Source organism: Anomaloglossus baeobatrachus, chromosome 6, assembly GCF_048569485.1.
Source record: "Anomaloglossus baeobatrachus isolate aAnoBae1 chromosome 6, aAnoBae1.hap1, whole genome shotgun sequence".
In the NCBI taxonomy this organism is placed as follows: domain Eukaryota; kingdom Metazoa; phylum Chordata; class Amphibia; order Anura; family Aromobatidae; genus Anomaloglossus; species Anomaloglossus baeobatrachus.
Genome location: NC_134358.1, coordinates 96471097 through 96615275, shown reverse-complemented (window position 1 = coordinate 96615275; position 144179 = coordinate 96471097). Strand labels below are relative to the sequence as shown.

The following is a 144179-nucleotide window of genomic DNA, read 5'->3' as shown; positions in this document are numbered from 1 at the left end:
TGATGTATGTAAAGCGCTGCGGAATATGTTAGCGCTATATAAAAAAAAAAAAAATAAAGAAAGAAAGATTTAGTGCCCAGTGTCAGAAAGCTGGGTTTCCTTCCTAGGTCATGGGTCTTCCAGCAGGAAAATGAGCCCAAACATACTTCAAGAAGCCACCAGAAATGGATAGAAACAGAACACTGGAGAGTTCTGGAGTGGCAGCAAGGAGTCCGGATCTAAATCCCATTGAACCCCTGTGGAGATATCTTAAAATTGCTGTTGGGAGAAGGCGTCTTCAAATATGAGAAACCCGGGAGCAGTTTATAACGAAGTCTAAAATTCCAGGTGACAGGAGTAAGAAGCTTGGTGATAGTTATAGGAAGCAATTGATTGCAGTTATTAATTTCAAAGTAATCCATGTCCTTTGCTTATCTTCAGAATACTTTAGAAGAGGCTTCCTTATGGGTCAGACACCCATGCAGACCATTTTGATGCACTAAAAAAAAAACCAAAGCCAGCTAAACTCAAAATGGCATGTATTATAACATGTGCACTGCAGAAAAAAAATCCAAACTGTACTATTATAAATTTGAGATTTTTGGCAAAAAATTGCAATTTCTTGAGCTTACCCTGCCACGTCATGGCAAATCTCTGTGCGGCATTTGGTCTGAGCCCTGACAGGCTGACCCCTACCCCTTTAACTTATGCAGCAATGCTGGCAGCCCTCATACATCTGTTTTGAAAAAACAACCTCTGGATATAACTCTGAGCATGTGCACTTAACTTCTTTGGTCGACCATGGTGAGGCCTGTTCTGAGTGGAATCTGTCTTGTTAAACCGCTTTCTGGTCTTGGCCACCGTGCTGCAGCTCAGTTTCAGGGTGTTGACATCTTCTATAGCCAAGGCCATTATTATGTACAGCAAAAATTATTATTTTCAGTTCCTCAAAGAATTATTTCCCATGAGGTGTCATGTAGACTTCCAGTGACCAGTATGAGATCGTGTGTGATGGATAACACCAAATGTAACATAACTGCTCCCCATTATCACCTTGTAACACTAATGAGTCATATGACACAGGGGGAGGGAAAATGGCTAAGCGGGGGCATTATTTGGTCATTTTTGCTTAGGAGTTTACTATCTTTTTGTGCCAGCAGTTTAGACATGAATGGGTCTGTGTTGAGTTAGAGGGCACTCCTCTAACTCAAACTCTAGGATTGGGTCAAGGAGTTGACAAGAATGGCCAGAGTAGAGCCTTTTGCTCTCGGACACTTTGGGAGACTCCACCCAGGAAAGTCAACTAAGTTCACACACTAGCCTATCTTGACGCATTACCTGTCAGCCGTAACCTACTTGGGGCCTTGCTGCAAGAGTTCCGGCCTGTGGACCCTTTTGTCTGGGGTCCAGTCTGTTGGACGGTCGGTATCTAGACTTGACCAAGACTGAGCGCAGGGCTATGTTAACACTTCAGGATCATGCTATTTTGTTCCCGGACTTCTTTCTCCTTCTCTTGCCACAGATCACCTACTGCATGCAGCCTTGATGATCTTCAGACTATTCGTCCATTCTTATCAGACACTTGGTCTCGACACATTCTAAAGGGAAAAGCTCTTTCTCTATAAGGTAACTCCTCTGATTGTGGGCTATTCCTAACACTGTTTCTTAGGCTACTTTCACACATCCGGTTTGAGCCGTGCGGCTCAATGCGGCTGTGAAACCTATGCAACGAATGCGGCGAAAACACCGCATCCTTTGCATAAGTTTTTACATGCGGCCGGTCCGTTTTTTTCTGGTTGCGGCACGCTACTGAGCATGCGCAGTGGAAGAAACTGCATGCGGCGGCCGGATGCGTTTTTTTTCCGCATCGCACCGCATCCGGCGTCCATAGGCATGCATTGAAAAATGCGCCGCAGCAGCCGGATGCGGCGTGATGCGTTTTTTTTTGCCGGAGCAAAAAACGTTGCAGGCAACGTTCCATCCGGCCGCGGCATCGGCTAAATCTGCCGCATGTGGCAAAACCGGACCGAACGTAAGCCCATGCGGCACAATACGGCACTAATGTAAGTCTATGCAAAAAAACTTGCAACCGGCGGCAAAAAAAACGTTTGCGGTTTTTCTGCAGAGCGCCGTATTGTGCCGCAGAGCAAAAACCGGATGTGTGAAAGTAGCCTTACCCACCAGTCTAGTAAAAACTTAAAATCTTGCTGTAAATTGCATCACAATTCACATCATATTATTTACAAAGATGCAGGACAATTCACATGACCTGAGTAACTGGATTGGTGTCTTCAGGGACAGGAACAAAACAGAAACAAGTCCACCTCCTTACATTAAAAGTGAACAAATTGGGGCTAAACATTTTAAAGGAAACTTTACAATTGTATACCCATGAAGGGTTAAAAAAATTCCTGACAGCAGTTTTGAAGTTTTTGAGGGGTGCAGTTTTTTAAAAAAAAAAGAATCACTTTTGTGGAGTTTCCAATATATAGTCCATTTAAATCTGATTAAGTCTCTAAAGAAACGAGTTTTGTAAATTTCTTGAAGGAATGATAAATTGCTGTTTAACTTTTAACCCTTCTAACATCCTAACAAAATAAAATGACATTTGAAAAAGGATGCAGATATATATATATATTTGACATATGGGAAATAATATTTATTAACTATTTTGTGTGGTATAACTACCTATTTAAAGACATAAAAATTAAAAGTTTCAATACTGCAAACTTTTAAAACACTAAAATGTTCAATATTTTCATAAATAAACATCATATTGACCTAAATATGCAACTAACAAAGTACAATGTGTCATGAAGAAAAACTCATAATCTTTGGGATTTGTTGAAGCGTTCCACACTAATTGCCACATAAAGTCACACTAGTCAGATGTGGAAAATGAGGTTCGGTCATTAACATACACAGGCCTGTATTTGCCACAAGTCACTGGAGGTTTGGTGCCTAGGGAGGCAGACTGCAGGGGCAGCACCAAAAGAGGGAGAAAAAAAAGTTAATAAATCCGCTGTGTTGTCAGAGGAAGGGGGAGCACACACCTCCATTCATTTTGTATTTGAGTCTTTAAGACGCAAATATAAATTTCCCATGGATACCGGGAGCTGATTGACTCTGGATGTACCAGCGCCTACACTTCCGGGATGAGAGGAGCGCCAATCAGCTCCCTGCAACCTTCTGTGGCGTCCAACTCTGCTGACATGCCTCCAGCGCGATTAGCTAATCTCACCATAGACCAGACCTCACAGCAGCACGCCATGGAAGAGGACAGACACCTGATCCAGAATGCGGACAGACATCAGAGCCAGAAGGAGGACAGACACCACAGCAGGTAAGCACTCATAGATCTAAAGATTCAGAGGTGAGGAGGAGGCTAATGCTATAGACTGGGGATTTGGGAGAGAGGGGAAGGTAAATGGGATAAGGGGGTGGCTAATGATATAGTGTATATGTAGGATTAGGGGTGGAGGAGGAGGATCATGCAATAGACTAGTGATTGGGAGGGAGAGGCTAATTCTAGAGACTGGCAATTGGAAGGGAGGGGGGCTAATGCTATAGACTGGGGATTAGGGGGGAGGGGAAGGCTAATGCTATAGAATGGGGGTTGGGGTAGGTGGAGGCTAATGCTAGAGACAGGATTGGGGGGGAGGGAGGCTAATGCTATAGACTGTGGATTAGGGGGAAGGTGGAGGCTAATGTTATAGACTGGAGATTGAGGAGGAGGGAGAGGCTAATGCTTTAGACTGGGGATTATGGTGGGAGGCTAATGCTATAGACTGGGGTTTGGGCGGGGCTAATTCTATAGACTGGGGAATAGAGGGCCTATATTGTAGTCTGTGGGTTAAGTGGCCTATTACTGTAGACAGTGGTTGGGCAGCTATTACTATAATTTTATAGAATGGGTTTTAGAAGGGCTATTACAATAGGCTGGGGTTTATTGGGGGATTATTATAAGACTGAAGTTTTGGGGACTCTTAAGGCTGCTTTACACCAGACAATCTATCGTGCGATAGATCGTCGGGGTCACGGTTTTTGTGACGCACATCCGGCATCGCTGGCGATGCTGGCCTGTGTGACACCTCCTAGCGACGCAGTATCACTCACAAATCGTGAGTCGTGAACTGCTCGCTAGGTTCCATAATATCGTTTAATTTAGTTGTTCATCGTTTCCGGGGTAGCACACGCCGCTCCGTGTGACACCCCGGGAACGATGAACAGCAGCTCACCTTCGTCACGCGGCCGCCGCCGGCTATGTGAAGAAAGGAGGTGGGCGGGATGTTTACGTCCCGCTCATCTCCGCCCCTCCGCTTCCATTGGCCGGCGGCCGTGTGACGTCGCTGTGACGCTGAACGTCCCTCCCACTCCAGGAAGTGGACGTTCGCCGCCCACAGCGAGGTCGCACAAGAGGTAAGTACATGTGACGGGGGTTACCGACTTTGTGCGCCACGGGCAGCGATTTTGCCCGTGACGCAAAAAGGACGGGGGCGGGTACGATCGATCGTGAAATTACACAATCGGTCGTACCATGTAAAGCCCCCTTTACTGTAGTCTTGGGGTTAGGGGAGCTTTTTCAATAGACTGGGATTTTGGGGGAGCTATTACTGTAGACTGAGGTATAGGGTGGCTTACAGTGTAAGGTATAGTGCAAGAGACAAAATTGATGGGGGACAGTGTAAAGACTAAGTATGGAGAGGGGCAGCATTGGTGGGCTCAGTATGGAGTGGAACAATATTGGGGACTAAATATGAAGAGTGGAGCAGTGTGGGGGGGTTTCAGCATTAGGCATGTGGTAGCGTGGGGATCTCAGAATGATAAGTGGGGAAGCATGTAGGCCTCAGTATGGAGGGGAGGCAGCTTAAGGGGTCTCATTATAGTAAAGGGGGAGTATTGGGAACTCATTATGGAGAAGGGGCAGCATGGGGGGGTTTAGTATAGAAATGAACAGTGTGAAGGCACAGAATGGACAGGAGCAGTGTGTGGGCACAGTATGGAAAGGGAGAGTAACTGCAGACTTGTCATTCTAGACCAGACAACCCCTTTAAGCTAAACTGTTATGATTTTTGTAGGGGCTACGTCCCTTATATAACTGTTTATGCAATTTATTTGCCAAATGGGAGAAAGTCTACCTTTTTATACAAGCTGAAAAATCATCCCCCCCGACAAACAATTTTGCTTGTGCATCAGGTGATTTGACAGTCTTTTTAGTTAGACCAAGAATTGGTTTCCGATTATTGGCAGCATTGTAAATATCTCAAAGAGTAACTACACTTTTGCGAGATTATCTGTGTTTTATACCCAATAATTCTGAGCAGATTGGCAGGGAGTCTGGTCCTGAGATCCCCAAGAACAGTTAAAAAGCCCTTTTAGAAAAGCGTACACAGCACAGAGTGAATAGAAAATAGCAATAGAAAGTTATACTCCTGTCTTCTAAGCTGTGCACTTCTAAGAGGTCTTTTGTGCAATCTATGGGGGTCTCAGGACCCAGACCCACACAAAGTAGCTCAGAATTAATGGACCTAAAACAAATAAGATATCTCACAAAAATTAAGGGTTTTTTTTGTTTGTTTTTTTTTAAATGTTTAATAGTGCTACTGGCTGTACCTCATAATTCCTGTGGTTCCTGTATGGTCTGCAGTCCGATGATGGATTTTAACAACAACAACAACTCCTAATATCTTCTTACAATTGTTAAAGACATACCAGGAGCTGCAGTTTTATGAGATACAATTGTATGGTTGTGCTAGCGGTGGTTCTGGTGATGCAGTCATGTACTGACGATGGTTCTGGTGATGCAGTCGTGAATTGCGGTTGATTCTAATGATGTAGTCATGTATTAAGGTTGGTTATAGTGATGTAGTTGTGTTCCAATAACGGTTCTGGTGATGTAGTTGTGTACTGATAGTGGTTCTGGTGATATAGTCATGTACTGATGGTGGTTCTGGTGACGTACTTATGTACCGACAGTGGTTCTGTGGATGTAGTTATGTAAATGTAGCAATATTTAATTTATTAGACTTGAGGCCATATGTCAGCCGGACAAGCAGTTGACTAAAGACCCCATACACTATAGACAGCTTTCCGAAAATTCAGCTGGCAGCTATCTCACCTGACTCTCCCGTGCAGAAGAGCACTCTCTTTGTTGAGTTCTCATGGGTTCTCTATGAGAGAGATGATGCCAGACATCTCTGGCTGTGTGCTCATCTCTTATAGAATAAAAGGATCTTCTGTCCAAAATCAGACATGGTAAGTTCATCCTCATCTCCCTGACAACATTAGACTGTCTGTTAGTGATGAGTGAACCCAAACTTTAAAGTTCGGTGTTCATACCAAACATGGACTTTACAAAGAAATCTGTGTTCGAGTTTGGGTGCTTTATGTATGCAAACCACTGAAATGAGTATTGTTTGGACCAGTACAAGCTGCTTGCAGTGTTTGAATGGTTTGAAATTTGGGCACAATCAGTGTTATCAGATGTAGTGTGTGCAGAAAAAGAAAAAAATACCACCCTCCGCCAGAAGTGTTCTTTTTATGGCTGGCTGTATGTGGGTGGTGAGCAAAACTGCCCAATCAGTGACTTCCAATGAGGTTCATGTCAAGTTCGGGTTCAGAGTACAACTTAATCTAAAGTCTGAATGAATCGGCAGGACCTGAACTTACACAGGTTTACTCCTCTCTATTGTCTATCTCTGGGTTTGGCCATCTTCAGTTTGTGTAGCAGTGCCTTAATTGCTACTGAGCTGTTGGGGTATGTGCACACCATGTCTTTCAGACATCCTTTGAGTTATTCAGACAGAAGACAGTTTAGGGACCACTGGCATCTTTTTTTTGTTTTGCTCTTTTTTGAACATCTTGTGGTTGCTGTTTTTTTTATAATCAAAATTGTATTATGCACTAGTCAGCTGTTGCCTCACCACCGCCGGAGCTGCTGCCTCACCACCGTGCGGAGCTGCCTCCCAACCTACACCCCACCTACTGTATCCTCCAAAAAATCTGAATGTAAGCCCGCAAGGGCAGGGTCCTCTGCCCTCTGTACCAGTCTGTCTATTGTAACTTGGATATGTATTCTTTATGTAATCCCTTCTCATGTACAACACCATGGAATCAATGGTGCTATATAAATCTAATATATAAACTGAATGTGTGTATGTATGTCCAGGATTGACATCTGCACCGTTACAGCTACAGCCACAAAATTTTTATATTAAACGAAAAACACAAAAGGAGCATTAAGGGACCATACATCATACTAAAAATAAATATGGAGACTCCTTGTGATAAGAGTAATAATAAATTTATTTCAAAATTGTAACAACAAGGAGACAACATTATAATTTAATGAAAAAAGTGCATAAGTGCAGGAAAGATGATTCCAGAAGGTGTTCCCAAACTATGGGCCCCTGCCATAGTAAATACAAATCACTGGGAGGGCAGTTAGAAATTCAATTCATTGTAAATGCATAAGTATATTGCCACTTACCCATCAGAAAAAAGTGCAACAATGCTGGCCAAATGCCCAGGCAGGGGTCCAGTGCAGGAGAAGGAAGCTCCAACGCGTTTTGCTGCGTTAGCTTCTTCGGGGGGCAGTGTGTGGCCAGGATACCGCTACATGGGTCTATAAATACCCCTACGATAAATAGCAGGGAATGTCGCCACCTGCGCCGCGCGCGTCCCGGCTCGTATCATCCATCCGCCCACAACTTCCGGGTCTCACCAGCGGAATTGACTCTAGCGTGACGTCACCCCTCACCGCTGGAGAGATCTTCAGTGCGGGCGGAATGGAGAGAGACGGGAGGCGCGCGCCGCGGACCTCCCAGGTATGGGCAAGGAAGTGGGCGTCCCCAACTTCACAGGACCATATTAAACATGGCGTGAACAGCGTCACTATTGGGCCGCACCAAGGCATCAGTATGAGATAACGGGGCGAACCTAAACACGCTGGTCAGAACATAGTGAGTGGTCCAAGTTAAACCCCCCAATAAACATTTAGGACTATACATTAGGGCGGGCCACAGTGACGCAACACACCAAAGGGGCATAGAGGTACATCATGGAGATAGTAAAGGGAGTATACAGTTCCACAAGAGTAGTGTATGGACATGAATGAAATCACACATATGGGCGAGAGAAGCACATAGATACAGGAAAGTAAATTGAACATTATTTCCACATATTTCTTCCTTCTCTTATTGTTTCCTCTTTTCTCTTTCCACTTTCACTCCCATTTTGGGTGATATACCGATCAATCCATCATGTATGTTCGTTCAGGTCCTAGTGAACAGTAAGCATCCCAGAAGGGGACAGCTGAATACTCCACAAACGGAATTCAAGAGTATTCCCTGGTGCAGAAGGTGTGCAAAAAGGGACACCATAAGAGGCACCCCTACCAAAAAGGCCACAAACACAAAACAAAAGAGAAGAAAAAGAAGGGAACAAAAAGAAAAATATTAAAATCAATTAAAAACAACACATGTATGTCATATACACACATTAGTTGCCCCCAGAGAGACAGAAGAAATTTTAAATTAGAACCAATAATTCAATCGTATTCCATCCATTCACAAAAATGGTGAGAAGCTCAATTTCTCATTGAGACCATTCGGCGTCATGGTCCCCAAACGGACTATCCACCCACATTCCCTTTGAGCAAGGGTCTTACTATAGTCACCACCCCTCATCCCAAGGTGCACCACGTCAATGCCCCTCACCCATAATTGGGCAGGGTCACAGCCATGTTTCACCTTGTGATGACGGGGTAGTGTGGTCAAACGCAGATCATCCAGATCCAAATCAGGTGCCGCTAGGATGTTCCTTACGTGTTCACGTGTACGCACCCTTAACTCTCGCATTGTGAGTCCCACATATATAAGGTTACACCCACATGTGGCATAGTAAACCACATTACTTGTACGACAAGTAATGTGGTGACGGATCTGAAATTCTCGACCACCATCGGCAGAGGAGAATGAGGTTGCCCTTACCATGTTGCGACAGGCAATACACGTGCCGCAAGGGTAGAAGCCCCAATGTGGTTCTCCACTCCCAAATAAACGTGGCACCCTGGCCACGTAATGACTACGGACCAGGGTGTCACGCAAATTAAAGGCCCTTCTCGCTGTCATTGGTGGACAGTCTGGTAGATTAGGTCCAATGGATGGCTCAGTTTTGAGTACCCTCCAGTTGCGTTTAAGGATGGCTCTCATCTCCCGCCACTTGTCATTATAAGTGGAGATAAAACGGGTGACTGGAGCAGATATGTATTCTTTATGTAATCCCTTCTCATGTACAACACCATGGAATCAATGGTGCTATATATATCTAATATATAAAGCTGAATGTATGTATTATGTATGTGTGTATGTCCAGGATTGGCATCTGCACCGTTACAGCTACAGCCACAAACTTTTGCACACTCACACGTCTGGACTCCGAAAGCGTCATAGGCTATGTTGTGAGGTGAAATTTTAACCCCGCGCGTTCCAATTTACCAATCAATTTTGCCCCTATCTACATAATGGGGAAAAAGTGAAACGAAAAGTGTATCCGCACCGTCGCATTTACAATCACGAAATTTTGCACAGACACCTCATGTGACCCACGGAATGTCGTAGACTATGTTTTGACAGGAAAATTTAACCCCACGCTTTGCAGTTACTCTCCAGAAAACATGGCTCCATTAAAGTAAATGGAGCCTGGAACTACAGGTTATTAGTAGGAGCTGTGATTGGTTGCTATAGGAACAAAAGACATTCATAGTATAAGAAGCTTATATGTGAGGTAATAAGATGTCGGTGGGGAGACGGATAGAGAGAGACAGACAGAGAGACAGACAGAGACAGACAGATACAAACAGTGAAAGAGACAGACAGGGACAGACCTGGAAAGAGACAGACCTGGAAAGAGACAGATGGGGAAAGAGACAGACAGACATGCAGACAGAGACAGGCAGACAGGGAAGGAGGAGACAACCAGAGAGACAAAGATAGATGGGGAAAGACATAGACCTTGATAGAGACAGACGGGGAAAGAGAGATAGAGACAGACAGGGAAAGAGACAGACAGACAAACTGTGAAAAAGACAGAGAGACAGACGGTGAAAGAGACAGACAAAGACAGACCTGGAAAGAGACAGACCTGGAAAAAGACAAACCTGGAAAGAGTAGAAAAATATTATATAGGAAAAACGGGTTTAATGCCGCGCTAAAGGATCACTGATATCAGTAAGATGAAAATCTCTTTTTTATTTTAGTCAATCCAACGCGTTTCAGAGACAAGGACCGTCTCCTTCAAGGCCTCAGACTGACAGGGGAAGATAGAGGAGCCATGTGTGACTGGGAAGAGGCAGATCTGGAAAGAGACAGATGGGGAAAGAGACACATGGGGGAAGAGACAGACAGACCTGCAGACAGGGACAGAGACAGGGAAGGAGGAGACAGCCAGAGAGACAGACGAAGATAGATAGGGAAAAACACAGACCTTGCTAGAGACAGACAAGGAAAGAGACAGACAGGGAAGGAGACAGGAAAAGACACAGACAAAGAGACGGGGAGACAGACTGGGAAAGAGACAGACCTAGAAATAGACAGATGGGGAAAGAAACAGAGATAGAGACAGACAAAAAAAGAGACAGGCAGATGAGGAAAGAGACAGATGGGGAAAGAGACAGACCTGGAAAGAGACAGATGGAGCACATTACTTGGCCAATTTATTTAAATCTGTGTGGAATATCTGTGGTGTTGAAATATATGTTGTGAAATGCTTCTATTAGCTTAGTTTTTGCCTTTTAATAATTACATTTCTATCTATTTGTTTTGTGGTTTTTGTGTGCACATTACATTTTTGTTAATACATTCTATTTTGCTAACAACAGTTATTAACCCGGGCGAAGCCGGGTAGTACAGCTAGTAAATAGTAATAATAACTTCCTAGCAGTAGCAGCCTGAAAGATGGTTAGATTACCTATTTTAACCACTTAGTGTCTTGTAAAGTGGATAAAAGAAGCTCAAAAGACTGAAGATATGCATAGCAAGTGCAGATGTTCATTCGTTTAGTATTTCATTAGCAGTTTTTCAAGCATGTTACAGAGCCTCAAATAGATGTTGCTTGCACATACACATGGTTTGACTTGTCAGTAAGGCTACTTTCACACATCATTTTTTTGGCATCAGGCACGTGTGCCTGATGCAACAGAGTATGCGCAGAGTATGCAAAAACGGATGCACCGGATCCTTTTTTTTTGACGGATCCGGTATACCGGATCCGTCAAAAAACAGATCCGGCGCATCTGCTTTTGCATCCGTTTCGTCCGTTTTTTGCTGGATCCGTTTTCATACAATAAGTTAAAGCATGCTCAGTTTAAAAAAACAGATCCGGCAGCTGCATTCCCTTTTTTGCCGCATTACGCCGGATCCGGTGTCCATAAGCTTCCACTCTAAATCACGCCGTATCGCGCCGGATGCGGCGCGATGCGTTTTTTTGTCAGAGACAAAAAACGTTACAAGAGACGTTCCATCCGGCCTCCCCATTAGTCAATTACGACGGATCCGGCAAAAGCCGGATGCAACGCAAGGCCATCCGGCACAATCCGGCACTAATACAAATCAATGGGGATTGTCTGATTTTTTCCGGATTGTGCCTGATGGAAAAAAACTGATGTGTGAAAGTAGCCTAAAGGGCATGACCACCTAAAGTACCTAGGGCAGCATGAAAGCCAAATACAGCCCTGAACGTACATGGTGGCTCAGTCTTCAAGGAGTTAAGGAGCTCATTTTCCCTAAAAAGAATGTCTCTTGTTTTGTTTTTCTCTAACTACATTGTTTTCTTCAAAGCTGTTCCATGCGCCTAGGCTTTGTCTTCATTAAAATAGCTGTGCTTATCTAGAAATGTCACTCATTTGTAAAGATGGATTATACAATTAATCATCTGGAACAAAGTGCAGTAAGCGTCAGTTTGTCATTGAGTGAGGATAGTCCTGTAATTGACAATAATAACAGCAGGAGAGGATTGTATTCAGAAGAGCGGCACAGGGACTTGTCTGTCCTTTCTAGAGGCCATTCAATCAAACACTGTATTGATGCAAACAGATTAGCATCCTTTTTCCGTTGACAGAACTTTTGGAACAAAATTTGTTTACATCAATACTCCCAAATAGGGACATGTCATGCTTATCTGACCTTCTTCTTAAAGTCAGTCTCCTTATTTTAAAGGGTTTTTCTCATCTTAATAAATAAGAAATGAACCCTAGACAATGAGGAATTAGGCAAATTTTCAATATACTTAATCCAGTTGCAATCAAAAGTTCTGCTCTAAACCAATCAACCAAGAAAAATGTTAAAGGGAACCTGTCACCAGATTTGGCAACTACAACTACTTATAAGCTGTGGCCACCACCAGTGGGCGTCTGTATACAGGTTTCCAGAATACTGTATATAAGGGCCCAGGCCGCTGTGTAGAATGTAAAAATCACTTTATAATTCTCACCTAACAGGCGGTGCGGTGCAGACTAGTCCGATGGGTGTCTCCGTTCTCTGGCTCCGGCGCCTCCTCTTTCGGCCATCTTTGTCCTCCTTCTTCTGAAGCCTGGGTGAATGACACATCATATGTCATGCACACTAGTCGGCATTTAGGTCCTGAGCAGGCGAACTTTGATCTGCACTGAGCAGGGCAGATCAAAGTATTGTAGTGCGCGTGCGCGGGACCTCAAGGCCGGTTCCCTTTATACCTTAACACAAGTAATATAACAAGTGCACATTCAAATTTAACACAAAATTGTTTCTCCAAATTCACACACTTTTATTGGGGCTGGGGTCACACGAGCGAAGAGCATCGGATGCAATATGTTAAGGATACTCTGCTCAATCTTTGCTGCCAGCGTGAGCCAGGTGTCATTCACTGAGCTCCGATTTTCTCACATGTGAGAAATGGGATCACGGGTGAAGAGAAGATGGAGAGATTACTCTCCATTTTCTCCATTGCCTGTCTCTGCCTATATAAAACTGCACTGTGATGTCATCCGAGTGCAGCCCAATTTACTTTTCACTTGCAGGACCTGTGTGAGGTCATACCCATGTGACCAGAAGGGGCGGGGCCTCAACCAACAAATATACTGCAGCAAAAAGTGAACAAGTCCTGCACCGCCTGCCCTCAGATTACCTCCAGGTCCAGTGGCTCACGTGCTGATGATTGCCATATAGCGCTGGTTGCAGGCGCAGCGTGCTGGTCGGTAGTGAGCAGCTAGGAGATCCAACAACAGGGAGATGAATAATCGACCGCAAACAGCTGCTATGCCAAACAAATTCTTTTTTTTTTTTTTTCTCCTTTTTTTCCCTGTTTTCATGTTTGTTTTTGAAATGTATGTCACATTGGTTGTATGACCATGTTTTAAATGGGATGTTTTGTCTGCACTTATGTTAATCACTGTCATGTGTGCATTCCTCTGTTTTTAACGTGCGGTGATGTGGCCTGGATGCACTCCCCTTTATAAGGTGTGTGCGGCCATTCCCCGACGTGGACCCGTAGAAGTCTGACTCACAGACGAAACGGCCGTCGTCCTTTGGAGGGACTCGCATCCAAGCCACCTCCCGCAATTTTAACTGCACCGATGAAAAGAACGTTTGAATAAAAAAGAATTTGTTTGGCATAGCAGCTGTTTGCGGTCGATTATTAATCTCCCTGTTGTTGCCTCAACCAACAAAGTTGATACCACAAAGCAACATTTTTCTGTTGGCTGAGGCCCCGCCCCTTCTAGTCACATGGGTATGACCTCACACAGGTCCTGCAAGTGAAAAGTGAATCATTAGGCTACATGCGCACGCTGCATCCTTTTTTCACAAACTGCAGCCAAAATGCAGCCAAAACTGCACCTTGTCAGAGAGCCTGGAAATGTAAAAAAAAAACGCTCGTAATTGTAGGTGCTTTTTTGCTGCGTTTTCGGTGCGATTTTGCTGCATTTTTGGTGCGTTTTTCACAACATGCGTTTTTGCTGCGTTTTTGTGACAATGTTGACAAAAACGCAGGAAGAATGAACATGCTGCATTTTTTTTGTCACAAACCTTTGACAAATAAAACGCTGACAAATAAACTGCAATGTGCGCACAGCAAATCTGACTTCTCATAGACTTTGCTGGGAAGTGAAATGTCAGAAAGTTCTGACAAAACTGCAGCCAAAAACGCAGCAAAAAAGCAGCAAAAAACGCAGCGTGTGCATGTAGCCTTATGCTAATTCTAACAGGGGGAGGGGATAAATATGAATATCCCCCAGATATTATCTGATCCTCAGCTGCTAAATAAAGGTAGATCATTTTCGGCACACCATGGGTGAAATAATAGGAGTCCAAAGAATGATATTTGCAATATAAGTGCACTTTTTATTTTTCAAGCAGAAAAAAATGTAAAAAAGAATCATACAGATGTCCAGTTTTGGCCTTTTTGGGCCTTTATTAAGGGGCTGATCTGGAGAGTCTGTGTGCATAGTGTCTTATAAAATCAGAGAAATGGCACTCAGGTGGATTCCATAGTTAGAAGCTTGTGGAAGATGTAGAGGGCTCTGAATAGAGGAATATGATGCAAAGGTATGGACAGGACACATGTAATATTTACGGTCTCCTGCGTTCACAGGAACTGACAAGTGTTTCCTGCATAACACCGTTATATACAAGGACATGTATTGGTCACCAGTCCTATATCTGGACCTGTTTCTTATACTTCAGTGAAATATAGGAAAATCCCCCCATGAGGTATTGTGTGCACAGATGTCCTATTTGTTTCCAATATCTGTGTGAGTATGCATATCATGAGATCCACATTGCTTAGGAAGAGGGAAGAGACATCAAAAGGGGCTGTATTCATACATGTAAAGTACTGTAGTCCTCAGTGTTCTGAGCTGGTATCATCAGTGTTACCAAAACGCAAATCAGCCCTCAAAGGGTTATAGGGAACCTGTGTCCTGGACAAGAGTGCAGCCGCGTGGTGAGGTTTTTTTTTCAAGCATCCAATTTTTCGAGTGAGCAGACATTACTCTCTAATTTGATCCCCAGCTGCTGTCACTCAAGAAGCTGGTGATTATAGAAACTTTACTGTCTCGGGTATCAAAACCTAAATATCCAAGCTGACCACTACAGGTATGTAGAGTATAGCACTGGCTTTAGGTTATATATGAAAATTCTGGTGATTGGTGCGCTTGAATGCTGAAGTAGCAGAGTTGCGTACCTAATCCCGTCATGTGTAATACAGCCTGCAGAGCTGCGTATCAAATCCCATCACACGCAATACAGCTCCTATATCTAATCCCATCACATGATACACTCCGCATACCTAATCCTAAAGCCTCATACACTCGGCGTATGTAACCCCAACACACGATACACTCCGAGTATCTAACCTGCATGATACATATTACATAGCTAACTCTAAAGCATAATACTGCAAACAGCACCAACAGAATCTGCACAGTCAGGTGTCCTCAGTGATGCTGCCGCATCGCAATATCACTTTGCAGTCTCCAACTAAATATATCTGCCTCCACTGTGATCCAAAGCTTCATCTTCCCTTATCCTTTTGCAAATGTAAGGGAGTCGGTTAACCAGAAGACATTCAGCTAAGCAGAGAATACATACAGCTAACCTCTCATAGTGTCTGCAAGGAAACATTGCCATCTGCTGGCCGAAGATAATTAGAGCAGACAGGAACTAAGAGAGTTGAGTGTGCTTCCTGGAGGGGAGAATTTATGACGCCAGGTCACGTAACAGTTGTGTTGTAGTTGCAAAATTATAAAAGTTTGGCCGGGCCAAGAGGAGAGGAGTTGGCACCAGAATCCTGTTCCAGGAAGGTCATGTGGCAGTGAAGTGGACTTACAGCCCCTAAGCCACTAAAGGGTCCTTGAGTGGTCAGATCCCAGAGAAGGCCTAACTTGGATAAAGATCCATGACCCAAGCTGAGAGGAAAATCTGTGACCTAAGCTGAGAAAATCCATAACCTGAGCAGAGTGTTAGATCAGTGGCCTGAGCTGAGAGATCTGAGACCTGAGCTGAGCGTTATATTGGTGACCTGAGCTGAGAGGAAGATAGGTTACCTGAGATGAGAGGAAGATGGGTGACCAAAGATGAGAGGAAGATGGGTGACCCAAGATGAGAGGAAGATGAGTAACCCGAGATGAGAGGAAAATGGGTGACCCGAGATGAGAGGAAAATGGGTGACCCGAGATGAGAGGAAGATGGGTGACCCGAGATGAGAGGAAGATGGGTGACCCGAGATGAGAGGAAGATGGGTGACCTGAGAGGAAGATCTGTGACCTGCGCTGAGAGTTAGATGCGTGACCTGAGAGTTAGATCCGTGACCTGAGAGTTAGATCGATGACCTGACCTGAGAGTTACATCCGTGACCCCTGACCTGAGAGGAAGATTGGTGACCTGAGCTGAGAGGAAGATCGGTGACCTAAGCTAAGTAGAAGACCCTGACCAGTACCAATAGGAGCCCGTGATCAGCGCCAATAGAAAACTGTGACCTGAGTTGGGTAAATGAGCAATTATCAAAGCAAGTAAAAGCCTGTGCCACAAAACGTACCTGAGGAATACCAGACTACATAGGTCAAGGTCCAGAGCCCCGACTTCGTGGTCAAGCCACAGACTACGTTGGTCAAGATCCAGAGCCGGGCCATTACTTCTTGCGCAGAGATATGGTATTGAGTGGGTACTGAGGCTGTGCTTCTGAGAACGATGTTGGACAGCCGGTAAAGTGTGTGCAGTTATCCCCCATCTTGGACTTGTGGTCCAGCAAGTAGCGTCTCTGACATAACTAGGGTCAGTGCATTGTTTAGTGTCGTTTAGATAAGGAGGCAACAGTAAGGCGGGCTTTGCACGTTGAGACATCGCAAGCAGATGCTGTTATGTCGCACGCGATAGTCCCCGCCCCCGTCGCAGCAGCGATATCTTGTGATAGCTGGCGTAGCGAAAATTATCGCTACACCAGCTTCACATGCACTCACCTGCCCTGCGACCGTCGCTCTGGCCGGCGACCCGCCTCCTTCCAAAGGGGGCGGGTCGTGCGGCGTCATAGCGACGTCACACGGCAGGCGGCCAATAGCAGTGGAGGGGTGGAGATGAGCAGGATGTAAACATCCCGCCCACCTCCTTCCTTCCATAGAGCCGCCGGCGGCAGGTAAGGAGAAGTTCCTCGCTCCTGCGGCGTAACACACACAGCGATGTGTGCTGCCGCAGGAACGAGGAACAGCATCGTACCTGTCGCGGCAGCATAATTATGGAAAAGTCGGAGCCTGCAACGATGATACGATAAAGACGCTTTTGCGCTCGTTAATCGTATCATCTAGAATTTACACACAACGATGTAGAAAGTGACGCCGGATGTGCGTCACTTTCGATTTGACCCCACCGACATCGCACGTGCGATGTTGCAACGTGCAAAGCCGCCCTAAGGCTATGTGCGCACTTTGTGCTGAGGTAGTTGCAGTTCTAAACGCATCCTCTGGCAGAAATTGTCTTTGTCAAATTTGGTTTTGACTACAAAAACGTTAAAAATACACTTGCGTTTTTACCACGTTTTGGCCTTGTTTTTACCGCGATTTACATGCTTTTTCATTGCTTAAAGTCAGATGCGTTTTGAATACAAATACACTACTAAATAAAGTTTAAACATTCAAACACTATAAAAAAAAACAGGAAAAAATTATAACAAATATGATTAAAATCATGCACGAAATAGCTAATTTTATTAAAATTAAAACTGTTTTATAATATTTATGCATAAAATAATGTTAAATTATGGTTTTTCAATAATTTAATTGTCGGACTATGTGTGTGTGTAAAGGGACATATCATGCCCAGCCCTTATTATAAAGTCAAAAAGGCATGCATTTATTTTGTCAAAAAAGGATGTTTTCTGCATCAAAAAAGCATGTAAAACGCTAGGATTTTGATTAAGGTTGCGTTTTGAAAGTTCACATTGACTCTAATGTTAGCAAAACGCTGCCAAAATGGCAAAAACAATTGACATGTTGCTTCTTTAAATGCAGAGAATTTGACAAAATTTCTGCATCAAAAACGCAGGGTTTTTAACAGCATTTTGCGCTCAAGAAATCTCAAATTCCCATAGACTTTGCTTGAAAATCAAAACGCATGCATTTTGGCATTAAAACGCTGCAGCTCAAAACGCTGCGGAAAAGCATGAAAAAACGCAAAGTGCGCACACAGCCTTACGAATAGCGTGAGACTTACGTCTCCTTCCTAGAGGGACTAGAGTTCGATATACTGTGTAAATAATACTGTGATTGTATTCTGGATATCAGTGTTTTAGATTAATCATATGTGAGTGCTCTGATTTACCACTGTTACTTGTGTGATATCATTATCTTTTGTAACCCTTAAATTGTATAAAGTTAATAAAACTATGGTTGGTTCAGTTACCACTGAGTCCTCATTGTCTGCGCTGTTGCATCGATCACCTGCTTTACACAAACGCCGAGAGGTGAAGAAGAGGAGACGTCACACACAAGAGTCATCCCCCCCACATTTTTATCACACTACGTTTTTTTAACATGCGTCATGAACGTTTTTTTGCTGCAAAAGCGGATCCTGTTTTTGAAAAGAAGAACGCATGCAAACGCAAGTGTTATTTTACAGGATCCTGACACTTGAAGTTTATGGGCGGCCATTGGAGTCATGTGATCGGGAATGAGGGGAACGGAATGTGGCAGACTGGAAATTCAGATGCATCTGGGGGCAAGAGAGAGAGGAGAAGAGAGAGAGAAGAGGAGGAGAGAGCAGAGGAGAAGAAAGGAGAGGAGAGAGAAGAGAGCGGAGATGAGAGAGAAGAGAGGAGAGAGGAAAAGAGGAGAGAGAGAGAGAAGAGAGGCAATGAGAGGAGAGAGAGAGGAAAAGAGGAGGAGATAGAAGAGAGAAGAGAGGAGAGAGAAGGGAGGAGAAGAGAGGAGAGAGAAGAGAGGAGAGAGCAGAGAGGAAAAAAGGAAAAGAGGGGTGAGAGAGGAAAAGAGGGGAGAGAGGAGAGAGAGGAAAAGAGGGGAGAGAAGAGGGAGAGGAAAAGAGGAGAGAGAGGAAAACATGGGAGAGAGGAGAGAGAGGAAAAGAGGGGAGAGAGGAGAGAGAGGAAAAGAGGGGAGAGAAGAGAGAGAGGAAAAGAGGGGAGAGAGGAAAAGAGGAGAGAGAGGAAAAGAGGGGAGAGAGGAGAGAGAGGAAAAGAGGAGATAGAGCCCTCAGTCCAGTAGACCACTGTGCAACCAGCTCTGTCCTCACCTATTGTACCATCACCCATTTCCTGTAGACTGTGAGCCCTCGCGGGCAGGGTCCTCTCTCCTCCTATACCAGTCTGTCTTGTACTGTTAATGATTGTTGTACATATACCCTCTCTAACTTGTAAAGCGCCATGGAATAAATGGCGCTATAATAATAAATAATAATAATAATAGAGGAAAAGAGGGGAGATAGGAGAGAGAGGAAAAGAGGAGAGAGAGGAAAAGAGGGGAGAGAGGAAAAGGGAGAGAGTAGAGAGAGGAAAAGAGTGGAGAGAGAGGAAAAGGGGAGAGAGAGGAAAAGAGGGGAGAGAGGAGAGAGAGGAAAAGAGGAGAGCGAGGAAAATAGGGGAGAGAGGAGAGAGGAAAAGAGGAGAGAGAGAGGAAAAGAGGAGAGAGGAAAAGAGGAAAGAGAGGAAAATAGGGGAGAGAGGAGGGAGGAAAATAGGGGAGAGAGGAGAAGAGGAGAGAGCGGAGAGAGAGAGAAGAGAGGCGTGAGGGGAGGAGACGAGAGGAGAGGGCAGAGAGGAGGAGAAGAGAGCAGAGAGGAAGAGAGGAGAGCAGAGAGGAGGAGAGGAGAGAGGGAGAGGAGAGGAGAGCAGAGAGGAGGAGAGCAGAGAGAAGGAAAGAGAAGAGAGGAGGAGAGCAGTAGAGAGGAGGAGAGCAGAAGAGAGGAGGAGAGCAGGAGAGAGAGAGGAGAGAAGAGAGAGGAGAGTGAGAAAAGAGGAGAGAGTCAAAGAGAGGAGAGAGGGGAGGGAGAAAAGAGGAGAGATGGGAGAGAGAGACTGTGATCACGCCAGGCTGGTTTCTGGACAAACAGAATCCTGTTTATCAGCATACCACCGTTCACATGCGTTTGCATGCAGTATAGTCAGGATCCAGCAATTTGCAGTATTTGGATGCAGCTCAAAAACGCGTTTTTGAAAAATGTAAAAAAACTGCAAGTCGCTGGATCCTGACTAAACCGCACGCAAACACATGTTGACGCGAATCCATTGCAAATGCATTGAAATTAAAACGCATTTGCACTGGATCCATTTTTGCATTAAAAAAACATTCAGAACGCATGTTAAAAAAACGTAGTGTGAAAGCAGCCTTAGGCTGCTTTCACACATCCGGTTTTTGCTGAGTGGCACAATACGGCGCTTTGCAGAAGAAACTCAACCCTTTTTTTTTTTTTTTTTTTGCCGCCGGTTGCGTTTTTTCTGCATAGACTTGCATTAGCGCCGTATTGTGCCGCATGGCCTTGCGTTGCATCCGGTTTTTGCCGGATGCGGCATATTTAGCCCATGCAGTGGCCGGATGGAACGTTGCCTGGCACGTTTTTTTGTGCGACAAAAAAAAACCGCATCGCGCCGGTGCGATTTACATTACAAGCCTATGGACGCCGGATGCGGTGTCCTGCAGCAAAAAACGCATCCGGCCACCGGATGCGGTTTTTTGCACTGCGCATGCTCAGTATCAAGCCGCATCCGTCAAAAAACGGACGGGCCGCATGGAAAAGCGTATGCAACGGATCCGGTTTTTCCGCCGCATCCGTTGCTTAGGTTTTTGAGCCGGATTGAGCCACACTGCAAAAACCGGTTGTGTCAAAGCAGCCTTAGGGTATGTTCACACATCAGGTTTTTGCTGTGCGGCACAATCCGGCGCTTTGCGGGAAAAACGCATCCGTTCTTTTTGCCGCCGGGTGCGTTTTTTCCTCATACACTTTTATTAGCGCTGGTTTGTGCCGCATGTACTTGCGTTTGATCCTTTTTTTGCCAGATGCGGCAAAAATCGTCACTCCGGCGGCTGCACAGAGGAACGTTTTTTGCCAGCGGCAAAAAACTGCATAGCGCCGGGTGCGGCGCTGTGCGGCATGGTGCATAATGAAAGTCTATGCGCGCCGGATACGGTGGCATGCCTCAAACGCTGGAAGCATGTACCGGATCCGGTTTTTACTTCTGAGAATGCCCAGAAGTGATATAAATTTATTGCTTGTCAGAAAATCAATCACTCTCTCTCAAACTCTCTCACTCACTCAATCACTGACTCTCACCCAGTCACCGATCACCGGCGTGGCACTGCACGGCTGTCACACTGCTCTGGTGGCTTCTCCTGATTTGAAAATGCCGGTCGCCCATTCTTCAATCTCGTATTCACTGCTTCCCCCGCCCACCGGCGCCTATGATTGGTTGCAGTCAGACACGCCCCCACACTGAGTGACAGCTATCTCACTGCAACCAATCACAGCCACTGGTGGGCGGGTCTATATCTTGCAGTAAAATAAATAATTAAAAAAAAAACCCACATGCAGTTCCCCACCAATTATACCAGCCAAGATAAAGCTACACGGCTGAAGGCTGGTATTCTCAGGATAGGGAGCTCCACGTTATGGGGAGCCCCCCAGCCTAAAAATATCAGCCAGCAGCCGCCCAGAATTGCCGCATCCATTAGATGCGACAGTCCCGGGACTCTACCCGGCTCATCCCGAATTGCCCTGGTGCGGTGGCAATCGGGGTAATAAGGGGTTAATCATGGCAGGCGTCTATGAGACACCCCCAATGATTAACCTGTAAGTGAAAGTAAATAAACACAGACACACACAAAAAAATACTTTATTTGGAATAAAAGACAAAAAAACACCCTCTTTCACCATTTTATTAAAATCCCCAAATACCCCTCCAGGTCCGACGTAATCCACAGAGGTCCCACAACGCTTTCAGCTCTGCTACATGAAGCTGACAGGAGCGGCAGTAGAACACCGCCGCTCTCTATCAGCTCCACGCAGCAACTGAAGTGAATTGCGCTGTTAGGGGTGATGTCACTGAGGTAGTTCCGGGGTGTGTGCGGTGATGATGCGTGCGGTAGTGCCGGGGTGTGTGCGGTGATGATGTGTGCGGTAGTGCCAGGGCGTGTGTGGTGATGATGCGTGCGGTAGTGGCAGGGCGTGTGCGGTGATGATGCATGTGATAGTGCCGGGGTGTGTGCGGTGATGATGCGTGCGGTAGTGCCTGCGTGTGCGGTGATGATGCGTGCGGTAGTGCCTGCGTGTGCGGTAATGATGCGTGTGGTAGAGCCGGGGTGTGTGCGGTTATGATGCGTGCGGTAGTGCCTGTGTGTGCGGTGATGATGCATGCGGTAGTGCCAGGGTGTGTGCGGTGATGATGCGTGCGGTAGTGCCTGCGTGTACGGTGAGGATGCGTGCAGTAGTGCCAGAGTTTGTGCGGTGATGATGCGTGCGGTAGTGCCTGCATGTGCGGTGATGATGCGTGCGGTAGTGCCAGAGTTTGTGCAGTGATGATGCGTGCGGTAGTGCCTGCGTGTGCGGTGATGATGCGTGCGGTAGTGCCGGAGTTTGTGCGGTGATGATGCGTGCGGTAGTGCCTGCGTGTGCGGTGATGATGCGTGCGGTAGTGTCTGCGTGTGCGGTGATGATGCGTGTGGTAGTGCCGGAGTTTGTGCGGTGATGATGCGTGCGGTAGTGCCAGAGTTTGTGCGGTGATGATGCGTGCGGTAGTGCCGGAGTTTGTGCGATGATGCGCGCGGTAGTGCCTGCGTGTGCAGTGATGATGCGTGCGGTAGTGCCAGGGTGTGTGCGGTGATGATGCGTGCGGTAGTGACTGCGTGTGCGGTGATGATGCTTGCAGTAGTGCCAGAGTTTGTGCGGTGATGATGTGTGCGGTAGTGCCTGCGTGTGCGGTGATGATGCGTGCGGTAGTGCCAGAGTTTGTGCGGTGATGATGCGTGCGGTAGTGCCGGAGTTTGTGCGATGATGCGCGCGGTAGTGCCTGCGTGTGCAGTGATGATGCGTGCGGTAGTGCCAGGGTGTGTGCAGTGATGATGCGTGCGGTAGTGACTGCGTGTGCGGTGATGATGCTTGCAGTAGTGCCAGAGTTTGTGCGGTGATGATGCGCGCGGTAGTGCCGGAGTTTGTGCGGTGACGATGCATGCGGTAGTGCCTGCGTGTACGGTGAAGATGCGCGCGGTAGTGCCGGAGTTTGTGCAGTGATTATGCGCGCGGTAGTGCCTGCGTGTGCGGTGATGATGCGCGCGGTAGTGACGGAGTTTATGCGGTGATGATGGGGTCTCTCTCTCAGCATAAAAAAAAAAACTGATCCGTTTTCTTACTGGATCCGTCGCCTCAGTTTTTACACAATCTGAGATGGATCCGTTGCATCAGGCACAAACCGGATTGTGCCTGATTGGAAAAAACTGATGTGTGAAATTAGCCTTACTGCAGTCGTAATGCGGCACACTAGGCTTTCATGGCAAATTTCAGCAGCTGCTCCCCCTAGTGTTTAAAAGTGGTAAATGACAAAACTTTTTCAATTATCTTTTGGATTTTTTACAATAAAAAAAGTTCATATTTAAAAAAATAAAAACAGGAATACTTTATTAATTCAACAACTGAGTAAATTAATAATGTATTTGATGGCACATTCCCTTACGGGGATGTATGTGTCCCCGCCCTCCATCCTTAACGATCTTGGGACAATTACAAAAATATTAAAATGCCCAAATTGTCATTTCGGTTGCCGCACCTCCCCTAAAGTAATAAATAAAATAATGGGATTGCAGGTTTTTCACAATTTTGCCTCTTTAGGAATTTTTCACATTTTTTTTTTGCACATTATATGGTAAAATGAATGGTGTCATGCAGGACCATGAGTGGTCCTGCATTAGCCCTCATAGGACCGTGCTGACGGGAAATATCCCGGTCACCTTCCCTCTGCACCGCCCGCTCTGTATATTTCCCGGTGACCTCCTCGTGCTGCACCGCACGTGCTTCTTTGTTGTTTTCCCCTCCAGCCAATAGCTGACCGCTTCCTCACTGGCCGCCTGGCTCTGATTGGTGGAGCCTGCCTGACGTCATCACCATAAAGCACAAGTTGCTGAGTACAGCGGACTCCATATTGGAATTGGGAAACTATACAGTTACTAAAAAGAATCATTAAGGGCTTTTCTGCTTTTAATACATTAATTCTCCAGTTTCCGAGAGACAATACGGCTTGGACAATAAGGCGGGTGCAATTATCCCTTCAGTAGTGAATTTCGCCATGTTCCAGGGCGCCTGCCCTCATCCAATATGGCCGCATGTGAGCCTCCGAAATATGTCACTGTGCAGGTTTCTGTCTCCAGGGTAACGCTGCGCTCAGACGTCACTTCCCGTGTAATCGCGTCTCTCGTGGTGCTCCGCGTGTCGCGTGTAGAGTCCCCGGTGTTGCCCGGTAGAAGGGGGGCGGGCGGGCTGCACAGGCCTGCCCCCAGCATCACGGCCACCGGAGTCACGGCCGCAGACATGGCGGAGCCGGCCGGGGTGTCCAGCAGACACGAGAAGAGTCTGGGGCTCCTCACCAGCAAGTTCGTGTCACTCCTGCAGGAAGCGAAGGACGGAGTGCTGGACCTGAAGGTGGTGAGTGAGCGGCACCGGGACAGAGGCCCCCCGCGGAGAGCGCCGCACTATCTGCACCGGAAGCGCCCGCGCACACAGGGCTCGTTCACACCGTGCGTCTCTGCAGCGGCTTCTTATACCGGAAGCTGTTATTGTATGAGTGCAGGGCACATGGCTCACACGTGATGGGATTTTTTTTTTATGCATAAGCTGAATGGATAAGAAAAACAGTAAAAACGCTGAGAACGGCACTCCGGTTTTAAAACCACAATGTAGCAGGAAGAAAAAGGGGGAAAACTGCCGTGTGAACGAGGTTGTAAAATTCAGCTTTTTTTTTTTTTCCTTGTTCCACATGAAAAACATGAACAAGCCGTAGGCCGAGGATCTGTGGCATCTCCCGATCCTAGCGTGCTGTGTGTGCATGGTTTCCCCTCCAGGCTGTGTTTGGCGCTGGCTGACCCTCTCCAGCAAACTGCGTGGGTGTGTGTGGCATCAACCGACCCTCTCCGGCGGGCTATGTGGCTGGGTGTGTGTGGCATCAACCGACCCTCTCCGGCGGGCTATGTGGCTGGGTGTGTGTGGCATCAACCGACCCTCTCCGGTGGGCTGTATGGCTGGGTGTGTGTGGCGCTGGCCAACCCTCTCCGGCGGGCTGTGTGGCTGGGTGTGTGTGGCGCTGGCCGGCCCTCTCCGGCGGGCTGTGTGGCTGGGTGTGTGTGGCGCTGGCCGGCCCTCTCCGGCGGGCTGTGTGGCTGGGTGTGTGTGGCGCTGGCCGGCCCTCTCCGGCGGGCTGTGTGGCTGGGTGTGTGTGGTGCTGGCCGGCCCTCTCCGGCGGGCTGTGTGGCTGGGTGTGTGTGGCGCTGGCCGGCCCTCTCCGGTGGGCTGTGTGGCTGGGTGTGTGTGGCGGTGGCCGGCCCTCTCCGGCGGGCTGTGTGGCTGGGTGTGTGTGGTGCTGGCCGGCCCTCTCCGGCGGGCTGTGTGGCTGGGTGTGTGTGGCGCTGGCCGGCCCTCTCCGGCGGGCTGTGTGGCTGGGTGTGTGTGGCGCTGGCCGGCCCTCTCCGGCGGGCTGTGTGGCTGGGTGTGTGTGGCGCTGGCCGGCTCCCTCCGGTGAGCTGTGTGGCTGGGTGTGTGTGGCGCTGACAGACCCTGTATCCCCCGCAGTAGCATTGGTGAATCCAGTGGTGTCTGCTATGGGTCTGATGGGCGCCAGTGTTGTATCAGTTATGTACTCCTTTAGATGCTATGGTCAGAGATTGACAGCAGCCTCTAAACGGTTAGCAGCGATCAGAGCACAGCTGTTATATGCAGACGCCAGCTATGCAATATTAATGGCATCTACCAGGAGTGGAGAGAGCGCAGCTCCTGAGCCACTGCTGCACACACCACCGCAGCATTTACACTCATGAAGGAAAAAAAGATACGCAAAAATAATCCTATACTTGCTGGTTTTGTGCCTCATTGCTCTGTGGCCCCAGTGATTTCTGCCAGGACTATACGTGCTGCCCCCCGATCTTCTTCTCTCACCAGGGTGGTCTTTGCTGGAAGCCTAATGGATGTTTGATTTCAGGTCAATGGGACAGTGGCTAATATTCAACAAAAAAAACATCTGTGTCCGTCCTTGAGCTTCTGTAATGCATTATTGAATTTAGACGTTGCTTTTACGCGTTTAATTCTTTTACAGAAAATGTAAAGGGGAAATGCATCCAACCCCCGCACCTAGAGCGTGAAGAGAGCCCCGCGCGGTTCCATCAGTCACATGAGGAGTGATAGCTGCGCTCGCTGACTGTCGCTCCATTTACACAGTGACCTGTTTGGCCGCGCTCGCACTTCCCTGATTAGCCTAGACTTATGTGGACATTTCACCAGTAAATTGCCTGTGATTCGCCACTGGGCACCAATCAGATTTGACAAATAGTTTAATCAAAGCCGCGATCGATCGCCATTATTGGTCAGTCTGGTGCGATGGGATCAGTCTGAGGTCATACTTTTGGTGCTTCCATCATAGTGAAACCACATAGTAGATATGACTAGCACCGGACTGACTTTTTTTTTTTTTCTTACGTTCCGTAGCAATACTTTAGTAATTAGTGTAACTGAGTGTGCAAATTGCCTCCTCGGAGAGGAAGAGGGCTTGATCTCTGGAGACACACATTGGAAGTAGCAATCTTTAAAGTCAATATTGACCCTTTAACAAGCTGTGCCAAAGGGTCGATGTTGACTTTTAGGATTGGTACTTCGAATAGGCGTCACTATAGTTCAAGTTTTCTTCTTCTCTCAAGAGTCAATTTACATATTTGATTTCCCAGAGGAGCATTGCATGTCTTAGGCTATGTGCGCACAGTGCGTTTTTCGCGGCGTTTTTGCACGTTTTTCGGGTGCATTTTTGGCCTCAAAACTGCATGACTTTGCTTCCCCAGCAAAGTCTGAGTTTTCATTTTTGCTGTCCGCACACAACTTTTTTTTTAAGCTGCGTTTTTGAGCTTAAAGGGAACCCGTCATCAGAAATTTAGCTACAGTTAGGTCCAGAAATATTTGGACAGTGACACAATTTTCGCGAGTTGGGCTCTGCATGCCACCACATTGGATTTGAAATGAAACCTCTACAACAGAATTCAAGTGCAGATTGTAACGTTTAATTTGAAGGTTTGAACAAAAATATCTGATAGAAATTGTAGGAATTGTGCACATTTCTTTACAAACACTCCACATTTTAGGAGGTCAAAAGTAATTGGACAAATAAACCAAACCCAAACAAAATATTTTTATTTTCAATATTTTGTTGCGAATCCTTTGGAGGCAATCACTGCCTTAAGTCTGGAACCCATGGACATCACCAAACGCTGGGTTTCCTCCTTCTTAATGCTTTGCCAGGCCTTTACAGCCGCAGCCTTCAGGTCTTGCTTGTTTGTGGGTCTTTCCGTCTTAAGTCTGGATTTGAGCAAGTGAAATGCATGCTCAATTGGGTTAAGATCTGGTGATTGACTTGGCCATTGCAGAATGTTCCACTTTTTTGCACTCATGAACTCCTGGGTAGCTTTGGCTGTATGCTTGGGGTCATTGTCCATCTGTACTATGAAGCGCCGTCCGATCAACTTTGCGGCATTTGGCTGAATCTGGGCTGAAAGTATATCCCGGTACACTTCAGAATTCATCCGGCTACTCTTGTCTGCTGTTATGTCATCAATAAACACAAGTGACCCAGTGCCATTGAAAGCCATGCATGCCCATGCCATCACGTCGCCTCCACCATGTTTTACAGAGGATGTGGTGTGCCTTGGATCATGTGCCGTTCCCTTTCTTCTCCAAACTTTTTTCTTCCCATCATTCTGGTACAGGTTGATCTTTGTCTCATCTGTCCATAGAATACTTTTCCAGAACTGAGCTGGCTTCATGAGGTGTTTTTCAGCAAATTTAACTCTGGCCTGTCTATTTTTGGAATTGATGAATGGTTTGCACCTAGATGTGAACCCTGTGTATTTACTTTCATGGAGTCTTCTCTTTACTGTTGACTTAGAGACAGATACACCTACTTCACTGAGAGTGTTCTGGACTTCAGTTGATGTTGTGAATGGGTTCTTCTTCACCAAAGAAAGTATGCGGCGATCATCCCCCACTGTTGTCATCCGTGGACGCCCAGGTCTTTTTGAGTTCCCAAGCTCACCAGTCAATTCCTTTTTTCTCAGAATGTACCCGACTGTTGATTTTGCTACTCCAAGCATGTCTGCTATCTCTCTGATGGATTTTTTCTTTTTTTTTCAGCCTCAGGATGTTCTGCTTCACCTCAATTGAGTTCCTTAGACAGCATGTTGTCTGGTCACAGCAACAGCTTCCAAATGCAAAACCACACACCTGTAATCAACCCCAGACCTTTTAACTACTTCATTGATTACAGGTTAACGAGGGAGACGCCTTCAGAGTTAATTGCAACCCTTAGAGTCCCTTGTCCAATTACTTTTGGTCCCTTGAAAAAGAGGAGGCTATGCATTACAGAGCTATGATTCCTAAACCCTTTCTCCGATTTGGATGTGAAAACTCTCATATTGCAGCTGGGAGTGTGCACTTTCAGCCCATATTATATATATAATTGTATTTCTGAACATGTTTTTGTAAACAGCTAAAATAACAAAACTTGTGTCACTGTCCAAATATTTCTGGACCTAACTGTATAAACCTAAAAGTTTCCCCCTCTGCAGCTCCTGGGCTGCATTCTAGCAAGGTTCCTCTAGTTTTTCTGGCCCCTTTTATACCAAAATAAACACTTTATAAAGTTGTACCTTTTTATATGTAAATTTCGTCAATCATCCATGGGGGCGGGCTGCCTGGTGTCCGTTACTGTCCTCCTGCCGATTTACGCCGCCCCCGAATGCTGAATTTCAAACCTCAGGACGCCGCCTCTGGGCGCCCGGGGTCTCGCGCATGCGCTGTGCGACTGTAGCGGGACTGCACTGCGTGCACATGTGACCGCTGGTGACGTTTTGCGCAGGCACGAGGTTATGGGAGGTGCTGTGAGTGTCATCAGCAAGAGCCGCCCATAACCTCATGACCGCACTTTCTCCTCTTCCTCTCAGATGCTCGCCGCGTCTCCCCGTTAGCTATGGTGTCCTGCTCCGTCCGCTCCTCCCATCTATTTCCTGCTGCAGGGCAAGATGGGAAGGAGGTGACGTCCGATCATCTGGCCAGCGAGCGCTTGCGCAGAACGCTGGAGGAAGAGGGGAAAGTGCGGTCACGAGGTTATGGGCGGCTCTTGCTGATGACACACACAGCACCGCCCATAACTTCGTGCCTGCGCAAAACGTCACCAGCGGTCACATGTGCACACAGTGCACAGTACCGCTACAGTTGCACAGCGCATGCGCGTGAAATTCAGCGTTCGGGGGCGGCGTAAATCGGCAGGACGACAGTAACGGACACCAGGCAGCCCGCCCCCATGGATGATTTACGAAATTTACATACGAAAAGGTACAACTTTATAAAGTGTTTATTTTGGTATAAAAGGGGCCAGAAAAACTAGAGGAACCTTGCTAGAATGCAGCCCAGGAGCTGCAGAGGGGGAAACTTTTAGATTTATAGCTAAATTTCTGATGACAGGTTCCCTTTAAAAAAAAAAAAAAAAATGGACATGTCAATTCTTTCCTGCGTTTTTCTGCGTTTTCCCCCCATGCAATGCATTGGAAAAACGCAGAGATCAAAAATGCACCAAATCGCGGTAAAAACGCATGCTTTTTTGCCGCCTTTTTTTTTTTTTGCTGCGGGTGCGTTTTTAGCGGCCAAAAACGCAGCATCAAAAAAACGCAGCGTGTGCACATAGCCCTATAAGTCTTCTCCCACTGGCATGTCAGCCATGTGACCCTCCACAAGGAGAAATGTTACCTCTTGGATGAAAATGACTGGAACGTTTTGGTAAATGAGAGAAAGATACATATCTTTTGTTAGTGGTGTGAGGCTGTCTTATCAGTCCTCATGCCTTTTAGCTAAGAACAAGTGTAATATATTTAAAAAAAAAAAACAACAAAAAAAAAGGTCTGTTTTGGACTGGGCCACTAATAGATTGCTACATTATGCACGTGGGCACAGTGCGCTGGGTAGTACTCCAGGTGGCTCCTATTAGAGATTAGTAGTTCAGCTCTTTTTGGTAATCTTAGCTTTACTCACCAAAAAGAGCCGAATGTTTTGGATCCTCATTAAATATTCACACATTTAAGAAAACGTTAACGAGGCCAAAACCCGCCCACTTTACAGCCAGCCAATTACATTATGGGATTTTATGCCCAGTGAGAGCTATTAAGAGAACTTAGTATCTCACTGAAGTGCCAGCGCCCGTCACCCACAGCGCGGAGCCGGCTCTTTTGTCTTGGATCGAGTGATATATCACTAGCTCATAATGTAATCGGGTAAACCCTTGACCCTCCAGGACCAATACCATTATACTGGGTATGCTTTACAGCCCGAGGTGCACAGGACCCTGGGGTGCCCTCATTCACTGGGCCTGTGACATCCATATAGCATTTCATTATTTCATTCTTTTTACACGCTTAGTCTGGGCCTTATGGCAATGATGGGGGAATTTTTAAATTCCCAGTGAATGCCAGTAATATACGAGGGGCTGCTGATAACTCTTTGGCTTTACCCAAAAAGAAACAAGATAGGATGATGAAACTTTGCATTTATTCCACGTACTCTCCACTGATGTCAACACACTTCTTACAGATATCAGTTGTGCCTCAAACATGGCATCCATAGCAGCCGTGGCATCAGAAGTGGTGTGAAATTTGGTAGCTTTGAGGTGTTTCTTCACATTTGGAAACAGATGATAGTCGGAGGGAGCTAGAGCTGGTGAATAAGGTGGGTGGTCAACTAGCTGGAAGTCCAGCTCTGCCAGTTTTGCTGCGGTCGCTTGTGCAGTGTGAGCGGAGGTGTTGTCTTGCAAGAACAATATTTCCTTGGATAGCTTGCTGCACCTTTTGGCCTTTAGAGTTGCCTTCAATTGGTCTAAAATTCAATGTAATACCTTGCATTGATTGTGGAACCCTTTTGAAGGTAGTCCACTAGCAGCAGGCCCTCCTTATCCTAGAACACAGAGGCCATCACCTTAGTGGCTGAGTTTTGCAGCCTGAACTCCTTTGGACGAGGAGAACCACTTTGCCTCGACTCTTTTGACTGCTCCTTGTTTTCAGGGTCATACAAATAAATCCAGGTCTCATCCATAGTGACCAGTCGATCCAGGAAGTTTTGTATCAGTCTGGAAACGCTGACAAATGGACTGGGAAGTTTTCAGTCGCATACTTCTCTGATCTGTGGTCAAACATTTGGGGACCCACTTTGCAGAAGCTTCCTCATTCCCAAATGTTCATGGATAATGACACAGACATGTTCATGTGAAATCCCCATGATGTCTGCTATTCCTTTAGCTGAAATTCGTGGATTCTCCAGTATGAGGCTGTGCACAGCATTGACGATCTCCAGAACAACAACCACTCTCAGTTGTGCAGGACGTTCCTCATCATTGGTGCTACAGTGGCCCGTTTTAAATTTGGCAACCCAGTTCTTAACTGTGGAATATGAAGGGCATTGATCCTCCAATGTCTGCGACATATCACCATGAATATCCTTCATGGACTTTCCTTGCAGAAACAAGAATTTTATCACTCCTCTGCTCTCAGTTGCTGTGAATATCTCATTAGACTCCGCCATTTTGTTTTCCCGCGTGCGTATAACACTGTTGCCATAAGCAACAAACACAATTTTGAAAACAAATATTAGACACATAAGGCTTCATGTGATGTAAAGTTTGTTACCATAGAAACAAAAAAAAATCACAAAGCCAAAGACTTATCAGCAGCTCCTCATATACTGTGGAAGTCTTCACTTTAATTCTTTTTCACTGTGACCTATCACTTTTTGCACCTCTGCCCTTGCACTTGTCGGATGTGGTTAACTTACGGGTTCCTCCCTTAACAAGTCTGGGGGAAGAATATGTGGCCATCAGGTTTCCCTCCCTCTTGACTCCTTAGGCTATGTGCCCACAAGGAAAATATCCTGCAGATATATCCGCAGGAGCTCCCAGAAAACCGCAGCACAACTTTGTCTGTTTTGACGCTGCGGATGTATTGCGGAATGTCCTGCGGATATATGCTGCGGTCATTCTGCATTGAGGATACAGTACCATGGCTTCGGCACTGCATCCTCAATGCAGAACAAGTGCTGGAGTGATTGGGAGTTCATACTTTCCTCCATCACACAGCACTTCACTTTTCGTCCGTGTCTGTCTGCACTCTGCAGGAGAAGGTGGGTGGGCCTGCTCTGGCTGTCACATGACCGGAGCTCGTGCAGGCCCGCCCACCTCTTGCTGCCCGCTCCTGGCTCCACTGCTCCAGAATAAGTGACTCCGGTGTCTTCTATCAATTGACATGCTGCAGATTTTTCCGCAGGGAAATCTGCATAATTTCTGCTGCGGAAAAAAACGCAGCATGGGCACAGCACTTCCAAAATGCCATAGAAATGGCTGGGGACTCGCTGTACTGCGGATTTTTGAGAAATCCGCTGAATTTCCCCCAAAAAATCGCGGCAAATTCCGTAAATTGTCCGCAGCGTGGGCACATAGCCTTACACTCCTCTCTCACGAGGCAAGTCAATGGCTTCTAGTTCTTGCTAGGATGGAAGCTCAGGCAGATGCTGGGAGCGAGATTGGGTTTTCCTTGGCTCCAGCTTGGGCAGGCTACTTGTCCTTGACTCTCTCTCTGGCCTTCGGGAACGGGTTTGGGGGGGGGGGGGGCTTCTTCTGTTGGAGAGGGTATTGAGAGACCAGCATCCTAGTACACTTTTTTTGTGGCTGTTGGTCACTTATTTTTTTAGCACACTCAAGTTCAGAGCACGATCTTGGGGTTCAAAAGAAAGAAAAGAAAAGAAAACCCCACAGCCCTCATCTGGCTACACAAACAGAATAGTATAGTTATGGATTACGGGATGTTACAATGGCAAAAATTATGTACCCTTTAGAGGTGTATTCAGACAGTGCAGTGACAATGGTTCTGCAGTGATATTCATGTAGGATGTAACTCTAGGACACCACGCTGCGGCTCAGTGTAATGATGGGGATGCAGCTTCTACATGGCATTCAGAGGTGCCTTAAATCCGTACAAACCACCCGGATGCGCGTCTGGTTCTTCTTCGCCGCGCGTCCGGTTCTTCCCTAGATTTTATTTGCTGACGTTATCCAGTCTGTGCTATCCGTGGTGCTCACATTTTTGTCTGGGGATCGGTAACTCCGGGGTGCAGCGGGATTATAGGCTCAGTTACAAGTAAGGCTACTTTCACACTTGCGTTGTGCGGCATCCGTTGCATTGCATTGTGTGACGGATGTAACGGATGTGTTGCATATAGTGGCACAACTGATGCGACGGATCCTGCAAAACAACGGAATCTGTTGTAGCTTTTTTTTCAGCGATTTACACAACTTATGTAAAGATGGATCTGTCACAGGAATCCGTTAAATGACGGATTTCGACGGATTCCACCACCATAGGCTTCCATTCTAAAAACGACGGATGCCGACGGAATCCAGCACATTGCGTTTTTGACGCTCTGGGAAGCGCAGAAAAACGCTACATGCTGCGTTCTTTCCGCCCGGCAGATGCAACGCAGCGTCAGCTGGCGGATACAACGCAAGGCCATCCGTCGCAATGCATCGTCAATACAAGTCTATGGGAAATAGCGCACATCCGTTAACGGATTGCGCTGTTTCCCAAAGCGGCGGATTGCAACGGCTGCCAAACAGTGTGAAAGTACCCAAACGATGCTCCAGCATTATCAGCTTTCAGAGGATATGAAAGTTTACTAAAACACGTCAGGAGCGCTGACAGCTCCTCTTAAAGGGGTTGTCTTCTCTGGACATTCGCTGTTTTTATTGACACTCGGTGACTTCTCTCTTTCAGGCGGCTGACACTCTGGCTGTGAGGCAAAAGCGCAGAATATACGATATCACAAATGTCTTAGAAGGAATTGGTTTGATAGAGAAGAAATCAAAGAACAGCATCCAGTGGAAGTAAGTAACCTCTGATCTGGAAATGCAGAGATGGACAAAAAGGCGGGGTCACAGGTGATAAGAACAAAACAGTCTGATTAACCCTTTAACGACCACTGATACGCATTTTAACAGCTGTCATTCAGGTGCTTTATTCTTCCTCACTGCTTTTTAACAGCACTGAGAAATAAGTGAAAAGTGCCCCCCTCAGTGAAATTCCCACAGGTGACAACTGTATATTACAGGTGACAACTGCGGGCATGGGCCCCAACCGGTTTTGGAATCAATCGGGGTCCATTACCGTTTTAAATATCGCTGCCAATTACAACAGCAGTATGTAAGAGGTAAAAAGTGGGTTAAAATATGCCCTTTGGCTGGATCGGTCCCCCGCTATCATAATCGTGGGTACCAATCTTTGCCATAGTACCCGAAGGTTGTCTGGTGACACCAGGGCAAGGTGTCCTATTAGATCTGGCTACGATCAGGGTCTATCAGGCACGGTCAGTGAGACACAGACAGGTTTTCGTGCTGCTGTACAATAGTACTGCAATTAATGAGACTAGCGATCATAGAGAAAACTATTCATGTCCCACAGTACAACTAAGCGAAAAAGTAAAAAAAAAAAAAAGACACTGCACATACACTACGAAAAGCTGTTTCGCCACTGAAAACACCACTTTTGTGTTAAAACAAAAATAAAGAAACATACACTTAATTGGTATCACCACATCCTGAGCGACCTAATCTATAAATATATTGTGTTATTTATTCAGGACGATGAACACGTTTTTTTTAAAAAAAAATACATTTTCTAAAAAAAATTTTTTTTTTTTTTTTTTTCACTATATTGACACAAAGTGAATAGAAAAAAAATAAAAACATTACAGCTCTCAGGATATGGCAATGAAAAAACAAATTTTTGTAAAATATAGGTTTTAGTGTGTAAAAGTAGCAAAGCATAAAAAATATACTGCAAATAAACGGCAATTCAGGCAAAACCCTGTTGGAACCGCTCATTATAATGAGGCAGATGGAGACACGTTGGACTCCGCCTGTTCCGTTCCGGTGTTGTCCCATCGTTTTAGGTCTTTTGTTAGCGCACAAGTATGGACGACCACAGCTCTGTGCACACAAAAAAAGATGGATACCAGTGAAACAGATGCCAAACGGATTCCAAAGTGTCTTCATCTGCCTAATGGTTTCGTCTGAATCATATTTTGGAGGGATTTACTCTGAAACCCTGACATAAGTGCTCAGCGGAGAACACAAGAATTAATCCCAGCCTTATACTGAACGCAATCAAAAAATGTTCTGTATCCCAAAAAATTACCAATGAAATCCTTTTCTTATCCCGCACAAGCCAAGCCCCCCGCTCAGGTTCGTCTTTTGTCACTGAAAATATCAGAGGGGCCCACGTTACTGGTAGCACAAAGGCTCTGGAAAAGCGATATGGCTTACACCCCCCCAAATAAAATTTCAGTGATGCCTGTGCATCCAAATGCCCAATCCTTCTGAGACCCCCTGTGCCTAAACCGCAGTAAGCGGCCACGTGTGTGGCATCATTTGTAATGGGGAGAACACACTTAATCTACTGGGTGCATGTCTCCTGAAGCTGGGCATAATGTATGAAGGTGCTACAATGTATGGGGGCACAATGTATGTGCACTAAACTGGCATATTGCAATGCTCCACATAAAAAGGTATTGCATGTATGTTACTAAATACTCACTGCAGCCATAGATTGAGAAGTGAAATTTCTACAATTGGGTCACTTTTGGCGGTTTTTCCTCTGTTCTGGCACCTTAGTGCCCCTGCAAACGTCATCCACAAACTATTTTGGGAAAATCTGTGCTCTAACAGACGAATAGCGCTCGTTCCTGCGCAGCCCTACCGTGTAGCAACATAGTAGTTACCAACGACATACCTCGTTTGGGAGAGTTACGCAGTAATTTGTGGAGTCCAGTTTCACATTTTATCCCATGTGACAAATTTTCTGCTAAACAAAAATTGCAATTTTACCACTAAAATGTTATATTTCCACGTCTGAATGTTATAAAATTCTGTGAGCACATGTGGGTTCAAAATACTCACTACACCCCTAGATAAATTCCTTATGTAGTGACGTTTCCAATATGGGGTTACTTGTGGGGTTTCTGCTGATCTGGCTTCTCAGGGGCTCGGCTAATGGAGGTCACAATCTCTTCAAACGGAATCTACATTCTAAATACCAAGTCGCCTCCTTCTCATCTGATCCCCACCATGTCCCCAGACAGTAGTGTACAGCCACATATTTGGGTACTGCCACGTTCGGTAAAAAGTGCATAACAAATTGCCCTGTCAATTTTCTCCTGTTACCATTTAAGTGAATTAAATTTTGAGGCCAAAGTAAAATTTTAGCAGGAAAAACTATCTTTTTTTTTTTTTTTTTTTCACGACCCAATCTAATAAAATGTTGTGTAGTTTGTGGGTTAATGCTCACCACACCAACAGATTCATTCATTATAGGGTTTAGTTTTCTAAACGGGGTCACGTGTGGGTGATTCTACATTTTTGGCATATCAGGGGCTTCTCAAATGGATCATGGTTTCCAAATTTGCGTTCCAAAAATCAAATAGCGCTGTTTGCTTTCCAAGCCCTGCCGTGGCCCACATGTTTTAGTTTTTGACCTTATATATGGTGTCATTGTGTTCTGGAGAAAATGTGTAGCAAATTATGGGGTCTGTTTTCTCCTATCCATTGTCAAAAGTACAAATGTAAGTCTTAAATTCTTAGAGGGGAAAAAGCATAACTATCGTTGACACGTCCAAATTTTAAAAAGTTCTGTGAATCACGTACGGGTTCAATTTGCTCAATACACCCCTACGTAAAATCCTTTATGGGTTACGTTTACAAAATGCGGTCACTTGTGGGGGTTTCTGGTGTTTTGGTACCTTAGGGGCCCTACAAATGCAGCATGGTGCCCGCAATCTATTTCAGACAAATTTAGCCTTCTATAATTATATTTATTCATTTATATAGTGCTGTTAATTCCAATATTGCTCCTTCCGTTCTGAACCCTCCCGTTTTGTCCAAACAGAACTTTTTGACTATGTGTGGGGTAGCACCGCGCTCATAAAAAAGTGGTCAATAAACTGTGGGGTCCACTTTTTCATCTTTCATCTTGTAAAAGTAATACATTTGGGGTTAACGCAATATTTTTCTGACACTAGTGAACATTTTCAATATGATCTGATGTTAATAAATTGTGACATACCTGTGGGTCCCAAATGCTCACTATAAAATCCTTGAGGGGTTCCAGTTTCCAAATTGGGGTCACTTGTGGAGGGTTTCTATTTTTTAGGCACCTTAGGGGGTCTGCAAATGTAACATGGTGACCGCAACCTATTTCAGCCAAATTTGCTTTCCAAAATTAAAATATTTTTACTTCCCTTCCCACTGTGTCCTCTTTTAGGGCCGTTTCACACATCTGGCTTTTCGCCGGATTGGCGGATCCGACGCACTCCAGTACAGTGTGATACAGTACAATGGTAGCGCGGCAACTTCCGGGTCACATGCTCCGATCACATGACAGCATGTGACAGGATCTTGTCGCGCTGCCATTGTACTGTATACACTGTACTGGAGTGCCCAAGAATCGCCAATCTGGCGAGAAGCCGGATGTGTGAAACTGTCCTTACCTGCTTTACGCAGACCGCAGGCACATAGACCCCTCAGTGATTGTGGCCGGTACACGGGGCCACTGCTAACGTCAGCAATTTACTGTTGTTGAATACTTTGCGGCGCCGCAAATCATTCAAGTGAAGTGCGGTAACAGCCGCAACCACGTGTACCAGCCGCTATCACCGAGGGGGTCTATGTGCCTGCGGTCTGCGTAAAGCAGGTAAGAGGACACCGTGGGAACGGAGGACAGGTGAAAATAATTTTTTGTGGGATGGTCACTCGAGTATAAGCTGAGGAAGGGAGCGTTTTCAGGATAAAAAAAATGGACTGAAAAACTCGGCTTATACTTGATTATGGTATTTTGTACAGCATGACTGGTTTCCAGATATAAGAGTTTAAGGTTTGAAAATTCTGAAATTGTACAAAAATGTTGCCCAAATTCCGATAATTATTTTAAAAAAAAATTGCGAAAAATTTCAACCTAATTTACAACTATCGTGAAGTATAAAGTGTCACAAAGCAACCAGAGTTCTTACTACGTAAAGTGACACTGGTCAGATTTCCAAAAGGCGTGGAGCTTCGTAAATGACACGAGCGCAAAGAGTAACAGACGCGACACTTTGATCTTTATCAGCATTCCTATGTTAAATCTATAAGACTTACAAAGTTTGCTTTCTGCATATTATGACCATTTCCTAAGTTCCCAACTATTGTTATCCTTTGTCGTTTCCTTCTCTTTTAGGGGGGTCGGGGCCGGGTGCAACACAAAAGAAATCCTGGATCGACTGAAGAATCTGAAAGCAGAAATCGGAGATCTGGACCTGAAGGAGAAGGAGCTGGACCAGCAGAAAGTGTGGCTGCAGCAGAGCATCAATAACGTGATAGACGACTCTGGGAACCAGAGATATCCTTTATTACTGCAACAGTCAGAAACTAAAAGTGCCGGTGACCACCAGTGTCCACCATCGATTGTCCCCCACAATGTATAGGGCTGATCTATTAGAGCAATTTCTATTACGGAGAAAACTCCGTGGTAACTTTACATTGTAATATTACGTGCTCCGGATTAAAAAAAACGTTAGATATGTATCTAAAGCGAAAACGCACGTGTGATATTTACCTGCGGATTTTAGATCTCATGCAAGTGTACTGGAAAATCCACCCATAAAGCTTAGGCTGCTTTCACACATCCGGTTTTTGCTGAGCGGCACAATACGGCGCTTTGCAGAAAAAATGCAACCGTTTTTTTTTTTTGTTTTTTTTTTTACCGCCGGTTGCGTTTTTTTCCCGCATAGACTTGCATTAGCGCCGTATTGTGCTGCATGGCCTTGCGTTGCGTCCAGTTTTTGCTGGATGCGGCATATTTAGCCCATGCGGCAGCCGAATGAAACGTTGCCTGGCACGTTTTTTTGTGCAGCGAAAAAAACGCATCGCGCCGGATCCTAGTGGAAGCACTAGGAGGTGCAAAATGGCTGTCGTCCCCTGAGGACCTGCACCTGGCTCCCTCCCCGCTTTTTAATGCACTTCTTGGATTAAATAAAAAAACGTTTTGGATATCGAATGGATTATGCTGTTGTCTTCTGATCTCCTGGGACTCATTTTGGAATTCTTTTCCCTCTTACACGTCCACCCATGACCAGTGTGCTATTGGATAAAGACCCAATCATTACCTACTACTTCCCTACACCATTTCAAGGTATTATTATTATTATTTATTATTATAGCGCCATTTATTCCATGGCGCTTTACAAGTGAAAGAGGGTATACGTACAACAATCATTAACAGTACATAACAGACTGGTATAGGAGGAGAGAGGACCCTGCCCGCGAGGGCTCACAGTCTACAGGGAATGGGTGATGGTACAATAGGTGAGGACAGAGCTGGTTGTGCAGTGGTTTACTGGACTGAGGGCTATTGTAGGTTGTAGGCTTGTTGGAAGAGGTGGGTCTTGAGGTTCCTCTTGAAGCTTTCCACGGTAGTGGAGAGTCTGATGTGCTGAGGTAGAGCGTTCCAGAGTCTGGGGGATGCATGGGAGAAATCTTGTACACGATTGTGGGAAGAGGAGATAAGAGAGGAGCGGAGAAGGAGATATTGTGAGGATCTAAGGTTGCGTGCAGGTAGGTACCAGGAGACTAGGTCACAGATGTAGGGAGGAGACAGGTTGTGCATGGCTTTGTATGTCATGGTTAATGTTTTGAACTGGAGTCGTTGGGCGATGGGAAGCCAGTGAAGGGATTGGCAGAGTGGCAAGGCTGGGGAGTAGCGAGGGGAGAGGTGGCTTAAGTGGGCTGCAGAGTTTAGGATAGATTGGAGGGGTGCAAGAGTGTTGGAAGGGAGGCCAGAGAGCAGGAGGTTCCAGTAGTCGAGGCGGGAGATGATGAGGGCATGCACTAATGTTTTTGCAGATTCTTGGTTAAGGAAAGCACGGATCCGGGAGATATTTTTGAGTTTTAATCGGCATGAGTTGAAGAGGGCCTGGATGTGTGGCTATAATGGTATATAATATATAATAAGGTATAATGCGGTGGTGCAGAACCGCATCTGTTTTTGTATACTATTTGGGGTTAGACAGATTAGCCTGACTGGTGTGCACCTCATCATCTAGTGACAATTTCCTGCTGATAAAACACTGATTTCTTTGTTGCTCCATTGGGAGACCCAGACAATTGGGTGTATAGCTTCTGCCTCTGGAGGCCACACAAAGTATTACACTTTAAAAAGTGTAACCCCTCCCCTCTGCCTATACACCCTCCCGTGGACCACGGGCTCCTCAGTTTTATGCTTTGTGTGGAAGGAGGCACACATCCACTCATAGAAAAAAAAAAAAAGATTTCTCATACATAGTATGACGGATGGAAGAAAAGAGGTCCCCTATGGGGTCCCCGGCATGCTCCCTTCTCACCCCACTATGTCGGCGGTGTTGTTAAGGTTGAGGTACCCATTGCGGGTACAAAGGCTGGAGCCACATGCCGTCTCCTTCGCCATCCCTTATGCGGCTCTGGGAGAAGTGGGAGCCTCACCGGTCATTCACCTGCTGAGACCGTGCTCCATCCGCAGCCCCTGGTGGAACCTGCTGGACCGGAGCGTTTTCATCCCCAGGGACCGGGCCCTGCACCTTGAAGGTACTCTGTGTCCCCATGTGGGGACGGTACGGGGAGAGAGGTCGCCTTTCTCCCCAGTAGCGCCGTCCGTTGTTTTTTCATCGGACTTCCGCGCCGACCGTGCCTGCTTGTCGGGCACGGCCTTAAATTTAGTCCCCGGCTTCATCGCGGCCTAGTCGCGAAAAATCCCGCCCCCAGGCCTGCCTGTCAGGTGTAAGGGCGGGATTACCGACAGAAGGCTGGAGCATCTTTGCATGTCTCCCCTCCCCTCTAATGGACCGCTATGGGGCCTCCAGATTCCTGCCTTTGGCCGGCGCCGCCCATGGCTCCACTCCCCCCTTGATAGCTCCGGCGGCCATGTTTGGCTTTCTGCCGGTGTATGCTGCAGCTGCACAGCTCTACAGCTCCGGGGGACCCACGACATCGAATTTGGAGGACACCAGCGGTTGGTAAGCCGCACCGGTCACCCGGTGCTGGTTCCCCTAGGGTGCCGTGATTATATATATATATATATATTATATATATATATATATATATCCCTTTCCCATATACCCTCAGTGGTCGCTCTCCTAAGGGACACTTATTGCTTACAGCATGTCGTCCACAAGGAGCAAAGGCACAGGTTTTTTTCGCAGCCTGTACCTCTTGTGGGGCTATGTTACCTGCGGGATCCACCTACCCTCACTGTGATCAATGCTCGACCCCTGCCACGCTTGCTCAGCCGGAGCCTCGGGCACTTGTGGGCCCCTGCTCCTCCTGAGCAGGCTGCAGGGACAGAGTCACCGTCATTGGCCTCTTTCGCTGAGAAACTGTCACTTTCTCAATCCATTGCACAGTCTATGGACAAATGGTCATCTAAGCTCCTTGAGGCATTGCAGTCCAGACCGGGCTCTTCACAGGCACCGGCCCCTGTTAGTTTGTCTCCTCCAGGGCCTTCTCGGTCCGCGCCGCAGCGCGCTCCCAGGATAGCCCCTAGGTCCCAGGCGGAGGACTCCTGCCCGGATCGCAGTCCCAGACCGGCTAAGCGGCCTCGCTGGGACTCTTCCCCGGCCTCCTCACGCTGCTCTGGATCTCAGCTTGAGGACTCTCAGGATGACGAGGCGGACGTGGGAGCTCAGGGCTCTGACCCTGACTTCGCCCTCAACCTTGATACCCTTGAGGGGGGACACCTTAGTAAATGATCTTATTTCGTCCATCAACCAGGTGTTGGATCTCTCTCCCCCGCCTCCACCTGTAGAGGAGTCGGCTTCTCAGCAGGAGAAACACCAATTTCGATTCCCCAAACGTACGCGCAATACGTTTTTTGATCACTCTAACTTCAGGGACGCTGTCCAGAAGCCCAGAGCGGTCCCGGACAAGCGTTTTGCTAAGAGGCACTCTGACACGCGTTATCCCTTTCCACCTGAAGTCGTTAAGGGCTGGGCACACTCTCCCAAGGTGGATCCTCCAGTCTCTAGATTAGCTGCTAGGTCCGTTGTGTCTGTTGCCGATGGCTCATCCCTGAAGGATGCCACTGACAGAGCATTCGTGAAGTCTATTTATGAGGCCACGGGCGCGTCTTTCGCCCCGGCCTTTGCGGCTGTGTGGGCTCTCCAAGCAATCTCGGCTTGTCTGACTGAGATTAATGCTGTCACACGGAATTCTGCTCCGCATGTTTCTTCCTTGACCTCTCGGGCATCAGCTTTTTCGTCCTACGCCATGAACGCCGTCCTGGAATCCACTAGCCGTACGACTGTAGCATCTGGTATCTCCGTGGCAGTCCGCAGGGCCATGTGGCTGCGCGAATGGAAAGCAGACTCTGCTTCCAAAAGGTTCTTAACTGGTTTGCCTTTTTCTGGCGAACGTTTATTTGGCGAACGATTGGATCAGATTATTAAGGAATCCTCGGGAAAGGACTCCTCCTTACCCCAGTCCAAACCTAAGAGACCTCAGCAGAGAAAAATCCAATCGAGGTTTCGGTCCTTTCGTCCCTCCGCCAAGCCCCAATCCTCTTCGTCCAACCGGCCGGAGAAAGGCCAGAGGAACTCCTATGCGTGGCGGTCCAAGTCACGCCCCCAAAAGGCCGCAGGAGGCACTGCCTCAAAGACGGCCTCCTCATGACTCTCGGCCTCACCTAGCCACATCCTCGGTCGGTGGCAGGCTCTCCCGCTTTGGCGACGCCTGGTGGCCACATGTTCAAGACCGGTGGGTGAGAGACATTCTGTCTCATGGTTACAGGATAGAGTTCAGCTCCCGACCTACGGCTCGTTTCTTCAGAACCTCTCCACCCCCCGCACAGGCCGAAGCACTTTTTCAGGCAGTGGACGCTCTAAAGATCGAAGGAGTTGTGATTCCCGTTCCCCTTCAGGAACGTGGTCGCGGATTTTACTCCAACTTGTTCATGGTGCCAAAAAAGGACGGGTCATTCCGTCCCGTTCTGGACCTCAAGCTACTCAACAGACATGTGAGAACCAGACGGTTTCGGATGGAATCTCTCCGCTCGGTCATCGCCTTGATGTCACAAGTCGACTTCCTAGCATCGATCGACATCAAGGATGCTTATCTCCATGTGCCGATCGCACCCGAACATCAACGTTTCTTGCGTTTCGCCATCGGGGACGAACACCTCCAGTTCGTGGCATTGCCTTTCGGCCTGGCGACAGCCCCACGGGTTTTCACCAAAGTCATGGCATCCGGCGTGGCGGTCCTGCACTCTCAGGGCCACTCGGTGATCCCTTACTTGGACGATCTCCTAGTCAGGGCCCCTTCTCTGGTGGCGTGTCAACAAAGCCTTACCGTCCCTCTGGCGACTCTCCAGCAGTTCGGGTGGATCATCAATTTCCCGAAATCCAAGTTGACACCGACCCAATCACTGACTTACCTCGGGATGGAGTTTCATACCCAGCCAGCGTTAGTCAAGCTACCGCGGGACAAACAGCTTTCTCTGCAGGCGGGGGTGCAGTCACTTCTTCGGAGTCAGTCACACCCCTTAAGGCGCCTCATGCACTTCCTGGGGAAGATGGTTGCAGCTATGGAGGCAGTGCCGTTCGCGCAATTCCATCTACGGCCACTCCAATGGGACATTCTTCGCAAATGGGACAAGAGTTCGGCTTCCCTCGACAAGAACATCTCTCTTTCACTTGCAACCAAAACATCACTTCAGTGGTGGCTCCTACCCACATCTCTGTCTCGGGGAAAATCCTTCCTACCCCCAACCTGGGCCGTGGTCACCACGGACGCGAGCCTGTCAGGTTGGGGAGCGTATTTTCTCCACCACAGGGTTCAAGGAACCTGGACTCCGATAGAATCGTCCCTTCAGATCAATATCCTGGAGATAAGGGCAGTATATCTAGCCCTATTGCCTTTCCATCGGTGGCTGGAGGGCAGACAGATCCGAATCCAGTCGGACAACGCCACTGCCGTCGCCTACATCAACCAAGGCGGCACTCGCAGTCGTCAAGCCTTCCAGGAAGTCCGGCGGATTCTGCAGTGGGTGGAAGCCACAGGCTCCACCATCTCCGCAGTTCACATCCCGGGCGTAGAAAACTGGGAAGCAGATTTTCTCAGTCGTCAGGGCATGGACGCGGGGGAATGGTCTCTGCATCCAGACGTGTTTCGAGAGATCTGTCGCCGCTGGGGAACGCCGGACGTCGATCTCATGGCGTCACGACACAACAACAAGGTCCCGGCCTTCATGGCACGGTCTCAGGATCACAGAGCTCTGGCAGCAGACGCTTTAGTCCAGGATTGGTCGCAGTTTCGACTGCCTTATGTGTTTCCCCCTCTGGCGATGCTGCCCAGGGTACTACGCAAGATCAGGTCCGACTGCCGTCGCGCCATTCTCGTCGCTCCAGACTGGCCGAGGCGGTCGTGGTATCCGGATCTGTGGCATCTCACGGTGGGTCAACCGTGGGCACTTCCAGACCACCCAGACTTGCTGTCACAAGGCCCGTTTTTCCATCTGAATTCTGTGGCCCTCAACCTGACTGTGTGGCCATTGAGTCCTGGCTCCTAGCGTCTTCAGGGTTATCTCAGGATGTCATTGCCACCATGAGACAAGCCAGGAAGCCAACGTCCGCCAAGATCTATTACAGGTCTTGGCAAATCTTCCTATCCTGGTGCGCTGATAACGGCTTTCCGCCATGGCCGTTTGCCTTACCCAAATTCCTTTCATTCCTACAATCTGGAATGGACAAGGGTTTGTCCCTCGGCTCTCTCAAGGGCCAAGTATCGGCGCTATCCGTGTTTTTTCAAAAGCGTCTAGCCAGGCTTCCGCAGGTCCGCACGTTCCTGCAGGGGGTCTGCCACATGGTCCCACCTTACAAACGTCCGTTGGAACCTTGGGATCTTAACAGGGTCCTGACGGCTCTTCAAAAGCCGCCTTTTGAGCAGCTGCGGGATGTCTCTCTCTCTCCCGTCTTTCGCAGAAGGTGGCCTTCCCGGTGGCAGTCACATCACTTCGGAGAGTGTCTGAGCTTGCAGCGCTGTCATGCAAAGCCCCCTTCCTGGTTTTTCACCAGGATAAGGTGGTTCTGCGTCCTGTCCCGGAATTTCTCCCTAAGGTGGTATCCCCTTTTCATCTAAATCAGGATATCTCCTTGCCTTCCTTTTGCCCTAATCCAATTCACCAGTGTGAAAAGGATTTGCACTCTTTGGATCTAGTGAGAGCACTCCGGGTCTACGTGTCTCGCACGGCGCCCCTGCGCCGTTCAGATGCGCTCTTTGTCCTTGTCGCTGGCCAGCGTAAGGGCTCTCAGGCCTCCTAGTCAACCTTGGCTCGGTGGATCAAGGAACCGATTCTCGAGGCCTACCGTTCTTCTGGGCTTCCGCTCCCTTCAGGGCTGAAAGCCCATTCTACCAGAGCCGTAGGTGCGTCCTGGGCATTGCGGCACCGGGCGACGGCTCAGCAGGTGTGTCAGGCAGCTACGTGGTCTAGTCTGCACACTTTCACGAAGCACTATCAAGTGCATACCTATGCTTCGGCAGACGCCAGTCTAGGTAGGCGAGTCCTTCAGGCGGCGGTTGCCCACCTGTAAGAGGGGGCCGTTTTCGGCTCTTTTGATTGAGGTATTCTTTTACCCACCCAGGGACTGCTCTTGGACGTTCCAATTGTCTGGGTCTCCCAATGGAGCGACAAAGAAAAAGGGAATTTTGTTTACTTACCGTAAATTCCTTTTCTTCTAGCTCCTATTGGGAGACCCAGCACCCACCCCTGTGCCCTTTGGGCTGGTTGTTCTTTTGTGTACACATGTTGTTGATGTTGAATTGTTCTTTTGGTTCATGGTCTTCAGTTCTCCGAACATCCTTCGGATTGAATTTACCCTAGACCAATTTATAAGTTTTCTCCTTCCTGCTTTTGCACCAAAACTGAGGAGCCCGTGGTCCACGGGAGGGTGTATAGGCAGAGGGGAGGGGTTACACTTTTTAAAGTGTAATACTTTGTGTGGCCTCCAGAGGCAGAAGCTATACACCCAATTGTCTGGGTCTCCCAATAGGAGCTAGAAGAAAAGGAATTTACGGTAAGTAAACAAAATTCCCTTTTTTATTGAAGCTACAGCGCACAGCCTGACAAGTAGCACATCCCTGAAATCGTGGTCTCTGCCCTTACACCATGCTGATCTCATATTAAATAGCAAATAACTTGCTGATAGGTTCTCTTTAAAGGGAATCTGTCAGCATGATTTTGTAATGTAAAGTGAAGGCTGTAATGAGGCTGTAATACTGATTACATTCATACCTTTGGTGGAGAAATATGCTTTGTTGATCTTCTGTAATCAGCTTTTTCATGTTTTTTACTAATTAGGTCTTTTCCCTGTCGGTGATTCCCAGATCCCGTGACTACCTCCAGCCTGTGAATAACAGGTCACTGCTGAGATTTTAAACAGAGGAGGCAGCTCAGTCACAGACCGCAGGCAGCACATTCACAGACCGCAGGCAGGCGGAAGGGATGGGGAATCACAGACGGGGAGTAGAAATCCTGTGCACTGAAAGCTAAGCAGAAAACACAAAACATGATTAAAGAAGAACCAGAAAGCAGATTTCTGCTCCAGAGGTATAAATGTAATCAGTATTATAGAAACATTACAGCCGTGTGTTTACTCTACATTACAAAATTGTGCTGACCGGTCTGACGATATAGAGGAGGTCTGATGATGGGTAGAGGGCTAGATGTCATTAAAAAAAAATCCTATGCATATATCTGTAGTCCTTAATAAAAGCATACATTTTCTTTTGTGACCCACGATGACCTCTGTAATAGCTTTAATGGTAAGTTTTCAGCTTTTATTTACAGCAAGTAATGCTTCTTCGGCCTGTTTAGTATATAATGGGGATAAGCCCTGCAATTTAGGTAGGTGCTTTTGGGGTAAAATAGTAAACTGTCTAATGAACCACAGCACTAAAATAATAGACAAGTGAAGTAAATTTAGAGATGTTTATTTGTTTTGATATTCTGTAGAAAGTGCACCGAAATGGAAAGCAAAAACCTACCTTAAGTTTGGGCTACTGGAGCCTTTTATAAGGTTTTGCTTAAAAAGGTGAAGAAACAGTGTCAGTATATTGTAAAATACAAGCAATATGTACAAATATACAAACATAGTAAATTAGAGCAAGCACGTTCGTGGAAAATGATATATTTGACACTTTCTTCACGGTATACTTGTCTATTATTTGACTGCTGGGGTTCACTATACTGTTTAGTATGTAAGACACAACATGTATCAGCTGAGTATTATGTAATAGGTCTGCTATATGTAGTGTGTGTGTGTGTGTGTGTGTCTATATGTATATACGTGTCTCTCGCTCTCTGTCTCTCGCTCTCTGTCTCTCGCTCTCTGTCTCTCGCTCTCTGTCTCTCGCTCTCTGTCTCTCGCTCTCTGTCTCTCGCTCTCTGTCTCTCGCTCTCTGTCTCTCGCTCTCTGTCTCTCGCTCTCTGTCTCTCGCTCTCTGTCTCTCGCTCTCTGTCTCTCGCTCTCTGTCTCTCGCTCTCTGTCTCTCGCTCTCTGTCTCTCGCTCTCTGTCTCTCGCTCTCTGTCTCTCGCTCTCTGTCTCTCGCTCTCTGTCTCTCGCTCTCTGTCTCTCGCTCTCTGTCTCTCGCTCTCTGTCTCTCGCTCTCTGTCTCTCGCTCTCTGTCTCTCGCTCTCTGTCTCTCGCTCTCTGTCTCTCGCTCTCTGTCTCTCGCTCTCTGTCTCTCGCTCTCTGTCTCTCGCTCTCTGTCTCTCGCTCTCTGTCTCTCGCTCTCTGTCTCTCGCTCTCTGTCTCTCGCTCTCTGTCTCTCGCTCTCTGTCTCTCGCTCTCTGTCTCTCGCTCTCTGTCTCTCGCTCTCTGTCTCTCGCTCTCTGTCTCTCGCTCTCTGTCTCTCGCTCTCTGTCTCTCGCTCTCTGTCTCTCGCTCTCTGTCTCTCGCTCTCTGTCTCTCGCTCTCTGTCTCTCGCTCTCTGTCTCTCGCTCTCTGTCTCTCGCTCTCTGTCTCTCGCTCTCTGTCTCTCGCTCTCTGTCTCTCGCTCTCTGTCTCTCGCTCTCTGTCTCTCGCTCTCTGTCTCTCGCTCTCTGTCTCTCGCTCTCTGTCTCTCGCTCTCTGTCTCTCGCTCTCTGTCTCTCGCTCTCTGTCTCTCGCTCTCTGTCTCTCGCTCTCTGTCTCTCGCTCTCTGTCTCTCGCTCTCTGTCTCTCGCTCTCTGTCTCTCGCTCTCTGTCTCTCGCTCTCTGTCTCTCGCTCTCTGTCTCTCGCTCTCTGTCTCTCGCTCTCTGTCTCTCGCTCTCTGTCTCTCGCTCTCTGTCTCTCGCTCTCTGTCTCTCGCTCTCTGTCTCTCGCTCTCTGTCTCTCGCTCTCTGTCTCTCGCTCTCTGTCTCTCGCTCTCTGTCTCTCGCTCTCTGTCTCTCGCTCTCTGTCTCTCGCTCTCTGTCTCTCGCTCTCTGTCTCTCGCTCTCTGTCTCTCGCTCTCTGTCTCTCGCTCTCTGTCTCTCGCTCTCTGTCTCTCGCTCTCTGTCTCTCGCTCTCTGTCTCTCGCTCTCTGTCTCTCGCTCTCTGTCTCTCGCTCTCTGTCTCTCGCTCTCTGTCTCTCGCTCTCTGTCTCTCGCTCTCTGTCTCTCGCTCTCTGTCTCTCGCTCTCTGTCTCTCGCTCTGTCTCTCGCTCTCTGTCTCTCGCTCTCTGTCTCTCGCTCTCTGTCTCTCGCTCTCTGTCTCTCGCTCTCTGTCTCTCGCTCTCTGTCTCTCGCTCTCTGTCTCTCGCTCTCTGTCTCTCGCTCTCTGTCTCTCGCTCTCTGTCTCTCGCTCTCTGTCTCTCGCTCTCTGTCTCTCGCTCTCTGTCTCTCGCTCTCTGTCTCTCGCTCTCTGTCTCTCGCTCTCTGTCTCTCGCTCTCTGTCTCTCGCTCTCTGTCTCTCGCTCTCTGTCTCTCGCTCTCTGTCTCTCGCTCTCTGTCTCTCGCTCTCTGTCTCTCGCTCTCTGTCTCTCGCTCTCCGTCTCTCGCTCTCCGTCTCTCGCTCTTCTTTTTTTTTTTTTTCTTCTTCTTTTATGTGATACTTCAGGAAATAGGTTTGGTTTCAGAAAAACCCCACAGCATTTCTTTTTAAGTTGTTGAACAACTAATGTTTATGTAACCTCGGCTAATAAGAAACCTGATCTGTCGGTATGTTGTGCTGCCCAGGTACACACGCCAGTGTTGGATGAAGGACAGCAATCGTTGTCATCATCATCTTTATTTTTATACAGTGCTAACATATTCTGCAACGCTTTATATACATCATTAACACTGTCCCCATTGGGGCTCTATAAATTCCCTGTCAGTATGTGTATGCAGTGTAGGAGGAATCCCACGCAAACACGGGGAGAACATACAGCCTCGTTCAGCCGCCCCCGGTCACAGCCCGGACTCCTCTGCGGGCGGCTCACACACTTCTGTATTTAGTCATAATTACAATTTTATTTGCAATGACTTTGTAAATAATATTTAAAACCTGTCGGCAGGAGAGATAATAAATGTACAATGCTTAGGGCCAGACCTGTGCGATTACAGGTATCTTAAACTTGTCACCCCTCTTGGGGATAGATGTCATTTTGGTAGAAGCCCTGTAAGAAGGGAATTTTGTTTACTTACCGTAAATTCCTTTTCTTCTAGCTCCAATTGGGAGACCCAGACAGTGGGTGTATAGCTACTGCCCTCTGGAGGCCGCACAAAGAACTACACTTAAAAGTGTAAGGCCCCTCCCCTTCTGGCTATACACCCTCCCGTAGGAGTACAGATTCCTCAGTTTTAGTACCAAAGCAAGAAGGAGGAAAGCCAATAACAGTTTCAAAAACAAATTCAATCCGATAACACGATCGGAGAACTTAAGAAACAACATGAACAACATGTGCACCCGAAAAACGAAACCCTAAGAACAAATAGGGCGGGTGCTGGGTCTCCCAATTGGAGCTAGAAGAAAAGGAATTTACGGTAAGTAAACAAAATTCCCTTCTTCTTTTTCGCTCCTAATTGGGAGACCCAGACAGTGGGACGTCCAAAAGCAGTCCCTGGGTGGGTAAAAAGATACCACATGAACGGGCTGTCAGACAGCCTCTTCCTACAGGTGGGCCACCGCCGCCTGAAGGACCTGTCTACCTAGGCTGGCATCTGCCGAAGCGTAGGTATGCACTTGATAGTGTTTGGTAAACGTGTGCAGACTCGACCAGGTAGCCGCTTGGCACACTTGCTGAGCCGTAGCCTGATGCCGCAATGCCCAGGACGCACCCACGGCTCTGGTAGAATGGGCCTTCAGTCCAGATGGAATCGGAAGCCCAGCAGAACGGTATGTGTGAAGAATTGGTTCCTTGATCCACCGCGCCAGGGTGGATTTGGAAGCTTGCGATCCCTTATGCTGACCAGCGACTAGGACAAAGAGCGCATCAGAACGGCGTAGAGCCGCCGTGCGAGAAATGTAAATCCTGAGTGCTCTCACCAGGTCCAACAGATGTAAACCCTTTTCAAATTGGTGAACTGGATGCGGACACAAAGATGGTAAAGTGATATCCTGATTGAGATGAAAGGAAGAAACCACCTTGGGAGAAAACTCTGGAATTGGACGCAGTACTACCTTGTCTTGGTGAAACACCAGGAAGGGAGATTTGCAAGATAACGCCGCTAGCTCGGACACTCTTCGAAGAGACGTGACCGCCACAAGAAAAACTACCTTTTGTGAAAGCCGAGAAAGGGGAACCTCTTTCAAAGGCTCGAAAGGCGGCTTCTGGAGAGCAATGAGAACCTTGTTCAGATCCCAGGGTTCCAATGGCCGTCTGTAAGGAGGAACGATATGACAAACTCCTTGGAGAAACGTGCGTACTTTAGAAAGCTGTGCCAAGCGCTTCTGAAAGAATACGGATAGCGCGGAGACTTGACCCTTAAGAGAGCTAAGCGACAAACCTTTTTCCAACCCAGACTGCAGGAAGGAAAGAAAAATTGGCAATGCAAATGGCCAGGGAGAAAACCCTTGAGCCAAGCACCACGCTAAGAATATCTTCCACGTTCTGTGATGGATCTTAGCTGAGGATGGTTTTCTAGCCTGTCTCATTGTGGCAACAACTTCATGAGATAAACCTGAGGCCGCTAGGATCCAGGACTCAATGGCCACACAGTCAGGTTCAGGGCCGCAGAATTCAGATGGAAAAACGGCCCTTGAGACAGCAAATCTGGACGGTCTGGTAGTGTCCACGGTTGGCCTACCGTGAGATGCCACAGATCCGGGTACCACGACCTTCTTGGCCAATCTGGAGCGACGAGTATGGCTCGATGGCAGTCGGACCTGATTTTCCGGAGAACTCTGGGTAACAATGCTAGAGGTGGGAACACATAGGGGAGTCGGAATTGCGACCAATCCTGAACCAAGGCGTCTGCCGCCAGTGCTCGGTGATCGTGAGACCGTGCCATGAAAACTGGGACCTTGTTGTTGTGCCGTGACGCCATCAGATCGACGTCCGGCGTCCCTCAGCGGCAACAGATCTGCTGAAACACGTCCGGGTGAAGGGACCATTCTCCTGCGTCCATGCCCTGGCGACTGAGAAAGTCTGCTTCCCAGTTTTCCACGCCTGGGATGTGAACTGCGGATATGGTGGACGCTCTGCTTTCCACCCACGTCAAAATCCGTTGGACTTCTTGAAAAGCTTGGCGACTGCGTGTTCCCCCTTGGTGGTTGATGTACGCCACCGCCGTGGAATTGTCCGACTGAATCCGAATCTGCTTGCCTTCCAGCCATTGTTGGAAGGCTCGCAGGGCAAGATAGATTGCTCTGATTTCCAGAACATTGATCTGCAGGGTGGACTCTTCCAGAGTCCACATCCCCTGAGCCCTGTGGTGGAGATACACCGCTCCCCACCCTGATAGGCTCGCATCCGTCGTGACCACTGCCCAGGACGGGGGAAGGAACGACTTTCCCTGTGACAATGAGGTGGGGAGAAGCCACCAACGCAGAGAGTCCTTGGCAGTCTGAGAGAGGGAGACAGTCCTGTCGAGGGACGTCGATTTCCCGTCCCATTGGCGTAGAATGTCCCATTGTAGAGGGCGCAGATGAAACTGCGCGAACGGGACTGCCTCCATTGCTGCTACCATCTTTCCTAGGAAATGCATGAGGCGCCTCAGTGAGTGCGACTGGCTCTGAAGGAGAGATTGCACTCCAGTCCGTAGCGAGCACTGCTTGTCCAGTGGAAGCTTCACTATCGCTGAGAGAGTATGAAACTCCATGCCAAGATAAGTCAGAGATTGGGTCGGGGTTAGATGAGACTTTGGAAAGTTGATAATCCACCCGAAACTCTGGAGAGTGTCTAGTGCCACCTTCAGACTGTGTTGGCATGCCTCTTGAGAGGGTGCCTTTATAAGCAGGTCGTCTAGATACGGGATGACCGAGTGACCCTGCGAGTGCAGAACAGCTACTACTGCTGCCATGACCTTGGTGAAGACCCGGGGGGCTGTTGCCAGACCGAAAGGTAACGCTACGAACTGCAGGTGTTCGTCGTGTATGACGAAGCGTAGGAAACACTGATGCTCTGGTGCGATCGGCACGTGGAGATACGCATCTTTGATATCTATTGATGCTAGAAAATCTCCTTGAGACATTGAGGCTATGACGGAGCGTAGGGATTCCATCCGGAACCTCCTGACTTTTACGTGTCTGTTGAGCAACTTTAGATCCAGGACGGGCCGATACGATCCGTCCTTTTTTGGGACCACAAACAGATTGGAGTAAAAACCGTGACCTTGTTCCTGAAGAGGGACGGAGGTCACCACTCCTTCCGCCTTTAGAGCGGCCACCGCCTGCAACAGAGCATCGGCTCGGTCTGGTGGTGGAGAAGTTCTGAAGAAACGAGTTGGCGGACGAGAACTGAACTCTATCCTGTACCCGTGAGACAGAATATCCCTCACCCAACGGTCTTTGACGTGTGACAGCCAGATGTCGCCAAAGTGGGAAAGCCTCCCACCGACCGCGGGTGTGGGAATCGGAGACCGCAAGTCAGGAGGACGCCGTCTTGGCAACGGTTCCTCCGGCTGTCCTTTTTGGGTGTGACTGAGACCTCCAAGAATCTGAGCGTCTCTGGTCTTTTTGAGTCTTTTTTGACGAGGCGAATTGGGACCTGCCCGGTCCTCGAAAGGACCGATAACCAGACTGACCCTTCCTCTGTTGGGGTCTGTTTTGTCTGTGTTGCGGTAAGGATGAGTCCTTACCCTTGGAGTGTTTGATGATTTCATCCAAACGCTCTCCAAACAATCGGTCACGAGAAAAAGGCAAATTGGTTAAGCACTTCTTGGAATGAGAATCTGCTTTCCAATGTCTCAACCACAGGGCCCTACGCAAAACATCGGAGTTGGCTGACGCCACTGCCGTGCGGCTTGTAGCGTCAAGAACAGCATTAATCGCGTACGACGCGAATGCCGCCATTTGCGAGGTCAATGGTGCTACCTGCGGGGCAAATGCACGTGTGACGGAGTCAACTCGCGCAAGCCCGGCTGAGATAGCTTGGAGTGCCCATACGGCTGCAAAAGAAGGCGCTAATGACGCTCCAATCGCTTCATAGATGGATTTCAGCCAGAGCTCCATCTGCCTGTCAGTGGCATCTTTAAGTGCCGCTCCATCTTCAACTGCAACCAAGGATCTAGCTGCAAGCCTGGAAATTGGAGGATCCACTTTTGGACACTGGGTCCAACCCTTGACCACCTCAGGGGGAAAAGGATAGCGTGTATCTTTAAGCCGTTTAGGAAAACGCCTTTCAGGATAAGCGTGGGGTTTCTGGATTGCGTCTCTAAAGTCAGCGTGGTCCAGAAAAGTGCTTAAAGTACGCTTAGGGTATCTGAAAGGGATTCTCTCGTGCTGCGAAGCTGACTCCTCCACAAGAGGAGCTGGTGGGGAAATATTTAACATCTTATTGATGTTAAATATAAGATCATTAACTATGGCGTCACCATCTGGTGTATCTAGATTGAGAGCGGTCCCAGGATCAGAATCCTGATCAGTTACGTCCGCCTCATCACCCATAGATTCATCTCGCTGGGATCCTGACCATTGAGATGAATGTGAAGGCCCGTCATAGCGAGCCCGCTTAGGCTGCCCGGGGCCATCGTCCGAGTCAGAGTCTTCACCCTGAGGTGTATATGCCCGTCCCGGAGCTTGGAGCTGAGGGGGACCAGGGGGCAATGATTGCACAGTGTCCGTGGCCTGAAGTACAGGCCTAGCTCGCAATGTGTCAAGAATTTGTGACATAGTGAGAGACATTCTGTCAGCAAAAGCTGCAAACTCAGTTCCTGTCACCTGGACAGCATTCACAGGTGGTACACCCTGGGTCACGTCCAGCAGAGGTCCCGACTGTGCAAGCGCCGCAGGGGCCGAGCACTGCACACAATGGGGGTCCGTGGAGCCTGCCGGTAGAAAAGTCCCACATGCGGTGCAGGAAGCATATAATGTCTGTGCCTTGGCACCCTTGCGTTTTACGGACGACATGCTGCTGGCTCTCTGCAATGTGAGAGAGTCTATAGCCAAAGGGCGACCAGCGCTATGCAATACAAAGTATTTGTAGAAACAAAATACTAAGAATACTACTGGCACAAGAGGGGGTGAGCCCTGAGGGCTGCTTACCGCCCGCTGAATAGCGGGTAAGAGGCTGCAGAATTCCTTGTCTGGGTCTCCCCGGCTCCCCTCTGCAGCTCAGCGTGTCAGCAGGAATGGCTGCCGGCGTCTGTGGAGAGGGGCGGTCCGTGGGAGTTCCCAAACAAAAGTGCGGGAAACAGTGTCCCCTCTGTGCCGATTGTGAGGGCTGGAGTATGTAAAAACGACTCCAGCCCTCAGCGCTGATGCACTGGCCAGCGTCCCGCCCCTCTCCTGACTGGCAGGTCTGGGGGCGGGAACGAACGGAAGCAGGCCGCAAAAGCCGGGGACTCGAGTTATCAGCGCGGCCGCCGTAAAAGCGCGGGCCGCGCTGAAGTCCCCGGCGCACCACAAGTGCCAGCCGCGCCGCAGTCCCAGCGGCCGGCATGACCGATTCCTAGACGTGGCCAGCGTCCCGCCCCTCTCCTGACTGGCAGGTCCGGGGGCGGGAACGAACGGAAGCAGGCCGCAAAAGCCGGGGACTCGAGTTATCAGCGCGGCCGCCGTAAAAGCGCGGGCCGCGCTGAAGTCCCCGGCGCACCACAAGTGCCAGCCGCGCCGCAGTCCCAGCGGCCGGCGCGACCGATTCCTAGAAGTGTGCCTGCTTCAGCGAAGCTGAATGAGGCCATGGCACAAGCGCCGTAGCGCTGATGTCCCCCGGCGCACTACAACACCCAGCATGCTGCGGTGTGAGCGCCAAATGCACGGGGACACAGAGTACCTTGAGGAAGCAGGGCCATGTCCCTGATGTACTCCGCTCCATCCAGCATCTTCTCCAGGGGCTGTAGATGGAGCACGGTCTCAGTGCCTGGAGACCAGTAAATCCCACTTCACCCAGAGCCCTGTAAAAAGGGATGGGGAAGGAATCAGCATGTGGGCTCCTGCCGCCGTACCCGCAATGGGTACCTCAACCTTACAAACACCTCCGACATACAGTGGGGTGAGAAGGGAGCATGCTGGGAGCCCTGTATGGGCCCTCTTTTCTTCCATCCGACATAGTCAGCAGCTGCTGCTGACTAAAAACAATGGAGCTATGCGTGCGTGTCTGACCTCCTTGCGCACAAAGCTAAAACTGAGGAATCTGTACTCCTACGGGAGGGTGTATAGCCAGAAGGGGAGGGGCCTTACACTTTTAAGTGTAGTTCTTTGTGCGGCCTCCAGAGGGCAGTAGCTATACACCCACTGTCTGGGTCTCCCAATTAGGAGCGAAAAAGAAAGAGTGATTATATAGAAAGAAGGGCTGCACACCAGTGACTATGCAAGGGGAATAAATGTAAAGCAGAAACTGCTGTGTGAATAAAATACAATAGCTATATGCAAGAATGAAAATATGACAATGGAATCTGCATTACTGACATGAACATATGAATAAAGAGAAATTTAGCTATTGAATTGATCAATGCAACAGAGCCCCAATACCTCGTCACGGTATTCTCTTACATTGGTGTCCCTAGCTAGTGTGTGTCCTCTCATGCAGTTAAAAAACTTACCGTGTATGGGAAGCTGAGACCCAGGCTATATATGCGTATAATGTGGACTGGCAATAGGTGTGGGTGGGGCCGGGTTTACAAACGAAAAACTACAAATCAATCAAGAAATAACATTTGTAACACCATTCAGAGTCTGAACTGGGTGCAAAAACCCTAAAAAAAACCTTCACTATATAGAGAAGGGCTGCACACCAGCGACAATGCATGTCAGTAATGCAGATTCCATTGTCATATATTAATTCTCACATATAGCTATTGGATTTTTCATGTCAGTATTCACACAGCAGTTTCTGCTTTTCATATATTCCCCTTACATAGTCACTGGTGCGCATACCTTGTCTCCATATAGTGTAGATTTTTTAGGGTTTTGCACCCAGTTCAGACTTAGACTGGTGTTCCAGATGATATTTCTTAACTGTAAAGGATGATGGTCATACATTTGGTGTGCTTTGCAGGTGACACACTTTTGGCCATTCAGGCGCCCGCGGGCACACAGTTGGAAGTTCCAATTCCAGAAACGGTGAGTGTGAACTGCTTTTACAATGCTTCTATAATGTGGCTGGTTTATAGATGTGTACCTTGTGGAGGATCAACTTATGGGAGACACAGGGACTTAAAAAAACAAAAAACAAAACAAAAAACACGTATTCAGCTTTTTCTGAAAGTTAGGGCTCATATTATATAGACTTGTGCGGTCACATGCACACATTAAAGCAAATATGCCAGTGCACATGGCCCTTTTTATTTTTTCTTAAATACAAACCAACAGTCTGCATTGAAAAAAATCGCAGTATGCACTACTTTGGTCCAGTGCATATTAGTGGAGGTAGCTCCTGCACTTGTGGGATGTGTGGCCCATCACACACAGCAAATCATAATCACAATTTACAGATTTGATCAGCTCAGGTTTATGTGACTCCCTCTGAGCCCGGCTTTACAAGGATAGTTAGTATCCCCCTATCTCCAGACCATCCCATAGAGGATTGACAGAGCTGTGCACAGACAGGAGATGCCTTTTAGACATTGGTGGTGTTGACATGCCGAAGCTGGGAATAAGCCATTAATCCCTAACCATGTAATTTACTGTTATCTATCAGGTGTCCTGTGAGAAAGATGGAGAATTGTGTTTATCTGCTCTTGTTTTAAGGCTGCATTACTTTATTAGGGGGTTAAAGGGAACCTGTAACCAGATTTGGCCCCTATAAGCTGCAGCCAGCACCACTGAGCTCTTATATTCATTATTCCACAATACTGTATATAAGACGCCAGGCTGCTCTGTATACCATAAAAATCACTTTATAATACTCACCTGGGGGCGATCCGGTCCGATGGATGTCGCTGCTCTCTGGTCCGGCGCCTCCTCTCTACTGCGATCACGGTCCTCCTACCCAGCCCAGTGTCAGTAACGCGTCCAAGTCATTTATACAGCTGGCATTGCAGTCCTGCACAGGCACACTCTGATCTTTCTGCTGAGAGCAGATCAAAGCATTGTAGTGCACATGCATGGCCAATCTTTCACCTTTCCTCACCCCTGTGCATTACAGTACTTTGAGCTGCCCTCAGCAGGACAGATCAAAGTGCTCCTGAGCAGGAGTGTGATGTAGGACGTGTCATCCACATTGGGCTGGGTAGAAGGTGGATGGAGATCCCTGCAGAGAGGAGGCGTCGGACCGTAGAGCAGAGACACCCATCCGACCCTTAGGGGAGTATAATAAAACGTTTTTTACATTATATAGAGCGGCCTGTGCTCTTATATACAGTATTCTAGAATGCTGTATATAAGAGCCCATTGGTGGTGGCCGCAGCTTATAGGGGCCAATTCTGGTGACAGGTTCCCTTTTAATGCTCACTTGTAGCGGCGCAGTGTAATATAAAATCAATCTTCTGCCCATTCTATAGTTAGTGTGACCCACAAAGCTCATTCTGCCTCTTCTCACACAATGGATAAATGTGGACAATTTGCTGCGCACCTTTGCATTGACTGAAAACCATGGAACTGGTATCCCGCCGGACTGATAACTAGGCGGCGATACACAATAATTGTAAAAATGCAGATTATTCCTGGTGTCTCATTACCAGAGGTCTGCAGTGTTCTAGTTGTCTTTAGTGCATTTATTTAATTGCCTTTTATTTTTCTCTTTTAGGGTCAAAATGGACAGAAAAAATACCAGATCAGTTTAAAGAGCAATTCTGGGCCCATCAATGTGCTTCTGATCAATAAGGAATCCAGTGCCTCAAAGCCAGTCGCTTTCCCCGTCCCTCCCCCTGACGACATTACACAGCCTCAAATTCAGGCCGAATTGTCCAATACGCTGAAACCGTCCGCACAGAACAAACCTCAACAGACGGAGGAGGATCCAAATAAGGACTCTCCGGAATCTCGGACAAGTGAGTGATGTGATGTGAAGTCATTGTGAATGGTTACACTGGAAATACACTGTTCCCAATGTGCCTATATAGCAGACGTATCAGCATGTATGGCCGCAGTGACTGTGTAGTGTTCCCTCCGGTTAGATTAAAAGCACCACACCAGCTCTGAAAAACGCTGGACCAATGTTTTAAAAAAGACCTATAGCCAAAAATTACCCCTGCCTTTTTTTTTTCTTTCTTTCTTTCTTTCTTTCTTTCTTTCTTTCTTTCTTTCTTTCTTTCTTTCTTTCTATGTATTACTAGAAAGAAAAGAAAAATCCGTGCACAAAAGACTTTAATTAATGTGGGAAAATATGCAAATGATATGCTAATCTGACCATCATTAAAAAGGTGGTCACCATTTCCCAATATACCTAGCGGCGATACCTCATTCCACGGCGCAGAGATGACTTATCTGTCCTGAGACGCGTGGGCTCCCTGCTCACAGATGCCATCTTCATTGCTGTGAGGGAGCGCACGCTGCTCCAGGGGACATACTACTGTGGAGGTGGCCTGAGCTGTAGCTTGTTTGTTCAAACGTAATAAGAATATCTGTATATGTAAATAATCAAAATATAGATGTAGTAGCATAATTATCTGTGTCTATGTAGCAATTACGCAGACCTATAATATAATTCAAAGCTGTATAGTCATGAAGGGGTTAACAAGAATAAGTGAACAGATGTACAAACGATGGAAGTCTTTTAATGATGAGTAAAAGTCTTATCAGTAGTGTTCACACAGAATGTTTTAACGAACAAAGATGTGTTTCATAACATGCTGAGAGAAATTAAGGAGTGAAATACTCCTTACTCCCTGTTTAGCTTCAAGGCCGAAGTGGCATTTTTGTATAATTAAGTTTCTTTCAAAATACACGAGTCGGTTGATGACGCTGGCTGAAGGAGAGAACATGTCTGTGTGTTCATTGTCTGATACATTGATATATCGGCACTGATATACAGCTAATACGGCACCGTCTCTGGTTCCCTGTATGAAGATACCATTAGCAGTCTTCACCCAAAATTCCTCCCTTGACACTACTGCTTTATTAGAAGACTTTCCCTGCCTGTGTGCAGCTTCACCATCTGCCATTGTCACACTGGTCTGTGCTCTGATCGGAGTGAAAACGCTCTGAGATCCCCGCTGGTCAGGGAGGAGAGTCTAGGACGTGTTCCCATAGGTGCGGCTCCCGGGGCCACCGCTGCTCCAGCAGTGATAATTAATTTCAGTTGTCCCTGCCTAGCAGCAACGTCTCTGTCCATCACTATCACTCTGATCTTCCCCCTGATCTAATCGTTTTCACTCCGATCGGAGTACAGACCAGTGTGACAATGGCAGATGGTGAAGCTGCAGACAGGCAGGAGAAAGTGTCATCAGAAAATGTACTATTTATTGGTCATGTTAAAGTGTATTTAACCCCTTAAGGACGAAGCCAGATTTGTACTTAATGCCCAGGCCATTTTTTGCAATTTTGACCAGTGTCACTTTATAAGGTTATAACTCTGGAACGCTTCAATGGATCCCGGTGATTCTGAGATTGTTTTTTCGTGACATATTGGGCTTCATGTTAGAGGTAAATTTAGGATGATATTTTTTTATTTTATTTGTGAAAAAATCTGAAATTTGACAAAAAAATTAAAAATTTTGCAAGTTTCAAACTTTTAATTTCTTTGTCGCTCCATTGGGAGACCCAGACAATTGGGTGTATAGCTTCTGCCTCCGGAGTCCACACAAAGTATTACACTTTAAAAAGTGTAACCCCTCCCCTCTGCCTATACACCCTCCCGTGCATCACGGGCCCATCAGTTTTTTGCTTTGTGTTGAAGGAGGCACACATTCACGCAAGCTCCACATTTTAGTCAGCAGCAGCTGCTGACTTTATTGGATGGAAGAAAAGAGGGCCCCTAACAGGGCTCCCGGCATGCTCCCTTCTCACCCCACTATTGTCGGCGGTGCTGTTAAGGTTGAGATACCCATTGTGGGTACAAAGGCTGGAGCCACATGCCGTTTTCCTTCCCCATCCCTTAGAGGCTCTGGGAGAAGTGGGATCCTAACCGGTCACCATGCACTGGGACCGGGCTCCCTCCGCAGCCCCTGGGGGAATCTGACGGACAGGAGACCGGGTATCATCAGGGACAGGCCCTGCTTCTCAGAGGTACTCTGTGTCCCCTTGGGGACGGCGCATAGAGCGCCTGTGTAACAGACGCTGCAGCGGCTGCTGTGTTTTTTGTATCGCCGGGACTACCGCACCGACCGCGCCTGTTTGCCGGCCGCGTTACTAAATTTAGTCCCCGGCTTCTGTGGCCTAGTACCATATACTCCCGCCCCCGGGCCTGCCAGTCAGGGGTAAGGGCGGGACGCTAGACTGGACGTCAGCGGTGAGGGCTGGAGCATACTTAGGTATCCTCCTCCCCCCTCACTGAGCACTGTGGGGCACCAGATTCCCGCACTTTGAGTCACGCCCACGGCTCCCTCCTCCTCTGAGAACGCTGGCAGCCATTGTTATAATCACTTCTGCCGGTGGAGAACTTCAGACCGAGCTCCACAGCTCTGGGAGGCCCAGGCAGGGAATCTGGTGGACACACAACCGCTTTGGGCGGTCGGTAAGCCGCACCGGTTACTAGGTGCTGGCCCCCCTGGGTGCCGAAGTGTATATATATATATCTATAGATTGTATACATTTGCTCTGTTCGGCCGCATTATTTGCTTTTGGCTATATACCCTCACTGATTGCTCTAAGAGGAGACAACAGCATGTCGTCCGCAAAAAGCAAGGGTGCCAAGGCACAGGCTTATTTTGCAACCTGTACCTCTTGTGCGGCTATGTTACCTGCAGGTTCCACCTACCCTCATTGTGTGCAATGCTCGGCCCCTGTGGCACTCACTCAGCCAGAGCCTCAGGCACTGGTGGGACCCTCGGCCCAGGTAGAACCACCGGCTTCCACTGTCCAGGTGGCAGGGACAGAGTTTGCAGTGTTGGCTGAGAAACTTTCTGAGTCACTTTCACAATCCATGGCTCAGTCTATGGACAGATGGTCTGCTAAGATACTAGAAGCTTTGCAGTCCAGACCGGTAACACAGGCCCCGGGCACTGTTGAATCATTGCCCCCAGGCCCCCCTCAGTCGGCGCAGCAAAGTGCTCCTGGGGTGACTCCTAGGTCCCACGGTGAGGACTCCGACACGGACCGCAGTCCCAGACCGGCTAAGCGGGCTCGCTGGGAACTTCCCTCGACTTCATCACACTGCTCAGGGTCTGAGCATGAGGACTCTCTGGAGGATGAAGCGGAGGTCGCAGATCAGGGCTCTGATCCTGACGTTGCTCTCAATCTTGAGACACCTGAAGGAGACGCAATAGTAAATGACCTTATAGCGTCCATCAACCAGGTGCTAGAACTTTCTCCTCCAACTCCACCGATAGAGGAGTCGGCTTCACAGCAGGAGAAACACCAGTTTAGGTTTCCCAAACGTACACGGAGTGCGTTTTTCGATCACTCTAACTTCAGAGATGCTGTCCAGAAGCACAGAGCATTTCCGGACAAGCGTTTTACTAAGCGCCTTAATGACACACGTTACCCCTTCCCCCCTGACGTAGTTAAGGGTTGGGCTCAGTGTCCCAAGGTGGATCCTCCAGTCTCTAGACTGGCGGCTAGATCCATAGTAGCAGTGGCAGATGGTTCATCGCTCAAGGATGCCACTGACAGGCAAATAGAGCTCCTGATGAAATCCATCTATGAAGCCATAGGCGCGTCTTTTGCTCCGGCATTCGCAGCCGTATAGGCACTCCAAGCTATCTCAGCTTGTCTGTCTGAGATTAATGCAGTCACACGTGCCTCTACTCCGCAGGTTGTGTCTTTGACTTCTCAGGCGTCGGCTTTTTCGTCCTACGCCATGAACGCCGTCCTGGACTCTGCGAGCCGTACAGCGGTAGCATCCGCCAATTCGGTGGCAGTCCGCAGGGCCATGTGGCTACGCGAATGGAAGGCAGATTCTGCTTCCAAGAAGTTCTTAACCGGTTTGCCATTTTCTGGCGACCGTTTGTTTGGCGAGCAATTGGATGAAATTATTAAACAATCCAAGGGAAAGGACTCGTCCTTACCCCAGTCCAAACCAAACAGACCTCAGCAACGAAAGATACAACCGAGGTTTCGGTCCTTTCGGCCCTCAGCCAGGTCCCATTTCTCCACGTCCGACAGGCCACAGAAGGGCCAGAGGAACTCTGATTCATGGTGGTCTAAGTCACGTCCTAAAAAGACCGCCGGAGGAACCGCCCCCAAGGCGGCCTCCTCATGACTTTCGGCCTCCCCAAACCGCATCCTCGGTCGGTGGCAGGCTCTCCCGCTTTTGCGACGCCTGGTGGCCACATGTCCAAGACCGATGGGTGAGAGACATTCTGTCTCACGGTTACAGGATAGAGCTCAGCTCTCGTCCTCCGACTCGTTTCTTCAGAACATCTCCGCCCCCCGAGCGAGCCGATGCACTTTTTCAGGTGGTGGACACTCTGAAGGCAGAAGGAGTGGTGATCCCCGTTCCCCTTCAAGAATGTGGTCGCGGTTTTTACTCCAACTTGTTCGTGGTGCCAAAAAAGGACGGATCATTCCGTCCCGTTCTGGACCTCAAACTGCTCAACAGACACGTGAAAACCAGACTGTTCCGGATGGAATCTCTCCGCTCCGTCATCGCCTCGATGTCCCAAGGAGACTTCCTAGCATCAATCGACATCAGGGATGCTTATCTCCACGTGCCGATTGCACCAGAGCATCAACGCTTCCTGCGTTTCGCCATCGGAGACGAACACCTTCAGTTCGTGGCACTGCCTTTCGGCCTGGCGACAGCCCCACGGGTCTTCACCAAGGTCATGGCAACAGTGGTGGCGGTCCTACACTCTCAGGGACACTCGGTGATCCCGTACCTAGACGATCTTCTAGTCAAGGCACCCTCCCGGGTGGCATGCCAACACAGCCTGAACACTGCTCTGGAGACTCTCCAGAGGTTCGGGTGGATCATCAATTTCCCAAAGTCAAAATTGACACCGACCCAATCGCTAACTTACCTCGGGATGGAGTTTCATACTCTCTCAGCGATAGTGAAGCTACCGCTGGACAAACAGCGTTCGCTACAGACAGGGGTGCAATCTCTCCTTCGAGCCCAGTCACACCCCTTGAGGCGCCTCATGCACTTCCTAGGGAAGATGGTGGCAGCAATGGAGGCAGTTCCCTTTGCGCAGTTTCATCTGCGTCCACTTCAATGGGACATTCTCCGCAAATGGGACAGGAGGTCGACGTCCCTCGACAGGAACGTCTCCCTTTCTCGGGCAGCCAAAACCTCTCTTCAGTGGTGGCTTCTTCCCACTTCTTTGTCGAAGGGAAAATCCTTCCTGCCCCCATCCTGGGCTGTGGTCACGACGGACGCGAGTCTGTCAGGGTGGGGAGCGGTCTTCCTCCACCACAGGGCTCAGGGAACCTGGACTCCGACAGAGTCCTCCCTTCAGATCAATGTTCTGGAGATAAGGGCAGTGTATCTAGCCCTAAAGGCGTTCCAGCTGTGGCTGGAGGGCAGGCAGATCCGAATTCAGTCGGACAACGCCACGGCGGTTGCGTACATCAACCACCAAGGCGGCACACGCAGTCGTCAAGCCTTCCAAGAAGTTCGGCGGATTCTGCTGTGGGCGGAAGCCACAGCCTCCACCATTTCCGCAGTTCACATCCCGGGCGTAGAAAACTGGGAAGCAGACTTTCTCAGTCGCCAGGGCATGGACGCAGGGGAATGGTCTCTTCACCCGGACGTGTTTCAAGAGATCTGTTGCCGCTGGGGAACGCCGGACGTCGACCTAATGGCGTCTCGGCACAACAACAAAGTCCCGGCATTCATGGCACGGTCTCAAGATCACAGAGCTCTGGCGGCAGACGCGTTAGTTCAGGATTGGTCGCAGTTTCGACTGCCTTATGTATTTCTTTGTCGCTCCATTGGGAGACCCAGACAATTGGGTGTATAGCTACTGCCTCCGGAGGCCACACAAAGTATTACACTTTAAAAAGTGTAACCCCTCCCCTCTGCCTATACACCCCCCCGTGCATCACGGGCTCCTCAGTTTTTATGCTTTGTGTTGAAGGAGGCTGACACTCACACAATGCTCCACATTTTAGTCAGCAGCAGCTGCTGATTATATCGGATGGAAGAAAAGAGGGCCCCTAACAGGGCCCCCGGCATGCTCCCTTCTCACCCCACTGAGTCGGCGGTGCTGTTAAGGTTGAGGTACCCATTGCGGGTACACAGGCTGGAGCCACATGCCGTTTTCCTTCCCCATCCCTTAGGGGCTCTGGGTGAAGTGGGATCCTAACCGGTCATCCAGGCACTGGGACCGGGCTCCCTCCGCAGCCCCTGGTGGTATCTGCCGGACAGGAGATGGAGTATCGTCAGGGACATGGCCCTGCATCTACAGGTACTCTGTGTCCCCTTTGGGACGGTGCATGAAGCACCTTGGCTTCAGACGCTGCAGCGACTGCGGTGTGATTTTTTTTTTTACCGGGACTACCGCGCCGACCGTGCCTGTTTGCCGGCCGCGGTTTTTACTTTAGTCCCCGGCTTTTGCGGCCTAGTGTATTGAACTCCCGCCCCTGGGCCTGCCAGTCAGGGGGAAGGGCGGGACGGTCGGTATGACGCCGACGGTGAGGGCTGGAGCACACTTCGCTGTCCTCCTCCCCCCTCACTGTTCACTATGGGGCGCAGATTCCCGCACTTTTGTGGTTCCTCCCTCGGCTCCCTCCTCCCCTCGGAACGCCGGCAGCCATTGTTATATGGCATGATTCTGCCGGTGGAGATCTCAGAATGTGCTCACTGTTCGGCACCACTGCAGCTCTAGGAGAGGGGGTTCATAACCGGTCGCCATGCGGGGACCGGGCTCCATCCGCAGCCCCTGGGGGATTCTGACGGACAGGAGACAGGACATCATCAGGGACAGAGCCCTGCATCCATAAGGTACTCTGTGTCCCCTTTGGGGGACGCTGCATACAGCACCTGGGTTACAAACGCAGCGGTTGCGGTGTGGTTTGTGAGTCCGGGACTACCGCGCCGACCGCGCCTGTTTGCCGGCCGCGTCTTTAACTTTAGTCCCTGGCTCTTGCGGCCTAGTACCATATACTCCCGTTCCCGGGCCTGACAGTCAGGGGTAACGACGGGACGGCCGACGGGACGTCGGCAGTGAGGACTGGAGCATACTTGGTATCCTCCTCCCCCCTCACTGTGCACTGTGGGGCACCAGTTTCCCAATCGGGTGCTGGCCCCCCTTAGGTGCCGAAGTGTTATATATATATATATATATATATATACAGTATATGATTTCACTGTTCGGCAGCACTATTTGCTTTGGCTATGTACCCTCGCTGATTACTAAGAGGTGACATCAGCAGGTCGTCCGCAAACAGTAAGGGTGCCAAGGCACAGGCTTTCTTTGCAACCTGTACCTCTTGTGCGGCTATATTGCCGGCAGGTTCCACCTATCATTGCAAATGCTTGGCCCCTGGGGCACTCACTCAGCCGGAGCCTCTGGCACGGGTGGGACCCTCGGCTCAGGTGGTACCACCGGTTTCCACTGCACAGATGGCAGGGACAGAGTTTGCACGTTTGACTGAGCAACTCTCTGAGTCATTCCATGGCCCAGTCTATGAACAGAGGGACGGCTAAGCTGGAAGCTTTGCAGTCCAGAACGGTAACACAGGGCCAGGGAGCTGTGAGTTCATCGCCCCCAGGCCCCTCTAGGTCGGTATAACAAGGGGCTCCTGGGGTAACACCCAGATCCCAAGGTGAGAACTCCGACACGGACCGCGGCCTCACACAGGCTAACCGGGCTCGCTGGGAACCTTCCACGACTTCACTGTCGTAGTTAAGGATGAAGCGGAGGTCGCAGCTCAGGGCTCTGAACCTAATGTTGCGCTCAATCTGGATACACCTGAAGGGGACGCCATAGTAAACGACCTTATAGCGTCCGTCAACCAGGTGCTAGACCTCTCTTCCCCATCTTCTCCTATGGAGGAGTCGGCTGCACAGCGGGAGAAACACCAGTTTAGGTTTCCCAAATGTACACTGAGTGCGTTTTTTTTTTTTTCGATCACTCTAACTTCAGAGAGGCTGTCCAGAAGCACAGAACTTCCGGACAAGCGCTTTACTAAGCGCCTTAATGAACCCTTTTCCCCCCTGACGTAGTTAAGGGTTGGGCTCAGTGTCACAGGGTGGATCCTCCAGTCTCCAGACTGGCGGCTAGATTCGTAGTATTTGTGGCAGATGGTTCATCTCTCATGGATGCCGCTGACAGGCAAATAAAGCTTATGATGAAATCCATCTTTGAAGCCATAGGCGCATCTTTTGCTCCGGCCTTCGCAGCCGTGAGGGCTCTCCAAGCTATCTCAGCTTTTCTGACTGAGATTAATGCGGTCGCACGTATCTCTGCTCCGCAGGTTGTGTCCTTGGCTTCTCAACCGAGGGGTGAGAGACATCTGTCTCACGGTTTCAGGATAAGGGTTCAGCTCTCGTCCTCCGACTCGTTTTTTTCAGAACATCTCCGCCCCCCGAACGGACCGTTGCGCTTTTCAGGCGGTGGACACTCTGACAACAGAAGGAGTGGTGATCCCCGTTCCCCTCAGGAACGCGGTTGCGGTTTTTACTCCAATCTGTTCGTGGTGCCAAAAAAGGACGGCTCATTTCGTTCCGTTTTGGACCTCAAATTGCTCAACAAACATGTGACAACCAGGCGGTTTCGCATGGAATCCCTCCGATCTGTCATCGCTTCGATGTCCCAAGGAGACTTCCTAGCATCAATCGACATCACAGATGCCTATCTCCATGGCAGATCGCTCAAGGGCATCAACGCTTCCTGCGTTTCGCCATCGGGGACGAACACCTTCAGTTTGTGGCACTGTCTTTCGGCCTGGCGACAGACCCACGGATCTTCACCAAGGTCATGGCTCCGTCGTAGCGATCCTACACTCTCAGGGCCACTCGGTGATCCCTTACCCAGACGTTCTCCTAGTCAAAGCACCCTCTTGGGTGGCTTGTTAACACAGTCCGACCGTTGCTCTGGAGACTCTCCAGAGGTTTCGGGTGGATCATCAATTTTCCAAAGTCAAAATTGTCTCCGACCCAGTCACTGACGTACCTCAGGATGGAGTTTCATACTCTCTCAGCGATGGCCAAGCTGCCGCTGGACAAACAGCGGTCGCTGCAGACAGGGGTGCAATCCCTTCTTCGGGCCCAGTCGCACCCCTTGAGGCGCCTCATGCACTTCCTGGGGAAGATGGTGGCAGCAATGGAGGCAGTTCCATTTGCGCAATTTCATCTGCGTCCTCTCCAATAGGACATTCTCAGCAAATGGGACAAGAGGCCGACGTCCTTAGACAGGAACGTCTCTCTGTCTCTGGAAGCCAAGACCTCACTTCAGTGGTGGCTTCTCCCCACTTCTCTGTCGAAAGGAAATCCTTTCTGCCCCCATCCTAGGCGGTGGTCACGACGGACGCGAGCCTGTCAGGATGGGGAACGTTTTTTTCTCCACCACAAGGCTCGCAGTCGTCCAACCTTCCAAGAAGTCCGGCGGATTCTGCTGTGGGCGCCATAGCCTCCACCATCTCCGCGGTTCACATTCCGGGCGTAGAAAACTGGGAAGCAGACTTCCTCAGTCGCCAGGGCATGGACGCGGGGGAATGGTCTCTCCACCCGGACGTGTTTCAAGAGATCGGTTGCCGCTGGGGAACGCCGGACGTCGATCTCATGGCGTCTCTGCACAACAACAAGGTCCCGGCATTCATGGCACGGTCTCAGGACCACAGAGCTCTGGTGGCGGACGCCTTAGCTCAGGATGGTCGCAGTTTCAACTGCCCTATGTATTCCCTCCTCGGGCAATGCTGCCCAGAGTGTTGCGCAAGATCAGGTCCGACTGCCGCCGCGCCATTCTTGTCGCTCCAGATTGGCCGAGGCGGTCGTGGTACCCCGATCTGTGGCATCTCACGGTGGGGCAACCGTGGGCGCTCCCAGACCAACCAGACTTGCTATCTCAAGGGCCATTTTTCCACCTGAATTCTGCGGCCCTCAACCTGACTGTGTGGCCACTATGAGACAGGCCAGGAAACCAACGTCAGCCAAGATCTGTCACAGAACTTGGAGGATCTTCTTAGCCTGGTGCTCTGAGAGGGGGTTTTCCCCCTGGCCGTTTGCCTTACCCAGTTTTCTTTCCTTCCTTCAATCGGGATTGGACAAGGGTTGTCTCTCGGCTCTCTCTAAGGTCAAGTCTCGGCGCTTTCCGTGTTTTTTCAAAAGCGTCTAGCCAGGCTTCCGCAGGTCCGCACGTTCCTGCAGGGAGTTTGCCACATAGTCCCACCTTACAAGCGTCCGCTGGAACGCTGGGATCTCAACATGGTTCTACAGGCTCTTCAAAAACCACCTTTTGAGCCGCTGTGGGATGTCTCTCTATCACGTCTTTCGCAGAAGGTGGCATTTCTAGTGGCGGTTACTTCACTCCGTAGAGTGTCAGAGCTTGCAGCGCTGTCATGTAAAGGCCTTTTTCTGGTATTTCCACCAGGATAAGGTGGTTCTGCGTCCGGTCCCGGACTTGCTCCCTAAGGTGGTGTCCACTTTCATCTCAATCAGGATATCTCCTTATCCTTCATTTTGCTCTCATCCAATTCACCAATATGAAAAGGATTTGCATTTGTTAGATCTAGTGAGAGAACTCCGGATCTACGTGTCTCGCACGGCGCCGTTGCGCCGCTCTGATGCGCTCTTTGTCCTTGTCGCTGGCCAGCGTAAGGGGTCGTAGGCTTCCAAGTCAACCTTGACTCGGTGGAGCAAGGAACCGATTTTTGAAGCCTGCCGTTCTTCTGGGCTTCCGATTCCTTCAGGGCTAAAAGCCCATTCTACCGGAGCCGTGGGTGCGTCCTGGGAATTGCGGCACCAGGCTACGGCTCAGCAGGTGTGTCAGGCGGCTACCTGGTCGAGTCTGCACACTTTCACGAAACACTATCAGGTGCATGCCTATGCTTCGGCAGATGCTAGCCTAGGTAGGCGAGTCCTTCAGGCGGCTGTTGCCCACCTGTAAGAGGGGGCCGTTGTTTCGGCTCTTTTTATCGAGGTATTCTTTTACCCACCCAGGGACTGCTTTTGGACGTCCCAATTGTCTGGGTCTCCCAATGGAGCGACAAAGAAGAAGGGAATTTTGTTTACTTACCGTAAATTCCTTTTCTTCTAGCTCCAATTGGGAGACCCAGCACCCGCCCCTGTTCCCTTCGGGCTGTTGTTCTTTTGTGTACACATGTTGTTCATGTTGAATTGTTCTTGGTTCATGGTTTTCAGTTCTCCGAACATCCTTCGGATTGAATTTACCTTAGACCAATTTATAAGTTTCCTCCTTCCTGCTTTTGCACCAAAACTGAGGAGCCCGTGATGCACGGGGGGGTGTATAGGCAGAGGGGAGGGGTTACACTTTTTAAAGTGTAATACTTTGTGTGGCCTCCGGAGGCAGTAGCTATACACCCAATTGTCTGGGTCTCCCAATTGGAGCTAGAAGAAAAGGAATTTACGGTAAGTAAACAAAATTCCCTTCTTTCTCCTCTGGCACTGCTGCCCAGAGTGTTACGCAAGATCAGGTCCGATTGCCGCCGCGCCATCCTCATCGCCCCAGACTGGCCGAGGAGGTCGTGGTACCCGGATCTGTGGCATCTCACGGTGGGTCAACCGTGGGCACTACCAGACCGACCAGACTTGCTGTCTCAAGGGCCATTTTTCCATCTGAATTCTGCGGCCCTCAACCTGACTGTGTGGCCATTGAGTCCTGGCTCCTAGCGTCCTCAGGGTTATCTCAAGAGGTCATTGCCACTATGAGACAGGCCAGGAAACCAACGTCCGCCAAGATCTACCACAGGACGTGGAGGATCTTCTTATCCTGGTGCTCTGATCAGGGTTTTACTCCCTGGCCGTTTGCCTTGCCCATTTTTCTGTCTTTCCTTCAATCCGGAATGGACAAGGGTTTGTCTCTCGGCTCTCTCAAGGGACAAGTATCAGCGCTTTCCGTGTTTTTTCAAAAGCGTCTAGCCAGGCTTCCGCAGGTCCGCACGTTCCTGCAGGGGGTTTGCCACATAGTCCCACCTTACAAGCGTCCGCTAGAACCCGGGGATCTTAACAGGGTGCTAACGGCTCTTCAGAAACCACCTTTCGAGCCGATGCGGGATGTCTCTCTATCACGCCTTTCGCAGAAGGTGGTCTTCCTAGTGGCAGTCACATCACTTCGGAGAGTGTCTGAGCTAGCAGCGCTGTCATGCAAAGCCCCCTTCCTGGTGTTTCACCAGGATAAGGTGGTTCTGCGTCCGGTCCCGGAATTTCTCCCTAAGGTGGTATCCCCTTTTCATCTCAATCAGGATATCTCCTTACCTTCTTTTTGCCCTCATCCAGTTCACCAATGTGAAAATGATTTGCACTTGTTAGATCTCGTGAGAGCACTCAGGCTCTACATTTCTCGCACGGCGCCCCTGCGCCGTTCTGATGCGCTCTTTGTCCTTGTCGCTGGCCAGCGTAAGGGGTCGCAGGCTTCCAGGTCAACCTTGGCTCGGTGGATCAAGGAACCGATTCTTGAAGCCTACCGTTCGTCTGGGCTTCCGATTCCTTCAGGGCTGAAAGCCCATTCTACCAGAGCCGTAGGTGCGTCCTGGGCATTGCGGCACCAGGCTACGGCTCAGCAGGTGTGTCAGGCGGCTACCTGGTCGAGTCTGCACACTTTCACGAAACACTATCAGGTGCATGCCTATGCTTCGGCAGATACCAGCCTAGGTAGGCGAGTCCTTCAGGCGGCGGTTGCCCATCTGTAAGAGGGGGCCGTTTTACGGCTCTTTTTATCGAGGTATTCTTTTACCCACCCAGGGACTGCTTTTGGACGTCCCAATTGTCTGGGTCTCCCAATGGAGCGACAAAGAAGGGAATTTTGTTTACTTACCGTAAATTCCTTTTCTTCTAGCTCCTATTGGGAGACCCAGCACCCGCCCCTGTTCCCTTCGGGCTGTTGTTCTTTTGTGTACACATGTTGTTCATGCTGAATTGTTCTTTGGTTCATGGTTTCAGTTCTCCGAACATCCTTCGGATTGAGTTTACCTTAGACCAATTTATAAGTTTCCTCCTTCCTGCTTTGGCACCAAAACTGATGGGCCCGTGATGCACGGGAGGGTGTATAGGCAGAGGGGAGGGGTTACACTTTTTAAAGTGTAATACTTTGTGTGGCCTCCGGAGGCAGAAGCTATACACCCAATTGGCTGGGTCTCCCAATAGGAGCTAGGAATTTACGGTAAGTAAACAAAATTCCCTTCTTTTATGCCCATAAACCGGAGAGTTATGTCACACAAAATAGTTAATAAATAACATTTCCCACTTGTCTACTTTAGATCAGCGCAATTTTTGAAACAAAATTTTTTGGGGTTAGGAAGTTAGAAGGGTTCAAAGTTCATCAGCAATTTCCCATTTTTTTCAACAAAATTTACAAAACCATTTTTTTAGGGACCACATCCCATTTGATGTGACTTTGAGAGGCCTAAGTGACAGAAAATACCCAAAAGTGACACCATTCTAAAACCTGCACCCCTCAAGGTACTCAAAACCACATTCAAGAAGTTTATTAACCCTTCAAGTGCTTCACAGGAACTAAAGTAATATGGAATGAAAAAAAATAAAAATTAACATTTTACCTAAAAATGTTACTTTAGCACTAATTTTCTTACTTTTTCAAGAGGTAACACCAAAAATTGGACCTCACACTTTGTTACCCACTTTCTTATGAGTGCGCCGATACCGCACATGTGGTCAGAAACCTTTGTTTGGGTAAATGGGAGGGCTTGGAATGAAAGGAGCAATATTTGAATTTTGGAAAGCAAAGTTGGCTGAAACAGATTGCGGGCACCATGTTGGTTTTACAGATCCCCTAAGGTACCTAAACAGCAGGAACCCCCCTCAAGTGACCCCATTTTGGAAACTAGACCCCTTAAGGCTTCTATCGAGGGGTATACTGAGCATTTTGGACCCACAGGTACTTCACAGATTTTGATAACGTTACTTTGTCATATTGAAAATTGTAATTTTTTTCTCAAAAATGTTGCTTTAGCATCAATTCTCTCACTTTTTCAAGAGGTAATTCCAAAAATTTGACCCAAATGTTTGTTACCCACTTTTTTATGAGCGCGGTGATACCTCACATATGGTCTGAAACCTTTGTTTGGACAAATGGGAGGGCTTGGAACGAAAGGAGCAATATTTGAATTTTGGAAAGGAAATTTGGCTGAAAAAGATTGCGGGCACCATGTTGCATTTGGAGGACCCCTAAGGTACGTAAACAGCAAAAAAACACCACAAGTGACCCCATATTGGAAACTAGGCCTCTCAAGGAATTTATCTAGATGTTTGGTGAGTACCCTGAACCCCCAGGTGCTTCACAGAAGTTTATAACGTTGAGCCATGAAAATAAAAAAATAAAATTTTACCACAAAATTGTTACTTCAACCAGGTAGCTTTTTTTTTTCACAAGGGTAACAGGAAAAAAATCACCATGAAATGTATTCTGCAATTTCTCCTGAGTTTGGTGATATCTTATATGTGGTGGAAATCAACTGTTTGGGCGCATGACAGGGCTCGGAAGGGAAGGAGTGCAATTTGACTGAACATTTGGCTGGAATAATTAGTGGACGCTATGTCGCATTTGGAAAGCCCCTAAAGTGCCTAAACAGTGGAGGCCCCCCCCAAGTGACCCCATTCTGGAATCAAGAAACCTCAAGGCTTTTATCTAGGTGTATATTGAGCATTTTGAATCCACGAATACTTCACAGAATTTGATAAGCTTAGGTTGCCATATTGAAAATTTTCATTTTTTCACAAAAATGTTTCTTTAGCATCACATTTCTCACTTTTTCAAGAGGCAACAACAAAACGTGGACACCACAGGTTGTTATCCAATTTCTTGTGAGCGCAGGGATACCCCATATGTGACCAAAAACCTCTGTTTGGATATATGGGAGGGCTTGGAATGGAAGGAGCACCATTTGAATTTTGGAAAAGTTGAAATAAATTGCGCGCACCATGTCACATTAGCAGGGCCTCTTGGGTACCTATACATTAGAAACCCCCCACAAGTGACCCCATTTTGGAAACTGGACCCCTCAAGGATTTTATTCAGAAGTATAGTAAGCATTTTGAATCCACAGGTACTTCACAAAAATGTTGCTGTAGCAACAAATTTCTCTCTTTTAGGCTATGTGGCCATGATCCAGCGACACGGCGTCCAGTACACAGTGTCAGCCTCCTGCAGAGATGCGAGTGTTGTCCACGGGAGAACGCAGCTGCCCATGCCCACGATTTGGGTTCAGGCTGCTGTGGAGCTCTATGCTACCTGCAGAGCACACTCCACAGGTCGGTTTATGCTGCGGAGAAAAGAAGCACAGTGGGCACGGGATTTCTAAAAATCCTTCCACTGTGCTTCTACTGCACAACGCAGCGTTATGGACGCAGGGAAAACACTCTGCGCCCAAAACGCTGCAAACCCCGATTGTGGGCACATAGCCTAAAATGCTACAATGGATGAATGGATAGATGTCAAACATATATAACGTCCCACCCTCCTGCATATTCTAAGCTGGCGCTCTTTAGTGCCTTTCATGTGGCACTAAAGGGTGCCTAGCCTTGTATTTAGCCCAAAAAGAAAAAAAAAAAATTAAAATAAATGACGTGGGGTCCCCCCTATTTTTGATAGCCAGCTAGGGTAAAGCAGACAGCTGTAGCCTGCAAACCACAGCTGACAGCTTCACCTTGGCTGGTGATCAATTTGGAGGGCTCCCCAAGCTGTTTTTTTTTTTTTTTAATTATTTATAAATAAATAATTAAAAAAAACAAAACAAACGTGGGGTCCCCCCAAATTAGATCACCAGCCAAGGTGAAGCTGACAGCTGGGGTCTGGTATTCTCAGGATGGGAAGAGCCATGGTTATTGGACTCTTCCCAGCCTAAAAATAGCAGGCCGCATTAGATGCGCCAATTCTGGCGCTTCGCCCCAGCTCATCCCGCGCCCTGGTGCGTTGGCAAACGGGGTAATAAATGGGGTTGATACCAGGTGTGTAATGTCACCTGGCATCAAGCCCAGCAATTAGTTATGTCACGGCGTCTATCAGATACCCGACATAACTAATTGACAGTAATAAAAAAAAAAATTGACAACAAAAAAAAATTTATTTGAAAAAACACTCCCCAAAACATTCCCTGATTAGCCAATTTATTGAAAAGAAAAAAAAATCCGCTGTAATCCATTTGGACGTCCCACGTCGATTCTGGACCTTCTAGAATATGGGGGACACGTTCAGGGAACGTATCCCCCATTTTCTAGGTGTGAGGACCCTCCATTTGAGGAGAGTGGGTGCAATGAATCTGCACCCACTCTCCCCGGGTCACAACTGCAGACTCTGTGCAAGCAGCAGCCAGCGTCCTGAACACAGGAAGCTGACAGCTGCTCTGCACATGTGACCGGCGTCTGCTGTGAAGGAGCCGGAGGAGGGGGCCGCGGGGGATCAGCGCTCCGACAGGTATGTATGACACCGGGGAACACCGGGGGGGATAGGGGGGGACCCGGCAGGGCCTGGGGAGCAGGTTTCTGTCGCATGTGTTATGGCACATGCGACAGAAACCATAGGAAAGGGGGAAATGCGGCCGGCGCGCTGCTGTGCTCGCCGGTGCGCGCGGCCATCTTGGATTTTCGGGAGGGGGGTTGGGGGTCGGGAGGGGGAACTTTGGGGATACCGAGGGGACCGGAGGGAACCGGAAAAAAGATTTATCTCCCATCTGGCATGTTTGATCATGCCAGATGGGAGATAAATGATTTTTTACCGGCGCGGTCATTTACTGTAACCTGATCATCGGTATACGGTGTATACCGGTCATCAGGTGAGCGGGGACCGGAAAAACCGGCCAGAATCATGATCTCCAGGGTCTCAGCTACCCCTGGCAGCTGAGACCCCGGAAATTTTCTGACTCTGGGGGGCGCTAGACCCTTTTTTCCGACCGCCGTTAAAAGTTAAAAAGCGGCGGATCGGAAGAAGTACCCTAATTTGTCGCCGTTAAAAGGCGTATCGGCGGTCGTTAAGGGGTTAAAGAAAAAACAACTTTGGCTACTGAGGCTGTTCTAGACTCATACTTCCTTTTGGCTTTACTGAAACGTCCAATAGCTGCAAAAGAATGACTTAGACCCTATCTTTTGTATTACAGCATCTAATAAGCGAGTGCAACGGTCATTGTGAAGACCGAAACTTGTGACATCATCTCTCATTGTAATCCTGCCTCTGATGAGAATGAGGCGTCTGAAAACTCAGTGAAAGGACATTAAGGGAAGAGTCACATGGTCGTCGAGCTCATAACACAATGCCCAGACTGGTCGACTGCTCACCTGACCAGAGCGTGACAGCTGTGTAGAAATACATGAAACGGTCACGCTCGGGACAGGAGAGCGGCCAGCCAGTCTAAGTATTGTGATCCCCATCCGAGTTATGGCTGTATGATTCTTCACTAACTATAAGTCTAGCATGGCTCCAGTGTGAAAATTGCATGATTACTTTTTAAGATCATAGATAAAAAAAAAAAGTAGGAAACATTTTAAATAAGATATATGTAATACAAAACCTGATTTAAGCAGTAGATATTTTTCTGATGACCCTTCCCCTTGACGTGGGGCCGAGCAGTGGATGTGAGGCGCTCTACTTATGCTGTTTCTCTGCTGCTTTTTCATGGTCTTCAGATGAAGTGCAGAAGAACACAACCACCAGCGGTTTCTGTGAACCACCGGACTCCTTCTATCCTCCTCCCCTGACAGACTTGGCCCCGACGTCTGCCAGCTCCAGCGACTTCCTTTCCTTGGATGTCAATAATTTCCTTAAGCCCAGTACATTTGATATGACAAAGCTGGATGATACAGAAGGTACGGGGTCACTGGTGTTACCATTCAGCTTATACATGATCACAAACCTTTACAGGGAAAGACTTATTATGCAAAGAGATCAGTGTTGAAAAATCTTAAAAGTAGTGATATACCCTTCTCACGACCCTCTCCTGACCACATTCAGCATTTACTTGGTCCTCGCTGGTCTGTGCTCTTTGGCCCATGTTAACACGTAGAAAATGCTGGCAGGCCACAGTGGTCACCCATCTCATCATGAATGGGAAATGCCTGTTCAATCAATCAAGGAGCAAGTCAGTGCTAAGGCCTGTGACCTGGGTGTCGAGATGGAAGTAGATCCCAGTAAGTGACAGAACGGGAGTGGCAAGGAATCAATGAAGATAGGTATCCACAACTTTAATGAAAAAAAAAAATTCTCTGTTTCTCTACACTACTCACAAAACGTTAGGGATATTTGGCTTTAGGGTGAAATTTCAGAATGATCCTAACATGCCCTCTAATTTTTTAAGTTGACCTAAATGCTCAATCTTGCAGTATGTTTTGCACAACTTGCTGTTCACTAACAAAGAGCTTAATATCAAAATTTACAACAAGTGTTTGATCCATGAATCGCCCGAAAAATTTCAGGGTTCAAATAGAATTGGTATTAAATAGTCGTCCTCATCATGCTGTTCATGTTTTGATGTCATGAGACCAAGACGACGCCTAACAATTGATCAACAGTACCTCAGCATAGCGAGGCTTCAAGCAGGGTTCTCAGATGGAAGTGGCCACTGAGGTTGGAGTGTCACAGAGTGTCACCAGCAGGTTATAATAGTGATACAGAGAGACTGGAAGAGTCACAGAAAGGCATAGACCTAGATGTCCTTTGGTTACATTCCACACTGATGAACACTTCATTGAGAACAATGCCCTTCATAACCAGAACATAAATGCCGGAACATAAACTCCAGGCACATTTAAGGGAGGTGAGAGGCACATAAGTGTCATGTCAGACCATTCGAAACCATTTACATCAGTATGGTCTGCATGCTAGATGACCTGTAAGGGTATGGCACCACACGACCATGCAGAAGAGTCATCTATGCTGAATGAGGGACCAGTGGGCCTTGGTGCTGGTCACTGATGAAAGTCGATTCACGCTGAGCCAAAATGATGGCTGCCAGCTATGTTTGAGATGTCAAGGAGAGCACTATAAATCAACCACTGTTGTCACCATATGAGTCTTTGGCTAAGTTCACATTTCCGCTAAAATGTATCAGTCACAATCCGCTGCTCTGGTAAACAACTGAATCCGTTTAGCGGATTCCGTTGTTCCCATAGACTTGTATGAGCAGCGGATTGTGACTGATGATGCTGCATAGCACCCTCCGCCCGACTGATCAGTCGTGGAACGACTGACCGCCGGGCGGCAGGAACGCAGCCTGTAACGTTTTTTGAGCAGCGCGATCTGTCGGATTTCGCTGCGCATGCTCTCTGGCTCCCTGCACACGTAACCAGCTTTGGTTGGTTACCCGATATTTACCCTGGTTACGGTGCAAGGAGCCAACGCTAAGCGGTGTATGCCCGTAACCAAGGTAAACATCGGGTGCTTTGCTGTTACCCGATATTTAGTCTGGTTACCTGTGCAGGGAGGCCGACACTTCCCCGCTTGGCCCCGCCCCCTCCCGCACTCCGCACATGTGTGTACACACACACACACACACACACACACCTCTGTCCCCAGCCATGCAGATCAGCACTGCCACTGACACCCTCGTCCGCCCCCTCCCGCACTCCGCATGTGCACGCACACACACACACACTCACTCACAACACTCACTCACACATACTCACCTGTCCCCAGCCATGCAGACCGCAGCAGGGCCACTGACATCCTCAGCGCCTGACCCCCCTCCCGCATTCAGCATGTGTATACACACACTCACACACACTCACCTGTCCTGCAGTCCCTGCGGCACTGACGTCCTCAGTGCCACGGCCCTGCTCGGCTCCACTCCCCCTGAACTCCGCCCCCCGCACACAACGGAGTCCGACAAAGAATTCTGTTCTTTGTCATCCGTTGTACAGCGCATCAGTCACATGCGTCAAGCGACGCATGTGACTGATACAAAACGGAAATGTGAACTTAGCCTTTGGTGGTGGTGTTACAGTGTGGGCATGTCTCTAGTCAACACAGAACTGCCATTCACTTTGTGAATGGTATAATGACACGCCTCTACTACTCGAATAACATCATTAATCCAGTCCTAGTGCCTCTGCATTAACAACACAGGCCTAATTTTATCCTCATGGACGACAATGCTCCAGTTCATTAGGGTCGCATCATTTGGGAACGGCTGCTGGAGACTGGGGCGCCTCAAATGGAGGCGCCTGCACTTTTTCCAGACCTGAATCCCATCAAAAACCTATGGGATGATCTGAATCACCGTGTGGAGGCTCGTAAGTCTGTACCTCCGAACCTCAATGACCTGAGGGCTGCTCTTCTAGAAGAGTGAGATGCCTCAGCAGACAATAACTCCACTTGTGAATAGGATGAGGCATTGTTGTCAGCTGTAGTTGATGCTGAAGGCCACATGACAACTTATTGAGACATTGACTTTTTTCTGGAGGGTGGTATACCCACAACTGTTGTTGGCCTTAGAAATCACCATTGATGCTTCTACTTAAGTGCCCTAATCTCATGATAAAATACCACTGTAGCATGAACTTTTTTAAGTTTTACATTTCACCCGAAAGCCAAATATCCCTAACCTTGTGAGCAGTGTATAAGTCTATAGAAGTATGTATATATAAAGTGTGTGTGTGTGTGTGTGTGTGTGTGTGTGTGTGTGTGTGTGTGTGTGTGTGTGTGTAGTATATATGCCATATTTTTGTGACCATAAGACACATGCGGGTTTTGAAGGCGGGAAAGAAGAAAAAAAATGTAAGCAAAAAGTGTAGTTATGATGCACTCCTATGGGAGGGATCTGCTGCTGACAAGGCTATGTGTGTGTGGGGGGGGGGGGGGGTAAATGTACAGGGGCCTTTTCCAGGCATATGCCACCCATTCTGGTATATATGTTCCCCAGCATGGGCCCATCCTGGTATATATGCCTCCCGTTATGCCACAAACATAAAAAAAAAAAATAAACAATTCTCCGCTTCCATCTGCTCCTCGGTGCATGGTGTCCTCTTTTGATGCTGGTGTGACACCCCTGGACTATCAGGTCGTCACAGGGTATTGCACAATCTACCCTTCTGTGCAGTGTCCACCTCCCTCTTGGTTATGGGTCCCTAACCAAATGGTGTTGCCTCAAACAGCAAATCAAATCCTAGATTCACCCTGCACCAGACACACCAGTGGATGGCTTGAGTGGAATAGTCACCCAACTGGGGGGGTCAGGGAGGGGAGGTGAGGAGTGTAGTCAATTAGTTGGTCGTGAGGAGTGAGCGAGTCTGATGTGTACCCTAGGTTGGGGAGTAGCTGCAGGCAACCCGATAATTTACCCGTGGAGAACGGAGCCTTCAAGATTCGTTCCCAACCGCTCCAGAATCAGAGCACTAGCGCAATGAGGGGGATAGGACTTTCCACCCAAAACAGTCCAGAAAATCCCAAGAGTGGGACCTGAGACCAAGCCCACTCTTAGCCATAGTGGGGAGCGGGACCCGCAAGTTTCACACTACTGGGACCACCAGAGAAGTAAACTTAGTGCCAGGAGGCAGGTCACGGATCACCAGACAGCACCATTGGGGATGGGACTCGAACTAGCTCCCCTCAGCGGCAGCGGTGTCCAGAGACTTGGTTTACACGGTTGTCTGCTTAATGCACTCAGTGAGTACGAGAGTGATCCCTGAATACCACGGCCTTACCCCCCACACATTGAGTCCCGGGGCATTATCCCCTACCCGTGGAGAGTTACAACACCTGGCTGCCCCCCGTCATCACCCCGGGTACTCTCCAACAGCAGCAGCGGTATTCACCCCAGTTACCGCGCACCACGGGTAGTGTCCCGAACTCTATAATCTATTTGTAAATACCCCCCTTCATTTGAGTGGCCACACGACCCCCGGGTCCGGAGACCCTTGAGCCACCGAGAACCCGGATCCGAGCAGCTCTGCTGCTTCCACGGGGGCGGCACACTGGCAACTGACATTGGCGTGTAAATGGGCATGACATCACTGCCATGCGCCCCAATTTACATGTTGATGATAGTTGCTGGCTAATCCAAAATGAATATTTACTGCTCCCAGGATTATGGGCATGGGGAGCAGTGAATGTTAATATCCTTTAATAGCCATGTGATCACTGCAGTAAGCTGAGGCGATCAGTGTGTCCGCTATTAAAGAAAAGTAATTTACACCGCTTTCCATGCCCATAATCTTGCACGCTTCTTGGCAATGGCTGCAATGCCGACAATTGGGCGGGGTTATGGGCTTGGGGAGCAGTGATAATTAATTTTCAATAGTGGGCACGCTGATCACTCCAACCTCTGGCTTCCTGCAGTGGAGACCCTGCTCCTGCCTCTTGTGACCCCACTCCACCTCCCCACAGTGAGCCAGGCACATCCGGACCATAAGTGTGTTTTATTGTCTGAAAAATATGGTAAATATGATGTCGAGATGCAGGTGGAATAAATTGACCACTTTTTTTTTTTTTTTTTTTGAAGGTCCGATAAACGGAGACCTAATTGATGAGCTGATGTCTTCTGATGGTATGTATTACCTTCCTCAATTCTTAATCAGCCTGTATATTATGATCTGTGAGCACTACAACTCGTAATGAGCAGTCGGATGCTTAGACGGACGTGACTCGTATACCGAGTATAATGGAAGTCAATGGGGAACACTAGCATTTTTCCGGAAGACATTATGAATCTACACACGTCTGAGCATTCCAACTGCTCATTACGAGCTTCCGAGCATGGGAGTGATCTCTCATTACTAGTTACGAGTACAGAGCATTGTGGTGCTTGCTCAACACTAGAGTACCCAGCAACCAGAGCATGGTAGTGCCCCACTCATCACTAATTATGACTACCCAGCAACCAGAGCTTGGTAATGCTCACTAATCACGAGTACCCAGAACCTGAGCATGGTAGTGCTCACTCATCATTAGTTACTAGTCCCGAGTAGTACTCGCTCATCACTAGTTACTAGTCCCGAGTAGTACTCGCTCATCACTAGTTACTAGTCCCGAGTAGTACTCGCTCATCACTAGTTACTAGTCCCGAGTAGTGCTCGCTCATCACTAGTTACTAGTCCCGAGTAGTGCTCGCTCATCACTAGTTACTAGTCCCGAGTAGTGCTCGCTCATCACTAGTTACTAGTCTTGAGTAGTGCTCGCTCATCACTAGTTACTAGTCTTGAGTAGTGCTCGCTCATCACTAGTTAAGAGTACTGAGTACCTGAGCATGGTAGTGCTCCGTCATCACTAGTTACAAGTACAGAGCACCCGAGCAATGGTAGTGCCCGCTCATCACTTTTAAGCACATAACATAGTAATTAAATGTATTTTCCACTTTCAACAACCCCTTTGTGAATGGCCCCTGGTGGAGCACATGGATCACTGTGATCTTCTTATTGCCAGGTTAATCTTGCCGTCATTCCTGCATGTCTGGATGTAATTCATGCACAAGCTGCAGAAACAGCCTCAACCTTATGTCTAGAACAGATTTTTAGACACAGACCCTTGGATTTCTGCTGCAGATCCGCACACTGAGCACAAGCATGGAAACTGCATTGTGTGTGTGTTGTCTTCTCACCATAACTGGTGATACTATTGACCAATGTCTTTTGAGATATTGCAGTATTTCTTCTAACTCTATTTTCTTTTTCTCTTAGTTTTTCCACTTCTTCGACTTTCTCCAACCCCCGGGGATGACTACAATTTCAACCTAGATGACAGTGAAGGCGTCTGTGATCTGTTTGATGTGCAGATACTAAATTACTAGGTCTATTCCCCGCTTTCTGGACTTCTGTCTACCTCCATCTGCCTTAAATTAGCGTTATTTTTCATATATTTTTTGTACAGTGAAGTAGATTTTATAAATGTCTCATTTTTGTTCTTATTACTGGACTTGTAGAAGGAAAGTCTGATTTTATTCTGCAACTAACCGGCTAATCACATGGCATCTAGATAAGGAAAGCTGCTGGTGAATTAATGGTTTGAGCAGCGGGATCTAAATGTAACGTGAGTAGAGATGCTCACACTTAGGGGGGAGTCTGGAAGAAATTAACATTTTTATTTGACTTTGAGATCCATGTGTTACAGAAGTGGAGGTGCGCAGATGGCTTTGTGCGGTTCTAGTCCGGGGCGGTGCTCACTGGCCATGGACTGAGCCGTGCAAATATCCTGGCGCCCAGGCCCTGCTTATGATGGCACGACGATGCACAGAAAGCACTTTGTTGTTTTGTGCATTGCTCACATTTTATACGTCCGTTGAGTATTTTCTGTACTGAGCAGATGCATTTTCATAAACCAAAACATTGTTCATACATAACGTATGTCTATATTTTTGCAGTCACTGTTTTAGCCATACCCCAAATAATTCCATATCGCACTGACCCCTCCTGTGTGCCAAGCGCTGCCCTAAGTGCAGGTTTTTTGGTTTACATCATGGTAACATAAATGGAGTGTATATATTTTCTTTTTGACAACAGAGTGTAGGTATTTTCTAAAATGCTGATAAAAATGAACTCTTCCAAGCAAAAATGTAAAGTCTGATGTGTATTTGCAGGACCTAGGGATCGCATTCTGCTTTCAGTGTATATGGCAGGCAATAGACTGTGACTGGTGGGTCTGTTAAGGGCTGTTTTTTTTTCCCCAGGAGTACATAATTGATGATCTATCATAGTATAGGTAATCCGTATGTGATCAGGACCCCCCTCTGATCAGCTGATATCTGCTCCCGTAGTTGCTGGATATAAGCAATGCACGGATCAGAATGCAGCAGCCCTGTACATTTACACGGCACATGCCGAACTCGCCGCAACGTACGGTACTGACATCTAGGAACCATTGGATTAGATTTTAGATAAGTGCTGCTAAACCTCCACCAAATTCACATTGATGACCTATTCCATGTATAGATAGTTTTTGGATAACCTCTGGCAGATAAGATCACTGGTGACCGCTGTTTTTGTGTGTCAGGGTGGTCAGGAAAGGGGAACAATTCCTCTCGTATTTTGGACCCTTGTGAGCAGGACATTTGTCTTAACTGCAGCCACATTGGGAAGGGAATACTGGACTCCTGTAAAGAAGCGGATACAGACAATGAAATGCATCTCTTATGGCTAGTGTTAAGCGAGTAGTTGACTATTTGTACTTGCTGTTCTGCTACTTGCATATTCATTACGAGTAGCAGGCACAATGTAAGTCAATGGGAAATAATCGCTAAGTAGCGAGTAACCCGAAAGCCATACATTTCGTGAGAGTAGCGAATAATTCGGCTTTCGAGTTACTTGGCGAGAATTTCCCATTGACTTACATTGTGCCTTCTACTCGTAATGATATGCGAATAGCGGATAGTACTCGCTAACTACTCGCTTAACACTAATTATGGCCTAAATGAAGCCTTAAGCTGTGAGAGAATCTGTCTGTTTCTCTATGAGACATAATAGCTAGTATAGATTCTTGACAATGCTGCGGATCCCTTCTCTAAGGTAAAGGTTCTTCCAATTTTTTTTTTTTTTAAATGGTCCAATTATGTTTTAAGATGATAGTCAAGACTGACAAAAAGGTGGTCCTATTCTTTCAGTACAAGCCAGCAAGTGAGCAGTCACATGTACGGCCAGTAATACAGTATGTGACCACTCGCAGAGGCTGATAGGATCGTCACGATCTCAGGGCTCAGTTGTTGGAGAGAAGTGATCTATTCTTCATTTCTACAGTCGCCTATAGCGGACCACTGCTAGTAATGCTCAGCTGGGTCTTTAGCTAAAGTAAAGATTCCCCCTCCCCCCCACCTTATTAAAACAGACACCAAAAGCAAACAGACCTATATCCAACAGGGGTCTATTTGTATAATTTACTTTACATATGTATCCGTTTAATGCATGAATTCAGTTTGTCCTAATGAGACTATAGTCCAACTTTTGATTACTACAATGCTATTTTTCTAACCAATCCAACTGCTTCACTATGTATGTGGGTAGATCTGGTGTCAACTTCTTAAGTTTGGGGAAATTGTGAGTCGATATTTTGAATATCAGTGACCACATACTGCCAAAGTAATTCATGTTTGGTACCTAAAACGTTCCATTGGGATCTCCGGCATATTCTGCGATCAGTGTATGAACACCGTCCACTTAGGCCCTATCGTAGACATAACTGTTCTGCCCAAAAGCTACAAGGACATCTTAATAAACTAGTTTCCTCAAAAAGTTAATTTATTTTAGTAATTCAATACTAAAAGGGAAACAATATATTATATAGTCATTATACACAGAGGGACCTATTTCAAGTGTTTATTTCTGTTAATGTTGATTGTGGCTTACAGCCAATGAAAACCCAAAAGTCATTATCTCAGAAAATTAGATTATCTAAAGACCAACTGAAAAAATTATTTTAAACTTAGAAATTGGTCTACTGCAGTCTACAGTAAATGCCTCAATATTTGGTCGGGCTCCTTTAGCATGAATTACTGCATCAATGCAGCGTGGCATGGAGGTGATTAGCCTGTGGCACTGCTGAGGTGTTATGGAAGCCCAGGTGGCTTTGATAGCAGCCTTTAGCTCGTCTGCATTGTTGGGTCTGGTGTCTCTCATAGATTCTCTATGGGGTTTAGGTCAGGTGAGTTTGTTGGCCAATCAAGCACAATGATATTGTGGTTAATAAACCAGGCATTGGTACTGTTGGCAGTATGGACAGGTGCCAAGTGCTTCAGGTAAAGGAAATTTCCATCTCCAAAAAGCTTGTTGGCAGAGGGAAGCATGAAGTGCTCTAAAATTTCCTGGTAGACGGCTGCGCTGACATTGGTCTTGATAAAACACAGTGGACCTACACCAGCAGATGACATGGCTCCCCAAACCATCACTGATTGTGGAAACTTCACACTAGACCTCAAGCAGCTTGGATTGTGACCTCTCCACTCTTCCTCCAGACTCTGGGACTGCGATTTCCAAATGAAATGCAAAATTTATTTTCATCTGAAAACAACACCTTGGACACTGAGCAACAGTGCTTTTCTTTCTCCTTGGCCCAGGTAAGAGACTTCTAGCATTGTCTATTGGTCATGAGTGGTTTGACAAGAATGCAACACTTGTAGCCCATGTCCTGGATACATCTGTGTGTGGTAGCTCTCCCAAATTTTTAAATAATTTTCTTAATCTTATGAAGGCTGCGGTTATCCCGGTTGCTTGTGCACCTTTTTCTACCACTTTTTTTTCCTTCCACTCAACTTACCATTAATATGCTTGGATACAGCACTCTGAACAGCCAGATTCAATGACTACCTTCTGGACATTGTCAAGTCAGCAGTCATCCCCATGATTGTGTAGCCTACTGAACCAGACTGAGGAACCATTTTAAAACGCTTAGGAAGCCTATGCAGGTGCTTTGTGGTAATTCTAATTTTCTGAGATAATGGCCTTTGAGTTTTCATTGGATGTAAGGAGTAATCCTCAACATTAACAGAAATAGATCACTATTTGTAATAACTATAGAATGAGTTTCCTTTTTTGTATTTAATTACTAAAGAAGGGAATTTTGTTTACTTACCGTAAATTCCTTTTCTTCTAGCTCCTATTGGGAGACCCAGACAATTGGGTGTATAGCTTCTGCCTCTGGAGGCCACACAAAGTATTACACTTTTAAAAAAGTATAACCCCTCCCCTCTGCCCATACACCCTCCCGTGGACCACGGGCTCCTCAGTTTTGGTGCAAAAGCAAGAAGGAGAAAATTTATAAATTGGTCTAGGGTAAATTCAATCCGAAGGATGTTCGGAGAACTGAAAACCATGAACCAAAAGAACAATTCAACATGAACAACATGTGTACACAAAAGGACAACCAGCCCGAAGGGAACAGGGGCGGGTGCTGGGTCTCCCAATAGGAGCTAGAAGAAAAGGAATTTACGGTAAGTAAACAAAATTCCCTTCTTCTTTGTCGCTCCATTGGGAGACCCAGACAATTGGGACGTCCAAGAGCAGTCCCTGGGTGGGTAAAAGAATACCTCAATAAACAAGAGCCGAAAAAAACGGCCCCCTCTTACAGGTGGGCAACCGCCGCCTGAAGGACTCGCCTACCTAGACTGGCGTCTGCCGAAGCATAGGTATGCACTTGATAGTGTTTCGTGAAAGTGTGAAGACTAGACCACGTAGCTGCCTGACACACCTGCTGAGCCGTAGCCCAGTGCCGCAATGCCCAGGACGCACCCACGGCTCTGGTAGAATGGGCTTTCAGCCCTGAATTAAGCGGAAGCCCAGAAGAACGGTAGGCTTCGAAAATCGGTTCCTTGATCCACCAAGCCAAGGTTGACTTGGAAGCCTGCGAACCCTTACGCTGGCCAGTGACAAGGACAAAGAGCGCATCTGAACGACGCAGGGGCGCCGTGCGAGACACGTAAAGCCGGAGTGCTCTCACAAGATCCAAAGAGTGCAAATCCTTTTCACACTGGTGAATTGGATTAGGGCACAATGAAGGCAAGGAGATATCCTGATTGAGATGAAAAGGGGATACCACCTTAGGGAGAAATTCCGGGACCGGACGCAGAACCACCTTATCCTGGTGAAACACCAGGAAGGGGGCTTTGCATGACAGCGCTGCTAGCTCAGACACTCTCCGAAGTGATGTGATTGCCACTAGAAAGGCCACCTTCTGCGAAAGACGTGATAGAGAGACATCCCACAGCGGCTCGAAAGGTGGTTTCTGAAGAGCCGTTAGCACCCTGTTAAGATCCCAGGGTTCCAGCGGACACTTGTAAGGTGGGACTATGTGGCAAACTCCCTGCAGGAACGTGTGGACCTGCGGAAGCCTGGCTAGGCGCTTTTGAAAAAATACGGAGAGCGCCGATACTTGGCCCTTGAGCGAGCCAAGTGACAAACCCTTGTCCATTCCGGATTGAAGGAATGAAAGAAAAGTGGGTAAGGCAAACGGCCATGGAGTAAAACCGTTATTAGCGCACCAGGATAGGAAGATTTGCCAAGACCTATAATAGATCTTGGCGGACGTAGGCTTCCTGGCCTGTCTCATGGTTGCAATGACATCCTGAGATAACCCTGAAGACGCTAGGAGCCAGGACTCAATGGCCACACAGTCAGGTTGAGGGCCACAGAATTCAGATGGAAAAACGGGCCTTGTGACAGCAAGTCTGGGCGGTCTGGAAGCGCCCACGGTTGACCCACCGTGAGATGCCACAGATCCGGGTACCACGACCGCCTCGGCCAGTCTGGAGCGACGAGAATGGCGCGACGGCAGTCTGACCTGATCTTGCGTAACACTCTGGGCAGCATCGCCAGAGGAGGAAACACATAATGCAGTCGAAACTGCGACCAATCCTGAACTAACGCGTCCGCCGCCAGAGCTCTGTGATCCTGAGACCGTGCCATGAATGCCGGGACTTTGTTGTTGTGCCGTGACGCCATGAGATCGACGTCCGGCGTTCCCCAGCGGCGACAGATCTCTCGAAACACGTCTGGGTGCAGAGACCATTCCCCCGCATCCATGCCCTGACGACTGAGAAAATCTGCTTCCCAGTTTTCTACGCCCGGGATGTGAACTGCGGAGATGGTGGAGGCTGTGGCTTCCACCCACTGCAGAATCCGTCGGACTTCCTGGAAGGCTTGACGACTGCGAGTGCCGCCTTGGTGGTTGATGTATGCGACGGCAGTGGCGTTGTCCGACTGGATACGGATCTGCCTGCCCTCCAGCCACCGATGAAAAGCCAATAGGGCTAGATACACTGCCCTTATCTCCAGAATATTGATCTGAAGGGAAGACTCTATCGAAGTTCAGGTTCCCTGAGCCCTGTGGTGGAGAAAAACCGCTCCCCACCCTGACAGGCTCGCGTCCGTGGTGACCACAGCCCAGGTTGGGGGTAGGAAGGATTTTCCCTGCGATAGAGAATTGGGAAGGAGCCACCACTGAAGTGACGTCTTGGTTGCAAGGGAAAGAGAGACGTTCCTGTCGAGGGAAGCCGACCTCCTGTCCCATTTGCGGAGAATGTCCCATTGGAGTGGCCGAAGATGGAATTGCGCGAATGGGACTGCCTCTATAGCTGCCACCATCTTTCCCAGGAAGTGCATGAGGCGCCTTAAGGGGTGTGACTGACTCCGAAGGGATTGCACCCCTGCCTGCAGAGAAAGCTGTTTGTCGCTCGGAAGCTTGAATAACGCTTGCTGGGTATGAAACTCCATTCCAAGGTACGTCAGTGATTGGGTCGGTGTCAACTTGGATTTCGGGAAGTTGATGATCCACCCGAACCACTGGAGAGTCGCCAGAGCGACAGACTTTGTTGACACGCCACCCGAGACGGGGCCCTGACTAGGAAATCGTCCAAGTAGGGAATCACCGAGTGGCCCTGAGAATGCAGGACCGCCACAACGGATGCCATGACTTTGGTGAAAACCCGTGGTGCTGTCGCCAAGCCGAAAGGCAATGCCACGAACTGGAGGTGTTCGTCCCCGATGGCGAAACGCAGGAAATGTTGATGCTCAGGTGCGATCGGTATATGGAGATAAGCATCCTTGATGTCGATCGATGCTAGGAAGTCTCCTTGTGACATTGAGGCGATGACCGAGCGGAGAGATTCCATCCGGAACCGTCTGGTTCTCACATGTCTGTTGAGTAGCTTAAGGTCCAGAACGGGACGGAATGACCCGTCCTTTTTTGGCACCACGAACAAGTTGGAGTAAAATCCGCGACCACGTTCCTGAAGGGGAACGGGGATCACAACTCCTTCCATCTTTAGAGCGGCTACTGCCTGAAAAAGTGCGTCGGCCCGAGTGGGGGGCGGAGAGGTTCTGAAGAAGCGAGCCGCAGGACGAGAGCTGAACTCTATCCTGTAACCATGAGACAGAATGTCTCTCACCCATCGGTCTTGAACATGTGGCCACCAGGTGTCGCCAAAGCGAGAGAGCCTGCCACCGACCGAGGATGCGGTCAGGGGAGGCCGAGAGTCATGAGGAAGCCGTCTTGGAGGCAGTGCCTCCTGCGGCCTTTTGTGGGCGAGACTTGGATTGCCACGCATAGGAGTTCCTCTGACCTTTCTCCGGCCTGTTGGACGAAGAGGATTGGGACTTGGCGGAGGGACGAAAGGACCGAAATCTCGATTGAACCTTTCTCTGTTGAGGTCTCTTAGGTTTGGCCTGGGGTAAGGAGGAATCCTTTCCTTTGGATTCCTTAATAATCTCATCCAATCGTTCGCCAAACAAACGGTCGCCAGAAAACGGCAAACCGGTTAAGAACCTCTTGGAAGCCGAGTCTGCCTTCCATTCGCGCAGCCACATGGCCCTGCGGACTGCCACAGAGTTAGCGGATGCTACAGCTGTACGGCTAGCAGAGTCCAGGACGGCGTTCATGGCGTAGGATGAAAAGGCTGACGCCTGAGAGGTCAAAGACGCAACTTGCGGACCAGAATTACGTGTGACAGCATTAATCTCCGTCAGACAAGCAGAGATAGCTTGGAGTGCCCACACGGCTGCAAAGGCCGGGGCAAAAGACGTGCCCGTGGCCTCATAGATGGACTTCACCAGGAGCTCTGTCTGTCAGTGGCATCCTTTAGCGATGAGCCATCTGCAACCGATACCACGGATCTAGCCGCCAATCTTGAGACTGGAGGATCCACCTTGGGACAGTGAGCCCAACCCTTAACGACTTCAGATGGGAAGGGGTAACGCGTGTCAGTGAGGCGCTTAGTAAAGCGCTTGTCCGGGACCGCTCTGGGCTTCTGGACAGCGTCTCTGAAGTTAGAGTGATCGAAAAACGCATTGCGTGTGCGTTTGGGGAACCGAAACTGGTGTTTCTCCTGCTGAGACGCCGACTCTTCTACAGGAGGAGGCGGGGGAGAGAGATCCAACACCTGGTTGATGGACGAGATAAGATCATTTACTAAGGCGTCCCCTTCAGGTGTATCAAGGTTAAGGGCGACGTCAGGGTCAGAGCCCTGAGCTGCGACGTCCGCCTCGTCCTCCAGAGAGTCTTCAAGCTGGGAACCCGAGCAGCGTGAGGAAGTCGGGGAAGATTCCCAGCGAGCCCGCTTAGCCGGTCTAGGACTGTGGTCCGGGCAGGAGTCCTCCGCCTGAGACCTAGGGGCCAACCTGGGAGCGCGCTGCGGCGCGGACCGAGAGGGGCCTGGAGGCGACGAGCCAACAGGGGCCGGGGCCTGTGAAAGGACCGGTCTGGACTGCAAAGCTTCTAGCAGCTTGGAAGACCATTTGTCCATAGACTGAGCCATGGATTGTGAAAGTGACTCAGAGAGTTTCTCAGCAAAAGAGGCGAACTCTGTCCCTGCCGCCTGGACAGGGGGAGCAGGGGGGGGGGGGTCTACATGAGCCGAGGGGCCCACTAGTGTCAGAGGCTCCGGCTGAGCAAGCGAAACAGGGGTCGAGCATTGCTCACAGTGAGGGTAGGTGGAACCCGCAGGTAACATAGCCCCACAAGAGGTACAGGCCGCAAAAAAACCCTGTGCCTTAGCAGCTTTGCTCCTTGTGGACGACATGCTGTTGTCTCCTAGGAGAGTGATCACTGAGGGTATATGGGAAAAAGGGGTATATAGCCCGACCGAACAGATACACGTGTGCGTGTGCGTGTGTGTGTGTGTGTGTGTGTGTATATAATATATACATACACACACACACACACACACACACACACACACACGTATCTATTCCGGCACCCTAGGGGGACCAGCACCAGGTGACCGGTATGGCTTACCGACCGCTAACAAGCGGAGTGTGTGTCCTCCAGATTCCCTGCCTTAGATCCCCCGGAGCTGCAGAGCTGTTCACTGAGAATCCTCCACCGGCAGAATGCCAAAAAATGGCTGCCGGAGCTCTCAGGGGAGGAGTGGAGCCGTGGGCGGCGCCAGGAAAGAGCGGGAATCTGGGGTCCCCACAGTGATCAGTGAGGGGGGAGGAAAACATGCAGGATGCTCCAGCCCTCACATCCGACGTCAGGTCGGTAATCCCGCCCTTACCCCTGACAGGCAGGCCCGGGGGCGGGATTTTTGCGACTAGGCCACGATGAAGCCGGGGACTAAATTTGAGACCGCGCCCGACAAGCAGGCACGGTCAGCGCGGAAGTCCACCGGCCTTCTCAATTCAGCAGCTGCCGCGGCTTCCGGGAAGAAGGTGCGCTCCCTGCACAGTCCCCAATGGGGACACAGAGTACCTTTGAGTTGCAGGGCCCGGTCCCTGAGGTTGAAGAGGCTCCGGTCCGGCAGGTTCCCACAGGGGCTGCGGAGGGAGCACGGTCCCAGTAAATGGATGACCGCTTAGGATCCCACTTCTCCCAGAGCCGCTAAGGGATGGTGAAGGAGACGGCATGTGGCTCCAGCCTCTGTACCCGCAATGGGTACTTCAACCTTAACAACACCGCCGACGTAGTGGGGTGAGAAGGGAACATGCCGGGGGCCCCGTGGGGGCCCTCTTTTCTTCCAACCGACATAACTAAGTATGAGAATGCATGAGTGGATGTGTGCCTCCTTCCACACAAAGCATAAAACTGAGAAGCCCGTGATCCACGGGAGGGTGTATAGGCAGAGGGGAGGGGTTACACTTTTTAAAGTGTAAGACTTTGTGTGGCCTCCGGAGGCAGAAGCTATACACCCCAATTTTCTGGGTCTCCCAATGGAGCGACAAAGAAATTAACTTTTTGATATTCTAATTTATTGAGATGCAATTGTATACTTAAAGAGGCTTTGTCTAAATTAGTAAGTTTCCAGAATGATTACAAACTTGTGAATCCTCACTTAGATGCAGCTATGAGATTTTGCCATTATCAGAGCCGGGTATAGCAGTCACGAGTATGAGATGTGTAGACTCCCGGCTACCATCAGATTAGAGTCCAGTGGTCTCTCCATCAAGTGTATTGAGAGAGGCTGCACCCCTGTAGTCAGCAGTCTACACATTTCTAAGGCTAGGTTCACATTTTCCGTCAGCGACGGAACAGTTTTTTTTTTTTTTAAAAGATGTCAGTTGACGCAACGGATGTTTTTTTTTCACAGAATTCCGGTCAGAGGAATCTTTTGAAAAACTAATCCGTTGCAGCCGTTACATCCGCTGTGCGTACGTTTTTTTTGACGGATCTGTCATGATCAGTTTGTGTTTGGGACAGCCCAGTGGGCGTGCCAAACATGCTGGGCATGCTTAGTAGAGCATGACTGATTCCATCGTAAGACTGATTACGACGGAACTCAGCACCACAGACATTCATTACAAGCTTGACGGATTCCTGCGCGGTGCATTAATTTTGACGGCCTAAAAAAGTTACATTCTGCGGTTTCTGTCTGGCGGTCAGTCCAAAAACGACTAACCGCCGCGCAGTGGATGCAACGCAAGGTCATCAGACGCAATACGCCACTAATACAAGTCTATGGGAAACTACAGAATCTGCCTGATACATTTTGGCGGAAATGTGAACCTAGCCTTACTCCCTGGCATGGAACAGACATTCCCAGCTGTGAAACCTCAGTGCAAGCCCTGTAAGGAGTCACAAGTTTATAATCGCTCTGTAAACTTTTAAATTTAGTCCAAACTAGTCCTTTACATTTTTATTTCTCAACTATCCCAGCCAAGTCCATGATTACTGCAAAATAAAAAAGTTCCCCACAGGACTAAGCTCTACTTTTATGGTGGGAAAAATCTGCCAATGTGTACACTGTTCTTTTAGCCTCCTCCTGACCACTATATTCTGCATACTGTATGAAACTATATAGGAAGGTCTAGCAGATTAGTGTCCTATACAGAGTCCAATATCACGTGACCTCGGGGTGGACAGACGTCTTAGGCTGCTTTCACACATCCGGTTTTTGCTGTGCGGCACAATCCGGCTCTTTGCAGAAAAACGCAACCGTGGGGTTTTTTTGCATGGCCTTGCGTTCGGTCCGGTTTTTGCCGGATGCGGCTTGTTTAGCCCATGCGGCGGCCGGATGTTGCCTGGCAAAGGATGCGGTTTTTTTGCCGCATCCGTTGCATAGGTTTTAGAGCCAGATTTAGCTACACTGCTAAAACCGGAGGTGTGAAAGCAGCCTTAGCATTCATTTAGACTGGCCCCTGTCTCCTATATATTTCTTGATCATATGCGCCTTTAGCTCTACATCTACTTTGGTATAAAATCTTCCAAAGGAAAGGAAATGCATCACTCGTTACAGCACAATGCGCATATCGCCTGTATTCACACCAGCCTGATGGTCATCACCTCCCGTCTGATCACTGTTTGTGGGGTTTTTTTTGCATTGGAGCCATGTTGCACAGGATGGTTAAGGTCTTGTATGTCTGACCCTGACTAATTTTCTTAGATGTAGCCATTACTAAAAAGACAAGATGGAGTTTTGTGCCGAATCTCTTTATTTTCACTGCCACGTCTTTCCCGTCTGATTACATCTCCGAGCAGTCAAGTGCCTTGTAGTTTCTAGCACTTTCTCCAGGTCAGTCCATTGATCGGCTGTGTAAAGTTCATGGATCTGTAATAAATTCACATCATCCTTGTTGTGTAACCACTGTTTGTTTTGTACTTCATGTTTTCAATAAAATGTACATATAGTCACGTAGTCCTTGTGTCTACACCGGATGCTCCACAGAAAAAGGGCTGTAGATCACAGATTGGAGAACAGGTCTGTGGCGTTTTCAATGTCAACAGGGGCTGCGGGAGCTGGTCGGGAAATCTAAAAAAGAAAATTGCATAAATTAAACCTACAACACTTCTACACTGGACTTCTCTCTTATGACTGGCACATCGATTCATAGGATCTGGGCCCGTGGTCATATCGGTATCTGTGGCTGCAAGATGGGAGCCCGGTGAAGACCTAGCTGACTACAACGGCTGCTCTTGAGGGTTTGTGTCCACAGCACAATGATGACTGCAGGACCTGGTCCTAATCATCGATTCCCACCAACTATATTGCTAATATTAAAAAAAAAATATATGATTTATATTAGGAGACAAGCATATGCAACACTACTACATCTAATCCCTTCCCACATATGTAATATACCCATTGGGTGAAGGCATGGCTCTATACATGATAGATACCGGCTGTGTTTAAAAAGTTCTCCAGTTTCAGCAAACTTTATCCCCTAAGGGTGGTTTTACACATTGCGACATAGCTAGCCGATGCTAGAGATGTCGAGCGTGATAGCACCCGCCCCTATCGTTATGCAGATATGTGAAGATCGCTACGGCAGCATCACACCTACTTACCTGCTCGGCGACGTCTCTGTGACCGGCGAACCGCCTCCTGTCTAAGGGGGTAGTTCGCTCAGCGTCACAGCGACGTCACTAAGTGGTTGCCCAATCAAAGCAGAGGGGCAGAGATGAGCGGGACGAACATCCCGCCCACCTCCTTCCTTCCTCATTTCTGGCGTGTGGCAGGCAAGGAGAGATTCCTCGTTCCTGCGGCGTCACACGTAGCGATGTGTACTGCCGCAGGGACGAGGATCAACTTCGCCCAAGCGACAGCAGCGATAATTGGGAGAGGACCCGCATGTCAATAAGGAGCGATTTTGGATGTTTTTGCAACGATCCAAAATCGCTCCTAGAAGTCACACACAACGAGATCGCTACAGCGGCCGGATGTGCGTCACAAAATCCGTGACCCCAACAAGATCGGTGTAGCGATTTAGTAGCGTGTAAAGCCCGCTTAGGCCGTAGTTACACTTGCTAGTAACTCGCACGAGTCTCGCATCGCATCACCCGGCACGGCCGCACACTCCGGAGGGGAGCATCTCAGCTGCATAGAAACATGCAACCGACCCGCTCCTGTCAGGAGAATGTGTGGCCGTGCCTGGTGATGTGATGCGCGAGTTACTAGCAAGTGTGACTCTGGCCTTAAGCTGAGATCTTTAAACCTAGGCTGCTTTCACACATCAGATTTTTTTTGCATCAGGCACAATCCGGCTCAAACACCTATGCAATGGATGCGTAACTGATGTGTGAAAGCAGCCTTAAACGGAGGTTTTCTTTCCCGTTCCAGAATGGTCTCCGACTCTATACACCACAAGTATAATGACAGGTTTGCAGGGAACTTTACATACATTTATCCGTGATTAATTATAAAGTCACAGTGATGCGTCATTAGGCTATGTGCCCACTGGACAACACACCTGCAGATTTATCTAGATTTTCCAGATAAATCCGCAGGTTTACCAAGTACAGACACTCCCCATATTATCCTGTTGGATTTGGGGAGTGCTGTATCAATGCTGCGTTATGTGCGGCTGCAGAAAATGCTGCAGAATTCAAACAGCCACACGTAACTGCATGTCAAGTCATGTGGAAATATCTGCGGATGTCCCACCTTTCCACTATGGGAGATACAGGGCAGAAATTCCGTAGATATTTCCACACTTGGCCTGCAGGTTTACCAGAACAAAAATGCTCAAATTCCACAGCAATGGATAGCTGCGGATTCCAGGGAAACCTGTGGCAAAATCCATGGGCACATAGCCTTAAGGGTGCTTTACACACTGCGACATCGCTAGCGATGTGACACGCCAGAACGCAGATGAGATCTGCCGAGATCGCACATGTGACAGGCGCTATAAAAACAACCTATGTGCGATCTCGGCAGATCGCTGGCGATGTCGCAGCGTGTAAAGGACCATTTAGATTGAAAAAGTACAGGGATTTTTCTAAGTGATTGGGTGTTAGAGCTGTGTCCTATCATAGGGAATGTATGTGCACTAAGGAACATGTATTATCCAAGTGTGAGTACAATGTGCTGCCCTCTAAAAAGAAAAGCAACTCCAATAATCCAGAAACGTCCGAGTAAGAGATTGAGGGTTGGCATATCGGAAAAATCTTTATTAAAAACACATTTGCATGAAAATAAAATGACATTTACAGAGCTCAGTAGCAAAAAGCCTGTTTAGGTACAAAGCAACGAGTAGGGTATATTGGAAGAGAAGGGCACATGTGGCATCTTAGATAACGAGTAGGGTATATGGGAAGAGGAGGGCACATGTGGCATCTTAGATAACGAGTAGGGTATATGGGAAGAGAAGGGCACATGTGGCATCTTAGATAACGAGTAGGGTATATGGGAAGAGAAGGGCACATGTGGCATCTTAGATAGAAAGTGCTTGGAGAAAGGAAATGCACACTTGTGAGCAAAGTCCGTTTCTGTTTATTTACCAGTGCACGCATAATTTCTATCAATTACAGACCAATGTAATATTGTATAAATGCTTTGGTGGAAATTTACCAGTTGCCCCCCTGCCTGGTTCCCCCTGACTGCAGTATTTGGCACCTTACAAATCACACAATCTCTGCTCCGCATCATCTCGCCCTTCACAGACCCTGAAACACCCTAAGCTCTGCAATAACAGTAAGGCCGGCTTCTCACTTGCGATTTTCTTGCAGTAGTGCAATGCGAAAAATTCTCACATTGCACTAGGACCCATGTTAAATCAATGAGGCAGCTCCCATCTGCTGTTTTCTCAGTCCAAATCGGAGAAAGAAAAAAAAAAAAATTGCAGCAGGCTGCGTTTTGGTGAGTTTCTCGCACAAGTCTCTCCAATGCAAGTCTATGGGTGCATACCGACCATCCTAGTGACATGCGTTTTTCACAATACATTTCTTCGGCGCTCCATTGGGAGACCCAGACGATTGGTGTATAGCTACTGCCTCCGGAGGCCACACAAAGTATTACACTAAAAAGTGTAAGGCCCCTCCCCTTCTGCCTATACACCCCCCGTGGGATCACGGGCTGCTCAGTTTTATGCTTTGTGCGAAGGAGGTCAGACATCCACGCATAGCTCCACTGTTTTAGTCAGCAGCAGCTGCTGACTATGTCGGATGGAAGAAAAGAGGGCCCATACTAGGGCCCCCAGCATGCTCCCTTCTCACCCCACTTTTGTCGGCGGTGTTTGTTAAGGTTGAGGTACCCATTGCGGGTACGGAGGCTGGAGCCCACATGCTGTTTTCCTTCCCCATCCCCCTGAAGGGCTCTGGTGAAGTGGGATCTTACCGGCCTCCAGGCTCTGAGGCCGGGCTCCATCCACAGACCCGGAGATCCTGCTGGAATGGAGCGGAGTATCGTCAGGGACAGGCCCTGCAACGTTAAGGTACTCTGTGTCCCCGTACAGTCTATGCACAGACACACTCCAGCGTTGCTGGGTGTGTTAGTGCGCCGGGGACAGTAGCGCTGCGCGCTTGGGCTTTACTCACTGCAGCTTAGCTGAGTGAGTTTATGTGTCGGGAACTACCACGCCAGCCGCTGCTGGAGCTGCGGCGCGGCTGAGACTTGTGGTGCGCCGGGGACTTTCGCGCTGCCGCGCTTTTACGACGGCAGCGCTTATAAATCTAGTCCCCGGCTTTTGCGGCCTAGTTACGTTTCGTTCCCGCCCCCAACCCTGCCAGTCAGGGAAGGGGCGAGACGCTGTACAATGATCAGCGCCGAGGGCTGGAGTCTTATTTACATACTCCAGCCCTCTCACTGGGCACAGGGGGACGCCAGTTTCCCGCTCTTGTCTGGGGCACGCCCACGGCCCGCCCCTCTTCACAGGACGCCGGCAGCCATTCCTGCAGGCAATCTAAGCTGGAGAACGGACACAGGCTCTGGGAGACCCAGCAAAGGGATTCTGGCGACCACTTACCCACTTATGCGGGCGGTAAGCAGCACCTTGGTGCTGACCCCACTATTGCCACAGTGTTTTTTTGTGTACTTTATCCTTGTACTTATATTTGCAAGACCATACACAGACACACGCCAGCATTGCTGGGCGTGTTAGTGCGCCGAGGACAACAGCGCTGCGCGCTTGGACTATACTCACTGCAGCTTAGCTGAGTGAGTTTATCTGTGGGAAACTGCCGCGCTGGAGGCTGCGGCGCGGCTGAGACTTGTGGCTGTACGGTCGCTTCTTGGCGATATACCCCTAGATAGCTCTGAGGAGACAACAGCATGTCGTCAGCATAGAGCAAGGGGGCCAAGGCACAGGCTTTCTATGCTGTCTGTACCGCACGTGAGGCTGTTTTACCGGCAGGTTCCACTAACCCCTAATGGGTAGAGTCTCTGCTAGTGGTGGCCCAGAGAGGGCCACCTGTGAAACTGTCCAGAGGACAGAGTTTGCAGTTTTTTTGCTGATAAAATGTCTTGGACTATGAACAAAATTCTAGCAACTTTGCAGTCCAGGGCGGTGACTCAGACCATGGGCATTGTTGAATCAAGGCTCCCCGGTCTCCCTCAGTTGGAACTAATCCGTGCTCCAAGGGGGTCCCATACATCCCAGACTGAAGGCTCTGACACGGACGACAGTCCCAGACAGCCTAAGCGAGCTCGCTGGGAGAGACCCTCGACTTCACACACTGGTCAGGGTCTCAGCGAGAGGATTCTCTGTATGATGAGGTAGCTGGTCAGGTTTCTGATCCTGAGACCGCTTTCATTCTGGATGCTCCTAATGGGACGCCATGGTGAATGATCTCATAGCGCCCATCAATACACTGGTGGATATTTCTCCCTCAGCCCCTCCAGTGGAGGAGGCAGCTTCAGCAGGAGAAATTCCATTTCAGGTATCCCAAGCGTAAATTCAGTACTTTTTGGGCCTCTCTGACTCAGAGGAGCAGTCCAGAAACACTACGCTTATCCAGACAAGCTTTTCTCCGCCGCGCCATCCTCCATAGTTGCAGTGGAAGATGGGACTTCACTTAAAGATGCCATTGACAGACAGATGGACCTCTGGTTGAAATCTGTCTGTGAAGCTATCGGCGTGTCGTTTGCTCCGGCATTCGCAGCCGTATGGGCACTCCAAGCTATTTCAGCTGGTCTTGCGCAGATAGACACTGTCACACGTACATCTGTGCCGCAGGTGGCGTCCTTAACCTCGCATGCATTGCGACTTACGCTATTCATGCTGTCCTGGACTCTACGAGCCGTACGCCGGTGGCGTACGCCAACTCCGTGGTTTTGCGCAGACCCTTGGGATTAAGGGAATGGAAGGCAGCTCCTGCTTCCAAAAAGGGCTTAACCAGTTTGCCATTATCTGGTGACAGACTGTTGGCTGAGCGATTGGATGAAATCATTAAACAGGCCAAGGGTAAGGATTCTTCCTTACACCAGCCCAGATCAAACAAAACCCAAGGAAGGACAGTCGACGTTTCGGTCCTTTCCAGGCTCGGGCTGGTCCCAATTTTCCTAGTCCAAAAGGACTCAAAAGGCTCAGAGGGGCTCAGACTCCTGGCGGGCTCAATCACGCCCAAAGAAGGCAGCCGGAGGAACCGCTACCAAGGCGGTTTCCTCATGACTTTCAGCCCTCTCTCTCCGCATCCGCGGTCGGTGGCAGACTCTCCCGCTTTGGCGGCATTTAGCTGCCACAGGTCAAAGACCGGTGGGTGAGAGACATTTTGTCTCACGTGTACAGGATAGAGTTTTGTTCTCGTCCTCCGGCTCGATTCTTCAGAACTTCCCCACCTCTCGACCGAGCCGATGCTCTTCTGCAGGCAGAAGGAGTGATAATCCCTGTTCCTCTTCAGGAACAAGGTCACGGTTTTTACTCCAATCTGGTTGTGGTGCCAAAAAAAAAAAAAAAAAAAAAAAAAAAGAAGGACGGCTCTTCCGTTCCGTTCTAGACCTAAAACTGCTCAAAAAGCAGTGTAAACCAGGCGGTTCCGGATGGAATCCCTCCGCTCCGTCATTGCCTCAAGGTCTCAAGGAGATTTCCTAGCATCAAGAGACATCAGGATGCTTATCTCCACGTGCCGATTGCTCCAGAGTACCAGCGTTTGCTGCGATTCGTTATAGAAGACGAGCATCTTCAGTTCGTAGACCTGCCCTTAGGTCTGGCGACAGCCCCACGGGTTTTCACCAAGGTCACGGCAGCAGTGGTAGCAGTCCTGCACTCTCAGGGTCACTCTGTGATCCCTTACTTGGACGATCTACTTGTCAACGCACCCTCTCAAGAGGCATGCCAACGCAGCCTGAACGTTGCGCTGGAGACTCTCCAGAGTTTCGGGTGGATCATCAACTTTTCAAAGTTAAATCTGACACCGACCCAATCACTGACATATCTTGGCATAGAGTTTTATACTCTCTCAGCGATAGTGAAGCTTCCGCTCGACAAACAGCGTTCACTACAGACGGGGGTGCAGTCTCTCCTTCAAGGCCAGTCACACCCCTTAAGACGCCTCATGCACTTCCTAGCGAAGATGGTGGCAGCAATGGAGGCAGTCCCTTTCGCGCAGTTTCATCTGCGTCCACTTCAATGGGACATTCTCCGCCAAAGCGATGGGAAGTCGACGTCCCTAGACAGGAACGTCTCCCTTTCTCAGACGGTCAAGGGCTCTCTTCAGTGGTGACTTCTTCCCACCTCATTGTCAAAAGGAAGGTCCTTCCTACCCCCATCCTGGACGGTGGTCACGACAGACGTGAGTCTGTCAGGGTGGAGAATAGTCTTTCTCCACCACAGGGCTCAGGGTACGTGGACTCAGCAGGAGTCCACCCTTCAGATCAATGTTCTGGAAATCTAAGCAGTGTATCTTGCCCTGCAAGCCTTCCAGCAGTGGCTGGAATGCAAACAGATCCGAGTTCAGTCGGACAACTCCACAGCGGTAGCATACATCAACCACCAAGGCAGAATACGCAGTCGGCAAGCCTCCCAAGAAGTCCAGCGGACTCTGATGTGGGTGGAAGACAGAGCATCCACCATATCCGCAGTTCACATCCCGGGCGTAGAAAACTGGGAAGCAGACTTCCTCAGTCGCCAGGGTATGGACGCAGGGGAATGGTCTCTGCACCCGGACGGGTTTCAGGAAATCTGGGGCCTTCGGGGGAGGCCGGACGTCGACCTAATGGCGTCTAGGCACAACACCAAGGTCACGAGTTTCATGGTGTGGTCTTACGATCAACGAGCTCTGGCGGCAGGCGCCTTAGTTCAGGATGGGTCGCAGTTCCAGCTACCCTATGTGTTTCCCCCTCTGGCACTGTTGCCCAGAGTGCTACGCAAGATCAGCTCCGATTGCCGCCGCGCCATCCTCGTCGCCCCAGACTGGCAGAGGAGGTCGTGGTACCCGGATCTGTGGCATCTCACAGTCGGCCAGCCGTGGGCACTACCAGACCGGCCAAACTTACTGTCCCAAGGGCCGTTTTCCATCTGAATCCTACGGCCCTGAACCTGACTGGGTGGCCATTGAGTCCTGGATCCTAGCGTCTTCAGGATTATCTCATGACGTCATTGCCACCATGTGACGGGCTAGGAAGCCGACGTCTGCCAAGATCTACCACTGGACGTGGAAGATATTCTTACCTTAGGGCTCTGCTCAGGGAGTGTCTCCCTGGCCATTTGCATTGCCTACTTTTCTTTCCTTCCTGCAATCGGGTTGGGAAACAGGTTTGTTGCTCGGCTCCCTTAAAGGACAAGTTCCAGCGCTGTCTGTATTCTTTCAGAAGCGCCTAGCACGACTTCCTCAGGTACGCACGTTCCTGCAGGGGGTTTGTCACATTGTCCCTCCGTACTGAGGCCGTTGGACCCATGGGATCTGAACAGGGTACTAATTGCTCTCCAGAAGCCGCCCTTCGAGCCTCTGAGGGATGTTTCACTTTCTCGACTTTCACAGAAAGTGGCCTTTCTGGTAGCGGTCACGTCTCTTCGGAGAGTGTCCGAGCTAGCAGCGCGGTCATCCAAAGCTCCCTTCCTGGTGTTTCACCAAGACAAGGTAGTGCTGCGCCCGATTCCGGAGTTTCTCCCTAAGGTGGTATCCCCTTTTCATCACAATCAGGATATCTCCTTACCTTCCTTTTGTTCTTATCCATTTCATCGATATGAAATGGATTTGCATTGTTGGATCTGGTGAAGAGCACTCAGAATCTACATTTCCCGCACGGCGCCCCTGCGCCGATCGGATGCACTCTTTGTCCTTGTCACTGGTCAGCGCAAGGGGTCGCAGGCTGCCAAATCCACCCTGGCTCGATGGATCAAGGAACCAATCCTTGAAGCCTACCGTTCTGCTGGGCTTCCGGTTCCATCAGGGCTGAAGGCCCATTCTACCAGAGCCGTGGGTGCGTCCTGGGCATTACGGCACCAGGCTACGGCTCAGCAGGTGTGCCAGGCGGCTACCTGGGCGAGTCTGCACACCTTCACCAAGAGTTATCAGGTGCATGCCTACGCTTAGGCGGATGCCAGCCTAAGTAGAAGAGTCCTGCAGGCGGCGGTTGCCTCCATGTAGGGAAGGGCTGTTTTTACAGTCCAAACTTGAGGTATTAATTTACCCACCCAGGGACTGCTTTTGGACGTCCCAATCGTCTGGGTCTCCCAATGGAGCGCCGAAGAAGAAGGGAATTTTGTTACTTACCGTAAATTCCTTTTCTTCTAGCTCCAATTGGGAGACCCAGCACCCGCCCCTGTTTCCTTCGGGATTTTTGGTTTGTTCGGGTACACATGTTGTTCATGTTGAATGGTTTCAGTTCTCCGATGTTCCTTCGGATTGAATTTGTTTAACCAGTTATTGGCTTTCCTCCTTCTTGCTTTTGCACTAAAACTGAGCAGCCCGTGATCCCACGGGGGGTGTATAGGCAGAAGGGGAGGGGCCTTACACTTTTTAGTGTAGTACTTTGTGTGGCCTCCGGAGGCAGTAGCTATACACCAATCGTCTGGGTCTCCCAATTGGAGCTAGAAGAAAAGGAATTTACGGTAAGTAACAAAATTCCCTTCTTCACGCATGTAGCAGAGAACAATGTAAATGCTCCTGTACATAACAGTACATGAGTAGCAGCTGCTGAGGGTAAAACTGATTGCACACTGACAGCATACTGATGACTAGTGAACTAAAATCGGCCGACTTTTTTTCCTGCTACTCGGACCGATTTTACACGCATAAATGTGATTCCAGCCTAAAAGACCATGTAACCCTACAGGGCACAACATGAGAATAATCATATCTACAGTCAGTAAGGACTCCAACAAAACTACTCCTAATGATCACATCAATGAATTCTGCTGGTTACTGGAACTGCCGGAGATCTTATACAAGTGAAAAGCCACAAAGATGTTGGTAGATCTGAAGCCTCCGTCACTCCAGCTCTATTCCCCATCCAGCGCCGCCTCCATTGGCTTGACTGACAGCCTCTGTTCTGTGTGACTACAGGCAAAGGAGCCATCAGTCTTGAAGAAAAGGTGGTGCTGGGTGGGAATAGAGCTGGAGTGACAGTTTTTGGTCCCATATCAATTCAAATGCTGATTTGTTAGTAATGGAGGAATGGACTGGCCAAGTAAAGGCAATGCTGGACTGGTCTATGAAAGCTCTACATGAACATAAAACTAGTTTGGAGGTGAAATCTTATTGACAGATTCCCTTTAACTCCTTCAGCCCCCAGGCACTTTCCGTTTTTGCTCCCCTTCTTCCGAGAGGCGTAACATTTTTATTTTTCCATCAATCTTGCCATATGAGGGCTTGTTTTTTGCGGGACAAGTTGTACTTTTAAATGAAACCATAAGTTTTACCATATAGTGTACTGGAAAACAGCAAAAAAATTCCAACTGCGGAAAAATTGCAAAAAAAGTGTGATCGTACAATAGTTTTTGGGATATTTTATTCACTGTGTTCACTATATGGTAAAACTGAGGTATCTATGTGATGCCTCAGGTCGGTACGAGTTTGTAGACACTAAACATGTATAGGATTACTTGTATCTAAGGGGTTAAAAAAAATTCAATTCACAAGCTTGTCCAAAAAGCGTGGTGCACGTTTTGCGCCATTTTCCAAAACCCGTAGCGTTCTCATTTCAGGATCTGAGGCTCAGTGATGGCTTATTTTTTGCATCTCGAGCTGACGTTTTTAACAGTACCATTTTTGCGCAGATGCTACGTTTTGATCGCCTGTTATTGCATTTTGCGCAAAATTTGTGGCGACCAAAAAACGTAATTTTGGCGTTTGGAATTTTTTGCCGCTACGCCGTTTACTGATCAGATTCATTGATTTTATATTTTGATAGATCGGGCATTTCTGAACGTGGCGATACCAAATGTGTATTTTTTTATTTTTTTAACCCTTTAATTTTCAATGGGGTGAAAGGGGGGTGATTTGAACTTTTAGGTTTTTTTTATTTAATTTTTTAAAAAAAAATTTATTTTACTAGTCCCCCTAGGGGGCTATAGCGATCAGCAATCCGATCGCTCTGCACTATCTGCAGATCTCAGCTACAGAGCTGAGAACTGCAGATTTGCTGCTTTACTTTCAATGCCGGCTGTATTCCGGCATTGAGAGGAAGTGAGTCATGTTAGCTACAGGCGTCATCACATGACCCTGTGCTACCATGGCAACCGCCGAAAGTCACGTGACTTCCGGTGGGGGCGGGGTAAGTGACTGTCATGGCGGCGCCCATATACATATCGCTGCCAGACTTTGGCAGCAAAATGTAAGGGGTTAATGGCCGCGGGTGGAAGCGATTCCACCCGTGGCTAGCAGGCACACATGTCAGCTGTTGATAACAGCTGATATGTGCGCGGATCGCGGCTGCCTGCCGGCGGCAGGGGGCAGGGCTTACCGGCACACGATCCATGACGTACCCAGTACGTGGGTCGTTAAGGGATTAAAACGCCATTCCAGCATTTTTCATTTCCCTGATGAAGTGGTGCTTAAAATCTAAGTTCCCTGACACCTATCTTATACTTGCCATGGACTGTAATCAAGAGGAAGATGGACAGTCACAAGCCATCAAACAAAGAAGAACTGCTTACATTTTTGCACCAGGAGTGGCATAAGGTCACCCAAAACCAGTGTGACAGACTGGTGGAAAGCATGCAAGACGCATGACAGCTGGGATTACAAATCATGGTTATTCCACAAAATATTGATTTCTGAACTCCTCCTGAGGTAAAACATTAGTATTCTTGTTCTAAATGCTTATGAACTTGTTTTCTTTGCATTATTTGAGATATGAAAGCAATGCATTGTTTGTTATTTTGACCATTTCCCATTTTTAGAAAATAATTACAAAATTTATTGCTTGGAAATTCAGAGACGTTGTCAGTAGTTTATAGAATAAAAGAACAATTTACATTTTACTCAATATACCTATAAAGAGAAATCAGAACATTTTGCAGCGGTCTCTTAATTTTTACCACAGGTTTATGTTACTCCTATTTTTTGGTGAAAATTACAATGGCTTTATTGGGAGCTGTGCTCACTTTTCAGGTTGCACGCACTGACCTGGCTCTGCTTTGGTCCGGCCGCCGGCATCTTCTTTATCTGGGCCACATTTTTGTGTAGATCGGTAAAAGCCAGATTTACTTTGCAGATTTTGTCGCTGGTTGCAGCATTGATCTGGTGAAAGAAGAAAAGCATGAGAGGTGCAGACGACACTATAGTCCGCAACATCCAGGCAGCCTGGTGCTCGCAACTCACCTTCTTCAGATTAGATGTCACAGGCTTTGCTTTATTTTTGGCCTTCACACTCTTCGTGTTGGCAATGTGAAATACGTTCTTTTGTTTCTGTCCTTTTCCTTTGCTTTTGGCCATGGCTGAATGATGGTTGTTATTCTGGAAAAAAAGAACTAAATGATCTCTTGTTGCATCCTAACTATTGGTCATAGCCAATTAAGATATTGAGGCTGCATCCCAGTTATGAACGTCAGCAGAAAACATTAAGAAATAAATGCCGCATTTTTCTATACTTAGGTTTGATAATTCAATGGTTGATTGGTAAAAGTCCTACGCCTGGCACCCTATGCTGATCAGCTGTTCCTGGTGCCTCATCAACCGGTCGGAGCTATATAGTTGCGGAGCTGACCAGGGCAGCTCTGTTGATGAACTAATCGCTGAGGATGGGTACTACCCATCTGCCCCCATTAGTCCAAATAGTGGATGGATCCACAGTACCTAGCCACTAGTTTGTCAACGGAGCTGTAGCTGCAACTTAGGCCGGTCTCACACATCCGGCATTTCGCCGCTTTGCCGGGTCAGTCACACTCCAGTACAGTGTACACAGTACAATGGCATCGCGGCAAGCTCCGGTCACATGCTGTTATGTGATCGGAGCTTGTCACGATGCCATTGTACTGGAGTGTGACGGATCCGGCAAAGCAGCGAAATGCCGGATGTGTGAAACCAGTACTTCTGTCCAATAGCAGCAAAATTGGGGACAGCTGATAAGCGGCGGTGCCGGGTGTTGCACGTTTACCAATCAGACATTGATGTGTGTATGAAATACAGAAATAACATTGTAAGCCCCAGTGGGATCAGAAGCTGAATTTATACAGCGCTGCAGAATACGTTGGCTCTATATAAGCAGCATGAAAAGACATCTATATTTAGGCAGAAATATTGCAGTTTTACATGTGCTGACACCTAGTGGCCAGCTAGCAATGCTGCAGACCGGGAGAAGAATTCCTGTTTGTAATTCAAGACCGATATGGAGAAACATTACCCTCTAGATCCAATTTAGAAGCCTTTCATACACCAAATCAGATCTCATGCTTTGTACTGACGAGGGGCAACACCCAAAAGACTGTGTCTGCAAATTGTGATTCTGGATTGGCTCTTATCCTAAGTCATACAGCAAGGCTCATTAAAAGGAACCTGTCAATTGGAAAAACGTTATTAACCTGCAGTTATGGGGTTAATCTGCAGTTAGAGCGGGGACCGGTTACAGCCGCTGCTCTCCATACACAGAGCAGTGACTCGACCCACGCTGGCTCCATGACAAACACTATCGGTAGGATTACATTTATTTTCCTTTCGGGTGGGGTTCAATGTGCTGGGGCCAGGCATGTATAGAATGTTATTAACCTGCAAATTAACCCCATATCTTCAGGTTAGTAGCATTTTTTTAAAGTGACAGGTTCCTTTTAGGCTAGTTTCACACATCCGGCTTTTCGCCGGATTCGGCGCACTCCAGTACAGTGTATACAGTACAATGGCAGCGCGACCAGTCTGTCACATGCTGTCATTTGACCGGAGCATATGACCTGGAAGTTGCGGCGCTGACATTGTACTGTATACACTGTACTGGTGTGCGCCGAATCCGGCGAAAAGCCGGATGTGTGAACCGGTCCTTTAAGGGTCAATATTGGCTTTTAGGATTGCTATATCCAATAGGTGGCACTAGAGTTTGTCCAATTCCTCCCTGTAAAGACAATTTGCACATTTCATTTCCCAGAGGAGCATTGCATGGTTTATAAGTCTCCTCACAGGCATGTCACTCACCACAAGGAGAAACATTACCCCTTGGATCTTAGTGGAACACTGGAAATGCTAACAACAGGAAATGTGTTCAAATCAGGCTACAGTTACACGGTGAGATTGTATCCAATGGTTCCATATGGCGTCACATTGTGATCTGCTGCAGTTGTGACAAATTTTTCTAAGTGTATTTGATTTTCTGCTGCTGCTTGTTACAAATTGGACGTGAGTCACTTATGCTAGGTTCACATTTCCGTTGTTTTGCATCAGTCACATGTGTTGCTTGACGCATGTGACTGATGCATTGTACAACGGATGACAAAAGAGAATTTATTGTTGGACTCAGTTGTGTGCCGGGGGCGGAGCGCAAGCGGGGCCGTGGCGCTGAGGACAGGTAGGTGTGTGTGTATACACAAGTGGAGTGCGGGAGGGGGCAGAGCTGAGCGGGGAAGTGTTGGCCTCCCTGCACACGTAGCCAGGCTAAATATCGGGTAAGCAAAGCACTTTCCTTGGTTACCCGATATTTACCTTGGTTACCAGCTTACACCGCTTAGCGCTGGCTCCCTGCACACGTAACCAGGGTAAATATCGGATAACTAACCAAAGCGCATTGCTTAGTAACCCGATGTGTATCCTGGTTACGTGTGCAGGGAGCCAGAGAGAGCATGCGCAGAGAAATCCTACGGATTGCGCTGCTCAAAAAACGTTACAGGCTGTGTTCCTTTCGCCCTGCGGTCAGTCATTCCACGATTGATCAGTCGGGCGGAGGGTGCAACGCAGCATCATCAGTCACAATCCGCCGCTCATACAAGTCTATGGGAACAACTGATTCCGCTGTTTACCAGAGCAGCAGATTGTGACTGATACAAGTTAACGGAAATGTGAACCTAGCCTTACTTACCAGTAACTTTGATGTAAGGCTCCTGCAGCTCGCAGGCAATTTGTCTGTCTCTGCAGCAAAATCACAGCTCTAAAATACTAGTTGGACAAATGCTTTTGGTTGTGCCAAATGACTGAGACTTGCTGTTGAATATCACACGTTGCCCTGTAACCTGTCTAATAGCCGTCTTTTCAGCCCCCTCTCCAGTTTCCTTCATCCAGCACCACTGGGAATCAGATAAGCCCCCCCTGGGCCGCCGCATGGAGGTGTCATTGAATTATTGGTTATTAGCTACTTTATTTTTCAGCATTTTCTAAGTTATTTTCCATAATGCAGGACAACGTCTGTAACAAACTACCATCACTTGTCAGCAAATTATTAAGGGGTTGTCCAGGACCGGCCCCTCACAATCATTTGTTTGCAGCTCCTGCTGCACCCAATGTACAGGGCCGGGACCTGCACCACTGCGGACACTGTGTGGCGGAGGGCTTCATACCCTGCAGCTCGGCTTTAAGTGACACGAGGGTGGCTGAGTAGCACCACCCAATGGCGGCCAATGACCGGGGTCTGTACCCTGCATACTTCTGGCTGATTGGGGCTGGGTGTAGTGGGGCCCCTGCGGATCCGACAGTAACACCCCCCTCCCCTCCCTCCCTCTGTACATGAGGTCACACAGCACAGATCTGCCCCCTATCACTCAGTATATAGCAGCACAGGATGGGCCCATGGCCACCTAATGCCTGGCTGCTGTCCAGTGGAGATGGGGCGCTCCATTGTCACCAGTTTCCCAGCCATTAGGACAGGCTGGGGCACAAAGCTTCCACAGTGATGAAATCCTGTAACCCCTGCCATAATACTAAGGTCCGCTCTATGTATCATGTCTGCAGCCCACACCGGTCACCTACAGCAGCTGAAGCTGTCACTTTCGGGCTGGGGATGACTTTTAAAATATGCCCCTAATATAGACCACAGTGCCCGCCCCGGTAAGAGACATTGAGGAGATCACAGCCTGTACCTTCTACAGAATCCTCCGGCGTCCGCACGTGTGTCAGGTCGTGACGTCATCAGAACGCGACCAGGAAGTAGGTAACCATAGAGCGTGCACTGGACAGGAGACATGCCGCTCTCGTCTCTCTGATTCCTAGAGGAATGCACCGCCCAGCTGCAGGTTACACACAGCAGGAGGAGGCACCAGAGCACCGGCCACGCCCACTAACCAAGCCGGCCACGCCCACTAACCAAGCCGGCCACGCCCAAGGTCCTTCTAGCCACTAGGATTTAGCCTCAACAACACTGCAGCCAGTGCTACCCCCTCACAATGGCGGACACTGAGAGCACGGAGTGCCCAGGACTCTGTGTGTGACCGCTGCTGACAGTGCTGCCCCCTAACAATGGCGGACAGTGAGAGCACGGAGTGCCCAGGACTCTGTGTGTGACCGCTGCTGACAGTGCTACCCCCTCACAATGGCGGACACTGAGAGCACGGAGTGCCCAGGACTCTGTGTGTGACCGCTGCTGACAGTGCTGCCTCCTGACAATGGCGGACAGTGAGAGCACGGAGTGCCCAGGACTCTGTGTGTGACCGCTGCTGACAGTGCTGCCCCCTGACAATGGCGGACAGTGAGAGCACGGAGTGCCCAGGACGCTGTGTGTGACCGCTGCTGACAGTGCTGCCTCCTGACAATGGCGGACAGTGAGAGCACGGAGTGCCCAGGACGCTGTGTGTGACCGCTGCTGACAGTGCTGCCTCCTGACAATGGCGGACAGTGAGAGCACGGAGTGCCCAGGACTCTGTGTGTGACCGCTGCTGACAGTGCTGCCTCCTGACAATGGCGGACAGTGAGAGCACGGAGTGCCCAGGACTCTGTGTGTGACCGCTGCTGACAGTGCTGCCCCCTAACAATGGCGGACAGTGAGAGCATGGAGTGCCCAGGACTCTGTGTGTGACCGCTGCAGCCAATGCTGCTCCCTAACAATGGCGGACAGTGAGAGCACGGAGTGCCCAGGACTCTGTGTGTGACCGCTGCTGACAGTGCTGCCCCCTAACAATGGCGGACAGTGAGAGCATGGAGTGCCCAGGACTCTGTGTGTGACCGCTGCTGACAGTGCTGCCCCCTAACAATGGCGGACAGTGAGAGCATGGAGTGCCCAGGACTCTGTGTGTGACCGCTGCTGACAGTGCTGCCCCCTAACAATGGCGGACAGTGAGAGCACGGAGTGCCCAGGACTCTGTGTGTGACCGCTGCTGACAGTGCTGCCTCCTGACAATGGCGGACAGTGAGAGCACGGAGTCCCCAGGACTCTGTGTGTGACCGCTGCAGCCAATGCTGCTCCCTAACAATGGCGGACAGTGAGAGCACGGAGTGCCCAGGACTCTGTGTGTGACCGCTGCTGACAGTGCTGCTCCCTAACAATGGCGGACAGTGAGAGCATGGAGTGCCCAGGACTCTGTGTGTGACCGCTGCAGCCAATGCTGCTCCCTAACAATGGCGGACAGTGAGAGCATGGAGTGCCCAGGACTCTGTGTGTGACCGCTGCAGCCAATGCTGCTCCCTAACAATGGTGGACAGTGAGAGCACTGAGTGCCCAGGAGTTCGTGTGTGACCGCTGCGGGCAGTGCTGCCCCCTGGTAATGGCGGACAGTGAGTGCACCTGTTCACAGTATTGGGAAGACCAAGCAGCTCTATTTGTTCCGCCCCAAGTCCAGCTACCTGCAGGGGACATAAGACCCCATTAACACATCCGTTTTTTGCCATCAGTCACAATCCATCAAATTGTGGAAAAAACGGATCCAGCGCTGGATCCTTTTTTTCTCATTGACTTGTATTAGCGACGGATGGCCTCACGTTTCATCCTTCATAAGACGGATCCGTCGACAAATGTGACGGAGACAACATCCATAGTAACTTTTTTTTGTACGTCAAAAAAATGGACACTGACAGATACGACGCCCTCCGTCGTTTTGTTGTTATGGAAGTCTATGGGCGCAGCAGCATCTGTCGTCATCCGTCAAATGACATCCGTCAGCATATAACGTTTTCTCTCTCTCTCAAAACGGCGTGATATAGGATTTCCATAGCAAAACCTTTGGCCTGAAGAAAAAAAAAATAAGACTGATCCGTTTTTTACAGGGATCCGTCTCATCAGTTATTACAGAATCTGTAACGGATCTGTTGGATCTGTCACAAAACGGATTGTAACTGATGTGTGAAAGGGGCCTAATTGTGTACTGATTCACAACTCTATAAGGCGTTAGTGAGTGGAAAAACCACCCTCATTCTACAGCTGGTTTGCGGTGCACTTGTTGCCAACATGTTGTTGTTGTTTTTTGTTTATTTGGGGTTTTTTAGGCCACACGCCCACACTGAGTATTTGTCAACGAAAACCTGGAGTGGGTGATAAATGCAGAAGTGGCGCCCATGTATCTCTTATACTTTTCCTCTGTTCCACTCCTGGTTTTGGCTACAAATACTGAGGTAAAAACTCACCAAATTCTCGATGTGTGCACGTGGCCTTACAAGTAAAAGAGTAAAAATCAGTTTCACCTGCAAAGGAAAGAAAAAAAACTCCACTAGTCACAAATCAGGTAAAATGTGTGGTGGGGGAACTCCCTAGTTGGGTGAACTAATGAAAGAAGTAAAAACGCAATCCCTCCATTAATTGTTTGGCTTTTGTTACAGTGGTCTGCCTGGTGTAAATGATGTGGCCACATTATTCTCCACGTCCGTGCCACTACGTGTCTTTTAATGACTATAAAAGATTCAGAACATGGGTAAAAAGAAAAATGTAGCTTGTTTCTATATTTTTCGAGACCTAGTGATACCAAATATGCATGTATATATGTACTGTATGTATGTGTGTGTGTGTGTATGTATATATATATATATATATATATATATATATATATATATATATATATATATATATATACATATATATTGGCTGTAGTACCCGGGCATTGTCCGGGATAGTAACTGTCTCTGTGTGTCGTTGTCTGTCTGTCTCTCTTTCTGTCTCTTTCCTTGTCTGTGTCTGTCTCTCTTTCCCCGTCTGTCTCTCTTTCCCCGTCTGTCTCTCTTTCCCCGTCTGTCTCTCTTTCCCCGTCTGTCTCTCTTTCCCCGTCTGTCTCTCTTTCCCCGTCTGTCTCTCTTTCCCCGTCTGTCTCTCTTTCCCCGTCTGTCTCTCTTTCCCCGTCTGTGTCTTGCACCCCGTTTGTCTTTGTCGGTCTCTGTCTCTTTCCCCGTCTGTATCTTATTAGGATTAATTAGGCAAGTTGTAATTTAGAGGATTTTTTTATTATTGAAAAACAACTATGTTCTCAATTAAACCAAAAGACTCATAAATATGAAAGCTTAATATTTTTGGAAGTTGGAGTGGGTTTTTTTTTAGATTTGGCTATCTTAGGAGGATATCTGTTTGTGTAGGTAACTATTACTGTGCAGAATTATTAGCCAACTTAATAAAAACCAAATATATTCCCATCTCACTTGTTTATTTTCACCAGGTAAACCAATATAACCGCAGAAAAAGTAGAAATAAACATTTCTGACATGCAAAAACAAAGTCCTAAAAAATGAGTGACCAATATAGCCACCTTTCTTTATGATGACACTCAGCAGCCTACCATCCATAGATTCTGTCAGTTGCTTGATCTGTTTACAATCAACATTGCATGCAGCAGCCACCACACAGCCTCCCAGACACTGTTCCGAGAGGTGTACTGTTTTCCCTCCCTGTAGATCTTATATTTTATGAGGCACCACAGGTTCTCTATGGGGTTCAGATCAGGTGAACAAGGGGGCCATGTCATTATTTTTTCATCTTTTACACCTTTACTGGCCAGCCGCGCTGTGGAGTAGTTGGATGCATGTGATGGAGCATTGTCCTGCATGAAAATCATATTTTTCTTGAACAATACCGACTTCTTCCTGTACCACGGCTTGAAGAAGTTGTCTTCAAGAAACTGGCAGTAGGTCTGCGAGTTGAACTTCACTCCATCCTCAACTCGAAAAGGTCCCACAAGTTCATCTTTGATGATACCAGCCCATACCAGTACCCTACCTCCACCTTGCTGGCGTCTGAGTCGGGGTGGAGCTCTCTGCCCTTTACTGATCCAGCCTCTGACCCATCCATCTACATCAAGAGTCACTCTCGTTTCATCAGTCCATAAAACCTTTGAAAAATCAGTGTTAAGATATTTCTTGGCCCAGTCTTGACATCTTATCTTAAGTTTGTTGTTCAAAGGTGGTTGTTTTTCAGCCTTCCTTACCTTGGCCATGTCCCTGAGGCCCTATGGCACACCTTGTGCTTTTTGATACTCCAGTAACGTTGTATCTCTGAAATATGGCCAAACTGGTGGCAAATGGCATCTTGGCAGCTTCACGCTTGATTTTCCTCAATTCATGGACAGTTATTTTCGCCTTTTTTGCCCAACACGCTTCTTGCGACCCTGTTGGCTATTTGCCATGAAACGCTTTATTGTTTGGTGATCACGCTTCAAAAGTTTGGCAATTTCAAGACTGCTGCATCCCTCTGCAAGACATCTCACAATTTTGGACTTTTCAGAGCCCGTCAAATCTCTCTTCTGACCTATTTTGCCAAAGGAAAGGAAGTTGCCTAATAATTAAGCACACCTTATATAGGGTGTTGATGTCATTACACCACACCCCTCCTCATTACAGAGATGCACATCACCTGATTTACTTAATTGGTAGTTGGCTCTCAAGCCTATACAGCTTGGAGTAGGACAACATGTATAAAAATAATCATGTAATCAAAATACTCATTTGTTTAATAATTCTGCACACAGTGTACACTGTGTCCATTTAAAGGGAACCTGTCACTAGAATTTCCGCTATGAAACTAAAAGAATCCCCTTCTACAGCTCATGGGCTGCATTCTAGAAAGGTTCATCTTGCTACTGGCATCCCCCTTCAGACCTAAATAAACACTTTATAAAATCTTACCTTTTGGTATGCTAATGAGCTTTGCTGGCCACGGGGGCGGGCTGTATTGCGTCCGTTATTCCCCCACCTGCCCCTGTTCGCCGTCCCTCAGTGTTGATTGACATAGATGAGGCCGCCGCCCTTCATGTTACTCAGTGCTCCTGAAGTCTCACGCATGCCCAGTGGCACTATCGCGGGACTGAGCATTGTTCAAATCGCGAGCGCCAGTGATATTATTGTGCAGACGCGAGATTATGGGCGGGTACTTGGTTGACGCTGGTGATGACAATGTCATCACCATCATCCAAGTAGCCACCCCTAATCTCGCGCCTGCACAATAACATCACCGGCGCTCGCAATTTGAAGTGTCCAGCGATAGTGCTATTGTGCATGCGCGAGATTATGGGCGGCTACTTGGATGATGCTAGTGATGACATTGTTATCACCAGCGTCATCCAAGTAGCCGACCATAATCTCGCGCATGCGCAGTGGCACTACAGTGCTGTCCAGCGATAGTGCCACTGGGCATGCGCGAGACTTCAGGAGCACTGAGTAACATGAGGGCGGTGGCCTCATCTATGTCAATCAACACTGAGTGATGGCGAACAGCGGCAGGAGGGGGAATAATGGACGCAATTCAGCCCAAAAGGTAAGATTTTATAAAGTGTTTAGGTCTGAAAGGGGGGGCCAGTAGCAAGATGAACCTTTCTAGAATGCAGCCCAGGAGCTGCAGAAGGGGAGTATTTTAGTTTCATAGCGAAAATTCTAGTGACAGGTTCCCTTTAACAGACAAAACCAAAGATAGCAACAAAACAAGCATATACCCTGCAGTAAGTGAATAATAATAACACTATAGCACTTATATATAACATAGGGTATTTTGTACACACTCTTTTTGATTAAAAGTGTTAATGCATTTCCCCGTTCTATCCTCTAGTACCTTTGTCTCAGATGGCTTCAATTTAGATGGGGGCCTGCAGGAAAGGACTGGGGCCGGTGTGTGTGTGTGTGTGTGTGTGTGTGTATGGGCATATTTACCAACTTTTGCTTTGACCTCATTTGTTTGGTTTTGCTTTAGTGTCTTGTACTCTGTAGGATGTGCCCCTGTCACACCGTCCCTCCTTTTTTAGCTAGATATTTAGGCCCCTTCATAAGTGTTCATAAAAACTGACTTTTGGTATGTTCCGTTTTGTCCATCCGGAGTTTCGGATTATTGAGGATGTCAGTCTAAGGACGTTAGCAGAACGGAGGGCACAGGTAGAGTGATAGATGAGGGAGGCGATTTAGGGCGGTGCAGATCTGTTACGAGCTTTGTGGGTGAGAGTGAGAAGTTTTACTGGACTCTGTAGCAGATGGGCAACCAGTGCAATGACTGGCACAGAGCAGGGGCATTGGTGAAGTGGTTGGAGAGGAAAATGATCCTGGCTGCAGCATCCAGAGTGGATTAGAGAGGGGAGAGTTTAGTAACAGGAAGACCAATTAGTAGAGAATTACAGTAATCCAGGCAAGAATAAATAAGAGCGACGGTAAGGGTTTTTTGCAGAGTCAACGTTAAGAAGAGTTTGAATTTCTAGAAATGTTTATTGAGGTGGAGGTGACATGAGCGAGTGAGTGATTGGATGTGGAGAGTGAAGGAGAGATCTAGGTCAAATATCAGCGAGTGAGCTGGGGAGTAATGGTAGAACCACACACAGAAATGGCAATATTGGGTTTAAGAGGTTAGTCAAGGGAGGAAACATGAGAAGTTCAGTTTTTGACATATTCTGTTTTGATAGAGGGAGGACATGATGTTGGAGACAGCGGACAATCACTGGTATTTTGTAGTAATGCAGAGGTGATGTCAGGACACGATGTGTATAATTGAGTATCATCAGGATACAGATGGTACTGAAAACCAAATCTGCTAATGGTTTGTCCAATAGGGGCGGTGTATATAGAGAAGAGAATGGGGTGCCCATGACTGAACCCTGAGGAACCCCAACAGTAAGGGGAAGAGGAGAGGAAGTGGAGCCATCAAAAGATACAGTGAAAGCAGTTAGAGAGATAGGGGGAGAACCAAGAGAGAACGGTGTCCTTGAGGCCGATAGAGCAGAGCATGGTGAGGAGGAGCTGGTGATCCACAGTATCAAATGCAGCAGAGAGATCCAGGAGAATTAGCAGGGAGTAGTGACCATTAGGTTTAGCTGTAAGTAGATCATTAGAGACTTTAGTAAGAGCAGTTTCAGTAGAGTGTAAGGAGCGGAAACCATATTGTAAAGGGTCGAGGAGAGAAGCATCAGACAGATAGCGGATTAGTTGTGATTGGACCAAGTGTTCCAGGAGTTTGGAGATGAACAGGAGATTAGACACCGCATGAAAAAAGACACAACAGGACATAGAATAGTGCAGTAAATAAGACAAGTGATGTGAAGCAGTATGGGAAGGGGCCAAACAGTTGTGGCAGTAAATATTGGAGCAGTTCGTAGATGAGGAGTGCGAAAGTTTTATTGTCCTCTTGATTGATGTCTGGACCCAAGTTGTGATTCCCCAAGATGGTCTGAGGGGCAAATTTCTTAATTGATGTAAAAAAACATAAATCCATGTGCATCCCAAACTGTAACGTTCGGGGGTTCATACCGAACACTTGGTGTCTAGGTCTCAGACTTGAACTTGAAAGTTAATGTCTGAGTTCGGTTACTGTTCGTTTGATAATGAAATTTGTTATAAGGCTGCAGCATAGCCAACAAACAGGCTTTATTGCAGAGGAAGTTGCCTGTGTACTACTGTAAACAATAAAGAAATGAAAAAAATAATGTGTGCACCTGACTATTTTTAATTACTAGCACAGAGAGAACAGACAGCTGGGGGCTGAAATTACCTTGGCTGGCTATCAAATATATAGAGGGGATAAAACAGCGTTTTTTATTATTATTTAAATAAATAATTTTAAAAAACATTCTGGGGTCCCCCCTATTTTACATAACCAGCCAAGGTAAAGCAAGAAGCTGGTATTATCAGGCTGGGAAGGTCCATGCTTATTTGGCCCTTCGCAACATAAAAATAGCAGCCTGCAGTCACCAAAGAGGTAGCGCATCTATTAGACGTGCAAATTATGGCTCTTTGCCCAGTTCTTCTTGATTGCCCTGGTGCGGTGGCAATTGGGTTAATAATTTTGGGGTTAATGTCAGCTGTGAATTGACAGCTGACATCAAGCCCAAGGGTTAGTAATGGATAGGCATTACTAACCCGCTAAGTATAGAGTTAAAAGAAAATACAGGGGGGAAAAAAGTTGATTTGAATAAAAACACTCCTAGTCACGCCCTCGTTCATCAATTTATTGCATTAAAAACAAAATACTCGCCATTCCAATTTAATCCAATTGGAGAAACACTCCCTCGTTCACCAATTTATTAATTAAAGAGAAATCATGGACGTTTCAACATAATTGGGTAATGTCTCATGACGCCCATCGATTCCTATGGAGTCTCGTCCTGAGAACATTCTCAGGACGAGACTCCATAGGTCACTGCCGGTCAGCGGCAGCTCGGGATCTCTCACGCTGATGGAGCCTTTCACTAAAATAAGGCAGGCAGAGTTACTTTGTATAAAATTCTACAAAACAAAGACACTGTACAAATATCTAGAAAAAACTATGTATGTCTTTATTTTCTACACAATTCAAAGGTCACACAAAATAGAACAGTTAATAAGACAAGGACATATATTACTGATAAAAAGCAGCTTCCTTGGAAGACACTGGGACAAGAAAGCTGTGGAGAAAAAGCGCATATAGGGTCTTACCCCAGTATATAAGGGGTGGGAGGAGGGTGAAACTACTCACCAGATATCGTTGTGAAAGTCACAACAACTGTAGTCGCATGTAGAATCTGATCAAAGGCTGCAGCCACCCAAAACGGCAGATAACAGAGAGCATGAGAGAGGGGTGTTTGATACTGCGCCAAAAGATCACTGGAACAGATGTTTAGATTAATGTATCTTTATTTATCCAGGTCTATGCGTTTCAGGAGCCACTGCCCCCTTCCTCAGGACCGTCAGGAAAGACAAACATCAAATCTCAAGGATTTGATGTTTGTCTTTCCTGACGGTCCTGAGGAAGGGGGCAGTGGCTCCTGAAACGCGTAGACCTGGATAAATAAAGATACATTAATCTAAACATCTGTTCCAGTGATCTTTTGGCGCAGTATCAAACACCCCTCTCTCATGCTCTCTGTTATTGGAAGACACTGGGAGCAGAAATTCTGCACACATGATGATAACAGATAAAAATAAACCACAGGGTCAATCATCATATCAATTTATATATTTCATTACAATCTGAAATAACAAGGTGAGAACAGCATTCAGTATGGCAAATGGAAGAATATCTGCAAGTGATGAAAAGAGATGTCTACATAACGTGATTTCACTTCAAACCCATATACACTGTTAAATGTTTATATAAACCGTAAAGTGTGACTTTTTGTCCAAAAGCTACCAGTTATACTGCATGATTACTCCCTCATTAGTTGTTAGTTGCCTATGCTTATTCTAAAGTGCTAGTGCTATTAGATCAAATGAGCTCTAGATGGCGCCAGTACTCCAAAAGTATCAACAGACCTTTCAGTATTTTAATTAATGTAGTACAAACTGCGTCTATTTCAAAAGGGCTAACTGACTATCTATAAAAAGATGTTGTCTCTTGCATGTCTGTTTGTACCGTCTGTGTGCGGTCCAAACCGTCACACTCCCGTCCATCTAGATGTTTCTTACCGTTGGAGGTACCTAGCAAACCCTGGACGGACATTTCCATGGCCTTCATCACGGCTCTTCCCCCCTTCTGCTGGTAAGGCTAGGGCCACACGGGGATTACTGCGATCCCCTCGCATGACACTCGGCTCACGCTGGCAGTACAGCAGAGCCGAGTGTCATGCGAGTGTCCCTGCAACTGAGGCTCGACCGTGCGAGCGGACCTCAGCTGCGGGGGGGGGGACCGGCACTGAGGAGGGGACGGAGGGATTTATCTCCCTCTCTCCTCCATAGCCTGCTATTGCCATTCTCGCACTGCGGTGTACCGCGAGTGCAGTGCGATTTTTCTCTCGCCCCATACACTTGAATGGGTGCGAGAGAAAGAGTCTCGCATTACAATCGCTGCGATTGTTTTCTCGGTCCGATTGGGGCTGAGAAAATAGTCGCTCATGTGTGCTGACACACAGGCTAATATTGGTCCGAGTGGAATGCAATTTTTTTTATCGCACTCCACTCACAACGATTTTCATCCGCGGGAAAAACGCATGCGGATTTGCCGCGGATTTACCGCAGGTTGGTCCCTGCGGTTTTGCAATAAATAATATAGATAATCGATAGACAGATAATGGATAGAGTGAAAGATGGATAGATGAATAGATAGATAGATAGATAGATGAGAAAGACCTATATAATGTCCCACCTCCCTGCATTTTCTAAGCTGGCACCCTTTAGTGACTTTCATGTGGCACTAAAGGGTGCTTAGCCTTGTATTTAGCCATAAAATAAATAAATAATTAAAAAAAAAATGACGTGAGGTTCCCCCATCTTTTGTAGCCAGCTAGGGTAAAGCAGACGGCTGCAGCCTGCAAACCACAGCTGGCAGCTTCACCTTGGCTGGTAATCCAAAATAGAGGGCACCCCATGCTGTTATTTTACATTAAATAAATAATTTAAAACAAAAAACGTGGGGTCCCCCCCAAATTGGATCACCAGCCAAGGTAAAGCGGACAGCTGTGGTCTGGTATTCTCAGACTAGGGAGGTCCACTGTTATTGGACACTCCCCAGCCTAAAAATAGCAGGCCGCAGCCGCCCCAGAAGTGACGCATCCATTAGACGTGCCAATCCTGGCACTTCGCCCCAACTCATCCCGTTGCCCTGGTGCGTTGGCAAACGAGGTAATATATGGGGTTGATGCCAGATGTGTAATGTCACCTGACATCAAGCCCTGGGGTTGGTGAGGTCAGGCGTCTATCAGATACCCGACATCACCAACCCAGTCAGTAAGAAATAAAAAATAGACAACAAAAAAAGTTTTATTTGAAAAAACACTCCCCAAAACATTCCCTCTTTAACCAATTTATTGAAAAGAACAATCAATTCCACGTCCGGCGTAATCCAATAAGGGGGGGGGGAGCACGGCGATCCATACCATAGTCGCTGTCACAGTCAATGAAGAACAGAATGTTCCCCATTGGCTGGGAGAGCAATGCAGTGACCTGAGCTAACATCAATAGCCCAGGTCACTGCAGGGGATGCCGAGCGCTGCCATCAGGAGCATAGATGAGATCATTACCTGCTGTGATCATCTCCTGTACTGCTGACGTCAGCGCTGTCACTGACTTCTATGCCCGCCGCGTTGTCAGAAGTATCGCGAGAGCCCATGACGTCACCGCTAGTGACAGTCTCGGGCCGCCCGCGAGACGGGCATAGACAGCAGTGACAGCGGTGATGTCAGGAGGCAGGAGATCGTCACAGCAGGTAATGATCTCACCTCCTGACAGCAGCGATCGTCATCCCCGCGGCTGCCAGCACTGCAGGGTGTCAGTGTCTGCCTGCGCTGCAGCGTGACAAGCTGCTGATACTGCGGGCAGACACTGATACCGTGCAGTGTCAGTGTCTGCCTGTGTCAGTGTCTGCCTGCGCTGCAGCGTGACAGGCTGCCGATACTGCGGGCACACACTGACACTGCAGGGTGACAAGTTGCTGACACTGCGGACAGACACTGACACCCTGCAGTGCAGGCAGCCGCGAGGCTGGAGCGGGACACACAGCACGGGCACCTGGAGGTCACACGGAAGTGCTTCTGTGCGGCGTCCAGGGAGTGTGACGTGTGTTTTTACTCTGCTCCGCTTCCTCTTCCTGGCATAATGACATCACTCCCTGCCAGGGCCAGATTAAGGTTGGTGGGGGCCCCTGGGCAGAAAATCTGGTGGGGGCCCAATAACGTTAACAATTTTAGCCGTAACAGTAGAGCGCGCACTGTAGCATTTAGATATAAATACTGCACCTCAGTCTCACATTCCCCCTTCTCAGCATACTGTGCCCTCCTCCATACTGTGCCCTCACACTGGCCACCTTGCTGCCCCTTCTCTATACTGTACCTCAGTCTCACATTCCCCCTTCTCAGCATACTGTGCCCTCCTCCATACTGTGCCCTCACACTGGCCACCTTGCTGCCCCTTCTCTATACTGTACCTCAGTCTCACATTCCCCCTTCTCAGCATACTGTGCCCTCCTCCATACTGTGCCCTCACACTGGCCACCTTGCTGCCCCTTCTCTATACTGCACCTCAGTCTCACATTCCCCCTCCTCAGTATACTGTGCCCTCACACTGGCCACCATGCTGCCCCTTCTCTATAATGCCTATGTCCTTCACTATCCAGTCACTATACTGTACCTCCGTCTCATATTCGCCCTCCTCAGCATACTGTGCCCTCACACTGGCCACCATGCTGCCCCTTCTCTATACTGCCTATGTCCTTCACTATCCAGTCACTATACTGTACCTCCGTCTCATATTCGCCCTCCTCAGCATACTGTGCCCTCACACTGGCCACCATGCTGCCCCTTCTCTATACTGCCTATGTCCTTCACTATCCAGTCACTATACTGTACCTCCGTCTCACATTCCCCCTCCTCAGCATACTGTGCCCTCCATACTGTGCCCTCACACTGGCCACCATGCTGCCCCTTCTCTATACTGCCTACCTGCTTCATTATCCAGTCACTATACTGTACCTCCGTCTCAAATTCCCTCTCCTCAGCATACTGTGCCCTCCATACTGTGGCCTCACACTGGCCACCATGCTGCCCCTTCTCTATACTGCTTATCCCCCACCACTACCCAGTCTCTATTCTATGCCCCTCACACTTTTCTTTCCCAATACTGTCTACTTACAATTTTCTCCCACCATACTGCTGCCTCACACTTTCCAATGGTGCCCCCTGATAAATATGCAAATATGCCGCATGCCCCCCAAAGGTACGCCCCTGTACAGTGTACAGGAGAATACATGACTGGTACACGCAGGGCCGGCTCCAGGTTTTTGTGGGCCCTGGGCGAAAGAGTCTCAGTGGGCCCCATCCACACATAGACATGCACAGATACATACACATACAGGCATACATACACATATATATTTAAAGAGAAATTCACAAAAACACATATAAATAGACATAAATCTAGACACAGTCATATACACTGACATACATAGATGACATACACAGATCATACACAGATACACATCATACATGCACACACAGACACATTTTTATATTTTTATATATATTTTTAATATTGGGAAGCCAGCAACAGCCTCATTCACCTCCCTGCTTGTCTCCATCCAACTCCTCCTGGGCATGTGTCTGTGCCACGCTGATTGGTGGCAGTCACTAACAGACATGGCCGCACATAGAGCACACTAACACCGATGTATATACACATCACAAGAGAGGCTGGGGACATACACATTACTGGGGGGGCATAAATATTACTAAGGAAAGGGGTATGGAGCAATGGGGGGCATACAGCTCTAGAGGGGGGCAGTGGCTCTGAGGTGGGGGGACAAACAGCTCTGAGGTGGGGGGGTGACATGCAGCTCTTAGGGTATACAGCTCTGGGGTGGAAGGGACATACAACTCTGGGGGTATAGTATTATGCAGCCTCAATATTCCTCCATATAGTATTATGCAGCCCCGATATGGCATTATGCAGCCCCGATATGGCATTATGCAGCCCCGATATGGCATTATGCAGCCCCGATATGGCATTATGCAGCCCCGATATGGCACTATGCAGCCCCCATATGGCACTATGCAGCCCCCATATGGCACTATGCAGCCCCCATATGGCACTATGCAGCCCCCATATTACAATAAGCAGTCCTCATATAGTACAATGCAGACCCATATAGCAGTAGGCACCCTCATGTAGTATACAGCCCCCATATAGCACAATGCAGACTCATATAGCATTAGGCACCCTCATGTAGTACACAGCCCCTATATAGCACAGTGCAGACCCAGATAGCATTAGGCATCCTCACGTAGTACACAGCCCCTATATAGCACAGTGCAGAGCCAATAGCATTAGGCATCCTCACATAGTACACAGCCCCTATATAGCACACAGCAGACCAGATAATATTAAGCACCTTCACATAGTACACAGCCCCTATATAGCACAGTGCAGACCCTGATAGCATTAGGCATCCTCATGTAGTATACAGCCCCTATATAGCACAGTGCAGAGCCAGTTAGCATTAGGCACCCTCATGTAGTATACAGCCAGTATATAGCACAGTGCAGAGAACCAGATAGCAATAGGCATCCTCATGTAGTGTACAGCCGCCATATCATTTAATGTACCCCCATGGTCGTCTGGCCACAGTGATTGTACATACTCACTTCTCCTCGTTCCCCCGCTGCTCCGGTCTCCTCGGCGCGTCCATTGCTGTCGTTCGGCCTATCAGCAGGCGCGCAGTGATGACGTCACCGAGCTCCGCTGCAGAGCTGTCAGAGTGCCAACAGAGACAGTGAGGAGAATCATGAGAGAGAGCCGCCCAATCTCATCATTGCTCTCAATTGTATCGGCAACTGCGATGCCGATACAATTGAAAGTGCGATCCTCGGCGGGGTGGAGGCTGGTGACAGCGCTAGCACCGGGCCCCCTGACTAGCGGTACGCCACTCCTGCCACCGCGATTGGGCCCCCCGTCAGCTCAGGGCCCCGGCATTTGACCGGGTTTACTGTGATACAGACACCAGATGTTATACAATATACACATTATATGCCATCTGATATGTGTACACAGTATATCACACTGCTCTGTACACTGGATGTGGTATCCCATGTACACAGTATATCACACTGCTCTGTACACTGGATGTGGTATACCATGTACACAGTATATCACACTGCTCTGTACACTGGATGTGGTATACCATGTACACAGTATATCACACTGTTCTGTACACTGGATGTGATATATAATGTACACAGTATATCACACTGCTCTGTACACTGGATGTGGTATACCATGTACACAGTATATCACACTGCTCTGTACACTGGATGTGATATATAATGTACACAGTATATCACACTACTCTGTACACTGGATGTGGTATACCATGTACACAGTATATCACACTACTCTGTACACTGGATGTGATATACCATGTACACAGTATATCACACTGCTCTGTACACTGGATGTGATATATAATGTACACAGTATATCACACTGCTCTGTACACTGGATGTGGTATACCATGTACACAGTATATCACACTGCTCTGTACACTGGATGTGATATATAATGTACACAGTATATCACACTGCTCTGTACACTGGATGTGATATACCATGTACACAGTATATCACACTGCTCTGTACACTGGATGTGATATATAATGTACACAGTATATCACACTACTCTGTACACTGGATGTGGTATATAATGTACACAGTATATCACACTACTCTGTACACTGGATGTGGTATATACACAGATATACAATGCCCTGCACTGATCACACCTGGGCCTACAGGACCTCACATATTCTATATGTAATATGGGCCATATAGTGTAATGTGTGCTGCAGGCTCAGATGTGATCAGTGCAGGATTCTGTGTAGTGATGTTTGTGCTGGAGATCAGTGTGAGTTATTGCAGGGGAGGGATGAGGCCGATGACCCGGCACTGACAGCCCGACCTGATCTGCAGCAGGTCACACTCCTGCAATAACTCACACTGGTCCTGCCGGCAGAGCTGCCGCTGACACTATGGAATCTCGTCCTGCTCCCTCCTCACTGCAGCCTCCTGCCCGGCACCATGATGGATGACGTCACTCACCATCATCCACCGAGGCCTCTGCTCCGGTCCTCCCACAAGCTCCTGTACGGCACGAAGAAGCAGCAGCGCGGTGACGTCATCCATGCAGACGCAGCCCACACAGCGTGCAGTGGGCGTGTCTGCAGCATAGTGACGGCCGGATTGAAATTCTCTTAAAGGTACAGTGTGGTCCTGAACCTTAATAAAATGGCGCTCACACTGATGGTGGTGGGGGCCCCCTCAGAAGCTCTTGTGGTGGGGGCCCCTGGGCTGAAGCCCCGCCTTCCCCGCCTATAATCCGGCCCTGCTCCCTGCAAAACCGCAGGCAGCGATGAGCATTACTGCAGGTAAATCGCAGCTATACCGGGGGTATACCACACATCATTTGCTACCTGCGGTATACCCCCGGAATTTCGCGATTACATTACAGTGAATGGAGTGAAATTCCGGGGGTATTCCGCAGGTACCTGCGGAAAATAATGGACATGCTCATTTTCTCAAGAAAGTTTCTCGAGAAAATTTTCTCAAGGAAATTTCTTGAGAAAAATCCGCAGTGTGCGCACAGCTATTTTTTTTTCTCATAGGATTTGCTGGGAAATGTCTGCACAAAGATTGCAGACATTTCTCAAGAAATTTCCGCAGCAAATCCGCGGGTAAATCCGCGGGCAAAACGGCCTAGTGCGCACAGAGCCTTTTTTTTTACACTATTATTTTAGTGGTGGTGGACAGGTTTTCCAAGATAACTCACTTTGTGGCCCTACCTTCCTTATCTAATGCCAAGATGCTGGCTCAAGTTTTTATTCAGGAGGTGGTCAGGCTCCATGGGGTTCCGTCTGACATTGTGTCTGATAAGGGTACACAGTTCATCGCAAACTTTTGGAATGCTTTTGCTCTCGATTGGGGATTAAGTTATCCAACTCCTCTGCTTTCCACCCTCAGTCCAGTGATCATACGGAATGTATGAATCAGAACCTGGACATTTTGGTTTTCATTGGCTGAAAGCCATAATCATTAACAGAAATAAAAACTTGAAATAGATCACTCTGTGTGTAATGACTATATAATATATGCGTTTCCCTTTTTGTATTGGATTACTGAAATATATTAACTTTGTGATGATATTCTAATTTATTGAGATGTACTTGTACTTCTAAATGCCGCAATCGCTATTGATTGCAGCATTTATTAGATAAGACACCTGGGAGCGGGCTTGAATGGGGATAATATCATCAGCACCTGAGCCAATTGGGTACAGATGATGTCACTGGTCCGAGGTGGTGATTAGCATTATGATCCTGGACCTTTTAAACCTGCATGACTGCTCACCGTAGGTTTTCGGCGGTGCTGCACAAACACTGGCAAGCGCTCCTATAAATTAGTTAAGATGAAAGTCACGGCTTCTTGATTGGGTCCTAGATGAGAATTGTAAAAAATGTCATACTTTTATCACAATGAGAACTGTTTTGGATGTACACGTTACAAACATTGGATTCAATGGCTTGAAAGAAGCAGCATGTTATCAATTAGTAAAAAACTGTCCTGGAGTGATACCTAGTGGTTGAAAGTGTATACAACAACCTTCTGTACTTTGTAGACTGCCGTGAGACCTCTAGCGATATGTCCAGATACATAACATCTTGAAAAGACCCTGCTGTTGTGAATATTATCAGAGATTGTGCTGTTCCCGGGAGTGTTTCTGGGCTCCCTCTTGTGGCTAGTGCTGGTAGTGAGTCTGATTCTGCATCTTAACATGGAGCAGAAACAATTATCAGGGGAAAGGTTAGACAGAGATTGCCTTCCTATATTCCCCCAGGCTGGACTACATAGGCTTTCTGAAACAGCAATCATCTCCAACACCTGTCTGAGCGACAGATGCAGATTCAGACTCACTACCAGCACTAGCCACCAGAGGGAGCCCAGAAACTCTCCCGGGAACAGCACCATCTCTAATGATATTCACAAACACTGTGCTGTTTGGAATCCTTTGTGGAAAATAATACATCCCTCTTTTCTCCTTTGTACTTGCTTTAATTTTCCCCATATCTATTCCCTACTGAAGTATTCTTGTTTAACTGCCTGCATCCCATTTGTCTTGATTCTTTCTGTTCTGTTATAATTGAAACCGGCCATACGTCCCATATTATTATCTGCAGTTTGGGATTATTTATTTCCACATATGGAGAAATTAATCTGTGCTCACAGATTTGTTTTAGTTTTACTTCAAATTTTTTTAGAATAAGAAGCATGAAATGTGAAAACGCCTCCACAGCCTGTTCTCTCATGTACCAGAGATCTCTGTTCCTACATGGACTCATGGCCTTTGTTCTTTTCATTAAATGAAGCAATTTTAACAGTGTTGACTTTTCTCTCTCCTGGTTTTATATAGCTTTCTGTGTATAAAATGAGTTATGTATAAAACTACCTATAAGCATGAGAGGCCCTATCATTAGTGAAACACAGGGGCACAAGAGGTAAGTGGACCTCCAAAAAAGGTGGAATTGTACATTATGATGAAATATTGAACTGCAAAAGGCCCATATACTGTTCTTGCACAGGGGCCCTTTTCTCTGTGTTTGCCTGTTCCTGTAAATTTTAGTCTTTCACCGTATAGTATTTTTTTAATTTTATTTTATTTTTTAAAGCATAATTTTTTCAGTGTAAATATACCTTAGTAACTATTACCCTTCTCCATTGAACCTGATAACTTTGCCTGTCCAGCATCACAACAGCATTTGCTGTATAACTCTTTCATAATATTTGACATATCTATATGTCTGGGTCGAATAGCGGTTCCCAACCTATGATATATAGGTACGTCATGGCGATCGCACAGGGCAAAGAAGCTGTGCTTACACAATCACCGCCGGGAACTCTGTTTAAGTATTGAGCTCTGGATGTCACAGCCATGGACAGTCCCCGTGCCGCCCCTGGCTGTTTAACCCTCTAAATACCATTATCAATAGCTATTGCAGCATTTAGGAGGCTGGTAAAGGGGTGCGCTCCCTCTTCGACCCAATTGGCACCCCAGCAACGTGATCATTAGGGTCTGATCGTTGCTGTGGCAACTCGTGTAAGTCACGACGACTACCGGGTCAACCACCTATGGCAAGCCTGTTAGACCATGCCAGAAGCATGCTCTAAGAGGCGATCTGTCAGCGCAGCACTGACAGATGTAATGATTTTAAATGCTGGTGTGTAGCCCCTGTAGCGGATCGAGCTGCTTGGATCCGTGTGCTTGCTTGTGGCTCAAGGGTCTCCGGACCCAAGGGCTTGGGGCCACTCTAAATGTAAAGGGGGAGTTATTTACAGGGGAGTTATAGTTCGTGACTCCACCCGTGGTGTACGGTAATGAGGAGAAACTGCCGCTGCCGTTGGGAGTACCCGAGGTGATGGAGTGGGGCAGCAAGGTGTCGTTGCCCTCCACGGGTAGGGGAAGGCCCCGGGACTCGGTGGGATGCCGTGGGATGCGGGGATCACTCAGGTACTCACTCAGTCAATAAGCAGACGCTGACAACCAGGTAAACCAAATCTCGGGGTAACGCTGCCGCTTGAGGGGAGCTCGTCCGGGTCCCGTCCCCTACAGTATTGCCTGGTGATCCATGTCCTGCCTCCTGGCACTAAGTTTAACTTCAACGTAGTGGCCCAGTAGTCTGATACTTGCCGGGCCCCGCTCTCCACTGTGGCTAAGTGTGGGAGCCTGCTCTCAGGGCTCACGCTTGGGATTTTCTTGGATTGCTTGTTTGGAAGGCCCTATCCCCCTTATTGCACTAGTGCCCTGAGTGTGGAGCGGGTGGGAACAGATCATAAAGGCTCAATTCTCCTCAGGTGAATTGCTGGGTAGCCTGAAGCTTCTCCCCGACCTAGGGTCCGTGTACCCCGCTGTACCTTCGGTCCTGGACCGGTGATCATGCCAGGCTGCTGACCGTCCTCCTTGACAGGTCCAGGCACCTAGCCGCAGTCCTCTGCGACTGGGGTCCGTCTCCTCTAGGTCCAGACCACTGTCTGCAACCTAGACAGCTTTTCTTGGAAGCCACCACTCCCAACCTCCTCTGAGCTTCTCACAGCTCGAAGGCTACTTCACTTCCCCTCTCACTACTCACTGGCTCACTCTTCACCTCCCCTCCATGACCCCCTAGGTGGGCGACTCTATTCCGCTCAAGCCGTCCACTGGTGTGCCTGGTGGGTGTGGTGCAGTGTGTACCTATGATTTGATTTGCTGTTGGAGGAAACACTGCAAGACAGGGACCCAGAACCATGAGGGAATTGGATTACTGCACAGAAGGACAGTTTGTGCAGTACCCTGTGACGACCTGATAGTCCAGTGGCGTCACACTGGTGCATTGCAATAAATTATACCAGCGATCAGAGTAAGAAAAATAAATGTCCCATATAGGGACTAAGTAAAAAAGTTAAAAAATTATAAAAGTATTTTTTAAAAAAATTAATAAAGAAAAAATACCAATAAATACGTATATTTCTGTAAAACCAAAACTATACAAAACAAAGTACCCATATTTTGTATTTCTGCATCCAGAACAAGCAAAAACTGTGTTTTTATCATACAGCTGACAAAATAGTGGAACAATGTGCAAACAAGAAGTGATATAGAAATCAAAATGGTATAGCTGAAAAAGTCTTCTTGTCATGCAAAAAACAAACCACTGTACAGCATTGTGCCTGATAAAATTAAAGATATAGCCCTCATAATACAGCAATGCAAAAACTTTTTTTCCTATACAATTGTTGTGTTATGGTGTAAAAGTGTCAAAACATAAAAAAAATTATATAAATGTGGTATCCCTGTATTTGAACTACGACACTGTCTACGTCGTAAAAAAAAAATCCTGAATTGCTGTTTTTCTGTTTGTTTGTTTTTACTCTGCCTCACAAAAAGTGGAACAGAAATCGATCAAAAAAATCTTGTGGCCCAAAATGGTACAAATAAAAAGTCCAACTCTTCACGCTAAAAACTAAATCTCACATGACTGTGTTCAGAAAAATAAAACAAAAGCTATAGCCTTCAAAGTTCAGTGATGTGAAAAACCTTTTACTTTGTAAAAAAAAACTTTTTAGTGTGATAGTAGCCAAAGCTTAAAAAGATATAAATCTGGTATAGCTGTAAATGTACTGACCTGTGGAATAAAGCCGCCTAATCACATATACCGCAATGTGAACAGCGTACAAAATAATAATCAGTCTTATTCTTCAACTGCTGTTGATTTGTTGATTTTGCCTCCCAAAGATCGCAGTACGTTACTGCTCATATTTATTCTGCACTCTACACTGAGCGCTTAAATCGGAGATTACATGTAAATCTTTGAAAAATGTGATTCAGGCAAAATTCCCAACTAAATGTTCACTGTAACGAGGCAGATGGAGTCACTTGGATCTGCCATCTGGCCTATGGTGTCTGTTCTGAATATCATCAGAGATGGTGCTGTTCCCAAGAGTGTTTCTGGGCTCCCTCTGGTGGCTAGTGTTGGTAGCGAGTCTGATTCTGCATCTGTCGCTCAGACAAGTGCAGGGGATGATTGCTGTTCCAGGAAGCCTATGGAATCCAGCCTGGGGGAATATAGGAAAGCAGTTTCTGTCTAGCCTTTGCCAGTGATAAATGTTTCTGCTCCATGACAAAATGTTCTGAATTTTGTTCTCCAGCTTTGAGGCTTTTGACTTTCCCTGTAGGTTCTGTTTTTGCATTTTTTCTGCTCCTTTTTGGATTCTCCAGGAATGATTTCTGCAATTTTTGTTTTCGTTCCTTTGCATCAGTTTTGTTTCCATGTCATACTGGTTTTGCAGCTATGCCTGATAAGTATTTTTGTTTTTTCCTTCTGAGATTTAATTAGTTCTCATGCACGTTTTTTTCTTGCATGTGAATAAGAGCTCTCCCTGCACTTTGTTTGGAGGATGATTTATTCCCAGCAAGAAAAGGAGTTTTGCTCCCAGTCTGATCTAGAGTTTGTATTTTTTGTATCTCATGTATTTGCACAAGAGTTCCTGATATAGTGGGAGGAAAGATCGTGTGATCTTTTATAGGAATTTTGATTGTCAGGTGTTGGTATTTTTTTCAGGGTTGTTACTGGCTGCAACCAGCAAATCTATCCTATCCTTTTGTATCTAGCTAGCAGGGCCTCACTTTGCTTAACCCTATACTTTCCATCTTTGTGTTGTTTTTTCTTTCGTATATCACCGTCGTTATATGTTGGGGGCTTGTCTATTTCCTTTGGGGATATTCTGAGGCAAGTCAGAATTCCTCATTTCATCTTTGAGGTTAGTTAGTTCTCCGGCAGTGACGAGGCATCTAGGTTGGTTAGGAATGCTCCACTGCTACTTCTAGTTGTGTTTGTGCAGTTAGTGTACTGCAGCCAGCTAAGCTTCCTACTACTCTTGTGCATTATATTTCATCATTTTTATGTTTTCTTTTTGCAAGATCTTTTGCAGTCTCCTGACCATAACAGGTGTCCATATTTTTAGGTGTGCATAAAAGTGTGGTCAGTAACAGCTTTGTGCACCTTGGAAAAGATTGACACCACTGAACAAGCGCCAAAAAGAGTCCTGAGTAACTCTGTTGTCTTATTAGAGAAATGATCCATTGAGGGTGTAACATGAATCACATATTTCGGAGATGTAGATGGAAACTCTAATACTGTAAACAGTGGAATGCAAAAGTTTGGGCACCCCGGTCAGAATTATGATTATTGTGAACTGCTAAGCAAGTTGAAGATGAAATGATCTCTAAAAGGAATAAAGTTAAAGATGGCATATTTCTTTGGTTTTAAAGGCAAAAAAAATTCCATCTTAATTTTGAAATTAGAAAAGAAAAATGGGCACATGAAATAGTTTGGTATGAGTTCTAGAAATAGATAATGATCCTAAACACATGTCAAAGTCTACACTAGACAACCTGAAAAGGCGCAAGCTGAAGGTTTTACAATGGCCCCCACAGTCCAAGAGGCAGACGGCGGCCTCCGTCTGCAGGAGCCGGGAAGATGGCTCGGTGGAACCGAGGTGGACCGAGACAGGGTAGTGGCCCGCCGGTACCGACCCGGGGAACCGACTCGGAAACTGGAGCACAAAGGGGGGTACTCAAACCCTGAAGGTAGGTCCAGAAGCTACTGGGGGCTAGCTAATTCACTGATTGCGGCCAGGACTAGAGGTCCTGTCCCACCCGAAGTCCCGACTGAAGGCAACAGCCCAACAAGGGGGATAGAAGCCACCGCCACGGCTCAGAGATCCCATGGGCCAGCGTCTGCGGGCAAAGGGCTCCCCAGGCAACCACAAGCCGTGAGCGGACTCCTAAATGTAATGCCTGATTGGAGCCACAGACTCAGACTACAGGGATTTGGAATTACACAGAGCCCCAGAGATCACTACCTGTGGTAGGCTGTAGTCCGTGGTCGTCAGGCAGGGTCAAAAACCAGGAGATGCTAAACAGGAACAGAATTGGCAGGCAAGGGCGTAGTGAGGAGACAAAGCAGAGGTCAAATCCGGAACTGGCAGCAAGGTACAAAAACGACAGGCAGGAGGGTAGTCAAACAACAAGCAAAGGTCAGCGCACAGGAATCAAAATACAAACAGCACATGAGCCAGGAGTACAGAACTATCTCTGGCAGTGGTCATGTAACAGGAGGGGGAATAAGAAGGGTGTGGTGTATTTCCATTGGCTGCAGGTGAATGTTGGCAACTTCAGCTGCAAGACACACGCCACCTACAGTCAGCCAGTGGTACTGCAGGTTCCAGGGAAACCCAGCCTAGTGGATGAGCGGAGCCTGTGCTCCGCAGAGCCATGGGCACCGACTCCTCTCCCATCACCAGCACTATCCATGGTGGGAACATGGCATCGTCTGGCGATCGGAGCAGAAGTCGCAGGAGCGAACTCCAGTGGGGACGTGACACTGAAGTTGCAAGATCAGGTAGTCCACCATCACAAACAGGTGCAGGAGAAAGACGGAGACCACCAACTGGGTGGGGGACCAGACTGCAGCCAGCTGCGGGCACCAACCACCATCACCTTGGTTTACCAGAGACTCGTGTGTTTACTAATAGTGAGTACATCAGTGCCCTCCGGCCGCCCATCTCCCTGCACTGCCAAACACCCCCAACGGGTCCCGGGGCCACCATCCTTACCCACGGAGGGGTTATCAACTTGCTGCGCAACATCTCCCCCGGGTACCTCGTAACTGCAGCGGTCGTGTCCACCTTCACCACATTCCGTGGGTGGCGCCACGAACTTAACACGGCTCCGTCCGTACATCCACGTCCCCAAATCACAACCCCCCTTTTGATCGAAGTGACCGAAGGACCCCTGAGGACCCTCGAGCCACCCACTGAAGGTCCGGATCTGAGCGTTTCGGCTGTCGAGCACGGGGCGGTACACTCAGATGATACAGCTCCACATACAGGCATTTAGCAAAAGGATGCAGGGTATAATAGTCACATACAGTATGAGGCATGATAACAGCGAGAAGAAACAGAGCCTATCCTGCTGTCCAAGCTGACACAACAGAGGAGACTTTTTATATCTCACTGGGGGGTTGTTCACCAGCAGACCCCAGAGTTCCTGCTGCCTCTGACCATAGTGAGCTCTCCTGTGTACCCATCTTCTTTATGGGGGACCTGTGGAGCCCTATTACCTGCAGCGGTCGCCTCAGGGACTTTACGTGATGGGACTTCTTCTGGCCACAGGCAGGTCAGGTTAACTTCAATGGGAATCGTGACTCCACTCTCGGTAATTGCGGTCAAGGGGTGACCGCCACTGCAGTTTAGGGAGCGCCTGGGGCTGATGGTAGATGCAGTCAGTTGTTGTAACCTCCCGAGATTGAGGCTGGCCCGAGGACCCAGTGTAAGTGTGTAATACCACAGGTCGCAGAAGAACTCACACACAGGCAGCAATGTCTTTCAGGGTTTTTACTCACTTTTCTGGTGGTACTGTGAGACAACCTGGGCGATGCTTTGATGAACCAGGTGGAACCAGGTATTCCTCTGGCTGATGTAGGGGTGATTGCTGACTTGCCTTCCTAGCCCTTCTTGTTTGGGGTGACTCCTTACTTGTAGTATGGCGGGGATCACCCAGGGAAGTCGCTACTGCCATTCTCCCCTTTCTGGCCCGTTTGCTTGCAGCGTGGACCAAGGTTAAGATGGCTTTAGGCTCAATCCTCCTTATGGGCCCCCTCGTTGCTGCTGATGCTGCGGACTCTGTGTGGTTCGGTGAGGTACATCAGCACCCTCACCAGCAGGTGTAGCAGGCTGAATAAATGGGTTCCTGCTCTAGGGACCTGTTTCCCCGTGCGGGCTGGTCTACCGGTAGTCCCCTTACTCAGCCACCTCTTCACTAGGTGGTTTTCAGGCAGCACCACTGGGTAGCATCTCTCCCCCGCCAGCAGCCACTACAGGTGCAGGGTCTGGCTAGTGTCCTGCTCTTGAGCTCTACACCTCCAGACTCGGCTGGTCCACTCCTACTCCTCTGACTGCCACTGCACAACTCTCTGTCTCCAGTCCCACTACCCACCACTAGCTGGAATGCGAGTGCCATGCCCCCTCCCTGGGTATGCCCAGGGGTCCCCTCTAAGCTGTGTGTGTGTCCTGGTTACTACGTGTTTGTGTGTCCACACCCTAGTCAGCCTTTGGGAGTACCTGTTTGTACTGACCCAGACGTGGGTGCAATACTCAGTGGCGCCTGACCAGGTCAGGGACGCCACATTCCCACCTCCAGGCCCATACTCCTACTGCATTCACAGCTTTAAGTATGGGGTAGGCTAGGGCACTGTACAGACCAGGGTAATCCATCTGCCTAAAGAGATGCAAGTCCTAAGAGGTCCTACATGTAGTTTCAGGTCAGTACGTTCCCACACAGTCTGCTGGAGCGGGGATTAGCGTTCCCCTGCGTTCTGACATGTGCACTCCCTGAGCTCCAACTATACTCTGACTAAAGCCTGAGATAAGGGCAGTTATGTGTGCTAGTGATGGGCAGTCCGCCTCTTTTTGGTGATCCGGTTTCCATGGCTCCGCTCACCAAAAAGAGCCGGATCTCTCAGATCGTTCTCAGCTCCTTATTAAATATGTGTTCACCCCAGGTGAACACATATTTAAGATTATAGTAACACCGCAATAACCTCGCCCACCCGCGGCTAAACCCCACACACTTATAAGTGACCAATTAGATTGTTGAGTGGGCGGGGTTTCAGCAGGTAGCCGGATCTTTGTGTCGGATCATTCGTGACCGACACATCACTAATGTGTGATAAGACTCCACCCACCAGGCTATTCCGCCCAGCAACAAGGCCTGTGGTGAGTTTAACCTTTGATGTACTAATGTACATTGCATATGTACCGCTCTGAGAGGGGCCCGGCCGCTTCCTCTGCTTGCTCGGGCCGAGCCGCTCGAGGTCCGGGCTCGGGTGGTCGGTGACACGAGCGCCTCCGGACCGGGGGCCACGTCGCTCTTGTTAAGGGGAGGCGGTGGGGATGGTGGTTGTGTAACGGGTCGTGACGCCACCCACGGCTCGTGGTGACGGGAGATGCACCACCGCTGCAGCTGAAGTGATGGCGGGCTTGTCCGGGATCGGTGTTGCGGCCGCAGCCGAGATGTTAGCCCCTCCGTGGGTAAGGGCGGTGTGTCCCGGGGCCCGGTGGGGGACTGGACTGTAAGGGGGTGATGTTGTTGTCGGGGTGCAGGGCGCCGTGCCACAGTGTAGTGTGTCGTGCCCGGATGGCACTGGTGTACTCACGATTAATTCACACTGAGTCACTGGTAAACCAAAGTTCAGGTATGGTCGGTTCCCACGGCCGGCTGCTGATGTCCCCTGCGGGGTTGATGGTGGCCCCTTTTCCCGTGCACCTCTAGATGTTGTGTTTCGGCTCCCCTGCCTGAGCAGTGGTAGCCAGCTCCCCGCCGTAGCCCTCGGTTGCCCGCAGGTGCTGGCCCGTAGGGTGTTTGGCCCTTGGCGGTGGCGCTCACCCGGTTTTGGTGGGCTTTCTTTCGGGGTTTTGCTGGCCGGACCTCACTGGTTCATCCACAACCAATCAGTCAATTTGCCTATACTCAGTGGCTTCTAAGCTAGGACGGGGTCTGAGTACCCTTCTTTTGGTGCTCCGGTACACGGTTGACTCCCCGGTTCGGGACCGGCGGGCTCCAACCCAGACCCGCCGGTTGCTGTACCGGTACTCCTGCAGACGACCACCACTGTCTGCCTGCCTGACATTTTCCAAGGGGCCCAGGCTCCTACCCGGGTCCCTGACAGCTGCTCCTCTACCACTCACTGTCAACTCCAAAACTTATCTTAAAACTGTTTGAACTTCCTGCCACAGGACAGTAGTCTCCTCAGTGGGCGTGCCTTTCCACCTGACTCCGCTCACCGCCTCTACTAGCCCTGAGGGAGGCATCAGGTCTCCCTTTCGGGTGACATGTGTGTGACCTCACAGGGGATGGGGTTGTGTGTGTATATGGTAGATGTTATTACCTGTGACCTCTGGGTCCAGGGCATCACACATACCTCATATAAACTACTCTTATATATGTTACACTTTGATAATAGCCAACTCTGGGGTACCACAGGAGACTGGCTGCTCTCATGTCTCTCATTCAGAGCACAACAGAGAAATGGATTCATGCACTTAATTCCTTAGCACACAGATGCAGAATGGAAATTTTTTTACAGCAATATTGAGCAGTATAGATGACAGTCCAGCTCCAGGGTGAGGTAAAATGCTTGTCAGAAAGCTCAACATGATCTTTGTGTGTCTCCCTCTGATTGTCTTCTCACTTTGCTTCTGATTTCTCTTTCCACCTCCCCGTTCCATAACTTATATGGCAGCGTTCACACTTAATTCCTCCTCCCCCTCAGTGGTCCCATCAGGCAGGGCCAGCGTCAGCACCCGGCATACCCGGGCAAATGCCGGGGCCCTGGAGAGTCGGGGGGGCCCACTCGGCTTTGTAAGTTCTGCTGCCCCCGGGCCGAGTTCCGGGGACCGCAGTCCTCGGCAGGAATCTGCGGCTGCCGTCCCTTTAAGGCACGCAGACCACAGCATTCGCTGCGTTCTCCTGGTTTGAACTTCATCTGTGGGCAGAGCTACCGCCCGGCGTTCTGCTCAGTCCCACAGATGAAGGAAGCGCAGTGCCTGCCAGCAACCCCCAGCACAGCGCTTCCCTCCGGCACTGTATGGGCCCCCTCTCCTCCGTGACCGAGCGGTATGTGCTACACCCTTCCCCCACCCCACTCAATCTGTATGTGCCCTCCCTGTCCCCCGATATATGGGCCCTGGTGAGCTGTATGGGCTTCTCCCCCCCTCCCCGAGATGTATGCCCCCCCGGAGCCGCGTGTGTGGGCCCCGCAGAGCTGCGTGTGTGGGCCCCACAGAGCTGCGTGTGTGGGCCCCGCAGAGCCGTGTGTGTGGGCCCCCAAGAGCCACGTGTGTGGGCCCCCAAGAGCGTGTGTGTGTGTCTGTCTGTATGTATGTATCCAGCAGAGCAGTGTGTGTGTGTATGTGTGTGTGTGTTCGTCTGTATGTATACAGCAGAGCAGTGTGTGTCTGTATGCATGCAGCAGAGCTGTGTGTGTCTGTATGTATGCATGCAGCAGAGCAGTGTGTCTATGTATGCATGCAGCAGAGCTGTGTGTGTCTGTCTGTATGCATGCAGCAGAGCTGTGTGTGTCTGTATGCATGCATGCAGCAGAGCTGTGTGTGTCTGTATGTATGCAGCAAAGCTGTTTATGTCTGTATGTATGCAGCAGAGCAGTGTGTCTATATGCAGCAGAGCTGTGTGTTTGTCTGTATCTATACAGCAGAGCTGTGTGTGTCTGTATGCATGAATGCAGCAGAGCTGTTTGTGTCTGTATATATGTATCCAAAAGAGCTGTGTGTGTGTGTCTGTCTGTATGCAGCAGAGCAGTATGTGTCTGTATGTATGCATCAGAGCAGTGTGTATCTTTATGTATGCAGCAGAGCTGTGTGTGTCTGTATGCAGCAAAGCTGTTTGTGTCTGTATGTATGCAGCAGAACTGTGTGTCTGTATGTATGCAGCAGAGCTGTGTGTGTGTTTGTATGTATACAGCAGAGCAGTATGTGTCTGTATGTATGCAGCAGAGCTGTGTGTGTATGTATGCATGCAGCAGAGTAGTGTGTGTATGTATGCATGCAGCAGAGCAGTGTGTGTCTGTATGCATGCAGCAGAGCTGTTTGTGTCTGTTTGTATGCATGCAGCAGAGCAGTGTGTGTCTGTATGCATGCAGCAGAGCTGTTTGTGTCTGTTTGTATGCATGCAGTAGAGCTGTGTGTGTCTGTCTGTATGCATGCAGCAGAGCAGTGTGTCTATGTATGTATGCATGCAGCAGAGCTGTGTGTGTCTGTATGCATGCAGCAGAAGTGTGTGTCTGTATGCATGCAGCAGAGCTGTGCGTGTCTGTATGTATGCAGCAAAGCTGTTTGTGTCTATGTATGCAGTAGAGCTGTGTGTGTCTGTATGTTTGCAGCAGAGCTGTGTGTGTCTGTATGTATGCAGCAGAGCTGTGTGTGTCTGTATGCAGCAAAGCTGTTTGTGTCTGTATGTATGCAGCAGAGCTGTGTGTCTGTATGTATGCAGCAGAGCTGTGTGTGTGTTTGTATGTATACAGCAGAGCAGTATGTGTCTGTATGTATGCAGCAGAGCTGTGTGTGTATGTATGCATGCAGCAGAGTAGTGTGTGTCTGTATGTATGCATGCAGCAGAGCAGTGTGTGTCTGTATGCATGCAGCAGAGCTGTTTGTGTCTGTTTGTATGCATGCAGCAGAGCTGTGTGTGTCTGTCTGTATGCATGCAGCAGAGCAGTGTGTCTATGTATGTATGCATGCAGCAGAGCTGTGTGTGTCTGTATGCATGCAGAGCAGTGTGTGTCTGTATGTATGCATCAGAGCAGTGTGTATCTTTATGTATGCAACAGAGCTGTGTGTGTCTGTATGCAGCAAAGCTGTTTGTGTCTGTATGTATGCAGCAGAGCTGTGTGTCTGTATGTATGCAGCAGAGCTGTGTGTGTGTTTGTATGTATACAGCAGAGCAGTATGTGTCTGTATGTATGCAGCAGAGCTGTGTGTGTATGTATGCATGCAGCAGAGTAGTGTGTGTCTGTATGTATGCATGCAGCAGAGCAGTGTGTGTCTGTATGCATGCAGCAGAGCTGTGTGTGTCTGTCTGTATGCATGCAGCAGAGCAGTGTGTCTATGTATGTATGCATGCAGCAGAGCTGTGTGTGTCTGTATGCATGCAGCAGAAGTGTGTGTGTCTGTATGCATGCAGCAGAGCTGTGTGTGTCTGTATGTATGCAGCAAAGCTGTTTGTGTCTATGTATGCAGCAGAGCTGTGTGTATCTGTATGTATGCAGTAGAGTTGTGTGTGTCCGTCTGTATGCATGCAGCAGAGCTGTGTGTGTCTGTATGCATGCATGCAGCAGAGCTGTTTGTGTCTGTATATATGTATCCAACAGAGCTGTGTGTGTCTGTCTGTATGCAGCAGAGCAGTGTGTGTCTGTATGTATATTGATTACTCCCAGATATACATTGTGAAGCATAGTATTCCCGCTGGGCTGACACCTTTCCACAGTATCTTGAGATAATTTCATGTGACTGGAGGCACTGCAGCCCCTATATAATAGAACTACCCACTTGGTTCTGTGTGGCAGGGGTTGTCCCCAGAATTCCACACCCCATCCCCCCTCACCTTACCTCCTTCTCCGTTTTCCCACCAAAGTCCTTGACCTTGTCTATTGATGTATTTTGTAATAAATTATATGTAACTTTTTAATGAATAAAATGGAATTTTCTACTTATGGTTGTTGCCTTATCTCCGTTTTTTCTCCAGTTTCATATGTGTCTGTATGTATGTATCAGAGCAGTGTGTATCTTTATGTATGCAGCAGAGCTGTGTGTGTCTGTATGCAGCAAAGCTGTTTGTGTCTGTATGCATGCAGCAGAGCTGTTTGTGTCTGTATATATGTATCCAACAGAGCTGTGTGTGTCTGTCTGTATGCAGCAGAGCAGTGTGTGTCTGTATGTATGCAGCAGAGCAGTGTGTGTCTGTATGTATTCATCAGAGCAGTGTGTATCTTTATGTATGCAGAAGAGCTGTGTGTGTCTGTATGCAGCAGAGCTGTGTGTGTCTGTATGTATGCAGCAGAGCAGTGTATCTATGTATGTAGCAGAGCAGTGTGTGTCTGTATGTATGCAGCAGAGCTGTGTGTATCTTCATGTATGCAGCAGAGCTGTGTGTGTCTGTATGTATGCAGCAGAGCTGTGTGTGTCTGTCTTTATGCATGTATGATGTGTATCTATGTATGTCAGTGTATATGACTATATAGATTTGTCTGTTTATATGTATTTTTGTGAGTTTGTCTTTAAATATGTATATGTACGTGTATGTATCTGTGTATGTGTGTGTGTCTGCGTGTGGATTGGGCCCACTGGGACTCTTCCGACCGGGGCCCACAAAACCTGGAGCCGACCCTGCCGTCAGGGCTGCTGTCCAAACCCCCAACAAAACAGGACTCTGACATATGCACCAAAGAGGCCACTGACTATAATGGTGCAGATGGAGTCACCGTGTGCACCATTTTCGAGGGTTTACACCTATTGGAGGCAAACACCCAGACATTGTAGACTGCTTCTGATTGTTCACCTGCAGTAAGCGTATATCCCTAAAAATGGTGCACAACAGAGCACACGGTGACTCAGTCTGCACCATTATATTTAGTGGCCCCATTGACGCATTTGTCCAAATCTGTTTTCCCGGGGGTTCGGCAAACGGCAATGAGACAACGTAACAGGGAGCAGAGTGTGAAAGAGTCCTGATAGGAGGTGTAACCTGGCACCTCAGTACAGTCTGTCTCACATTGAGCAATATTGAGTAAAGTTGTTTTTTTTCACAGAGTGGACAGCAGCGAGTTCAGAAAGCAGGTGGGGAGGTGTAAAAGGGGCTCCTAACTGGGAAAAAAACAGCATTCTCTGATTAAGATACATTACAAAGTTTCTTTAATTCTCTTGTACTATTGATTTATGTGAAGCACAGTTCCCATTTAACCAGTTCTTGTGGGTAATTACTTTTTAACGTGAAATGTATGTGGTTATTAGGTAAGCAACTGTAATATTGACTTCACTGTAGATTTTATATCCTCACAGAGAGCAAATCCGAAATGTGACATCGAATAACTAAATAGAAGAAAAGTTACACTAACAATAAACAGATCTGACGTCTCAAGCGTTCACCTGAGAAAAGAAACACATGGATGCCACTGACCCCAGAACTAGTTAACGCTTCTCTGTGGCACTGATGGCCCCAGTGGGAGGAAACATGGAGGCTTTAATAAATCCTGTACTGCCTATTAGACCTGTGGGACATACTCACTCAGGGTTCAGTTGCTAGGACCATAGTGTAAGTGTGCAAACAGGCTAGGAAGGAATGTAAGGAGCAGACAGACGCCGATACTGCACGGAACAGCTGGATGTGTGAGACTAATGAACACCTGGTAGAGTATTGCTTCTTACCCAGTAGATTCTCTGTATGACAATATGTATATACCTGTATATATCAGGGGGCAAATCTGTTGAGAAGAAAGGTTCTGCAAAATGTATTATTCACGATTCAATTGACAAGTTATATGCCTAATACCCAGGTTTATTAGACTATTTTTAGTTCTGTCTTTGATATGCCATGGCGGCATGAGTGATCAAAGGCTACTGAGTCGTACATCGAGCCTGCGCCAATCCGACCAGGGCACAGAGGATCCACAATCCAAGTACCGAATATATACAGCACATCCAATACTGGTATAGTGGATGGTATAATGTTTGCATAGACATATATACTGTCGGTGTGGGTCATCAATGTAAGAGCACGAGTGATCGGAAAATGTGCTCTTTTTCAATTTATGTGGTGCCCCTTTTGGATCACTTTGTACTGCGTGTTGTTGCATTGTTTTCTATGGCTGAAAAATCTTTATGGAACGTGGCGTTCTTCCTTGTTTTTTTTTTTTATTGTTCATTAGTCACACAATTACTAGAGGCATAGTATAAACAGCAATTTCTAGGGTGAGCAGCTGATGCCTATGCATTTATCTATGCTTCTCATAGTGATCGTAAACTGAAAATACAACTTTAGTAATGGGTGGTAAACCTATTTTGATGCCTTATTTGAGTTCCCCAGCAGCAATTTGTTAGTTAAATTACTGCCTTGACTTTAATTTAATATCTACATACATAATTCATAAAAAAATGTACAGAAATGCATTAACTGACGCGTTTCAAATCCAGATAATCTTTAATCATAGCATAAAAAAATGTGTGTGATGTCCAAAAATCATTGGTGTAAAGCACACTGGATCACATCATCAATTATACTCCACACGTAAATTAATTAAGAATCAATTAAAGAGGACCAACCTGCAGGATTTTGCTATATGAGGTAAAGGCAGTGCCATACCGGCAGTAATATGCAGAATGCAGGAATACCTGTTGTAGAAAGATGTGATGCTTGGTTGATTTAAATATATTTAATCATAGTTGCAGACATGCACTGTACTTTGATTGATGTGTGCAACATGGGCGAGTCTTTGTGGGTTGGGTCCTCACGTTTATTCCTCCTCCTCCGGCGTCCTCTGGCTTGCCCCCTTTTCTTATTTAAATATTACGCCGCTCCGCCGTTGCTCTTGTTGGTGATGCGTACGCTTTCCCACACTACTCAAGTCTTTATTAAAATGGTGCCGGAGTCCGCGCATGCATGTATCACAATCTCCAATGTCATTTTATTGAACACGCTGCGGTGAAGACTATGAGAAACATCGATGCATGTGCAGATGTAAAAAATAAATAAATAAAAAAATCTGCGCACGTGCCAATGCTTCCCAGAGTCTTCACCACAGTGTGTTCAATAAAATGGTGCCGGAGATCGCAGTAGGCGCATGTGCGGACTCCAGCGCCATTTTAATGAAGGCATAATTCCTGTGGGAATGCGCACGTGCCGCTAACAACAGCAACGGCAGCGTCATATTCTAATAAAGAAAAGGGGGCAAGCCAGAGGATGCCAGAGGAGGACGAATAAACGCGAAGACCCGACCCACAATGACCTGTCCATGTTGCACACATCAATCAAAGTGCAGTGCTTTTCTGCAACTTTAAAGATATTTCAGTAACCAAGCATCTGATCTTTCTATAACAGGTATGCCTGGATTCAGCATCCTAGTTCCAGTATAGCACTGTCTTTACCTCATATAGCAAAATCCTGCTAATTGGTCCTATTTAAATAGAGTAGATACTTTCAGAAGCCCATGTGAAGTCTGCCTTCTATCACTGCTGACAAAGAGACACAGGATAAAAGAGATTAAAAATCTGAAAACTCAATAAATGCATTTGACTATGAAACTTTTATTACTGTGACATGAGATCTTGTTTAAATTGATGCCGCTAATGCTACAAGCAGGA

General features: G+C 48.2%; 2 protein-coding genes across 3 annotated transcripts; one reads left to right on the top strand and one right to left on the bottom strand.

Annotated features, from left to right (window-relative positions):
- The first annotated feature begins 24391 nt into the window (after positions 1-24391).
- E2F5 (E2F transcription factor 5) lies at positions 24392-94508 on the top strand. The gene is made up of 9 exons (XM_075353125.1): positions 24392-24641; positions 34052-34161; positions 38543-38706; positions 47107-47148; positions 56928-56992; positions 58617-58860; positions 76668-76847; positions 81476-81520; positions 82650-94508. The coding sequence occupies exons 1-9, from the start codon at positions 24528-24530 to the stop codon at positions 82757-82759; spliced, it is 1074 nt and encodes a 357-aa protein (XP_075209240.1). The 5' UTR covers positions 24392-24527; the 3' UTR covers positions 82760-94508.
- On the bottom strand, positions 94296-110078 carry RBIS (ribosomal biogenesis factor). Of its 2 annotated transcripts, none has more exons than XM_075353126.1 (4): positions 109971-110078; positions 106300-106434; positions 106105-106218; positions 94296-94630 (listed from the first exon to the last, which is right to left on the bottom strand). In XM_075353126.1, exons 2-4 carry the CDS (start codon positions 106411-106413, stop codon positions 94562-94564), a joined length of 297 nt encoding a protein of 98 aa, XP_075209241.1. In that variant the 5' UTR covers positions 106414-106434; positions 109971-110078; the 3' UTR covers positions 94296-94561. The 2 variants fall into 2 exon arrangements, with proteins under 2 accessions (XP_075209241.1, XP_075209243.1); XM_075353128.1 differs by lacking the exon at positions 109971-110078 and adding an exon at positions 109861-109959.
- Positions 110079-144179: the final 34101 nt, after the last annotated feature.

What these genes read in the sequence shown, in the direction of transcription:
- E2F5 (XM_075353125.1), top strand. Translation starts at nt 24,528, where the DNA reads ATGGCGGAGCCGGCCGGGGTGTCCAGCAGACACGAGAAGAGTCTGGGG. An exon ending in CGACTCTGGGAACCAGAGAT is followed by an intron (nt 38,707 to 47,106) that starts ATCCTTTATTAC and finishes AAAAGCATACAT; the next exon opens with TTTCTTTTGTGACCCACGAT. An exon ending in TGAGCTGATGTCTTCTGATG is followed by an intron (nt 81,521 to 82,649) that starts GTATGTATTACC and finishes TTTTTCTCTTAG; the next exon opens with TTTTTCCACTTCTTCGACTT.
- RBIS (XM_075353126.1), bottom strand. Translation starts at nt 106,413, where the DNA reads ATGGCCAAAAGCAAAGGAAAAGGACAGAAACAAAAGAACGTATTTCAC. An exon ending in TGACATCTAATCTGAAGAAG is followed by an intron (nt 106,219 to 106,299) that starts GTGAGTTGCGAG and finishes TTCTTTCACCAG; the next exon opens with ATCAATGCTGCAACCAGCGA. An exon ending in CCGGACCAAAGCAGAGCCAG is followed by an intron (nt 94,631 to 106,104) that starts GTCAGTGCGTGC and finishes TTTCTTTTTTAG; the next exon opens with ATTTCCCGACCAGCTCCCGC.